This window comes from Dermochelys coriacea, chromosome 2 (genome assembly GCF_009764565.3).
Source record: "Dermochelys coriacea isolate rDerCor1 chromosome 2, rDerCor1.pri.v4, whole genome shotgun sequence".
NCBI lineage: Eukaryota > Metazoa > Chordata > Testudines > Dermochelyidae > Dermochelys > Dermochelys coriacea.
This window is the reverse complement of record NC_050069.1, coordinates 193,328,906-193,446,637: the sequence shown is the minus strand read 5'-3', so window position 1 is coordinate 193,446,637 and position 117,732 is coordinate 193,328,906. Positions and strand designations below refer to the sequence as shown.

The following is a 117,732-nucleotide window of genomic DNA, read 5'->3' as shown; positions in this document are numbered from 1 at the left end:
GTTGATAGCTGCTACTAGAAGGACAATGCAAGGGGTGAGAAGCCCCCAGGAGTCTCCTGATGCTCTAAAAGCCAGTATATATTATGCCCAGAGCATTGCCTATGTGCTCCAGGACTGACCACTTCTCTAGCATGAGTGAAACCGAGGTGGATCTTTAACAGTTTGATTCTGTTCCTAGTAATGCCCCTATAAAATTACTGTATGCATCCTTCTGCCATTTTACACAGGAGCAGCACAGAATCATTGCCAGATCTAAACCCATGAATTTTACAGAATGCTAAAAGCAGGAGAGCACCCATTTCTGTCCCACGTTCATTTCCCACGGAGGTTTTTCGCCTTCCTCTGTAGCATGGGGCACGGGTCACTTGAGGGAGGATTTTCTGCTCCTTGAAGTCTTTAAACCACGATTTGAGGACTTCAATAGCTCAGACATAGGTGAGGTTTTTCGTAGGAGTGGGTAGGTGAGATTCTGTGGCCTGCGCTGTGCAGGAGGTCAGACTAGATGATCAGAATGGTCCCTTCTGACCTTAGTATCTATGAATCTTTAGCTCAGGTAGCCAAGGTGATAAAGACTCTGAAACTCTTAGCAGCCCCTGCCTGTCATAAAACCTTGTGCCATAGACAACAGCCAAAGGCACTGAGGCTGCGGAAGCCTGGAAAGGGGCTAGTAACAAACGGGAAGTAACTGCGGGAAGTAACAACAAAACATACATTCAATTCAGTCTTGACTTGAAGCCTTTAAATCATGATTTGAGGACTTCAGTAACTCAGCCAGAGGTTAGGGGTCTAGTACAGGAGTGGGTGGGTGAGGTTCTGTGGCCTGCAATGTACAAGAGGTCAGACTAGATGATCATGATTGTCTTTTCTGGCCTTAAATCTGAAGAATCTCAGTCTAATGCCTAGTGGCCAAGTATTTGATCACAAAGCCCCACAGTTTACAGTCTCAGCTGAGATCAGGAACTGAATGGGGCATAGCAACCAAAACCTCCTCTCTGTCCTGCGGAGGGTCCCTGCAGAGCAGAGTTGTGCATATTAGCCAGGCAGTAGGGGGCTGCTTACCCTGCTGCCACCTGTGATGTACCTCATTGGTGGCTAAATGAAAGACCTCAGTCACCATGACTAGCAGCAGCATCTTTCACCCACCCCAGATATTAGTGGCCTGAGACAGGATGAGTACCTGCAAAGTTAAAAGGAAGGCAGTGGAGGCTGTGGCTGCTCAGTACCTTTTGAGTGTCAGGCCACAAAAGGTTTATATTGATCACAGCAAGCGGGAGGTGGAGGGAAAGGCTACATTCAACATTTTCCTCAAGAACTCAGTGCGGAGTTCTGGAAGCCCCTTTAGCACTAATGGACAGTTACGCAAATTCATCACCTGAAAAACAAAGCTGAGGTATCTTTGCATGGTTAATACCAGCTCAGCAACTTCCCTTTTGGGGCATTGAAGGGAATTAATTCAAGTGTCACTACAGAGAAGGGCCAGTAGCCACTTCTGTTATCTGCTAGCAGAGCATCCAAATGTGGTACCAAATGACGGTCATCTGGTATTGGCTAAGAATCTGGGCTAGTGCCAGTTGGGTCTACACAAGCCTCCCAACAGACTGTGTACGGTCGGTAACAATAGGCTGGGGTGGGTGTAGTTCAGCACATTAGGGTGGGAAAGACGGGAAGAGAAGTTGACTGACTCAGAAAGAGGGAACTTCAGAGTTACTCACAGAGAAGCAGCTTTATTGCTTTAATTCATTAGTCCCCAGGGTCTGTTAGCTCTTCTTTTCTGACTTGTTTCTTCCACCTTCTTGTCCACAGCCTCTCAGGGCATGCATGACCATGCTTCTGCTGTGACTGCAGCATCGCCAGCACTCCTAGAGCCTGCACACTGTGGGGCGCGGCTGCTTTCTGAATGATCCCTACATAGAGTTAGAGAGAGAGAGAGAGAGAGAGAGAGAGAGACAGAGTCAGCAAGGTCAGCTTAGGTGTAGCCTGCTCTTAAAGTATCCACATGCAAATAGCAGGGTACCAGCTCTCAGGGCATCTCCAATGCTTATCCAGCCCATGACTTTTCTGCAGAGGCTGCCAACTATTCTCACTAGCGATTTGGTGATGTGGGCACAGGTATCCTAGGAATTGGATTGGCTCATTTCACAGAGCTCTCAACAGCCATCAGACAGTGACCAGCCAAAGCTGGACTTGAAAGATTCCAATTCCCATTACAAAGTCCTTGAGCCAGTTGGCCCACCCGCCTCACTATACATTTCAAATGAGTTACGTGCACACAACATGAAGCTTCCCAAGAAGCACGATTCAACAGGTTAAATTTTGATGACCAGATTAGTGTGGGGTCAAAATTTAGCCTTGAGCGTTCTGTCACTGCTGGCTTGGGGAGCAGTCACCCTACAGGTTCCTTCAATTGCAACCCTAAACTTTGTGATTCTGCCCTTCCCTGGCTTGCAGCCATAAACAGACTGATAGGTCTATTCCCCTAACAATGAATAGCCAATGCGTCACTCAAGTCCTCAGGGAGCTGCCTTGCATTGATCAATGGAATCTAGTCAAAGCACAGTCCATGATCTGTTTCCAGCTTAGCAGAGAACAGTTGCGTGGGCTGCAATCCAAGAGCAAATTACACTTTGTGCTGAATTTAAATCCACTCGCACATGGAAGAAAGCCAGAAAAATGCAGTAATAGGAGACCCTCTGCAAACAGCACTGGATGGGTGCATGGGTGTTGATCAATCACTTCCTCACTTTCTGGGAATTTGCTCCTCTTTTAGACTGACAGAGTTGGCTCTGCTCCTGGGGATGCTGCAAGGTCTAGTTATATAGGCCTTTTTCCGAGCAATGGGTTTGGTTTGTTTCTGTCTTAGGTAGTTATACTGCTGACCATCATTGCAGTATCTGAGCACCTTCCACAAAATCAATTGCAATAGTGAAGTCGCTAATGCTCTTCATGGAGGCCTCTGGCACGTCTCCTTTCTATAGTCAAAACTCTGCTTGGCGTAGGGGCTGTAGTTTTGATTATTTTTTAAATATTTTAATTCATCTCCTTTTTGGTAGGGTTTAGGTGTGGGGGGAGGGGTGGCAGTGTTGTGAGTTTGCCTTTGATAACTTGAGGCACCATAGGCTGTAATTTTCAGATGTTTCTCTTTGGTGTTGTGTGCCTGTATTCATTGATACAGGCACTGTCTCTACAAAAATAAATGCTAGATGTACTGGTCAGGATTGCAAACAGAAGATCAAGATACAGATCAAAACAGAAGGGAAAATTCCGGGGGTGGTTCCTTCTTTCCACCTCTTTCAACCAGCGTTGTCACCTCTGCTTGCTGTTCTTTGCCTTAACCTAAATTTTAAGATCTTCAGGGCTTGGGCTTTATCTTCCTATCCATTCTTTAAGATTTCTTTGTTATTGTGCCAGATACAGGGGGTTAGAGTTGCTTCCCTCCCTTGTATAGTTACCAATATCAGAAAATGTATTCTAAGGACAGTTTTCCACATAGGCTCGGGTCCTGAGAACTGGCCCCTCATGGGGCTTCCCCATGTGGCTACTTTCTGCTCCTAGTCTGCCCCTTCCACTGACCTCTGTATGCAGGTTTCTCCCCCAGCAGCAGCTCAGAGGTTCCCTCCCCTGGTCTCTGTCTGCCACTGAGCTCTCAGAAACAGCTCCAGCTGGGAAGAGCTAAGACAGTGGTTTTCAATGTGTGGTCCGTGGACCCCCTGAGGGTCTGCAGACTGTAAGATTTCCAGAGGGGACCACTCCTCCATTTGAAATTTTTTAGGGGTCTGCAAATGAAAAAAGCTTGAAAACCCCTGAGCTAAGAAGCTGCTGCAGTGGGGAGGGGCAGTTTGCTTGGAGGAGCAACAGTCCCAGGGCAGGGAAAGGGGCTGAGTACAGCAGCTTAGTTTAGATAAGATGCTTCCTGCTGCCACATTGTCCCAGGACATTGGCTAGGATATCTGGGAAACCAGTCCCTGGTCCTTTTGCGGCTATGGTCTCTATTCCCCAGCTATGTCAGTTATCTTTCGAATACAGAACAAAAATTCAAGTTGAGCCTGCTGACATGGGATACGGGGACACTACCAGATGACACTAGAGGGCAGCAGGCATGCGCTGCTTAGTCCATTATAAACACAACCCAGGGTAATATAGCTGAGACCATCTCTACTTAAATAAAGCCCAAGAGTGCGCCCCATCTCTCTTTGACATGCTGTTTTCTCTCTCTGCCAGGGCGAGTCAGAGCAAGTCCTTGGTTTTCAAACGCAGGTGTGGGTTTGCTGGCTGCCAACCTGGGGGGGGGGGGGGGGGAGTCAGAGGTGGAGCGATTTAGCATAGGCTCTCCTGGGAGGCTCGTTAGGTTTCTCTCTGCCTCAATGTGAAAAGGTGACATCTGGACAGGAACAACATTGACAATGTTCAGAGAAGTGATTTGTGAATTTTGGACACATTCAAACAGACAGATCTGTAACAGGGGATGGAAAGCTACGCAGAAGCCTGACACCAAACATCACTTAAATAATGGGCCAAAGCCTGAGGCACTGAGTGCCTGCCATTCCCACTGAAATCAGTAGCAGTAAGAGACTGAATCCAGTCAAATCTCATTTATCCTGCTGCCTTTAGAGGGAGCAAGTCATCTTGTTACCGACTATGGGTTTTATACAATTACTTATTTATGGCAAGTCCTCTCTGCTAACAGCCTCCCCCCCCCACACACCCTGATCTCATCCCACTCCAAAAATGGAGGCTTTATTACACGACGGCTGGAGAACTCTGTTTCAAGACGGAGGGGATGGTGTTTGACAGGCTTCTTGCTATTTCACATTTGGCTAGTAGTGAGATAGTGTCTGTGAACGGAATGGAAAAGCCTCAGCAACATCACAAATCATTTTGCTACAGAACGACCCCAGCTCTGAGCAAGATTAATGCCCATACCAACAGCAACACTTTACAACATTGCATGAAGCCAGCTGCATAGCTGCTGTAATTCTGCTTTGGCAGTAAATGTCAAGCATGTCCTACGGCTTTGTTGAGTTCTCCTGACTTTCCCTCATCCCTCTTGTGAGGAGCAGAGCAGATGTCAGAGCAACGGCAGCAGGCTCAGTGTGTGCCTCTTGAAACACCATCATATTAAGGAAATCCAGTAAGCACAGCCTAAAAATGAAACATTTCTCCAGGGCTGTCACAAGGCTTATCTGGAGACGCAGATTTCATCTGGAACAGCCAAGAGAACAGGCCTTCAAAAAGCAGTGAGATACTTGGTCCATTTGACTAGAACTTCCTAAATCCCAGAGGCAACTCTATGGGTAGCAATGATTTCTGCCGTGATTACAGTGAAAGGGGAGCATCCACAGAGAAATTTGTGGCCATCTCTTGCTTGGTTTAATTATTTAAGGGACAAGGGGACAGTCCCAATGTCCTTCAGGAGGACTCATTTAACCTGCATTCTTCCTTGTCCCTACAACCACCACTCTCCAAATCAGAACTTGCCACATATATTACTTCCCAAAGCTGAAGGGATGTAGGACAGCCAAGCTAAAGGAAGAGGCACTGCACTGAAAATAGTATTACAGCCTGTGCTGAAGCAGCAGAAGCCATAGCTAGGACAGGCACCAATCTTTGCCTTGTTGCTTTCTGCAATCCTATTTTTGAAAGGACAAACCTGATTTATCAGTACAGGCTGTGGCACAGCCTGGGCTGCTAGTGCAGAGAGAGAGAGAGAGAGAGAGAGAGAGAGAGAGCTGGGAGAGGGGCAGAAATCTCATCCCTTTTTCCTTTTTTGTTTCGCAAACATCACAGCGATGACCTGGAACAAGTCATTTGTAACAGAATTCTTTATCATTGCTCCACTTCCCTAACACAAAACACCCCCTCACAGTACTCAGGGCTCCTGAAGGACACTTTTTGGCAGAATCCTGTGACGTGGCTGAGTTTGGTTAGTCAATGGCTGTCCTTGCCCTGGCTACTACCTGGGACCCCAATTACATCTTCCACTACGGGATCTTCCTTCACACATCTCTCAAGGCCCTCCTTAGACAAGTTTATCTCCAGTGAGTCTGCAAGGACAGAAGGGAGAAACTGTTCCACAATCTGCTGTTTGGGGACCAGTCCTGCTCATAGACTCATAGAATATCAGGGTTGGAGACCTCAGGAGATAATCTTTTCAACCCCCTGCTCAAAGCAGGACCAATCCTCAATTTTTGCCCCAGATCCCTAAATGGCCCCCTCAAGGATTGAACTCACAACCCTAGATTTAGCAGACCAATGCTCAAACCACTGAGCTATCCCTCCCCCTTTCTCTTCACCCCAACAGAAATGCCTATGGTACATTTTAAGTACAAAAACTAGCTGGCACCTGGATGTTTACTACAGAAAACGTCACAGGGGATAGGAAGACATTAGCCATATCTGAAAAATCTCACAGAGCTTTCTCAACAGATCCTTGGCCATCAGAGAGTTGGGAATTCAGTCCTTTCTACTGGAACTATTTTATCCATCAACTATTTATATGGTTATATATATATATATATATATATATATATATCCATCCCATAACCATTCTGCCTGAGCACCTCACAATCTTTAATCTATTTATCCTCACAATAACCTGGGAGCAAGGGGAGTGCTATGACCACCATTTTACGGATGGGAAGTGGAGACCAGAGACACTCAGTGATTTGTCCAAGGTTACAGAGGAAAGGAACTGAGATACAGATACACAGAACAAGGTCTCCCGAGTCAGAGCCTACCACTAGATAATCCTTCCTCTTCCTTCTCTGGGCCTGCCTGGTCATCACTGAACTCCTTTAAAGAGCCTTTTCCAGCTCTCTTCTAGTCCTTTAAATCTAGGAGAGGAATGCAGTTGCCTCTCTAAGGTGGCCATTTGACATGGACTACTGCAGGCTACTGAGTAGCAGCCGTGTTAGTCTGTATTCGCAAAAAGAAAAGGAGTACTTGTGGCACCTTAGAGACTAACAAATTTATTAGAGCATAAGCTTTCGTGAGCTACAGCTCACTTCATCGGATGCATTTGGTGGAAAAAACAGAGGAGAGATTTATATACACACACACAGAGAACATGAAACAATGGGTTTATCATACACACTGTAAGGAGAGTGATCACTTAAGATAAGCCATCACCAGCAGCAGGAGGGGGAAAGGAGGAAAACTTTTCATGGTGACAAGCAGGTAGGCTAATTCCAGCAGTTAACAAGAATATCTGAGGAACAGTGGGGGGGTGGGGTGGGAGGGAGAAATACCATGGGGAAATAGTTTTACTTTGTGTAATGACTCATCCATTCCCAGTCTCTATTCAAGCCTAAGTTAATTGTATCCAGTTTGCAAATTAATTCCAAGTCAGCAGTCTCTCGTTGGAGTCTGTTTTTGAAGCTTTTTTGTTGAAGTATAGCCACTCTTAGGTCTGTGATCGAGTGACCAGAGAGATTGAAGTGTTCTCCAACTGGTTTTTGAATGTTATAATTCTTGACGTCTGATTTGTGTCCATTCATTCTTTTACGTAGAGACTGTCCAGTTTGGCCAATGTACATGGCAGAGGGGCATTGCTGGCACATGATGGCATATATCACATTGGTAGTTGCGCAGGTGAACGAGCCTCTGATTGTGTGGCTGATGTGATTAGGCCCTATGATGGTATCCCCTGAATAGATATGTGGACAGAGTTGGCAACGGGCTTTGTTGCAAGGATAGGTTCCTGGGTTAGTGGTTCTGTTGTGTGGTGTGTGGTTGCTGGTGAGTATTTGCTTCAGATTGGGGGGCTGTCTGTAAGCAAGGACTGGTCTGTCTCCCAAGATCTGAGAGAGCGATGGCTCGTCCTTCAGGATAGGTTGTAGATCCTTGATGATGCGTTGGAGAGGTTTTAGTTGGGGGCTGAAGGTGATGGCTAGTGGCGTTCTGTATATAAATCTCTCCTGTTTTTTCCACCAAATGCATCCGATGAAGTGAGCTGTAGCTCACGAAAGCTTATGCTCTAATAAATTTGTTAGTCTCTAAGGTGCCACAAGTACTCCTTTTCTTTTTGCAGGCTACTCCTTCCCTTCCAGCTGGTAAGTAATTTTAGCTCTTATTAGGTTCTCCCTCTCTCATCCATAACACACATGTATGGCAAACACAAAGGCCAAAATGTAACTCAAGCCTCACATCAAGGCAGATAAGTTTTACCGTACCTGAACTTGGGCCCAGCTGTAGACCGTGCAGCACTAACATTTCATGCCAATAGCCCCACAAAAAAAGTCCACCTTCATGCACTGTAATCCCTAGAGCACCTGATTAAGATTCTGGTACAGGCATCTACAGTAGATTAAGTGCCAAGCCCAATGAAGCACAGCTCTAGTAATTGAAGGCAGAGCTGATGTGTTCTAGTGATACGTAGTCAGGCAGAGTATGAAACCAACAGATGCCACCAATTTAAATTCAACACATGAACTTCTGTACCTGCTGGATTGGAATAATTTCCAGCAGAATTCTTGTTGCTAAGCAGACATGGTTATCCTGACTAATCATCAACTACTTCCACAATAAAGCTCTCTTTTCATGTGTCCAGAATGGAGGGGGCGGGGTAGGGAGAGAAGAGCACAAGCATTAATGACAACAAGGGAACTAAGGCTTAGCAAAAGCCAATCAGGAAAAAAAAAAAAAAAAAAAAAATCACAGTAGCAAAAAATGTGGGCACATTTCATTGTAATTATAGCCAGCTCCCTGTTGGTGAAGACATGAATGTGAATAATTCATGCTTTAAACTCTATGGACTCCCGCAGAAATAATCTTAGCTGTCATAAACTGTCATATTTCACTGACTGGCTTGGCTTCTATTGCTTTACATTGGTTGCCCCAGAAGGTCTCCACAGAAAGGGGGGAAAAGGACACTCACCGTGGCATGAGTCCTTTTTCCACTGCATGCATCTGATGAAGTGGGTTTTAGCCCACAAAAGCTTATGCTCAAATAAATTTGTTAGTCTCTAAGATGCCACAAATAGTCTTCATGCTTTTTGCTGATACAGACTAACACAGCTACCACTCTGAAACCTGTCATAGTATGTAGTGGATGGCTTTTGAGAAACTTGGGCTAAAGCCCAGAAAGAACTTGAGAGTTTTATAGGTCAGTTTTTCTTAATAGCAAAGAGCTTTATATTGCCCCATGCTGCCGCCATTTTTAACCAATTTTCCAGTTTCAGTGAACTTGTTTGCAAGTAGCTGGCAAATTAACTCTGATATGAGTATATAATAGGAGGAGAAACCTGGACACTGTATATTGTGCAAACCTCAGCCTGGGGCTGCTGCTATTATTAATTATTATTATTATAGTAGTGCCCAGAGGCCCACACTGGAATTGGAACCTTGTGTTTCAAGGCACAGGCACAAACACAGCAAGGGACAGTTCCTGCCTTGAAGAGCTTACAAGATTAAAAGGAAAGATGGGAACAGGGAGCAAAGGGGAAACTGAGGCACAGAGAAGCAAAGCGACTTGCTCAAGGTCTTGCAAGGGGTCAGTGGCAGAACCCGGAATAGAACCCAGGTCCCTGGGCTTCCAGTCCAGAACCCCACACATCAGACCACACTATCTCCTTGGCCAGGAGGCAACATAGGCCAGGAGTGGGAGGAGGTAAGGAACAAATTCTGCTCTCACTCAAACTGGTCTAAGTTTGGAATAACTATTGGCTCCCATGGAGCTACTCCAGAGTTCCACCTATATCACCACAAAGCACCACCCGGAACATAACCACAAAACGGAACAAAACTGGCATTTGCCAGAGTGTGTTACTGCCCCTGGACAGATTGATTTCCTCACCCAAACCTTTTAGAACCTCTCTTGGCCATGCTGAAGGGAATTAAACAACAAGGCAACAGAGGGCTTGAGAAACTTTCCAGAAAGGGGCTTTTAACTACAGCTGCCCACTCTTTAGGCTACTTTTCTCCAATTTGGGAAACTGTATGCTGCAGTCACTGTGGATGTTTTGTTCCAAGTTTCTTCCATACACTGCAATGAGTTGACAGATTCAAAAGAGAAATCTTTCCAGCAGCAATGTCATCATGGAAGGCCCCAAACTCAGTAGAGCCCGTGTTCTTTCTTTGTAACCGCATGAATGGCACAATCAATTCTGTATTCTTGAGCACCACAACAGCTGTTTGCAACAGCCTGGATGCTGGTTTGGGAGTGGATCAGGATGTAGGCAGTAGAGAAATGTCGACATAGAAATGGCCAGAACTGATCACAGGGAGAACAGCATGGGAGTCCCATGTCCTGTTGGCAGTTTGGGAGTGAATGGGGAGAAAAAAGGATTTTGTTTCCTCCTCAAACCTGCTATAGTTCCCATGCAAAAGGCCACTTTATTCTGATTTTGCAGAGTATGAGGAGTTGGGCCATAAGCTACTGTCTATGCTAGTGAAATTTGATGTGCCAATCACTTTTTGATCTCCCTAGCATGCTCGTACCACCACACCACATGACCATGCACCTAAATGTTCCCGATGATGCACATGCAACAGCGCTTCCATCCGTATAGCCAGCATGTGGTCATCATCACTGCAGACAGGAAGTGCTGGTATAATAGCCCTAATGGCATTGTTAGTTCTTCCATCACTACCTCACAGTGCACAGCCCAGATAAGTCACCTGCTCTTTTATCTGCCCTCTGCTAACAAGGGATTAAATTTGCAGAAGCCACTTACTTGTACAAATTGCTCTACCCTCACCAGAGAACTCATTTGTACGCTGTTTTACCAGCATCTGCTTCTTCTGCAGCACTGTCTGGCGATTAGCTTCTTTAGCAGCAACATGTCTCCAGGGAAGCTTTCCCATTAGCATTCTGCCTGCTGGTCAGAGGTAGATGTAGAGCACTGACGATCATCTGGGGCAATAAGGAAATCACACACAACTGAACTGTGGATATATCAATGAAGCATTAAATGTTGAGAAACAGATGAGTTGTAGCACAAGAGTTTGGATTAAATGACCAATGTACTAACACATCATGCTTCAACCTCTGGTCTAGCTGAGACAAGAGATACATAAAGGAGGCTTTCGCCACTTTTACCACCCCCATCCTCCTCTCACCTCCATTATTCTGAGGCTGGACAGTGGGTTTTAGGGCTGCTCCAATTTGTACTAATCCCAAAGGGCAGTCATGCCATCCAGGGATTACCAGAGAATACAACACTCCAGTCATGTCCTTCCTCCAGCCCCACACACGACACTGGAAGCGGCATAGTGTCAGCTACCTCAGCTCTATGCTGCCAAGGGAACCTTCAGCTGGCAAGTTATGCCGGCTTTACATCCTCTTTGTAGTGCAGGATCCAAAGGGGCCATATTGGGAGCCAGAAGCTTGCACAATATGTCTGAATTCCTACCTGTAGGGCTATAGCCGCCTTGACTATGACTGCTTCTCCTGTATTTATGGGGGTTCCACAGTATTTAATATAACATGGAGACAACAACTCTGCCCAATCTACAGCATTATTCTATCAATACTAAAGTCACCTGGGATCATGACAGAAACCGTGGCTTCAAAAAATTTATTACATATATTTGTACATATTTTACATAAATGGAATGTTAAACATTTAACCTAAATCAATACAAAAATATTTAATTCGTGATTACATATTGACAGATCAAAAAATGAACCTCAACACAAGTCATCTTCCAATCATACTGCTCAATTACAAAATTTACAAACATGTTTTACATTGCAAATTACATTTTTATTTATGCTCAGGGTAATGAAGGAAGACTTCTTGTCCATTACCATTACAAATAATTGTAGCATTCATAAACTATTACAGAGTTCCATCTAGCACTTTGTGGACACTTAATTTTTGTGAAAACAGGTATGTGAACAGGTAGCTACACTTCATCTTCTACCATGAGATTGCTGCTTAATGGTAAGAAGAGAGTATGAAAGTTTCTCAGGCAAGTGGAAAGGTTCCAGGCTGAATCACCACTTGTTAAAGGTTGACGTTTTTAAATTAATACATTCATTAAAACATCCCATCAATAACTGAGCTGCCCCCAGCTCCTCAAGTGCAACAGTTTGGCAAAGTTAGCGAGAAGAGTGTTATCTGCTATACAATGATCAATACTTCAGCTTTATTTTGACATACATTTTAACAGAACCCCTTATATACACGGCCATACACCTGGATGTTCCCATTAATCATCATAACCCTTGGGAGCTTGTGACCACCTATATTTACCATTCAAATACTTTGCAATATAACAAAGTAAGGGTTTAAAAACAAAAAGGAGAGCTTCTGAGGAAACAAGAACTATTTACTGGCGGGCGGGCAGATTTACTTATATTTGAAACTCTGCCAAAGTCAAGTCAATCTTATTTAAAACCTTTGTCAAAGCAGACCCTAGAGCAAAAGTCTCATACAAACGTATTAATTAGAAGCGGACACAAGGAGATGAGCAAGTAACAAACAGGTAGGCAGCAGGCATGCTAGCTACTGTACATTGGCAACTCGTTAAGGAAAGGATCATCGATGCCAGAGCCAGCAAAGGCATACTAGCCAATCAAGTCCAACCTCCTGAAAATGCAAATATGCTACAGTTAATTATCGGAGCAAATCTTCCATTAACTAGCAATGCCTCTCATTAAGTCATTATGCTCTAATAAATTTGTTAGTCTCATTAAGTCAGTTTACAATTTATCCAATCGGTGACTCCGGCATACCCATTAGGAAAGTAAGTTAGCCTGTAGTCTTTAGAACACTGTTCAGTGGCCTGAGAAATTTCTGGAACAAGCATTTTAAAACCTCAGTTTCAATTTCGGAAGCACAACCAAAAACCAGACAAATGCACACCTAAAGCACAGTCAGGGTTCTCCATTCCAACAGGGAAAACATCTTGAATGTCTGTCATGACAAAGCTTATTTTAGAAGTGAGCATTGCACTTCTCTATTCAACATGTGCAATACAGCACAGTGCAAGTTCTATATTTCATAAAGAAAGCGTGTCCACTGTTTTGTTCAGAATCTCCTGCCTCAGGCCATTTCAGATGGCAAAAACTTAACTGATGCAAGGTGCACCCACTGACAAAAGCACCTTAGAAGTGGTTGAAACGAGTTCTGACAAACGTTCCTCTTCCAATGAGATGATGTAATACATTTCTAACTGATATCTATTGGAGCTTTGTCCAAAGAAGAGGGGTAGAATAAATTCCTAAAAATCATATAGCATGTTGGGATAGGAGGAGGAAGAAAAGAAGCAAGAGTTTTGAAGCTTATGCATAAGGTTTGATGGACCAAAGCATGAACAGCAAAATTTTGCACTGGTCAAATCAGAGCTGAGATTACCCATTGGCATGGATAAATTGGGAATCTTCATGTTAACATTTCTGTATTCGGTCAGAAAGCTCCCTCTCTACCCCAGAATTAGCAAATACAAACAGCTACACTGAATCTAATTGGAATCATTCTATTCCATGTGATAAAGCAGATCAGATTCACCGAGACTTGGAAAGGAATTAAAAGCAACTGCATTTTAAAAAATATTGTTTGTCCCTGTCTCCTTAGAGATATCAAGGATATTATGTTTCAACTTTTTTCCCTGGAAGACTGAAGGAGGAATGTCTTAAGCCCTCAAATAAAAGAATAGGCGTGCTCAATCTTCCAGCAAGAAAGCTTTTCTCCCAAGTTTTTGTCAGGAGGAGTTAGATATTATAACCAAAACAGTTTCAAACGTTCAGACGCAGAATTCTTTTTCCCGCAATTGCTTAGGTTTTAGTCTTGTGAGGTCGTAATCTTACTAGCTTTCAAGTCCTATAGCAAAAATGGAACTCAAACCAAGATACCTGTAATCTTTCAGGGGAGTTTGTTTTTTTAAATCATAAAGCCCCCTTTTACATCATAAAGAAGCAAAAAAGATCACAAAGAATTCACTCCCACCATTGTGGGTTACCTTCAAATGCCCCATTTAGAAATACTGCAGTACACTTCCCCTTGCACACTAGAACTGGGAGACATTCTAGTTTATAATCTATTTAAACTCATTTTTCCCCAAAATAAAATACTGCAAATTTGAAGTAGGCTTCACCATCTTTCATTTTACGTTCCACTCAAATCAATGTCTAGAGTACATGCACAGGGAAAACTAGCTCACTTTTTAAAACATAAGTGATAACAAGATGCATTAAAGATACAAAAGACAGGATAATCACAGTCCTGTAACTGTTAGCAGCATGGCTCTCCGATACCATATGGGATGATCATATAAAACCCAAATCATAACCACTCCCTAATCATGTTTAAACAAAGCTTTTACTTGAGACATTTGTTATATAATGAGGTTTTGAAAAACTTCACATTTCATGTCTTCTCTTCTCTTTCCGGTAAGCAGCATGTATATGGCAAACCTGAGTATGGGAATTAGTTCACTCTTACATACTTGGGCAAGATATAGGTCAGATGAAAGAAAAACTGAAGCAATATAAATTGGTAATCTATATATTTACAGGCAGAAAATGTGGCACATCTAAATTTTATCATAACCTATTGGCTTCTATTGGAAGTGTGGTCTTCCTCTACTCAAAGAGTGAACACTTTTTCCCCTATTGAAGCACAGTGGTTCAAGACCTTGGTGAGGGGATATTTTTAAAATGAGGGTAGGCTTAATTATGTAGTTATGTGTACACACATTTTTTTCATAATATTGACAAAATAGTTTGAGATGAAATCTTACATACATGAACTTCCACAAGGAGTTCTGAATACAAGCTTTTGTTTAATCTTTCCATATTGTTCCAAGCTTTGTCCACATTAAAGGACCTAACCCTTCTTTCCTTGGCTCAGACAAAACTTCCATTGACTTCAGAAGGAGTTTTGGATAAACCAGGAATCTAGGATTAAGCCCCAGGACTGAAGCCATCCTAACAACCCCAAACAGTCCAAAAAAAAAAAAAAATCCACTCTCTCCAATGGCCAGGGGGGCAAACCTGCAGCAACCACCATATATAAAAGTGATAGCTGCTGGCATGTTTCAACTACAGCATGGATGGACACTGGCCTTAAACTTCTGACAGCGATGATAAATGCTGGGGAGTTTGTTCTTTCAAACGTTTACTTATTCATTTAAATCTAAAAGATTCAGGTTTTGAAAAAGCAACAGATGAATTGAAAGAGTGAACTACTGAAATCACGCATAAATGGTAAACAGATTCATGTTTAAAATACTGATCTACTTAATCCCTAAGCCAAAGGCTACCTACAACCTGGAAGCACAGGACACCAAAACACACCAAAAACTTTCATTGTAAATTACAGAGGAATTTCTACTCCAGCAGTTGAGCCCATAGTTCGTTGTGGATAGAGGATGATGAGCACTAAACTGTATTGTGCACGGACACTGTATGGCACGAAGCCAACAACAAATGTGAAGTCAATATAAATGCAAAAAATTTACTTTCAGAAGATGCGATTCAAAATACCAGGAAAGTAAGCCTCTAGATAACAACATCCCTAGTAAAATATTACAGCTGCTGTAACTTTTTCTCCTTAATACAAGGAAGCAAAACAATTCCCTGCAACAACAGAACCTATTCTGGAAACTACTGTCAGACATTTGTCAGGAGAGCTTGTTTGATGCGACTTCACAGTTTAAAAACACGCCAGAATCTGATCCTGCTCCCACTGAAGTCAAAGAGAGTATGATTGGGACCTATAACTATAGATTCAATTGAGAGTGATTATGCAAGGAAAAAAGGCCCATGGAAACTGTACTGTCAGTTGTCAGCATTAACCAGTTTTGAGTGCGTCAGATTTGCAGCATAACAGAAGGCATTTCACAGCATAAAGTTTAAGGAAAAAGGTTTTCTAGACTAAAGACATTTGACAAGCAAAATGGAAAATTCTTCTAGTGTGCCGTGCACTAATTCTTCTGGGTTGCAGCAGTTGCTCCTGTACTTGCCCTTTTTAATATGAAACAGCAACAGAGGAGAAAAATATAGACTTAAGATACAATACAAGCCAAGCACACCAGACAATACTTAGACACTTAAGAAAAAGGTGTTGTGTAATTTATTTTTGATATTGAAACTTAACTAAAAATTGCAGTCACGAATAACTATTCATAATCTGTCCCTATAATGTGATAATTCAGAAGCTGCTACATATCTGTCCTTGAAATAAAATAAAGTTTTCCTTCTCAGCCCTGATATCTGTTCCATTTTGTTTTGGTTTTTAATTTTGATGTTTTATGGGAACTAATATTTATCCACGTTTTGTTTGCTGTTTCCCCCCATGGATATCTCCTGTTTGATAAGCCCTGGTAAGACAAATATAGTAATATAGGAAAATAGTAATAAATTAAACAAATGCAGGTACGTGTTAAAAATACTGCCAAATGCTAATGTCCACATAAACAGATAAGTGATGTTAGGTGCAAATTACTATGGCTCTGCTATCAAGAAAATTTCAATTAAAAAATTTACGTATAAAAGTGTTTCAAAAGTTAATGCAAATCCCACCCCCGTGTAATATCATTACTCTAATGCCCAGGAAACTTCACTGTGCCCATTTTTGCAGTTATTCCCCTAAACCTAAAGAGGCAGCCTGGAGATGAAAGTAGTACAATAAAATAATTACCTGAAACATTTAAAAAAAAATACCCGTTAAACAAATTACCTTAACTGGCAGCACTTAAAATTGGTAAATTCTCCCATTAAAAAAAATTGCATAGCTGCAAGATTATGCTTTGCTGCATTTTTTAACCGGAAGCTGTAAAACAGAGAAATTTTAGTACACTTAAATAGCAATACAGCATACAGATTTCAACAATTCTATAGCTCGATCAATATAAATTAGTCACCTGCCTTGGTTTTACTCTTTGGACAGCATTCTGACAAAGGTTTAGTTAAAAAAAAACCTTGAAATACAGTTTTCCTATGTAGAAGTAGTTTTCATTTCCTGTTCTTGAAGAAGGTGAAGAATGTACTGAGGACAGGGTGTGAATTCAGTGAATAAGGTCACACTGCTAGACTGCTTGCCATTTACTCTTCAGCCTAAGAGAAGATTAAAACAGTTCCACTCAAAAATATGGTGATCCTCACAAAAATGTTTCAGATACTGTTGATTTAGAAGGCATCAGTTTCCATTTGAGTAAGAAGAGAGACAACCATAACCTGCTTCTGCAGAGAACTTAAAAGTTAGACTGAAATTAGTAACTTTGGCCTTTCAAGTACAAATCATCAATAACATCTGTGGCAAAAAGATTGTTACAGGATGTGCAGCATTTTCAAAATCCCTGCGTGTCCTTTATATGCATGTTTGGTATGCTGACTCTACTGGCAAGCAATTGGACTCTGCAGTTTTTGTTCCACACGATTGTCTATGTTTGCCTTTTCCAGATACACAGGAACACAAGTCTGAAGCCAAGTATGTTCTCAAATTTGTGTTCAAAGACAGAATCTCAAATCCTCTACATTTTCTGATCCATGTAAGAATCTGTGAGAAAACCAATAAAAACAACAAATATTACTTTCCCAGCTAGTTCAGTAAATTATGAACAGTAAGGCATTACTTGCTAAAACAAAGAAATCCAAGGAAAAAATCTACTTTTTCCTACTTCATATTTCCTAGTGTATCACTCCTATCTTCTACAATTTAAACACATTTGATTCAGCATCCTGAAACATCCTTAAGTGTTTTCAAAGATGATCATCATTGCAAACAGCATCTTGTGCTTCTCCTGTAGTTCAATACCCCAGGTACAATACGTGATGCTCTATGTACCATACATGTCCATGTAAAAAATTAGTCCTAGTCTTGTGCTATGGGAAAAAAAGAGTTGTCCCTGCAGTAATGTGTTCTTTGGAAAGTGTGACAGTGTATACAATAACCCTTGCTAATATGACTGCAGCATGCAGGGCCGCCCAAAGGATTCAGGGGGCCTGGGGCAAAGCAATTTTGGGGGCCCCTTCCAGTGGCGTAGCCAGGTGGAGCGAACAGGGGGAGCAGAAATAAAAAAAAGGTGCCAGCCATCTGTACTCACCCGGGTCTTCAGCAGCACTGAAGGACCCGCTGCCGAAGACCCGGAGCGCCGCTGTACGAGTAAAAATTAAAAAGGCGCCACTTGTGCTCAGTGGCAGAGCGGCCGCTACACTACTGGCCCCTTCCCTGTCTCAGACCTCAGACATTTTCGTGGGGGGCCCCTGCAGGGCCCAGGGCAAATTGCTCCACTTGCCTCCCCCTTCTGGGCAGCTTAGGCCGTGTGAGCTGCAACACATAGTTGTGAAGTAAAATAGAAAGCAGAACACTGAAACAGTGTTTCAAAAAAAAACACTACATTGTTTGGGGCAAAGAGTTCATATTCCATGATTGCCATAGTGTTTAATATAAATCCTCATGTTTTGTAATGGTTGGAGCTGGTAGTTTAGTGTAAGCAAGATACCTGAAAGAATAAAAATGCCTCTTTTGTCCTTTGACTCTAACTGGTTTCTACTCTAAACCATTAATGCACAATACTAAAGCAGGAAAGCTTTGTATCTGTGTGAATGGGGGTGGGGCAGGCTGGGTTGTAACATTTTACATGCACTGCAGAAAAAACAAACAATGAATGATCAAATGTGTGTTGAAAGTAAAAAGCAGGATCTCACTGAAAACTATGTAACATCCCAAATGAAAAAGCAGATTTCAGTCCAGAAAGGATGGTCATTCACTAAACTATCAAAAATTCTGGGGATTCGGTATTTTAAAGTAAGTTTAGGTTACACAACAAAATAATCTTAAAAAAAGATAATTAAAATTTAAATGGCACTGCTGCTCGTCACTTTGCAGTAGTTAAACTGCAATATATAATTCCAGACTACTGGATGTGAGGGTGCAGAAACCATTTATGAATTCTAGTAATTTAAATAGATAGTAAATATACTGGAATGACAATGAATTTACCAATTATTTTAGGTCAAACTTAGATCTGAGTGCATATTTAGTGTGCTTATTTATATAGTTCTTATTACTGAAAAGATCAATGAAATATGTAAAAAGAAGTTACCTACAAAAGAAGAATCTTGTCGTCTCAATCTGAAGGGTGTTCAGGACAAGATCTATTTACTTCAAACCACTCATCTATGCAGCTGTTGGAACATAAGAGAATAAGTGGAAGAGAATTACCAGCAATTGTTGTGTACTAAATAATTTTATCATAGTTAAAATAAAGTGACTAGAAACATTTGAGAGCGGGGGAGGGAGAGAGAGAGAGAGAGAGAGAATGTGTTTTAAGACATAAGCTACTTCAACTAGAATGCGTGGCAAAGTACTTGTCAACATTCAGTAATCATTTTTAACATCCCAAAATCCCAATAAAGCATATGGTGCTATGTGTTAAACATTAGAGAAATCAATGTATATGTTGTTGTAACTGTTTATTTCAGAAGTTAACAAATTTACAAATTTCTTTTTGTACTTTTCATTTCTTAAGAGGGACACCATCACCCTAACCACACTGCTGCCTGCAATTTTTGCCCATTGTTACAAACACCATCTAAAATGAATATAACAAAGATCAGAGAAAAAATATACATTTTTCAATTTTAGTCTGTGCAGTCGACAGAATGTGTGTGTGTGCGCAAGTATAGTGATTTTTACTGTTTCCCCTGTATAGAAAATTTCCCCCTTTTGTTTCTGGGAGTTTTTCAAACAGCCACAAGAGAAAAACGTAAAAGAAAAATTTGACTATAAGAGCAAATATATTTGTGTAGGGGAGGATAACTCAAGATGCAGTACCTCAAAGTACTTTTAGCTAAGTTTTGTTTTAAATTGACGAGATGTTAATTGTCTCTTTAAAAATCCTTTATAAAAATTACCCAACTGATGTTTGCATATGGCATTTTATCTGGGAAGAATACAGCATGAAGAATACTTGCCCTTTATGATATATGCATAGACAAGGCAGTCGTGCTATAGTATCCCCTTGCTGCAGCTCTTCCAGGCATATTGCACACTCCCCAGCATCTTTACTCAGCACATCCTCTGTAGGAACAAGGCAGTTTTAAATGGTTAAAAAAAAATCAACTCTTAAGGCAAAACTTTCATTGCATTAACACAATTATACCAAAAAAAAAATTTTAAGGTACCCTTTCAGTACAATGTGTGAAATTAAGAATGTTTATAATGTTTGTTGATGTAAGAGGTATGTTATCAGGAGTCTTAAGAGATCAAATTAAAACTATGCCTGTGATCTAGTCTCTGACTAAACGCAGTTCTACAACAAAGGGAAGAACTGTACGACTCTTCCTCCTCCTGCCCAAGTGCACATATTCTGCGTTAATTACACACGTGAGCTAGAGCAGTGGTTCTCAAACTTTTTTTTTTAAACTGGTGAGCCCTTTCACATAGCAAGCTTCTGAGTGTGACCCCCCCATATAAATTAAAAACACTTTTTAATATATTTACCACCATTATAAATGCTGGAGGCAAAGTGGTGTTTGGGGTGGAGGCTGACAGCTTGTGACCCCCCCCATGTAATAACCTCGTGACCCCCTGAGGGGTCCTACCCCCAGTTTGAGAACCCCTGACCTAGAGGCTAAGGCTAAGCCTGGACAAATGGCTTTTCTGAAAAGAACGCTGCAGACTGACACCTTCTACATCCTCCACCCTCAAAATAATTAACTAGGTAGAGACCCCATTGGCATCCTCCCTCTAAGTATCCAGTCCCTCTCCTGCTTCCTCCCATTCATTCCTCCACTGTATGCCTGGCACCTTCCCCACCAGCTCTCTTGTGAGTACCTGATTCTCCTGTTGCCTGCCACCTACCCCAACTATCAGTCTGTTTCCCCTCCTCACTTGCTTCCCTCCAATTCCTATCATCTGGCCCTTTGAGAGGAACCAGAGTTCTCCAGCACTGCAAACTGGTGTATGGCATGGCTCACAGACTCTAAATTCTGCAAGGTCCCCTGATTTTGTGGAATCAATACTACGTCCCATAGTTAATGGGGAGATTAGGCAGTTGCCAGAAATGCACAGAACAGACTTTTAAAATGGAAGTTTTCATTAAAAAATATTAGAGTGATATAGTAAAAGCTGTATTTTCTGGATACTTATCTTAGCAGCAGTGCATGATGCAGAATTCAGCATCGGTACAACACAAATCAAGAGGCCTGGCTACCTGAATTAAGGCCCATTGTACTGTAGAGTACAAGACATAGCCTAACGTGGACTTACACAGTGCAAGGCCCATTCAGGGTGTCACAACAAAAGAGCTGGCAATCCATGGCAGAGCTGAATGATATGCTCCTAAAAAGGGTAACTGGGTGCTGAATGCTCCTTTTGACTAACTGTTTAGGGTACTGGTTTTCAAAGTGCAGGGCACAAGGTTATCACAGGACCAGGCAACAGCAGGGAAAGGGTACTGGGGGCAAACCTTCCCCAGCAGTAGCCTGCTACTCTACCCACTCCTCCCCAACCTGGGAACTCAAACTCTGCATGCTTGTCCCAGCCCAGCCATTCGTACAGACACAGCCATGTGTATTTTACATACTTCAGAGCCTGCAGAAGCAAGATACTCTGTGCTGGGGAGGGCGGGGGGGTGAGAAGGGGGAAGAGAGAAGAGGGAGTGGGGGTAGAAGGAGGAGAGGAAGAGATGAGAAGCTTCAGCCTGCGCCATGTTGCCATGAGCTCCTCTAGGGATGGAGCCAGCGAAGTTCTGCTGCACCCCTGGCATAAGCCACCCGCTTCCATTAGTAAATCACTTTCTACCCCGGTCCCCGGGTGGGTGGGGAAGGGCCTGTTATGTGACTCCCAAGGAGAAGGAGAGGTTAGCAAAAATGTTTGGGAACCTCTGATTTAGGGCATTCAGCACATCACTAGATTTTTAAAAAATGTAGGATTTCATGATTCTCAAAAGAGAGAACACTCAAATCTTTAAATTGTTCTCATAGGTCCTTCTATAGTGCTCATCATCATACTAGCTACATGCTGCTGAAAATGACAAGCATGTAAGCCTGATCAATGAAGCAAAAGATCAAATACAGAAACCAGGATGTAGGTCTACTGCGTATCTGCACAGAACCACAGAAAGCTCTGACTTCCTGCTTCTTAGGTTTCTTAAGAGCTGAAATGCTTAATTTCAAAGTCTTTTGACTCTGACATAGTAGTTGGTTATTGTGAGAATATTATTTCAGAGTATTACGGTTTCATATGGAGAATAGCCAGCATGAGTAGACAAACTAATTCTTAAGAAACAACATATTCTAATAATGAAGAAAAGGAAAAACGCAGCATATATTTGCACTGTTTGTAGGCAGTCTACCAAAAAAAAGGGGGGGAAGGGGGATTCCAGTTGGTTTCTGTTGCTCTTTAACAGAGAAGTGGAACTTTACATGAACATTAGGGGCATTTACTATTCTCAAGGCGATAAAAAGATGGAAACAGTGCCATATCTTGCAGAATCTCGCATTTACTGCTGAAACTTCCATCAAAGACATTAAGAATTTGCCCAGAAGAGGGTGCTAGGGGTACACATTTTTCACTTGACCTCTTGAATTAACAGATATTTTGATAACTGAAAGAAGAGGCGGGGGGGAGGGGCGGAGAAGACGACAAAGACTATTACATTGGTCTGTTTCACGGGTGGGGGGTTCTAAGCTTTTACTCCTCTCACTGCTTCTCTCCCCCCCTACTCCTCTCTTTACAGGTTACTGCTTCAACATGGTTCTCTTGGTCCTCTGAACAAGTCTATTCTACCTCCTCATTATGGCCATATAAACAAACGCTGTTAAAAATAATTCACATGCATATATACCACACACACTCAACCGGAACATTTTTGTCACAGAACAACTTCACTCTAATCAGAGGTTTCACTATATTCAGAGTTGCAGCTGGCAAACAGAACCACACACTAGGTTCTTCTCCCCCAGTACACTCAAGCACGGTGTCACTTTAGTAAGTCCCAAAAGTGACTGCAGGAGTCTTGCAGGCTTTTGTGTAAAGTACTTTTAAAACAAACCTTTACATAACTGAAGACAGTCTTACAACAGACAAGGCCAAACCCCTACCAATTTAAAAAAAGAAATCACTTAAGATGGTTAAAAGGCTCCTAAGATATAAAAAAGTATATATGAGCTGCTGTACGCTCAATTCTTTACATTGTACCCCTGGGTTATTGTATACTGCACAAACTTGTATTCCATAGTTTTGATACCAGTTTTCTGTATCTTTGCAATACTCTGGGGTAATACAAAGGCAGACACATCTGGTTCTACAAAAAGTGTTCTTTTTCTATCTGGTACCCAAAGATACTATTAGACTTTGTAACAGGTTATGAAGTTTCCAATGTTTGTATGCTCACCCTTCCAAATATATTGTGAGCAAGTCAAATTTGTTGCATTCCCTTACCCACCCTCCCACCCACCCACTCGTGCCCAAGGAGAAAACACTCACCTGTCTAAATCTTTAAGATGCGTAACTGAAAATATTCAACTATTATAAATACGCAACTTGGCACAACATATTAATAGATTCCAAGCCAACATAAATTGCTCTCATGTTTGATAAATTTACAGAATGAAGACAGTGAAACTGACTGTAGTCAGGGGACCGAAGAGACTTTATATTTAACTTATATAAAAGAGATGAAATGTAGTCAAATTAGCAGAACTGGATAAACCATAAAGAATGGAAAAAACCTCATGCCTTGTTCCAGTCAGAATTCCCAACTGTCCCCATTATACACAACCACCCAGGGTACCAGCCATAGATCACACCAAATGGAAGTCAGTTTAAGGTACATTTAACACTGATTTTTAAATGCATTTGTCATGGAAACAAGTTGCTAAAATAATATTTTGCTGATCCACTGCAGTGTGCAGCAGCCAGTTACATTTCTCATGTTTCTCTAGTAGTGAAATGATTAAACGATTCCACACTAACAAAGAAAGGGAAAATAATTGAAAGTCTTTTAAAAGGTTTTAAATCATAACATACGCTGATGTTACTACATTACAAGTATTATAAAAATGGAGGTTAGAGGAAGAGGGAGAAGAGTGGAGACCTATTTTTCACTAACGAGGAAGTGAAGTGGGTGAGGCAAACTCATCCTCCCTTTCAGCTGTTAGGGACGCTACTAGCCAGAGACTGATATAAAAGATGGAGCCACCCAAGCAGGGTTTGGTGTTTCTTACCATGATTTGCCCAAGTCCCCATCCTTATATTTATTTACCTCTGGCTAACAGGATTAGTATTTCAACTAGTAGGTATGTGGTAATTTTTCTAAAATCTTATCTTGGGATTCATGGAGTACAGTTTATACACCATACCCACATTTAGACCAAAATATTTAGTACTGGATGAAAGTACAACCATCACAGCAAGATTTCACACACTGTATCAATTTAAAAAAAACCCACCACCACAGCTTTTTTGACACTCCCCAGATACAATAATTATATATACACAATTATATATACTAAATTAAAATAGTTAGAGTGAAATATTTATACCCCACCACCTACTAGCCCAAGGATTAAAGCTTACTCTCAAGGGTGAAAAAATACCTCATGACAGCCCCTTCAAAGGCCCTGCCTACCCAAATTCAAACAAACAAAACAGCTATGTATTGTGCTTTTAATTAGAACATTGACAGTCAAGTTATTTAATTAAATCAAGTGTAATTTGCTATCAAGGCTGACCAAATAGTACAGAAGAACATTAGAATAATATATTGTCCTAGAAATACAACTGAAATTTGTCAAAATAATCTATTCAGTGAATAGTACTTGACCAACTCTAAAATTGGTTGACCACCACAAATAAGTATTGCCAAATCAACATACTTGTGAAAATTCATTAAATATATTTATTAAATACTAATTTATCAGTCTATTTTATTACATCTTTCTGGCTTATTATTTTCCACCCTTCCCAGCTTCACTCTATTTTCTCCTCTCCCTTTCCTACAGAAGATCATGATATATCTTTACTGAAATCTTGTCCAAGCAGCAACAAAACAAAGATCTGATTTTTTGCTGCTCATAGGGTTTTCCAAGTATCAGTAGCAAAAAATGAGATGACCAGTCAGTTGTCACTCCAAAGCAGAGTGCCTCTGCTGCTGCTCATAGCTTGCCAGCAATGTTGCCTGTCTGCAGTCTTAGGAAGGCAGCGCTAAAACAGTTACATTTGGTTCACATGTGGAAAGTTTTCTTCAAAACTAGGAGGCTGAGAAGCATTTTTTTTTTTAAATGAAAACTTACTTTCTGCAAAAGTTACTGGCTCTTAATCAGGACACTGATTGCTAATCACAGGCAAGTGGAATTTTCAAGCCTGGGTATTATCAATTGCTTCTGCTAAAATTCCCTATAAAATATTGCATTTATTGAAACCACAAGGACTTCTATATTAATGCTACATTTGTAAATCTAGAAATTCAGAGTTAAGGTTGCTTGCAAAACCTTAACTTTACCCCTATCCTGTATCCTTTAATAACCTATCACTAACATCCCAGTGGTACCAAAACATATTCACATTGTGCCTTTTCAGACATTTCCATATTGCAGCACATAACATACATCACCTGTCCTTGCTATTTCAGCCCATACTCTTATGAACAAGCTGCAGTTGGAGCCACCTGCCAAGGTACAAAATTCATCATTCTGTAATGAACCTGCTACAACAGTTTGACATCTACCAGATGCCAAATACCTGGCCCTCCCTCTCCTCTATCTACTCCCGTTTAGTAGAGATATCATTTTTATATCCCACCATCTAAGTATTGTTCCCCAAAACTATCACTAACACATCACAATTTTCTACGTAGAGTACAAACACTATACCTAATTTCCCCCTCAATGTTGTTCCGACACCAGACATCAACATATAAGCAGATATCCATTGTAACTTACATATACTGTACAAACACTGGTTACCTTACTCAGTTCTGCAACCTCATTCTCAAAAATAAACATATAATCTTACCAATACTACATATAGAACAAAGGTAGAAAAATTTGAAAAAGTATTTGAAATAGCATAGAGGCTAATCTACAACACATGTATAATGCATACCGAGAGGGACAGGGAGAGAGAGTTATTTGTGAACACTTAATTCTGCATTTGCTGACCATCAAAATTTTATTTAAAAGTTGTTTTGGAAAATACCCAGAAATCAATTCTGAGAAATAAGTAGATTCCTCTCCTTTGGACACGCACTGAATTTTCAGTAAAAATATCTTCAGTATTATGAATAAAGCAAAAAAAAGCACAAATAAGTTAAATATTTTATAATTAATTATTCAGCGTGGGATCAACTAAAGGCTGATATAGCTCTAGATATCTTGATCTAATTCTAAATTGGATTAGCTCTGTTAAATAATTTGGAACAGCAGAGATTTGGTATACCAATGATACTGTTCTGTGGTAATTACATAAGTCACATTAGAAGAGACCAGGATTCAAAAAATCTATTTATAAATTGTGTCTACTATTTTGAATAAGATTTCAACAAAGTTTAATTCTGCAAAGACCATTAAACAAATCAAATCAAAGTCTTATTCTTAACTTTCATGCAGCCAAAGAGGCAAAATTAAATACGAATTACCATCTCTAAACAAAATACCTCTACTGTAAATATAGGTCAAGGCAATATGATTAAAATAGATAGCAACAAAAAACAAAAACAAAACAAAAATCTATATTTTCAAAAGAAAATATATTAGTTTTATAAGAGGCATCCAAGGAAATTCCATGCTTTACTTCATAATGGGAAACAAACAGTCACCTTTCAGACCAAGCATCCAAAACAAACTCTCTTTTTCAGATGTGTAAAAGTCAGGCACTATAACTTGATGGAGAAATATCAAACGTTTTATATGGGGGGGAACAATTTTTTTTTTTTTTGGTTCTTGAACCCTCAATGATAGCAGTAGAAAACAAAAACAGCTCAAATGTGCACTTTCCTAGAAAATCAAGAGTGACCATGTGTTTTCTTCATTAACAATTCAGCAGCAATTATGTACGGAATACAGTTTTAGGCCAACAGTAGTCATCTTTCAATACTTATTTAAAGAGTCTAAAATTTCAATCTTTATCCTCTATCCTAATAGTTGAAATACTGACTTGTTTAAACTAAACTAAACTTCATCTTCTGTGCTCTTAACAGGAGAAGAGTAGGCAAAAACGGTTCATGGCTCTCAATGTGTTAAGAAGTTTACTGTAGTAAAATATAACTAGTTACCTACCTACAAAAGACAATCTAAAAGGCTGAAGACAAAATTTGTGTAGGAGATCCATTGTTCATTAAATGATATAGTTGCCATTTTATAGAAATGATATGATCCAACCGGTAGTCAGCACTGAGAGTTTGTTTACCTACATATATACATAGGGTAAACTACATCAAAACTAGAAATGAAAAATTAAAGAAAACCTGAAAACATTTAAGTTATTGACTTTATTCTATGCAACCATCATGACTAGAAGTCCACACTGGTAGTATGAAGAAGCAGAGAAAATAGCTGCAACCTCTTAATTCACTTTTTACCTTGGGAAGGACCCGAAATTTAAATTTTTAGTTTAGTTAAACTAAAATTTAAGATTGAGGAACAACCAGAAGAACAGAGTATTGGATACAAGGGAATAAAATAGAACTCCCCCACTAAAGAAAAACAGCAACATAGCCCCAAAGAAAATCAGTTTGAGAGAACTTCTCTATAGGGAACACAAATCTCAAATTAAGCCAGGCTTCATCTCTTGTGAGGAAAGATCCAGGTTGTTCGACACAGGTGGGAATTTGTGTACATCTGATCATGCTATTGCCCTGTTTCCAACTTCTTTTGAGCTGATCTGCCTGCAGGTTTAGGTACCCTGGGATGTTAAGTCCTCTCAGGATAGTCAATGGTCATTTTTTAGGTAAGTGGAATGTAGTATCTGGCTGGTGAATCTTGCCCATATGTTCAGGGTTTAGCTGATCGCCATATTTGGGGTCGGGAAGGAATTTTCCTCCAGGGCAGATTGGAAGAGGCCCTGGAGGTTTTTCGCCTTCCTCTGTAGTATGGAGCACGGGTCACTTGAGGGAGGATTCTCTGCTCCTTGAAGTCTTTAAACCACGATTTGAGGACTTCAATAGCTCAGACATAAGTGAGGTTTTTCGTAGAAGTGGATGGGTGAGATTCTGTGGTCTGCGTTGTGCAGGTCAGACTAGATGATCAGAATGGTCCCTTCTGACCTTAGTATCTATGAATCTATAAGTGGTGTGTGTGTGTGTGTCACTCCTATCAGTTCTCATACCACCACCACCACAACGCTGTTGGTCCCAATGAAGACATGGTGACACAAGCCAGACTTCTTCCTGGTAGCACTACCAGTGGATGGACTTGGCCTCCAGCTCATGATGTGGAGGGTTCTGCTCCTTGCCTGCCTATCATCCCTGGTCAAGCTCTTCCATTGAACAGGCCCCATCCTAGCTGAATTGGTTCATATCTATGATTAGGCTGATTCCAAGGGAAGCATAGTTCCTGAAGGGGTATTTTGGGGGATATTGTAATGGTTAATCCATCAGACTGAGTTTTTTACTATTCCTGGGAGTTGGACTCTGAAGTCTTCAATTCTCTCCTACCAATGAGAGAATCTGGATGAGAAACCAGTGCAGAGTCCTTGAGTTGGACTGAGCACATAGTGCTAAGCCCTAGCATGACACTGGTGTACCCGTGATGGACATGCATGTCAGGAATAAAAGTCTGTTGTTATGGGGAAGGAGTCATGAGAGCCTTTATCCTTAGAAGCTTCTCCTGGAAGTGGACTACTTTGACAGTATGTGTGGATGTCTACTCCTAATCAAGTCTGTATTTAGGTCGGAGAGGTGAGCTCTTTTCAAATATTCACCTAGAGCCCTATCCTCCTTAAATAACCTCATGGTCAGAATGAGGACTGTCAACACGAGCAATGGATAGGGTGACCAGATAGCAAGTGTGAAAAATTGAGATTGGGTGGAGGATAATAGGCACCTATATAAGAAAAAGTCCTGAATATATCGGGACTGTCCCTATAGAATTGGGACATCTGGTCACCCTAGCAATGGACTTTGCTCAGATGAAAAAACATCCCCAAATTAAAGTGGATGCTGTTGCCAATATCATTTTGGTAATGATTGTGGGGAACTGAGGCCAGATTGAAGGGAAAGGTCTGGGCTGGAAATGGAGCGATCGTGTTGCAAACCCAAGATACGCTCAATGGGCAATTGCAATAAAGCTTTGCACGTAAGCGAGTTTGAGTTCCATTGGAGGACAGCCATACCCGTCGATGATGGCTGTTACAGCAGAGCGAAGAGATTCCATGAATTTCTGATAAAATGGCTAAACTAGTTAAAAAGTAAGTCCAAGTTCTCCGCCTGGACAAAAATGAAAGGGGGACCATAACGGCACACTTACCGAGGAAGCAGAAAATTAATCCCTGGATAGCACAAAGGACAAAGCAAGTGAGGCTAGGCAATTTAGGAACCTTCTTAGGAGGAGAAAAGCAGGCGCCTTGAAGGGAGAAAAACAGGCAGGCCGCTCAAGCTTAGTTCACGTACCTAATGTCTCTCAGGTCCAAGGGCTCTTTTGGAGGGGAGAGGAGGCAAACTGTAGGGATGAAAAATATCTAATCTGAAAGTGTGCCTTAGTTCCACGTCTTCTTCTCCTTGACTCTCCACCAAGTCCTGTTGCTAATCTCAGAACTGAAGCACAGCAAGCTTGCCTACTACTTTTCCACTTTCATAAATTTACCAGATGACTGAGGCATCTCTGCACAAGCCTGGAATGGGGTTGGACTTCATGTAGTGTCAGTACACTCAGGCTACACTATATACGGTGGGAGTGAAGGTTGCAATCTGGGGATTACTTCAGTTTCCTAGTCTAATTCATAGTTATCAACAGAAAGCTAAAATCAAAAGGCACAAAGTCTCTCCATGAAAAACCTTTTCAGTGATTAGGCAGACAGCATAACTGAGGAAACTAAGGTGGAGATGCTGGTGCCAGAACTCTTTGCATATGGATTCTATGACTTTTGCGTGATTGCCAGGAGACAGAACTAGGCTGAGAGTGCGCACTAGTGGCAGCCAGGGTGCTAGAATTATGTTTTGCAAGTACAGTTTGGATTGAAGCAAGAATCAGAAAAATTAGGGCAGTGAAGCAAAGTCACTGCAAAACATTTCCTCGAGATTATTTCTCCTGCTCAAGGCAAACGACTCTGCAAACTACTCCTATTCCAAACCTAATCACATTGAGTATACAAACGTAATTCAAAGTACACGCTTCAGATGAAGGCCAAAACACCCTCCAACCTCAAATTAAAATGTAAAAAAAATGATGGATTTATACTGGCCTGCTTTATATTAACTCAACCTACTGTAGTCCTCTCTACACTAATGGTGAATAGCTCAGGCAATTCTGGCAGTTACAGTGACCCAGTGGTTTCCCCTACACTATAAAGTCACAGAGACAAAACATTCTAGTTCGATTTAAAAAGTAAATCTTCAAAGTTTCTATCACCAATCTAGGAGAAATAACAGCAATGACCTACATAACCAGTGTCACTATAAACAGATGTGAAGCAAACACTCTGTAAATCAACCTATAGACTTAAAATACGTTTACAAAATATTTGAACAATTTTGAGCAAAATTCATAATTCAAATACTGTTTGCGGACAAACAGCTAAATAAATAATTTGCTATGAATGGTTCACTCAACTATTCAAAACTCAGAAGGTCTTATATGATTAAATGTGAATTTTGAAGAAAACTATCTCCTCTAATCCAAGACTAGGATATGAAATTTCAGGTCAATTTTTGTTAACTTAATAAAGGTGTCAGGGGAACACAGGGTTAAAATGAGTCTTTGAATGGAAACTGTCCTACAGCCTTAACTATGAAGTTTTAATGAGTTTCCATAACGTTAATATCATTCAATTGTAACATTTCCCATTACTCGATGTAGCAGGGCAGTATTTCATATTTCAGTTTTGTACCAGTACTGTAGGTTGAATTCCTTAGCAGAACAAAATATAGCCAAGACAGACTGACAATTATGCAAACTTTAGAAAGAGAAAGAATTCCATTACATACTGGCAATACATTAACCTAATACTGTCACTATATAATCACCAAGTAGACACAGTTTTTAAACTATTGCAGGATCATTGGATCTAATTGCAAATAATACATAAAGCTGGTAAATATCTCCTATGTAAAGACTGAGGATAATCTCAAGATTTATATATGAGAGGACTTTGCTCTCACTACTACATGTAGTCTTAATTTATTTTGGGACAGTGGTTAAAAAAAATTTTTTTTTTTACCACCAAAATCTCCTGCAAAAAAAATAAAAATAATAATGGACTTCTGCATTGAAGACTCAGTAGTAAAAGAACAGCAAGATATTTGCAAATAATTGAAAGTACAACAGATTTTGAAGTGATGCTTTCATCTGAGGAGAAAAATATCTCTAACTCTAGTTTACACAAAGCCATTAAATATTCTATGTGATAAGGAAATTCTTTGACAGCAAAAAGCATTGCTGATTATTTTGTAGGGTTTTAGAAGAAAAAATTCTAAATATGAGCAAAAACTCTTCTAGTGAGGATACTGCAGTGCCAGTATAACTGTTTGTGGTGTTACATGAAAGGAAGATTACTAACCTAGATTTATTCTTCAATCTAAGTAAAAATTAAAAACCTAGAATTTACTTTTTAAATCTAGTTTTAAAATACTTCTACCCCAAAATCCGGACTCATGGACAGTGTTCTTAGCACTAGGAGACTGAGTGAAGGGAAAGATATTTTGATGGATGTAGTCTCCACAGATTGACTCCACAAAGTAAGTCACTTCCCTTCTAACAAAATGCTAAAATATCCAATGTTTTAGGAATATCAAATTTAAACACTGCAGAAATGACCTGAAAGACAAGGAGCAATGAATGTCTGCCCTGTAGCAAAATTCCCAGCAGTCAGAAGACTGCAGCAGTTGCAGACACCAATTTAGGACATCCTCTGAATGACCTCTCAAAGCTAAAGACTGATTAAGTGTAGGACGTGGTGGGTAGTTCCTATCCAGGTGGATCACATGATGCAGAGTGTAATGAGTTTGCATTTGCTATTGGGCATTTATACAGCATTTCAGGTTTCTGCAGCTCACTACCCAGCACTTTCACCATATAAAAGCAGTGCAATGGATGCACACGTAAAAAAAGGAATGTAGCAGAATATAAATATTTTCTCTAACCTGCTTTGAACGACTTTTTTCCGAAAGAGTTAAAAATTTTGGACTACCTCACAGGTATATCCTTAGTTTTGAAGGGCCTTTAGATACTACCATGATGAAAATATTTACCTTTAGCACTTCCTTTTATGGTCAGTATCAAAACAAGATAAAAAGATATTACGTATGACAAGTAGGCTTAGAAACAGTGTATGAAGGGAAGTAAGAGCCACTAGAATTTTAGTTACTTAATATATGGATGACTTTTCCTCTAAGACTTTCAGCAATACATATCAGGTTTTATTGGTTCTACATGCTCTCTCAAAAACCTACATTGATTTGTCCCTTGCTGTGTACAGATCACTACTGTGGGATGGGTTTAAAGGGAATTACAGCTTGTTGAGAAGAAGCCAGGGGTCAACCCTCAGCATACCATGTGAATCACAAAAGACAAAAGGGTCAATGATAAGACATTTCTTGCGCAGAATATTTTTTGGACGAGTTCTTTTGTACCAATATGGAAACTGGAAGACCTTCCTTACCAACAGATGGACACAGTACAAAATTCTAAAGACTTAGAACCTAAGAATGGCCATGCTGGGTCAGTCCAATGATCCATCTAGCCCAATATCCAGTCTTCTGACAGCGGCCAGCACCAGATGCTTAAGAGGGAATGAACAGAACAGAGCAATTTTGAGTGCTCCATCTAGTCATCCAGTCCCAGCTTCTGGCAGTTGGAGATTTAGGGATATCCGGAGCATGGGGTTGCAGCTCTGACCATCTTGGCTGATAGAATAATGCCTCTGTTAACCTAGCTACCATCGCTTGGGAAGGTTGAGTTCGTACCGCAAGAGAAAAAACCCTTCCATCAATGTAGTATGCATCCACATGATGGGCTTCCAGTGGCATAGCTATGCCATGGGTATGCCACTATAGCACCCATAGTGCAGGCATGGTCTTATACCATCTAAGGCAGAGGTTCTCAAACTGTGGTCTGCGGACCACCAGTGGTCCGTGAGCTCCATTCAGGTGGTCCGCGGATAATTCCCTCTAAGGTGTGCGCCTAGGCAGCCGCACACAAGACAATGAAGAGCCATCCATCTAATTAGTGGAGCTGGGCAGGCGTGGCTCCACTAATTTAGGTGCCTGGACCCTGCAGAAGATGCACACGTGTCCCGGAGTCCCCGGGTGATGCTCTGTAACTGCTCCCTACGAAGCCAGTCAGGACTCTGGTGAAGTCTCCTCTCTGTGAGCAGACTGTCTTCAGGGCAAAAAGCTCACACAGCTTCTACCTTCCTGGGTCTGACCTCTGAGCATTCAGCCCCTCCGTGTGCTTCCCACAGAGAGTCCGCCCAGGCGGGGTCCTGGGGAAGCCAGATGGTCCTGCACCCCCACTTCGCAGTCAGATGCGACTCTCAGCCAGACAGTAAAACAGAGGTTTATTAGATGACAGGAACACAATCTAAAACAGAGCTTGTAGGTACAGAGAACAGAACCCCTCAGCTGGATCCATTTTGTGGGGCAGTGAACCAGACAAGTGCAGACATCTGCACTTCACTCCATGTCCCCAGTCAGCCAGCCTCAAAATTGACTCATCCTCCACCCCCTCCTCCTCTCAGCTTTGTCCCTTTCCTGGTCCAGGAGGTCACCCGATTCCTTTGTTCTCCAACCCTTTAGCTATCACCTTGCAGGGGGGAACGGCCCAGGCCATCAGTTGCCAGGAGACAGAGTGTCGGCCATTTATGTACACTGGCCCTTTGCTCTGCAATAATTACACTCCCTTATCCCACTACCCAGAGACTTAAGAAATGCATAGGGGAAACTGAGGCACCCCTACAGTATTCAGAGGAAACATTAAGAACAGTCCCACTTCGTCACAACATGTAAGGTGAGATGGTGGCCTTGGGGGTAATAGGGAGCAGGTGGGAGGGGGCAGTGGGGTGAGAAGAGGGGGTGGGGGAAATTTGAGACACGCAGGGCTGCGGCAGCCAGAGAAAGAGGCGACTTTCCCCAGCTCCCGGGCTGCAGCTGCCGTAGAGAGATGGCCTCCTTCCCAGCCTCAGCTCTGTGGCTGCTGCGGTGAGGGAGAGACCCCCCCTCCTTCCTATCCCAGCTCGGGGCCTGCCGCGGCAGGGGAGACCCCTCTCCTTCCCAGCTCCAGCTCAGGGGCTGCTGCAGCGGGGAAGAGAGGGCACATCCATCTCATCTGAAAGATAAGACTACTGATATTAAAATGAGTTGTGTGCTTTTATTTGTAGAACAAAAAACCCGTTAATTATTAGTTTGGTTTTTTTTTTTAATAGCACTTTTAGCCAAAGCACTTTACAATAGTTAGGTAATGGTACAAACAACATTTGGAAAGATCATTAAGTGGTCCACCAAGACCCTCAGCAATTTTTAAGTGGTCCGTGAAAAAAAAAAGTTTGAGAACCACTGATCTATGGGCTACGTCCATCAACATTAACCAAGATGGTCAGGGAAAGCAACCCCATGCTGCGGTTGTCCCTAAACGTCCAACTACCAGAAGCTGAGACTGGATGACAAGGGAAGGATCACTCAAAATTGCCCTATTCTGTTCATTCCCTCTGGACACAGTCAAACAGGATTCTGGGCTAGACGGACCATTGGGCTAATCCAGTATGGCCATTCTTATGTCTAAATTATGCTGCGAGCCTCTACAGCCTGCAGAACATCCCAGGATTTGGAGAGCACAAACAGGGCTTAAAGCCCTTTCTCCCGACTGAGGGTTCTGTGCTGTGCCTTTTGGGAAGACGACACAGACTCTCACCCAAACAATTTAGGCAATATTTTTGATTGATCTCTGAGAACAAGTCTCTTGAAGAAACAGCTTGACAGCCAACCTGGAGACACATCAAGATCATGACTTTCTGCATGCAGCTTCACTTCTATCCCTTCTTAAGGAACTGGTACACACAACTTGCAAATATTATAGATTAAAGAAACTCCTCCACTGCATTTGAATTATGTAAATCATCATTTCTATTTTAAAGGGCATATTCCAAGGTACTGACTGTACGTCTAGCGTCCAGTAACATTTATTTTGAGACTGACCAAAACTGACCCTCTCTTTTGCTCGCCTTCAGAAATGCAGAATTAGTGGAGGATTGTTGGGGGTTTTTATTTATTTATTTATTGTTAGTGGTAGTGAATTAAGTGGTGGTGGTGAATGGCATTTTTGTCCAAACAGCTGCTTAACTCACTTAATTAAGCCTACACCTGAATGAAAGTATGCATCCCATTGGCAGGTCAATCAAGAGAGCCTTAGAGACTGGATCAACATCTCCAGCAATACTTACCTTCTCAACAGCTTACTAAAACACTGACAGAAAGATTTTGCAAACAACCATAAGGCAGTAAGCCCATCTTTTCTTGAAAAGTGGTTTTTGAAAATCCCAAGCATTTGGATAAAAGAAAAGCAGTAGCGTATTAAGTACTTTAATTTTGCTTAGAGTCATTTATACCAGCCCCAACTCCGTCCTTGCTAGTCAACACAGCATTAAGAGTGTGTATATTAATGAAAATAAATAATTAAACTGATCAAGATGCTGATTACTTTTAATTTATACAGCAGGTTTATTTCTTACACAGTTTCAACTCAGGATTCTGGGCCAATAACCCTCTTACATATAGGCCTGAATATAATCAAAAGTCGGTTCTACTTCTCTCTCTCCATGGGAAGGAACTATATCATGTGTCTGGACCAGTACAGAATAGGAAGAAAAATGAGGATGTATATTTGTACCGTTTTCCCCTTCCACTCTGCTTTCTTTTATTGTTAATTAAGATCAGTTACACTGCTGTGGCTCAAGTCACTTTGAATGTTGCTTTACTATATTGGAATGTTGAGCCATGTGTATGCTCTGTTTGGTTCAAACACCACTATAACTGATTGTAATAAGTTAATATTGACCTTTATTTTCCTGGTTTTTCCATCAAATATTTTGTTACTTTAATCTTCTACTTTAATTTTCAAGATCATTGAATATAAAAGCAGTAGCCACATACTATCTTATGATTTAGAAAAAACCTGAATTGATTTTAAATATAAATCAAAAAGCCATAGACAATGCTATATTGTTGACATACTTTAACTGTTGAAATGTTTCTTTGAATGATAGGGCTCAAATTTCACTTACTTTTGTAGCTGAACAAATGAATATCAAAGTTACCTTGAATAAGAAAATGTGCAACACTAAGTTTACAAGCTAAATGCCTTGACATTCTCCCTTTAAAAATTACACTAACAATTAGTCAGTCTAAGTAAAATCTTTACTACCTTGAAAAAATTCTCTATGTCTAGTGTGCTTGTGATAGAGGCAGACACTGACACATTTTGGTTTCATCTAATTTAGACCGATATGAAGGAGGAAGAGAAAGACTCAAAGGACGCAACAACAGGTTAGGGAGAAGAACGAACACACCAATGAAAGTCAGAAATGGCTCATTAAAGAGGAATACAGAAAAGTGATGTTCTAGCCAAGCTTTTAGTGTTTTGCTACTTCAGTTTGAGGCAGAGCTCTCTGGGGAGAGCTCAATGGAAGCCAGTCAATTTTCTTTACCAAAACTAGAAAGGTTCACCCAATACATTATTTAAATTTTCTGCCAATTATACCTTCCTGATAGGGAAAAGGGCAGACATATGAGGCACCTTTCTCTTCATTTCTTGCATCTTCCCTACTCCACTTAAAATCTGTCTTCAGTACTTAGGTAAAGGGCAAAACAAAATTTTAAGGAAAGTACCATCAAGATTGTTTAAAATCTCCCATTTATACCAAGTAATTCAGATTGATGTACAGAAATATACAGTGATAAATTAACCCCAAAGGATTACTGTTCAATTTATTCACGTCAATTTGGGAACAGACTGTGACCATAGCAATAAACTTGTCTTTGGTAACCAAGTTCTCTTATAAAAATGTTTAAATTTAATTACATAAATGTCAATTTTCTATGCTCCTTCTGCAATGACAAAAATAGCGTTTTAAATACACGCTATATTCCTACAAAAGAGCCCATCCTCTCTTCTTGCTTCATCCCAAATTAAGTTGATATGGAATGTATGATTATGCAGTAGTCCCAATTATTCATTCAGATTTTTATATAGTGCCTATCACTGTGGAGTCCAAGAGTTTCATAAAATCAAGGAACACAAAAGGCCAGAACAAATTGCATTTTCTTGTCCTATCATCATTTATAAGTGTATGACTATACAGAATCTATGGGACAATTTTTTTGTTTTATATCAGTAGCTTTGATTCTTGGGAAAAGTTTTATTGTAAAGGCACATTCTTCACCTTGGCTGATCACCAGGCTTGTGCTCATTCTGATTTGATCAGGATTGTACTAATCTCTGGCAAGGAGTTTCATAGTTAGATACATCAGTGGGAGCAATGCTTGATATGTCAAAATCTGGATCTATGGCTCAGTTTTAAAATGCTGATGATGCTTCATGGAAAACCAATATAGAAACAATTAAGATTTAGAAGTTTTCTGCATTCCATCTTTTGTAAGATATGCACTCAGCTTTAAAACATACACAGCACCTATCCTCACAGTTGTATTGGTCTTCGTGAGAGTTTTAGTCAGCTCAAGAGGACTGACCAGGACCCATCAATGCAACCTCAAATTTATTTGAAGAGCTGTTGTAGTGCTTTACAAGACACCCCTGTTCCCCACTTGTAACTGGGAAAACTAGAACACAAGCACTTCAGAAAGTGCACCACCCTTATGAAAGTGATTTTCTTCGGCTGCTTTTTCTGAAATAAAATTTTCAGCTATGGAAACATAACTACAGTCAAAATAATTTACAAATATAAAAAAAATTAAGAGAAAAACCAGCTGTAGAAACAGAGGACTTCTTTATTTCTTAGAGTATCTAAAGATTTTAAGAGGACTGGAAGTCTAACATGATGGCAAAGATTATTTCAAAACAGAATAAGGTTGCAAGGTTTGTCAAAAAAGGAATCTGTTTCTCTGAGATGGAATCTAAAACTAGTTCAGTGCCAGAGACATTTCTTTTGCCATTCCTTTTCCTTAATTTTTTTTCCCTTCAAAGGCTTTTGGAAAATATTCTGCCTGGATTGCACATACAGTCTATGGTCATTCATGTATATCACTCTCTGAAGCACCTATACTTTAATATTACCAGAAAGATAAGAGGTTCTGCAGAGCAGTCCTCCCTTCCACGTCCATGATTCTCCGAGAGCACAAAGGCAACACAAGAAGGTAATCCAAGTTCTAACCCACAAAACATGGACACCATTAAGACAGTAAGTCCTGGTATGTTTTTTGTTTTGTTTTGTTTTTTTAAAGTAAGGATTTTTGGAGGCACAGGACATTAATGTACACTACTAAAGGAAGTAGTTGGCAACTTCATGCTCATGTGAGGAAGGAGGACATCTAGTGAACAGAAACAGTTGGATGTTATCCCAGCTTCATCAGAGTCAGCTGGGCAAATATGACTCTTGGCCTCTGCCATGGCATAGAGCAGAGGTTCTCAAACTGTGGTCCGCGAGCTCCATTCAGGTGATCCACGGATAGTTCCCTCTAAGATGCGTGCCTGGGCAGCCTCACACAAGAGCCACCCACCTAATCAGTGGAGCCGCGCAGGCGTGGCTCCACTAATTAGCTGCCTGGATCCTGGAGAAGACGCACATGTAAGGTGAGGTGGTGCCCTTGGGGGCAATAGGGAGTAGTTGGGAGGAGGCAGTGGGGTGAGAAGTAGGGGTGGGGGGAATTTGGGATGTGCAGGGCTGCGGTGGCCAGAAAAACAAAAAAGAGGCGACTTTCCCCAACTCTGGGGCTGCATCTGCCAGGGAGAAATGGCCCTCCTTCCCAGCCTCAGCTCTGTGGCGGGGGAGAGACCCCCCCCCCCTTCCCAGCCCCAGCTTGGGGGCTGCTGCAGTGGGGGAGAGAGGGAGGGAGAGATGCCCCTCCTTCCCAGCCCCAGCTCAGGGGCTACCGTGGTGGGGGAGAGAGGGTACATCCATCGCATTAGAAAGGTAAGACTACTGATATTAAAATATGAGTTGTGCGCTTTTATTTGTAGAACAAAAAAAAGTTAATTACGTTTGTTTTTTTAATATAGCACTTTTATCCAAAGCGCTTTACAATAGTTAGCTAATAGTACAAACAACATTTGGAAAGATCATGAAGTGGTCCGCTGAGACCATAAGCAATTTTCAAGAGGTCCGCAAAAAAAAAAAAAAAAAGGGAAAACTACTGGCATAGAGCACCATGCAGCAAGTAGAAACATCTCCTTAACCCTAATTCCACCCATGGCTAAAGCCTAACAAACCGCTCATCAAAATGTCCATGTTCCCAGGCATGCACACTCAAACAACAGGAGATTAGACTGTTAGATTTTTCCCCCTCAGCCAAGGAACAAGAAGAATTCAATTTTCTAGCAGGAGAATTTGTAACTTTTTACCAGGTCACAAGTAAACCTTTAGTAACACATCCTGACTACCTTTGACTTATCAAGCTTTAAGAAATAGCTTCTTTCCAAAGGACAATAGACATTACATTCTAAAATCTAAACAAAAAGATCAACACTTTTTAAAAAATCAAAGCCTGTCAAAACCTAAGCTCTTACCACAGAACTCGTGTCAAATACCAATAGTAAATATGTTTAGTTCTTAAAGGGGTTAGGATTCCATATAGCATGGTGGAGCTGTTCACATTAGCATTGAAAACTGCATTTTAAAATCCCTGTATTGAAAATTTACCCATTGTTTACTCAAATCCTGATACAGTAGTAAGTGTTCAAGCTAGGTGACTTACCAAATACACAGGGTTCTCCAAATTTATTGCTCCTGCCTGTCCACACTGTAAGGAGATGTGGCCCCTTTTTCTGTAAGCCACATCTTTTACTAATACTCAAAAGAAACCATTGGCTGGCATAAGGAAACATTCTACTCCCTTTGGATAGATTTTGTCAAGACAGCAATGGTTAAATATGGGAAGCAAAGGAAAATATACAAAAATACCTTTCCAGAAGCAATTTGATGGAGAGATTAAGCTGTACCCAGGAAACAATTACAACAGCAATGTAAAAAGGCAGGAAAGCAAATTCCATTACTTACACTTCCTTTAAACTCGTTATAAAAAAAAAGATATATCACACTTATAATCCTTCTTTATTTAACTCTGGCTCCCTTCTGTTTGGCCTTGTAGATTTGGAAGTCTACTTGGGGATACAGGGAACTTGCCCCACCACCAATGGGTTATACATCAGTGGCTCATTAGATAGGCAATGCCTACACTAGGAACACTTTACTGATAAACTATACCCAAAAACCATGCGTGGTCGGGCGGCCACCCAGGAGTGATTCAAGTACTGCATATTTGATTAGCAGAGCAGGGAGGTGTGGGGGGGGTGCTAATGTCATGGTGTCCCCCTCGCCCTGTACCCCTTCTCCCCAGAGCAGGGGAGAGGGTACAGGGCTCAGGACTCTGAGCAGGAGAGAGCTGCTGCAACAAGTCTTCCAGGCAGTGAGTGAGTGCCTTAAAGAGACAGCACACAGAGTCTGTTTCTTTGTGTCACACACACACACACACACACACACACACACACACACACACACACACAGTCTTTCACACTCACCTCACAACACATACTTGTATTATTGTTGTTGTTACTTCTTGGTACTTCCTGCAATGCACATATATCCTCTGTAATTTTATTCTTTCAAAGTACGTTATTTTAGTTTATGACTGGTCTAGGCATTTCATAATTTTTATTTCTCTCTTGCACTTAAATTTAATTCTTTGAGTAGTGTTAGGCATTTTAGAACTCCTGTCCTGGCTGGAGTAATTATCCCTATGGTAACATTTAAAAATATATACATTATATCTAGGTTTTTTTGTTTCTACTGGTGGCACACATCCGCACATAGAATTTATTCCACACTTGGATGGAAAAAATTAGAGGGAACATTGCTCCTGGTTGCAGCTATACCAGCAAAGCTGGTACTTTGTATGACTATAGTAAAGCCACCCCTACTAGGGGAACAAGCTATACTTGTAAAAGAGAAGTCTGGCCAACACAACGGTGCCTACACAAACAACTTCTACCAATACAGCTACATTAGTTTGGGATCACAGCTCATCAATGCCCTTGACTTACCTATATCAGCAGAAGTCTTTAGTGTAGACATATCCTAACTTTAGCTGTGCTGTGTTATTTGAGTCCTAATACACACACACAAAATGCCAAGATAAGAGAAGGAAGATTCTTACAAAATAGGAGATTTTCTCAACTGATTCATGATCAAATGTAAATATGAAGGACAGATTTTTTTTTTTAAAATCAGAACAGAACTGCCTTAATATCTAACTATCCAAAAAAGCCCACACCACAATACACTACACGCTACACTTGGAGTTTCATGACATTCTTGAAGATTGGGAAGGACCTAAATTCAGATCTCCCTCACCCCATTTCCTTCTTTGCTACAGTTCTAGATTCTCATGGTCTCCCTGGCATGATGGGAGGAAAGGGAGGGAACAGCAGGACAGGCATGAAGCAAATTAATCCCCAGGCAGACACTGGGGTGGAGAGTCACTGTCAACCATCTTTAAACAAATTTCTTGTTCAGCAATTAACGAGGAAGTCCTAACCTGGATTGTGGCACACTAGACAAAACAAGGGAAGTGACATTTCGGACATAGGAAAGACAAAGAACTGAACTGGGTCACTGCTCCCATGATGTGTGTGTAATGCTACTTGATCATATTAAAAATTCCAATGGATGTGGTCATCCTTTGGAAAAAGTTCAGTAATACTGTTATCGCACTTACTTAACTTGCAGTAACTGTTTCAAGTTGTGTTGTCCACATGGATTCCATTTCTGGAAAACATGTGCCGTATACATGCAATGTCAGATTCTTTTGGCCAGCAACGTCCATTGATGCTGCTTAGGTGCCCCAGATGGCCTCGCACAGCCTCAGGTTAGAGGCGGGCCCAAACATCTCTCAGGTCCTTTGCCAATACAGAATCCAGATGATATAAGGCTCTTTAGTAGTGGGGAAGGAGGACAGGTTGTGGAATTCATGTGGACAACACATCTCATAGAATTACAGTTACTATAAGGTAAGAAACCTATGTCTTCTTCAAACTATCGTTTACATGTATTCTGCTTTTGATAACTATCAATCAGTCACTTCAATCAGGAGGTGGGTGCTTGAAGTCTTATTTAAAGAATGATTGCAAGACAACCCTGCCAAACTGGTCGGCTGAGCTGAAGCCCAAAACTAGGAAGTAGTGCGGGGTGAGAGTGTTGACTGGTCTTGTTCCGTCAAGGTTATATAAAAGAGCCCTAATTGAATCAAGGGTGTGCCAATTCCCCCTGGTTGGAGTGTAGCTTGGAAAAGAAGACTGGCAGGCTGACAGTCTGATTTAGATGAAAATTTGAGACAATCTTTGATAAAACTTAGGGTGAGGTCCTGGGGAGGGTGACCTAGACCAGTGGTCACTGTGGAAACAACATTCCTTCCTACCCTTCTCAGATGACTTGGGTGGAGGACTTCGCTACTTTGCCAGTCACCATAGATTAAAATGTATTTGGTGAGCGAGCCTGAGAGCTCAGAGTTGAACCACAATTGATGGGAGCACTGACCAAGAAAGCCTGTTCAGGACCACTAGGCCCTTTTTTCTCCAGTTATGAAGAAGTTCTCATTGAGTGCTCCAGGAAGAATAGTTTATGACAGGCCTCTCTTGCCTTCTGCATCTTCTTGGAGAAAGTGTTTCAGATTGAGCATCTGTCAAAGATATGCTCTTTTCCCAAGACAAAAAAAGGCACCTTGAGTGCCTATCATTAAATGGAATAGCCACATTGCAGGAGATGAAATGGAGACTTTGTTTCAGCTGTAACGGATATATACTGGTTCTGGGGATGTTTTTAACTAATTAAAGTTTTTGGTATTTGGGGATTTTTTAAAATATAGCTAACACAGTAAACACTAATATTACTATCTAATTGTGACAAAAGATTGGTGTGTGGCTCAAAAGCATATCTCTTTCACCAACAGAAATTGGTCCAATAAAAGATATTACCTCACCCACCATGTGTCTCTAATATCCTTGGCTACAACTACACTGCATTTATGTTTAATTCATATATATATAAATAAATCTATCACACACACATACACACACACGATCAGAAGAGCTTCTCAACAGCTAAAATAAAAGAATGTTTATCCCAGTTAAAATGAATGAATAAATATTGGGTTACTTCTTACTTACCATTGTAGGTTATCCTTGGCTTCGTCAAACACATCACAAGATGCAAATCCATTTCATCTGAAGATACAAACTTTGAACATACAGGGCACTTGAATCCTATTAAAAAAAAATATATATATATATATATATATATAAAAATATATAGAGCTACTGACCACAGGAACTATTCTGATGGAAAGCTACATATTTGTACTGGATCCAAAATTTTACACACCTTAAAAACCAAACTGAACCAGTAGCTTTTATGGATTAAACAGAAATAAAATATCTGACATTTATATAGTTCCCTGGATTCTGGAAAATCTCAAACAACATGGGTGTTCAAACACAACACTACTTTTGGAAGGCACAGTTTTGCACTCAGTGAAACTGACCCTAGTATCAGAGTAGCAGCCGTGTTAGTCTGTATTCGCAAAAAGAGAAGGAGTACTTGTGGCACCTTAGAGACTAAGAAATTTATTAGAGCATAAGCTTTCGTGAGCTACAGCTCACTTCATCGGATGCATTTGGTGGAAAAAACAGAGGGGAGATTTATATACACACACAGAGAACATGAAACAATGGGTTTATCATACACACTGTAAGGAGAGTGATCGCTTAAGATAAGCCATCACCAGCAGCAGGGGGGGGAAGGAGGAAAACCTTTCATGGTGACAAGCAAGGTAGGCTAATTCCAGCAGTTAACAAGAATATCGGAGGAACAGTGAGGGGTGGGGTGGGGGGGGGAGAAATACCATGGGAAAATAGTTTTACTTTGTGTAATGACTCATCCATTCCCAGTCTCTATTCAAGCCTAAGTTAATTGTATCCAGTTTGCAAATTAATTCCAAGTCAGCAGTCTCTCGTTGGAGTCTGTTTTTGAAGCTTTTTTGTTGAAGGATAGCCACTCTTAGGTCTGTGATCGAGTGACCAGAGAGATTGAAGTGTTCTCCAACTGGTTTTTGAATGTTATAATTCTTGACGTCTGATTTGTGTCCATTCATTCTTTTACGTAGAGACTGTCCAGTTTGGCCAATGTACATGGCAGAGGGGCATTGCTGGCACATGATGGCAGATATCACATTGGTAGATGCGCAGGTGAACGAGCCTCTGATAGTGTGGCTGATGTGATTAGGCCCTACGATGGTATCCCCTGAATAGATATGTGGACAGAGTTGGCAACGGGCTTTGTTGCAAGGATAGGTTCCTGGGTTAGTGGTTCTGTTGTGTGGTTGCTGGTGAGTATTTGCGTCAGATTGGGGGGCTGTCTGTAAGTAAGGACTGGCCTGTCTCCCAAGATCTGTGAGAGTGATGGGTCGACCTTCAGGATAAGTTGTAGATCCTTGATGATGTGTTGGAGAGGTTTTAGTTGGGGGCTGAAGGTGATGGCTAGTGGTGTTCTGTTTTTTTTTGTTGGATCAGAGGGTAATGGCTTGTAAAAAGTGGTGTTGGAGAGCTGCCTAGTAGCCTCTGAAGGTCAAAACAGCAGCCTGGATTTCTACATAGAGTGCTTCCGCCGACGTGCACGAGCTGAAATTGTGGAAAAGCAGCATCGCTTACCCCATAACCTCAGCCATGCAGAACACAGTGCCACCCACAGCCTCAGAAACAACTCTGACATCATAATCAAAAAGGCTGACAAAGGAGGTGCTGTCGTCACCATGAATAGGTCGGAGTATGAACAAGAGGCTACTAGGCAGCTCTCCAACACCACTTTCTACAAGCCATTACCCTCTGATCCCACTGAGAGTTACCAAAAGAAACTACAGCATTTGCTCAAGAAACTTCCTGAAAAAGCACAAGAACAAATCTGCACAGACACTCCTAGAACCCCGACCTGGGGTATTCTGTCTGCTACCCAAGATCCATAAACCTGGAAATCCTGGATGCCCCATCATCTCAGGCATTGGCACCCTGACAGCAGGATTGTCTGGCTATGTAGACTCCCTCCTCAGGCCCTTCGTTACCAGCACTCCCAGCTATCTTCGAGACACCACTGACTTCCTGAGGAAACTACAGTCCATTGGTGATCTTCCTAAAAACACCATCCTAGCCACTATGGATGTAGAAGCCCTCTACACCAACATTCCACACAAAGATGGACTACAAGCCGTCAGGAACAGTATCCCCGATACTGTCACGGCTAACCTGGTGGCTGAACTTTGTGACTTTGTCCTCACCCATAACTATTTCACATTTGGTGACAATGTATACCTTCAAATCAGCGGCACTGCGATGGGTACCCGCATGGCCCCACAGTATGCCAACATTTTTATGGCTGACTTAGAACAACGCTTCCTCAGCTCTCGTCCCCTAATGCCCCTATTCTACTTGCGCTACATTGATGACATCTTCATCATCTGGACCCATGGAAAAGAAGCTCTTGAGGAATTCCACCATGATTTCAACAATTTCCATCCCACCATCATCAACCTCAGCCTGGACCAGTCCACACAAGAGATCCACTTCCTGGACACTACGGTGCTAATAAGCGATGGTCACATAAACACCACCCTATATCGGAAACCTACTGACCGCTATTCCTACCTACATGCCTCTAGCTTTCATCCAGATCATACCACACGATCCATTGTCTACAGCCAAGCTCTACGATATAACCGCATTTGCTCCAACCCCTCAGACAGAGACAAACACCTACAAGATCTCTATCATGCATTCCTACAACTACAATACCCACCTGCTGAAGTGAAGAAACAGATTGACAGAGCCAGAAGAGTACCCAGAAGTCACCTACTACAGGACAGGCCCAACAAAGAAAATAACAGAACGCCACTAGCCATCACCTTCAGCCCCCAACTAAAACCTCTCCAACGCATCATCAAGGATCTACAACCTATCCTGAAGGATGGCCCATCACTCTCACAGATCTTGGGAGACAGGCCAGTCCTTGCTTACAGACAGCCCCCCAATCTGAAGCAAATACTCACCAGCAACCACACACCACACAACAGAACCACTAACCCAGGAACCTATCCTTGCAACAAAGCCCGTTGCCAACTCTGTCCACATATCTATTCAGGGGACACCATCATAGGGCCTAATCACATCAGCCACACTATCAGAGGCTCGTTCACCTGCGCATCTACCAATGTGATATATGCCATCATGTGCCAGCAATGCCCCTCTGCCATGTACATTGGCCAAACTGGACAGTCTCTACGTAAAAGAATGAATGGACACAAATCAGATGTCAAGAATTATAACATTCAAAAACCAGTTGGAGAACACTTCAATCTCTCTGGTCACTCGATCACAGACCTAAGAGTGGCTATCCTTCAACAAAAAAGCTTCAAAAACAGACTCCAACGAGAGACTGCTGAATTGGAATTAATTTGCAAACTGGATACAATTAACTTAGGCTTGAATAGAGACTGGGAATGGATGAGTCATTACACAAAGTAAAACTATTTCCCCATGGTATTTCTCCCCCTCACCCACCCCCCACTGTTCCTCTGATATTCTTGTTAACTGCTGGAATTAGCCTACCTTGCTTGTCACCATGAAAGGTTTTCCTCCTTCCCCCCCTGCTGCTGGTGATGGCTTATCTTAAGTGATCACTCTCCTTACAGTGTGTATGATAAACCCATTGTTTCATGTTCTCTGTGTGTGTGTGTGTGTGTGTGTGTGTGTGTATAAATCTCTCCTCTGTTTTTTTCCACCAAATGCATCCGATGAAGTGAGCTGTAGCTCACGAAAGCTTATGCTCTAATAAATTTGTTAGTCTCTAAGGTGCCACAAGTACTCCTTTTCTTTTTGACCCTAGTATATCAGTCTCAAATTTCATGCATACCTTTTCATGGCAATGCTTTGCAGGTGCAAATCCTGCAGGCATAAAATAGTGTCTTCAAAGAAAGCCCTCAGGCCCCGTTTGAAAATCAGGTCCCAAAAATATTTCATCTTTACCTATAATGTATTAGAGTCTCTTCACCTACTTCAGACATACCACTGGAATGGAACATGACAGTTGTTTAATAACTCAGAGCAACTTTTAAAACAGTTCAGGACAGTAGGTGGAGAATATCTTAACCAACTGAAATGGCTATGCGAATTAAAAGGTAGACAGAATGTAGTCACTAAAATTTGAATTTGGACAGGAGCTCCAAGTTAACACCCTCACTTTTACAAAGAATATATGGAATCTTTAGTGACCACAAGCAATTAGGAACACTAGACTGCAGCTTCAATACTACCAAATTCCCTAATACCACACACTGGGGCACAGATTTAATATTAACTCAGAGGTGTCAGCTCATCTACTGAGCCACTGATATTACTTCCTGCAGCAGAGTTTTAATTTGACTTCTCTCATTGAAATACTAACCAGGTGTGACTCTACTTAGCTTGTGAGATCACAGCCCAAGCTGATTTGAGGCAAGGGATAATTAGACAGTCTAGATGCAATGCCATAATGGTGTATGGCACTTTGCTTAATGCTGTAATATTTGTAACTACCAATGACAGTGGCCTTCTAACTGAAGAACAAGGTTGGGTTGGTCAAGTCTTGGAACCCACATCCCAAGGAAATTTCAAGTGGCAGACTGCTTTTGATCAATGGAATTGGTTTGCTTTGCACTGGAGCATAAGCTGTCTCAAAGAAAAAATGCTCATCGTAAGGTCTAACAGCTTGTTAACGGGTATAACCACTATACAACATACAGCAAAAAATATAAAACATTTAAAGCTAGCCTTCAGCAATCATCCTCTGCTAATAGCACAAGAGGAATAGGAAGATGATGAAGAAAAAATGAATGTAGCGAGCAATTATGGACTTGAGTACAGTTAGACACAGCTAAACATGGGATGAAGAGACACAACTGAGGGGAGAATGTGTTAAGAGGTCTACATAATCATGAATGGTGTGGAGAAAGTGAATAAGGAAGTGTGATTTACCCCTTCACATAAACAAGAAACAGGAGTCAACCAATGAAATTAATAGGCAGCAGGTTTAAAACAAACAAAAGCAAGTACTACTTCACACAATGCACAACCTGTGGTACTCATTGCCAGGGGATGTTGTGAAACCCAGAAGTATAACTGAGTTTAAAAAAGAATTGGATAAATTCATGGAGAACAGGTCCATCAATGGCTATTATCCAAGATGGTCAGGGATGCAACTCCATGCTCTGGGTGTCCCTAAACCTCTTACTGCCCGAAGCTGGGATTGGATGACAGGGGATGGATGCCTTGATAACTTGCCCTATTTTGTTCATTCACTCTGAAGCATCTGGCATTGGCCAATGTCAGAAGAAAGGATACTGGGCTAGATGGATGTTTGGGTCAGACCAATATGGCTATTCTTATGAAGGACTGCTCCCAGGCTTATTGCAACATTATCCCTCAGTGGTACTCCTAGTTCTATCTCTAGAACTAAATCATTCATAATGCAGAGAAGACAGTCAAGTATATCAAATGACTTGATGCCACACTTTTAAGCTAATGATTCCTACAAGCTTTGATCTGTTAAACATAATACAGACGTGGAGTCAACTTTTCAAACAATATTATTTACTTCCAATATTGTGCAATGGATTTCTTTCTGCTGTTAAGCTCCTCTTTATATAAAAAAAACTATTAATTTTTGGTGGAAGATGGAAGGAGGCAGAGATTAAAATTGAAGACAAATAAGCAACTGTTGATAGGTGTGATGAGTTCAGAACACCGAAGACTGAACAGCTTTAAGAAAGTGATCATGTGAAGTTTCTTCAGTCTTGTGATTTCACACAAGAGGAAGTGTTCTCTACCAAGTGATATTTATAAATACGTACTGAGCACATCTTTTCAGCCACTAACCAGTGTGAAATAGTCCATTTTCCACAGCAGTGGCTCTCAACTTTTCAAGACTACTGTACCCGTTTCAGGAGTCTGATTTGTCTTGCCTATCTCCAGGTTTCCCCTCACTTAAAAACTTCTTGCTTACAAAATCAGACATAAGACTACAAAAGTATCCCAGCATGCTATTACTGAAAATTGCTTACTTTCTCATTACCATGTAATTATAAATCAACTGGAATATAAATATTGTACTTACATTTCAGCGTATAGTATATAGAGCAGTATAAACAAGTTGTTGTCTATAGTACAAACTAAAGTTCCATGACTTTGGCAGTACTTTTTACGTAGCCTGTTATAAAACTAGGCAAATATCTCGATGAGTTAGATGTACTCCTGGAAGACCTCTGCATACCCTCAGGGGTATGTGTACCCCTGGTTGAGAACCACTATTCTACAGAACAAGTCAGTGTTTTTCCTGAATTTCTTTGTTTTTGCCATGATAGTCAACTTCTCCTAATCTCAACCGATAATTTAAACACCTATTGCTATTATCTCATCAACCACATTACCTCTAACTTTTCCCCCTCTTGATCACATTTTTCTTATAATCTCAACTCTCCAGACCATACCGGATTTCCTATCCATCCTTGCCTTCACATCTGAAATCCTATTTCTTATTCTCTGACGCTGTATTGAAATCACATCCTCAGTTAAAAAGTCAACTCCATTAAAACAATACTCCCCTCTGTCTTGGGGTATCATCCTCTAACACAACTACTTACATTATCAAATATTTTTATTTTCATTTTCTGAGCCCATTCCCACATCCATTAGTCAAATTCCCTCTCCACAATGATTTTTCATCCTGTCTCATGTTAGGGTTGGGCATTTGACTGGACAACTGGTCAACTGACCAATCAAATATTGTCACAAATGGTCAAATATTTTAAAGCACTCATTCATTAGACCAGTAACACTGAAGATTAAGACTTTATGGTCAGCTTAGCGTTAAGAATATATGCCTACTTACAAAAGTTACTTGACTGATTTAGAATAACTCAAAAATGTGAAACAGTTAAATCAAGTTCTAAAAATGAACTTTTGACTTTTCTACCAATGTTAGGATAGCAATTCAATGTGAACGGTATTCAAGTCTGAATAGAATCATAGAATATCAGGGTTGGAAGGGACCCCAGAAGGTCATCTAGTCCAACCCCCTGCTCAAAGCAGGACCAAGTCCCAGTTAAATCATCCCAGCCAGGGCTTTGTCAAGCCTGACCTTAAAAACCTCTAAGGAAGGAGATTCTACCACCTCCCTAGGTAACGCATTCCAGTGTTTCACCACCCTCTTAGTGAAAAAGTTTTTCCTAATATCCAATCTAAACCTCCCCCATTGCAACTTGAGACCATTACTCCTCGTTCTGTCATCTGCTACCATTGAGAACAGTCTAGAGCCATCCTCTTTGAAACCCCCTTTCAGGTAGTTGAAAGCAGCTATCAAATCCCCCCTCATTCTTCTCTTCTGCAGACTAAACAATCCCAGCTCCCTCAGCCTCTCCTCATAAGTCATGTGCTCTAGACCCCTAATCATTTTCGTTGCCCTTCGTTGTACTCTTTCCAATTTATCCACATCCTTCCTGTAGTGTGGGGCCCAAAACTGGACACAGTACTCCAGATGAGGCCTCACCAGTGTCGAATAGAGGGGAACGATCACGTCCCTCGATCTGCTCGCTATGCCCCTACTTATACATCCCAAAATGCCATTGGCCTTCTTGGCAACAAGGGCACACTGCTGACTCATATCCAGCTTCTCGTCCACTGTCACCCCTAGGTCCTTTTCCGCAGAACTGCTGCCGAGCCATTCGGTCCCTAGTCTGTAGCGGTGCATTGGATTCTTCCATCCTAAGTGCAGGACCCTGCACTTATCCTTATTGAACCTCATTAGATTTCTTTTGGCCCAATCCTCCAATTTGTCTAGGTCCTTCTGTATCCTATCCCTCCCCTCCAGCGTATCTACCACTCCTCCCAGTTTAGTATCATCCGCAAATTTGCTGAGAGTGCAATCCACACCATCCTCCAGATCATTTATGAAGATATTGAACAAAACGGGCCCCAGGACCGACCCCTGGGGCACTCCACTTGACACCGGCTGCCAACTAGACATGGAGCCATTGATCACTACCCGTTGAGCCCGACAATCTAGCCAGCTTTCTACCCACCTTATAGTGCATTCATCCAGCCCATACTTCCTTAACTTGCTGACAAGAATGCTGTGGGAGACCGTGTCAAAAGCTTTGCTAAAGTCAAGAAACAATACATCCACTGCTTTCCCTTCATCCACAGAACCAGTAATCTCATCATAAAAGGCGATTAGATTAGTCAGGCATGACCTTCCCTTGGTGAATCCATGCTGACTGTTCCTGATCACTTTCCTCTCCTCTAAATGCTTCAGGATTGATTCTTTGAGGACCTGCTCCATGATTTTTCCAGGGACTGAGGTGAGGCTGACCGGCCTGTAGTTCCCAGGATCCTCCTTCTTCCCTTTTTTAAAGATGGGCACTACATTAGCCTTTTTCCAGTCATCCGGGACTTCCCCCGTTCGCCACGAGTTTTCAAAGATAATGGCCAAGGGCTCTGCAATCACAGCCGCCAATTCCTTCAGCACTCTCGGATGCAATTCGTCCAGCCCCATGGACTTGTGCACGTCCAGCTTTTCTAAATAGTCCCTAACCACCTCTATCTCTACAGAGGGCTGGCCATCTCTTCCCCATTTTGTGTTGCCCAGCACAGCAGTCTGGGAGCTGACCTTGTTAGTGAAAACAGAGGCAAAAAAAGCATTGAGTACATTAGCTTTTTCCACATCCTCTGTCACTAGCTTGCCTCCCTCATTCATTAAGGGGCCCACACTTTCCTTGGCTTTCTTCTTGTTGCCAACATACCTGAAGAAACCCTTCTTGTTACTCTTGATAGTTAGAATAGAAAATATAAATTAAACAGAAAAAAGCCAATCACATAGCAACCACAAAAGAAAAAAAAGTCATTTAAATGCACATTTCGGAAAACAGCACTTTATTGCAGACACAGGGCAGACACTACTACTTCTTGGAGACACAGACAGTTCTGCCCCAGCACCCGGTCATCTTGGTGTACTGGCCCCCATACATGCAGCCCCCAGAAGTCCTTGCGCAGTTTGTTGTCCAGCCCGTTGGCCAGAACCTGGCTGTATTTGCCACCTTTGACGTCCTTCTGCCTGTAGAGGAACCAGGCGGGGATCTTCTACTGACAGGGGTTCTGCATGATAGTGATGACATGCTCCACCTCATCCTCTGTCAGCTCCCCAGCCTTCTTGGTCAGGTCAATGTTCACTTTCCTCAGCATCACAAGGACCCACACCCTTGATGGCAGTGATGGCGAAGGTGATTTTCCGTTGCCCATCTACGTTGGTGTTGAGCACTCGCAGGATGTGCTGGAATTTCTCAGGGATCACAAGACACATGGTGGCTATTCCACGCTCCAGTCTCGCCCTGTCCAGCAAGCCAACTCTTCAAGCAGTTTAATGGCTGTGCATATTTTCTTTGTGTTGGGGAAGGAAGACTGTGAACCCTTCTGTCCCTCCCCCATTCCATTTTGAGTTAATTTATTATGTATGTTTGTGTAATCAATTTAGATTGTAAACTCTTGAGGGCACGGACCATGTCTAAATTTGTTTGATGTGCTTTGTAAACTGCCCGAGCATTGATGGCATGGTATACAAATAAAGAAACATATGTTTGTTCTAGAAGGACTCCATTCAATCAAGATGCTCATCTTACAATTAATTTACCTTTTACCCCAGAGGTGGCATTAGCATGTAGTAAAATGAGCGAGCAAGACACTGAATAGGCTTGCTAACAGTAGACAACAAAATGATGCAATCAGAAAGGTAGGCCATAGCTTACGTCAGGGCATTCTTGCTGAAATCTTTGATATTTAACCAGGGACAAATAGGCAGTAAACTGACATTAATTGACCAGCTTACCAAGCCTACCTCATGTACTCCTGGGTGAAATTCTGCACCACCATGTGCATGCAGAATTCATGTCCCCCGCAGATGTCTTTGCTTCCCCCATAGAAAAATGACTGACGGGGAAGCAAAGGGAAGCTGCAAGAGCAGTCACGCACCCCTCCCTAGCAGAATAAGTACAGTAACTCCTCACTTAACATTGCACTTATGTTCTTGAAAAATGCAACTTTAAGCAAAATTATGTTACACAAATCCAATTTCCCCATAAAAATTAAGGTAAATTGGAGTGGGGTGGGTTAGGTTCCAGGGAAATTTTTTTAGCCGGACAAAAGACATTATATACATATTGTGACAAAGTTCCTCCTCTACTTTGGTGGGTCTTGCGCTTAAGTGGCGGATTTGCTCACCTCGGAGATTCACGGCAGCCCTCAGTTTGGACGTTTTCATGAACCCACAGTCCAGGTCAACTTCTCCTGTGTCTGACCAGGAGTTGGGAGGTTTGGGGGGAACCTGGACCCAGGCCTGCCCTCTACTCCGGGATCCAGCCCAGGGCCCTGTGGAATGCAGCTGTCTAGAGTGCCTCCTGGAACTGTGCGACAGCTACAACTCCCTGGGCTATTTCCCCATGGCCTCCTCCCAACACCTTCTTTATCCTCACCATAGGACCTTCCTCCTGGTGTCTGATAATGCTTGTACTCCTCAGTCTTCCAACAGTATGCATTCTCACTCTCAGCTCCTAGCCCCTCTTGCTCCCAGCTCCTCACAGGCACACCACAAACTGAAGTGAGCTCCTTTTTAAACCCAGGTGCCCTGATTAGCCTGCCTTAATTGATTCAAGCAGCTTCTTGATTGGCTGCAGTGTTCTAATCAGCCTGGCTGTCTTAATTGCCTCCAGAAGGTTCCTGATTGTTCTGGAACCTTCCCTGTTCCCTTGGTAAGGTACCTACTTAACCTGGGGCTAATATATCTGCCTTCTATTACTCTCCTGTAGCCATCTGGCCTGACTCTGTCACAATATACAGTATAAGCTTCAAACAATTCTAACCAGAGGATTATCTGGGGACGTGCTCATGAGCTTCCCCTGAAGCAACTATGTTGATATCAGGTGGGATATTTCCCAAGGAATGTCTTGATGCTAAATGATGAACTAGCACTCGGCTGAGCCCTAAAGGGTTAACGTGTTGTTGTTAATGTAGCCTCACACTCTACAAGGTAGCACCGAGGAGGCCACCTCTACAAGGCAGCACTAAGGGAGACAGGAGAGAGGAGACACAATAGATGCAAGACAGTAGCTGCAAACACTTCCCTGAGGAAACTGAACATGATGATGAACCCACGCTGTCCCTCTGAAGCACACCACTCCCTCTTCCGGATGGCGTATGCATGGCTGCACAGGTGCTGACTTTCCAGAGTGCCAGGGGGAGTTCAAACCCTGGCTCTGCCCCAGGCCTACCCCCTACTCCACCTCCTCCCCCCCCAACACAGGGAGGGAGGAGGGAAGCTGCATGCCTCCTCTCTACAGCAATCAGCTGTTTTGTGGCATTCAGGAGGCTCTGGGAGAGAGGGAGGAAGCTGTGCACCATGTCCTCGCTCCTCCCCTGTCCTACCCAGAGCCCCCTGAACACCCATGATACAGCTGATTGCTGTGGGCAGGAGGCGTGAGGTTGGAGGGGGGAGTTGCTGATCCGTAGGGCCTCCAGGGGGACGGGAGGCACTGGGAGGTGTGTGGAGAGGAGCTGATGGGGGGTTGCCAGCCCACCTTGGTCCCAAGCCCCCAATGCCAAACAACATTATAAGCAAACATTGCACAACTTTAAATGAGTATGTTCTCTAATAGATCACGGACATAACAAAACAACATTAACCAGGATGACGTTAAGTGATGAGTTACTGTACATCATTTCGGGCACCCAGAGCAGCCAGTGGAGAGGTAAACCACCACTGGGCCAGGGATACCCCAGCCAGTGGTTCCTACCCTGCGCCGGGATCAGCTGTTAGTCCCGGCTGGGCTGGAGGCAGGAAAGAACAGGACTGCCTCTTCCTCTGCAAGGAGCGGACAGAGCTGGGTCAGACCTACCCCAAAACCTTCCCTGTCTGCAGGATGCTCAGCATGCTCCCATTTCCTGCCCCCATTGCTGAATGGGAAGCTACTCCCCCATCTGCCCCGTGTATTTGGACCCCCCCCATACCCAGACCCCTCCCACACTAAGCCTCATCCTGTACACCCAAACCCCACCCCACTGAACCTTAATCTCTGCAACTAGAGCTCCCACACATCCAGGCCCCCTGCCTCCTGACACCCATCACTTCCCCCTGCTCCTGGACCAGCCCGATGAGCCCTCCACACCGATACCTACACCGCACTGAGCCCTAACTAGCTACATCCAGATCCCCCACCCCACCAAGCCCCACTCCCCCAGCACCCAGACCCCCTCGTTGAGCCCCAGCCACCTTCACCAGAAACCCCCTACAGAGTCCCATTGCCCCTGCACCTGAAAGCCACACCCTCCCCAATCCCTGTGTATCCAGATACCCCCACTGAGCTGTCCACATCAAGACTGTCCCACACAGAACCCTCTCACCCCCACACCAGGATCCTGCCTGGTTGAGCCTGCCTGCTCCACACCTGGTGCTCCTGGAGTGGAGGGGCAGGGCCCCAGGGTGTTTCTGGGGTAGGCCCGGACCTCGCGTTGTGTCAGGGTTGAGTGCAGCTTCACTGCCGAGTCCATGTCCCGGGGGAGAAAGCTGCAGGCTGATCTCCCACCTCTGTGCAGCCAGCAGCCTGTGCTCCCCACTGCCATGCTGAAACCTCCACATTTATTTATTGACAAAACTTGCACAATTTTAAAATATTGTGTGCAGAATTTTTAATTTTTTGGCACAGAATTCCCTCAGGAGTACTCACATTCAAAACAGTTGCCATCAGCCCTCTCATAAAAAGTCACTTCACCCATCTTTTTACAGCAAGATTCCAAAAGCAATCCTTAATCTGATCTCTTCTCCCTCTAGGGCCTCTCATTACAAGTGTTAACCTTTAACAGTGTACTTGTAGATTTGGGTATTATACAGCTATATCTTCATTAGTTCAGAAAGAAAGAAGGCTCAGAATTAACACCTCAAGTGCCCTATAAACATTACGCCAAATGTTTCTATGGCAAAGCCATAATAATCTGTACCACTGGAATTCATTTGACAGATACAAAAGCATGTATGAGAAACAATTTAAAGTTTCTACTTTAAGTTGCTTTCAGCCCAGTTTTGACAGATACAAATAATTAAGGATGAGACATATAGGAGCAGACAATCTTATTTGATCAACGGTGGTAGAGGACTTAGAAAGGAATTGCAGACTATATATGAAGGAGAGGTGGGAGTATAATGAAGAAATAATGCCTGAGATCTAAATTTTAAAATTCAACTATTTGACTACCAAACCAATAATAGTTGCATAGTTGAAATAAAGCCTATGGTGCTTATCACTATCTGCTGCAGCAGAGAATGGGTAGCAAGGAGGGAATGAAAAGATTTGACTCAATATCACAATCCATCTCTTCATCGTCACCAGAAAGAGAGAGAGGGGATGAAGCAGCTGACAGATGCTACAGCAGCAGAGATTTTTAGGGGAGCGGTCTTTCTCCAATCTAGCTATTGCTTCCTGCCACTGCAAAAGACTTACCCTAGTCTCGAAGAAATTTATAGTCTCATTTTGAATCAGCTGCCTTTAAATAAAATATATATATTTTATACACACACACACACACACACACACACAGGGTTGTTGATTAATCGCAGTCAACTCACGTTTAACTAAAATTAATCACAATAAAAAATTAATCGCGATTCATCACAGTTTTAATTGCACTGTTAAACAATAGAATGCCAACTGAAATTTTGGATGTTTTTCTACATTTTCAAATATATTGACTTCAATTACAACACAGAATACAAAGTGTACAGTGCTCACTTTATATTATTACAATTTGCACTGTAAAAATGATAAACAAAAACTATTTCAGTTCACCTCATCCAAGTACTGTAATGCAATCTCTTAATCATGAAAGTGCAACTTACAAATGTAGTTTTTTTTATTACGTAACTGCACTCAAAAACAAAACAACGTAAAACTTTAGAGCCTACAAGTCCTACTACTTGTTCAGCCAATCGCTAAGACAAAAGTTTATTTATATTTACAGGAGATAATGCTGCCCACCTCTTATTTACAATGTCACCAGAAAGTGAGAACAAGCATTTGCATGGGACTTTTGTAGCTGGCATTGCAAGGTATTTATGTGCCAGATATGCTAAATATTCGTATGTTCCTTCATGCTTCGGCCACCATTCCAGAGGACATGCTTCCATGCTGATGCTGCTCATTAAAAAAATACTGTATTAAATTTGTGACTGAACTCCGTGGGGGAGAATTATATGTCTTCCGACTCTGTTTTACCTGCATTCTGCCATATATTTCCATGGTTATAGTAGTCTCGGATGATGACTCAGCACGTTTGATTTAAGAACACTTTTGCTGCAGATCTGACAAAATGCAAAGAAGGTACCAATGTGAGATTTCTACAGCACCCGACCCAAAATTTAAGAATCTGAAGTGCCTTCCAAAATCTGAGAGGGATGAGGTGTGGCGCACGCTTTCACATGTCTTAAAAGAGCAACACTCCAATGCGGAAACTACAGAACCCGAGCCATTAAAAAAGAAAATCAACCTTCTGCTGGTGGCATCTAACTCTCATGATAAAAATGAACACGCATCGGTCCACAACTCTTTGTATTGTTACCGAGCAGAACTCATCATCAGCATGGCACATGTCATCTGGAATGGTGGCTGAAGCATGAAGGGACATATACATCGTTAGTGCATCTGGCACGTAAATATCTTGTGATGCCAGCTACAACAGTGCCATGTGAATGCCTGTTCTCACTTTCAGGTGACACTGTGAAAAAGAAGCGGCATTATCTCCTGCAAATGTAAACAAACTTCTGTGTCCGAGTGATTAGCTGAACAAGAAATAGGACTGAGTGGACTTGAAGGCTCTAAAGTTTTACATTGATTCGTTTTTGAGTGCAGTTTTTTTTTGTAAATAATTGTACATTTGTAAGTAACTTTCATGATAAAAAGAGATTGCTCTACAGTACTTGTATTAGGTGAATTGAAAAATACTATTTCTTTTGTTTTTTATAGGGGAAATATTTGTAATCAAAAATATAAAGTGAGCACTGTACACTTTGAATTGTTTTGTAATTGAAATAAATATATTTGAAAATTTAAAAGACCACCATAAAATATTTAAATGGTATTCTATTAGCAGTGCAAAATAAAAAAAATCTCACAATCCTTTTAATCACTTGACAGCCCTAATATATATTTAAAGGGGAAAAGACTACAGTAGAACTTCAGAATTATGACCACCAGAGTTATAAACTGGCCAGCCAAACATACCCCTCATTTGGAACCAGAAGTACACAATCAGGCAGGAGCAGAGACCAAAAAAATACAGTACAGTACTGTGTTAAATGTAAACTACTAAAAAATTATAAAGGGAAAGTTTAAAAAAATTGGCAAGGTAAAGAAACTGCTTTTGTGCTTGTTTCATTTAAATTAAGATGTTAAAAGTAGCTTTTTTCTTCTGCATAGTAAAGTTTCAAAGCTATATTATGTCAATGTTCAGTTGTAAACTTTTGAAAAAACCACCATAACATTTTGTTCAGTTACAAATATTTCAGAGTTATGAACAACCTCCATTCCGGAGGTGTTCAAAACTGAGGTTCTTCTGTAATTGTTTTATCAACAACTAGAGTTTGAATAGTACTGAGTGTACTAAACAAAAAAGGAAAGTTGGGGGGGAGGGAAGGTAGAAGAACTTCTCAGAAAGCAGTCCTTCAGAGACTCACAATATATAAATAACCCAGAGAACAAAGGATCTTCTGTGCTATTGCAAGGAAGACCCAATAAAAGCATTTATGGCAGTTTGCTTTTATCACCAGCTCAAGGAAACATTCCAATAAGCAATTCCATAAGAGACTTTCAGGTGCCTAAAGTCATTGTCAATGAAGCAATCAAAAGAAGTTTCAAATTGGCCTCCTCTCTAATATAGTAGTAAGTCCTTTGTGTTTAGTAGATAAACTGTTGTCAAAAATGTAAATGCAGACACATCAGGGCAACAAAGAGGCCGAAATCAGTTAATGTGATATCAAATTTATTAACAACATACAGCTGCATACAGTACAGTACATACAGCTGCTCTTCAGTAACCACAAAAGAATCTGTTAAAATTAAGATGGTTACAGAAAACTGTGTGATTGATTTTAAATAAAGCTTAAAAAAAAAATAGTAACTAGATATCCCTAAGCAAATAAGAAAAAAAAAAAAAAAACAGAGCCATTACATATATTTATGTAGCCAAATAATCCCTCACCATACTATCTGAACCTCACAAACTGTACGTTACCAACACTCCCAGCTATCTTCAAGATTCCTCAGGAAGTCAGTGGTAACTACAATCCATAGGTGATCTTCCTAAAAACACCATCCTAGCCACTATGGATGTAGAAGCCCTCTACACCAACATTCCACACAAAGATGGACTACAAGCCATCAGGAACAGTATCCCCGATAATGTCATGGCTAACCTGGTGGCTGAACTTTGTGACTTTGTCCTCACCCATAACGATTTCACATTTGGGGACAATGTATACCTTCAAATCAGCGGCACTGCGATGGGTACCCGCATGGCCCCACAGTATGCCAACATTTTTATGGCTGACTTAGAACAACGCTTCCTCAGCTCTTGTCTCCTAATGCCCCTACTCTACTTGCGCTACATTGATGACATCTTCATCATCTGGACCCATGGAAAAGAAACCTTTGAGGAATTCCACCATGATTTCAACAATTTCCATCCTACCATAAACCTCAGCCTGGACCAGTCCACACAAGAGATCCACTTCCTGGACACTACGGTGCTAATACGCGATGGTCACATAAACACCACCCTATATCGGAAACCTACTGACCGCTATTCCTACCTACATGCCTCTAGCTTTCATCCAGATCATACCACTCGATCCATTGTCTACAGCCAAACGCTACGATATAACCGCATTTGCTCCAATCCCTCAGACAGAAACAAACACCTACAAGATCTCTATCATGCATTCCTACAACTACAATACCCACCTGCTGAAGTGAAGAAACAGATTGACAGAGCCAGAAGAGTACCCAGAAGTCACCTACTACAGGACAGGCCCAACAAAGAAAACAACAGAACGCCACTAGCCATCACCTTCAGCCCCCAACTAAAACCTCTCCAACGCATCATCAAGGATCTACAACCTATCCTGAAGGACAACCCATCACTCTCACGGATCTTGGGAGACAGGCCAGTCCTTGCTTACAGACAGCCCCCCAATCTGAAGCAAATACTCACCAGCAACCACACACCACACAACAGAACCACTAACCCAGGAATCTATCCTTGCAACAAAGCCCGTTGCCAACTCTGTCCACATATCTATTCAGGGGACACTATCGTAGGGCCTAATCACATCAGCCACACTATCAGAGGCTCATTCACCTGCGCATCTACCAATGCGATATATGCCATCATGTGCCAGCAATGCCCCTCTGCCATGTACATTGGTCAAACTGGACAGTCTCTACGTAAAAGAATAAATGGACACAAATCAGACGTCAAGAATTATAACATTCAAAAACCAGTTGGAGAACACTTCAATCTCTCCGGTCACTCGATTACTGACCGGAGGGTGGCTATCCTTCAACAAAAAAAACTTCAAAAACAGACTCCAATGAGAGACTGCTGAATTGGAATTAATTTGCAAACTGGATACAATTAATTTAGGCTTGAATAGAGACTGGGAATGGATGAGTCATTACACAAAGTAAAATTATTTCCCCACGTTATTTCTCCCCCCCCCCCCACCGCAGCCCCCCCACTGTTCCTCAGATATTCTTGTTAACTGCTGGAAATAGCCTACCTTGCTTGTCACCATGAAAGGTTTTCCTCCTTTCCCCCCCTGCTGCTGGTGATGGCTCATCTTAAGTGATCACTCTCCTTACAGTGTGTATGATAAAACCCATTGTTTCATATTTTCTGTGTGTGTCTATCAATCTCCCCTCTGTATTTTCCACCAAATGCATCCGATGAAGAGAGCTGTAGCTCACGAAAGCTTATGCTCAAATAAATTTGTTAGTCTCTAAGGTGCCACAAGTACTCCTTTTCTTATTGGTATAAAGGTATTGTAGTCAGCATTACCTTTCCCACTTAGGGAGCGGGATGGGGGATTAGCAAGGACATGCCCAAACCGCAGTCGTCGTTTTAATTTGTACAAGAGGCCAGTTTAGCCCATGGATTAACGTGGCAGAAAGATGGCTTAAACTTTGCTTCATCCCTGCACAATACCCACATGTGCACACAGCCAAGTATGAACCCAGCTATCTAGTTGCAGCCTTCTCTCCTGCATTTCTTTATTCAAAACTTCCATAGCACTCAAGAGAAAAGATAATTGTAAAGAGTCAAACACCACTCTTATTTAAATAAAAGTTTTGAATAAAGCTAGAAAAAGCTACTGAATAAGCAACAACTGGAGGAACTTGTTTAGAGAATACTTTATAAACCAAGTTAACATTTGTGAAAGATAAAAAAAAATCTTACTACATGAAATTCTTTTAATCCTCTCCTTTTGTTAACTGGGGAAAATAGGGTCTTCAATACCAAACACTGAAAGATAGCATAAGAGACAACAGTGAAAGGAAAGAAAAACTGGAGTGAAGGAAAAAAGGAAATAAGTTGAACAAACATGACAAATTTTTTCATATAAATTGAAACAATCTCGTACATTAGCTGTGTACATTTGGTCATGTCTCCATATGACCTATTGCCAAAGTTGTGTACTAATGGTTTTCTTTGACAATTTCACATTTTTGGAAATTGAGGAAAAGTAAAAATAGCTATTGCAGAACAAAAGTAAGTGCAAACTACAGAAAAAGATACTCAGGTAGGAGAGAGTTCTGGAAAGTTTTCTAATTTTTTTAGGTTTTAGATCTTAAAATGAGGACAGTTGTGATCTGAGGAACTGCTTTGCAAGAGGTAATATTTTGGTGCAATACAAGCATCTAAAAAAAAAGAAATGAAAGGACATACACACACACACCCTTTCAAATCCAGAAGAGAGGACAACCTTCCAGATGAACCTGCGCTAAAAGGTAGATCACTTTCTGGATCAATGGCTTCTGTTTCTCCTTTCCTAAAGATGATATAAATTTTTAGATTGACAAGATTTATGATGAAAGCAATTTAATATTGAATTTACCTGTAAGTCACTACTTCATCCTGTAACTTCAGCCTTTGTATTCTCTCTCTCTCTCTCTCTCTCTCTCTCTCTCTCACACACACACACACACACACACACACACACACACTTCTCAGAGAAAAGATCACCCTATAAAATAACTAGGACCATTTATAAAGCAAATGAAGAGTCGATACCATTAGTTTCCCTGGGTTTAGTATTTTTATACGAAAATAAAGCAAGCACAGGACTCTTTCCTTTTTAAAAAAAACAATGAACATATTTCAGAGATTCTAGCCCAACATGAATAAGAAATGTACTTTCAAACAGGACTTGACTCACTCATTTGCCCACGACAATTAAATATTTTTCTTAGGTGAGTGCTATCAACTTGTGCAGACTCTAAACTTTTATTTAAAAAAAGAATTAAGTCCCTAATCCTTACAGTTGCAAAGAAAACCTTCCAAAATGTGAACCAAGTACAACCAAGGCAAGGACACCACTCTAGTGCCATTACAGTTCAAGAAATTGGAAGACACAACATATGAGGTTTGTTTTCAAACATCTTCCAACTACAGTATTTTCAATTAAAAGGTACCTTTACATAGTATTTTATCATTTATATCAGCGTTTCTCAAACTGGGGTCTGCAAGGGTACTCCAAGGGTCTGCGGGCCCCACTGATCAACTCCTTCCTCTCCCTCCCAGTGCCTCCTGCATGCTGCAGAACAGCTGTTCCCTGGAGTGAAGGAAGTGCTGGGAGGGGGCAGAAAGATGCAGGGAAGAGGAGGGGCAGAGTGGAGCAGGGATGGGGTCTTGTGGGAAGGGGTGGAGTGGGGATGGGGCCTGGGAGTCCACGGCAAAATTTTAAATCAAAACGGAGGTCATCGGGTTACTAACGTTTGAGAAGCACTGATTTATATAATTCTCAATCCTTTTAGGATGCTACATAAACAATAAGGTCCAAGAAATTATTGTTCTTACCTATAAGAAATAAGATTTTAATGGAAAGAATGTATACAAATCTAATTCCTACAAGATACGTAACAGAAAAGAAAAATCCTAGAGAAGATAAGTGGAAGATCTGAGCACTTAATGCTATTATTCTATTACAAAGCCAAACCAGACAAAAAAAATCTCCGCAATGCAACGCCGCTTCATAACTGCACTCCTGAATGGCTGAATGGATGCACAGGCAGAGTCGTCCAAACACTTTTAATATACTTGACATTGTGAACTATATTTCAGTTATCATTTTTAAGTATTATCAATGAGTACATTCCATTTAAACAGATCAACCATGTGGTGTTTTGCACATACTAGCAATATACCATCTAGCATGAAGTTACAGGTGCTTCAAATACTGTTTTGTAGCTGAAAATATTTTATTTAATCCATTGCAATATTTTAGGACCATGAAAAGTTATTTAAAATTATTTTTTTTAAAAAAGTAAATTAAGACTCAACACTCCCAGTGAAGCTAGAGTTATTCCCTTTTCAATAAGCATACACTGAGGCACATAAAATTAAATGACTTTTACAGACAGCATGCTTAGTCCTATACAAAATAAAAAACAGATCATGCTGGGTTTACAATCTAAAAAACAATTACACGGCTCTGAAGCATCTTATGCCAAATTGTTACTTTCATTAACAAATTCTTGTAGTCACTAGGTTTGACAGATGTAATGGCAGCATACCAAAATGTGCACAAAAACGGCCATTGAGCAAAAGGATGGCCTAGTTTCACGTCAATGGAAAGTTGCATATCAACGAAACAAGATGGGATTTTTTAAATGGCTTAACATCAATTATTTTTCTAGAGTAAAGTTAATACAACATCAAAAATTACATGGATTTTAAAATAAAATTCAGTTGAAAGTTAATGTCATGTAGTTTAAGAGGAAGGATGGAAAGAACTGATCCAAGATAAGAAGAATAAAGTTCTGATCAACAGAAAGTACAGATTTAAATATTTTGAAGATTTAGTACTGTACAAGACAATAATGAATAGGATGAAGATTATATGAAGCAGGACAACAGGGGCGTAGAGTGAGAACACCATGCTGAGCAAGTCTACTTAATGGAAGAGTCAAAAGAAAGAAGACAAAATGATAAGACGTGAGTGACAGTTAGCAAGAATTACATATAAAGGACTTGATCAAACATCCTCCCAAAAGCTGAAGAATCTTATGAGCAGACTGATCAAAACATGTATAAAGAACAAAAATAAATGGGATAGACAAAGACATCACACTTAAGAAACAACGAGCAGATAGAGAAAAGAACAGGCTCCAGAAGGCAGCATCATAGTGGACCACAAAGAAATGGATGCCACTTGACAGCATGCAGAAGACAAAGTATCTCAGAGTTTTTCTCAGAGTTTTAATACTACTACTATCATTCTACTAAACAAACAAGGCAATAATGGAGACCTGAGAAAGCACAGTTAGACTATTGTCTGTAGTCTACAAAGTTTCCACCAAAAGTAAGGAAGTGTAAAAATTCCTCACTAGAGCAAAAACTTTGTAAAATCTGATTTAATTGAAATACTTACCAATAACCTATTGGTTCCTGGAGAAATAGAGGTAGCAGTGATAAAGAAAAAAGGAAAACCAATCAACAACAAAAAACAGAATGCAATATTAAGATGTACATCTGGGAGGAAAGACAAAATGAGAGAAAGAGAGATCAAAGTTAAATAGTTATGTGGTCTGCTCACCAGAGTTTAAATGCTGTATATAAAACTCTACATTTGTCATTCTATTTAACAAATCAAACTACTCAGTATTTTGATAAGAATTAAAGTGTCACAAATCACTTCAAATATTATTTAAAACATATGTCCATTTAGAAATGCGAAAAGCTGGAAAATGGCTAAAAAATAAAATTCCCTGAGAAAAAAGTATGTGAACTGAGCAAGATAGCAGACCTCTCCTATATTATTACATACTTCAATTTTCCCTCCCCAGTTTTCCCAATTTAGCTGTTCTTTATACAACAACATCCCCAGAAAATATTAATTTCTTAGATCAGCCACAGCAGGAGGCGGGGGAGGGGATTCAGCCTACAACCTATTTCACTTTAAATCAGCTCAAGCTGGCCAGAAGAGTTAAGTGTTTCTCTCCTTCAGATAAATGATAGTATGTTGAGGTCAGTAGAAAGATCTGGGACTGGAGAGTATCTACATCTTCATCACTGTCCTTGGCTCACAGGAATCCAGTTGCCCAAGAGATCCTTTTTAAGAAGCATGATCATATTCACTTACAGTAAAGCATCTTCCTTTCAACTCATTGGGTGAAACCTTACAGGAAAATTCCAAGCTAATAGAAAGACCATGCTGGGTCAGTGAATTCTCCATCATCTTGACTAGGAATATAATTATCCTCATGTATGGATTATTAATTGGAGAAATATTCTCGTATTTTGTAGAGTATTGTGCTATATACTTCTTAGAAACCCCCACCAATATACAATTTTTTAGGAGAGAGAATGAATATGGGAAGAAAAAGGGCAACAAGAGGAAGTTTCAGCACACCGTGCATTGATTTAGCCATTTGGCTCTCACAGGTATTTACAGACTTCAATGAGATTTCAATTCCAGTATAACATGATAAGAATTATGCCTAATTTGAGACTAATTCTTCAAAGAGAGTCAAGTAATATTTCATTTACGAGTCTCTGTACGTTATAAGTAATGAAAAACAGTTTGTGGAGGAAGAACTACCTTTCCAAAAACTCAACATCCAAAATGAACAGCTATATAGAAAGATCCTTTTTAAGTCACTTTTCTGCTATTCTGGACAGTTGTCCATGTGCAAAAGGATTGTGAGGGCTTGTCTCCACTTACCGGGGGATGGACGCACGGATATCGATCCACCGGGGGTCGATTTAGTGGGTCTAGTGAAGACCCACTAAATCGACCGCCAATCACTCTCCTGTCAATTCCGGTACTCCACCGGAACGAGAAGCATAAGGTAAGTCAAAAGGAGAGTTTCTCCCATCGACCCAGCACAGTGTAGACACTGCAAAAGGTCGACCCAAATTATGTCGACTCCAGCTACATTATTCACATAGCTGTAGTTGCATAACTTAGGTGGACTGAGCCCTGCCCTGAAATGCAATGTGTCATAAGGAAATGTACAAAAGCTGATGCAATGGATCCAGAATGTTTACATGCTTGAACACTATTGCTTTCATGTTAAAAATAATGCCAAACCATATTCTAAAGATGTTAAAAAACCAAAAGTATCTGTATATTTGAAGCTGAATATTTGAAACTTAAAGAAATAGAGATTAACATCCAGAAGAACGCAAAAACATATTAAAGTACTTTTGAGTAGGACTGCAGAAATCCTAGGCTACAGCTTACACTGGGGAGTTTCTTTTTAACAAGAGCCATAATGCAAAAAACTTTCATAAGAATTCCCTCAAATAGGGGCATCACTGACATTATTAAATAACCTTTAGTAGAGATTTCTTTTTTTCTTCCCCAATAATGGCAGTACCCATCAGCATGAATTAAACAAAACCTTCAGCTAACTGTACGACAATCCAAGTTTTCAATGTTATCAAAAGAAAAGGGGGATGGAAGCTTTCTGTAATATTAGACTGTTCTTAATTTAAAATCAGCATTTCATATATAAAAAGATGAACACAGTGTAACACGTTGATTACTACTACTTTCACAGCACACTTTTGGTGCAGGGTGTTTTAGAAAGGGTTTTAAGCTCTGCTGGGAACTTTCTAAAACAAACATTACTTTCTGATCAATAGATCCAAATACTACAGCAAGTGACAAGACAGTCAGTTTTAAATATATCCCTGCATTTGGCTGCTAGGTACAACTCTACCAACTAAACTAGATTGCTGAGAAATTTGCTAGAGGTATTACATAAGTTTCTATTCTTAGACATTTGAGTATTTTGTTGTTTGAAATTTGATGTTTATTTGCTCATAGTAACTGGATCATGATAATTACACACACACACACACACACACACACACACACACACAGAGTTTGTTTATACATGATTTATACACACTTCGTGTATATTGTTCAGGTGAACATGAAAATATATTTACACTCGCATACACACACTAACAGATGTATTTTGACATTTCAGCCTTTCAAGGAGAGGTGTAATAATAAAAACATTTCAATCTGCACAATAATTAAAGCTTTCCTGAAAAGGCATAAAAAGGATGTGTTTAAACATAATATTTCATATCTAAAGTAAGAGCAGCTATGAAAAGAGCTTTGTTTAAGAGTTATGTTCACATATCAACAGTGCTGAAACACTGACAGCAAACAAAATTTTGATTTACATAGCTGTAATGTAGTATATACATTTAAACTCAGGACAATGTCCAGTTTTCAAGCTCACAGATATCATGAATATGAAACTAAATATGTTAATCACCTCTGTGCCTCCTCCCCTATTAGAATCAAGAAGAGGCACACTACACTGAACGGAGAAGCAGTATGTGTATAATTACTGTTTGTACTAAAGTAAAGCCATAACAGGGTCAACACCCCATTGTGCAAGAAGCTGCACATACATATAGTGAGAGACAGTCCTTTCCCCAAAGACCTTACAATCTAAGTAGACAAAGCAAAGAATGGAGAAAAAGGAAGTATTATCCCTGTTATACAGATGGAACTGAGGCAAAGTTTCAGTTTCACAGAAAATTGATCAACTCATCCAAGATTACGCAAGACATTTGTGGCAGAGCCAGGAACACAACTCAAATCAGAGTTTTAGTCCAGTGCTTCAACTGAAAGTCCATCCCTTCCCTCATAACCCTGCATAACCCTGAACCAAGACCCAAAGAAAGATCCAAAAAAAGATGTGCAAGTATTTAAATAATGAGAAAGTCTTCCTTTTTGTTCCTCCTCAGGAACTGAAAGGAAGTCAGGAAGTAACAAATCAGAATGGAGTTTCTTTAACAAAAGAGAAGAGTACTCATCTTACGCAGTAACTGAGGTTCTTCGAGATGTTTGTCACTGTGGGTGCTCCATTTTAGGCGTTTGTGCACCCCTGCACTCATACTCCAAGACTTTTGGTAGCAGTGCCCAGTTGGGTTGCACACACGTGGTCCCCGTCTCATGCGGCTTCAGGCAGTTTACTGATACTGTGCGACCAACCCCCCCTCTGTTCCTCCTCTACTGCAGAGGCCGAGTAAGAAACTCCGAAGTAGAGGGGAGGAGGGTGGGTAGTGGAGCACCCACAGGGACACACATCTCAAAGAACCTCAGTTACTGCACAAGGTGAGTAACCTTCGTCTTTGAGTGCTGTCCCTGAGGGTGCTCCATTTTAGGCGACTTCAGAGCAGTGCCCTCCAGTGGAAGGAGAGGGCTTCAAAGTTGAAGTCGTGACAGATGACAGTACAGACAGTCTGAATGAGGTATCAGATGTTGCCTGTTGCTCTAATGCATAGTGCATTGTAAAGGTATGGGCTGAGGCCCAGATAGCAGCTCTACAAATGTCCATGATGGATACATTGTTCAGGAAAGCCGTGGAGGCTGATAGGGCTTTGGTGGAATGCATGCGAATCCCTTGGGGGGTTGGCGAGAGCACTGATGATAGCATAGTTTTTTGCTATCAGAGATCCACTTGGAGAGTCCTTGTTTAGATATGGCACTCCCTTTGGAACGTTCGATGATGGATACAAACAGTCTCGGTGATTTACGAAATGGCCTTGTTCTGTCTATGTAAAAGGCTAATGCCCTCCGTACATCCAGAGTATGAAGCATGGACTGTGTTCTATCTGTGTGGGGTTTGGGGTAGAATGCTGGTAGGTAAATGGTTTGGTTAAGGTGGAACACAGATTACTTTTGGTAAAAACTTGGGGTACGGTCTCCGGGATACTTTATCTTTAAAAAAGGCTGCGTATGGGGGATCTGCCATGAGGGTCCCCAGCTCTCCTACACATCTGGCAGATGTAATTGCCACAAGGAATGCCACTTTCACGGAAAGGTGTAGTGGCGAACATGTTGCCATGGGTTCAAATGGGGAACAGGTGAGGGCCTGAATGACCAGGGTGAGGCCCATGGTGTAGTAGGTTCGCGTACTTCTTGGTAGAAGTTGTTGAGTCCTTTGAGGAAACGTTTGGTTAGCAGCTGAGCAAAAAGAGAATATGAATTCACCTTGGGGTGAAAGGCTCTGATGGTGAATAGGTGAACTTTTATTGAACTCATGGAGAGGGCTGACCTTTTAAGCTCCAATAGCTAATCTAATAGTGAGGGTAAGGAGAGTGAGATGGATGCCATCTATTTTTGACGACACCATGCTTCAAATTGCCAACACTTGAACATATACGTATGACAGGTAGTTGCTCTATGACTATTTAATAATATGTTTTGTACTTCTTCCGAGCAGGTCATCTCAGATCCTGTGAGCCATGGAGGAGCTATGCTCTGAGATGGAGTTTTTGTAGGTCTGGATGCAGGACACAACTTGAGTCCTGGGACAGCAGATGAGGCTGAACTGGGAGTGTGATTGATGGATGCACAGCCATCCTGAGGAGGTAAGGATACCAGGGTTGGCTGTGTGGGGGCTATTAGGATTACCGTGTCCCCATCCTGCCTGATCTTGTGGGTCACTTGGGTCAGGAGAGGGATGGGAGGAAAGGCATATAGAAGGGGAGCGTTCTACTCGAGGAGGAATCCATCGCCTAAGGACTGTATGCCAAGACCTGCTCTGGAGCAAAAGCGAGGGCATTTGCTATTTTGTGCGGTTGCAAAGAGGTCTATTGTTGGGAACCCCCACTGTTGAAATATGTGCAGAAGTACTCTGCTATTGAGCGCCCACTCGTGGTCCTGAGAAAAATGCCTGCTTAAGGCATCCACTATGATGTTCTGGCATCTAGGTAGGAAAGACGCAGAGATGTGGATAGTGTGTCATACAGGCTATGTTTTCTGTAAGGATCTGAATGGTCTTGTTTTTGATGAGTGGTAGGAAGTGGGAGCAGGCATTGTGGATGGCTCGTAGTTCTAATACATTTATATGTAAAAGGGATTCTGCAGAAGACCAGCGGCCTTAGATAGAATGCGTATGCATGTGTGCCCCCCATCCCAAGAGAGAGACGTCTGTAGTGATGGTTAGTGTCGGCGTCTTCTGAAGGAAGGGCACCCTTGTACATATGTTGGCTGTTTGTGTCCATCAGAGTAGGGAGTCGTTTATTTTGTCCGGCATCATAAGACGCTTGTTTATGCTGAGTCTGCATGGGACATCATTCATTCAGAGCCGTCCTTGCAGGCAATTCATGTTTAATCTGGCATGTCTGATGACAAAGGTTGTGGCTGCCATGTGATCAAAAAGTTATAGGCAAGTCCTGGCTGATATCTGTGGACTGTTTCGTGCCATGGATATGAGGCTGGTGAGAGTGAGAAACCATTGCCTTGGTAGAGAGGCTACGGCCTCAGTAGAATTGAGATGGGCCACAATGAACTCCAACTCCTGCACTGGAGTTGGAGTGGATTTTTTGGTATTTATCTGGGATGCCCAATCTCATGAAGAGGGTTACCATCTGTTCAGTGGCTTGTATTGCTGCCTGCCATGTTGATGTTTTTAGCAGGCAATCATCCACATATGGGAATATCATAATTGCAGTTCTGCACAGGTATGCTGCAACCACAGCCAGTACCTTTGAAAAAACTCCAGGGGCAGTAGAGAGGCCGAAGGGAAGGACTTTGTATTGGAAGTGGTCCTGTCTGACAGTATAACAATGAGAGGGATGTATTGTTACATGAAAATACGCATCCCGGAGGTTAAGGGCCAAGAACCAATACCCTCTTTCTAGAGCTGGGATTACGGTGCCTAGCATGACCATCTTGACTCGTGTTTTGACAAACTTGTTGAGTTGTTGTAGGTAGAGTATTGGTCTCCATCCACCGACTTTTTCTTTATGAGAAAATAGTGGGAATAAAATCCTCTCCCTCTGGTTCTGTTGGAACAGGTTCTACTGCTCCTAGCTGAGGTGGCTTATCTCCTGGCACAGTAGAGACTCATAAGAGGGGTCCCTGAAGAGGGACGGGGAGGGAGGATGGGGTGGGGGGGAAGGGGATGGAGTAACCAATTTGTATGATTTCTAGCACCCATTTGTTGGATGTGCTGGCCTTCCAGATTGGATAAAATGGAACTAGATCTCTGAAGGGTTGAGAGAGAAATGGTGTCACCAGCACAGATATACCTGGGGTTCTCTTGTCCTTGACCAAGTCTTCAAATTTGTTGTCTGGAGGTTGATGGTTGGGATGCAACTACTGAAGAAGTAGACTGGCATCCCTCAGGGGCCTGAGACTCAAAGCACCATTGTTGCGAATACATGGTCTGGCGGTAGCGTTGGGGTACATCATTTCTCTGTTTTTTCTTGGGTTTGGGTGTATAGATTCCCAAGGATCAGAGTGTCGCTCGTGAATTCTTGAGCAAGTGGAGAGAGTCATCAGTCTTCGAAGAGTTTGGGACCCTCTAATGGCAAATCCCCAACTGTGGATTGCACCTCCTTAGGGAAGCTGGAGAGATGGAGCCATGAGGCCCTTCTCCTCGTGACAGCCATTGCCACTGATCTTGCAGCTGTGTCTGCAGAATCAAACGTGGCTTGCCGGGCTGCTTTGGAGATGACTTGTCCCTCTGATACAAGTGCTGTGAATTATTCTCTCGTCCTTGGAAATAAAAAAAATCAGTCTATTCAGACATTTTTGTGTAGTTAATGTAGTCAGATTTCGCCAGTAATGCCTCGTAGTTGGCTACGGAGAGGTGTAGTGTAGCCAAGGAATAAGCCTTGTGGCTGAAAAGATCAAGTCTTTTCCACTCTTTGTTGTGAGGTGTGGTTTTGGGCTGTTGTTGCCTACCATGTTCCTGGACTGCGTCCACCACTAGGGAATTGGACGCTGCATGTGAAAAGAGGAACTCTGCGTCCTTGGCTGGTACATAATATTTTTTTCGTCAGACCTCTTGTAGGTTGGAGGAGCAGTTGCAGGGGTCTGTAAAATGGTTTTGACAGGGCCCATCAGCGCATTGTTCACAGGTAGAGCAATTTTAAACAAAGCAGATTTATGCAAAGTGTCCCACTAGTTTGTGTTGTGTCCCTTGGACCTCCTCAAGGGAGATGCCCAGGGAGCTAGCCACCCTTTTAAATAGATCCTGGAATAGTCTGAAATCGTCCCCTATATTAGGGGGAGGAGGCATAACAGTGTCATCTGTGGATAGTGATGACAAAGGTGATGCCACTTCCAGGATCTGTGGTTCTTCCTCATGTTCCCCTAGTTCCCCTGCTGCCATCAAAGGTCCAGGCACCGAAGTTGCAGGTGACTGTTGTGTGTCGGATCTGGATGTGGCAGGCAGTCCCTGTTGTGTGAGGTATGCCACCCCTGGGTTCCAGTATGCCCATTGGGGTGGGGGAGGTATGGGAGGGACCCCCAGACATACCATTGAAAATACTTGGGATCAGTGTAATATGTCCCCTGAGGGGGTCCTGAGTTAGTCGGTTCATGGTAGAGAGGAGATTCATAGATACTAAGGTCAGAAGGGACCATTCTGATCATCTAGTCCGACCTCCTGCACAGTGCAGGCCACAGAATCTCACCCACCCACTCCTATGAAAAACCTCACCCATGTCTGAGCTATTGAAGTCCTTAAATCATGGTTCAAAGACTTGAAGAAGCAGAGAAGCCTCCCTCAAGTCAACCATGTCCCATGCTACAGAGGAAGGCGAAAAACCTCCAGGGCCTCTCCAATCTGCCCTGGAGGAAAATTCCTTCCTGACTCCAAATATGGCAATCAGCTAAACTCTGAGCATATGGGCAAGATTCACCAGCCAGATACTACAGAAAATTCTTTCCTGGGTAACTCAGATCCCATCCATCTAACATCCCATCTCAGGGGATTTGGCCTATTTACCCTGAATATTTAAAGATCACTTACTTACCAAAATCCCATTATCCCATCATACCATCTCCTCCATAAACTTATCAAGCAGAATCTTAAAACCAGATAGATCTTTTGCCCCCACTGCTTCCCTTGGAAGGTTATTCCAAAACTTCACTCCTCTGATGGTTAAAAACCTTCGTCTGATTTCAAGTCTAAACTTCCTGGTGGCCAGTTTATACCCATTTGTTCTTGTGTCCACATTGGTGCTGAGCTGAAATAATTCCTCTCCCTCTCCTGTATTTATCCCTCTGATATATTTATAGAGAGCAAGCATATCTCCCCTCAACCTTCTTTTAGTTAGGCTAAACAAGCCAAGCTCCTTAAGTCTCCTTTCATAAGACAAGTTTTCCATTCCTCGGATCATCCTAGTAGCCCTTCTCTGTACCTGCTCCAGTTTGAATTCATCCTTTTTAAACATGGGAGACCAGAACTGCACACAGTATTCTAGGTGAGGTCTCACCAGTGCCTTGTATAACGGTACTAAAACCTCCTTAGCCCTACTGGAAATGCCTCTCCTGATGAATCCCAAAACTGCATTAGCTTTTTTCACAGCCATATCACATTGGCAGCTCATAGTCATCCTATGATCAACCAATACTCCAAGGTCCTTCTCCTCTTCTGTTAGTTCTAATTGATGCGTCCCCAACTTATAACTAAAATTCTTGTTATTAATCCCTAAATGCATAACCTTACGCTTCTCACTATTAAATTTCATCCTATTACTATTACTCCAGTTTACAAGATCATCCAGATCCTCCTGTATAATATCCCGATCCTTCTCCGAATTGGCAATACCTCCCAGCTTTGTATCATCTGCAAACTTTATTAGCACACTCCCACTTTTTGTGCCAAGGTCAGTAATAAAAAGATTAAATAAGATTGGTCCCAAAACCGATCCCTGAGGAACTCCACTGGTAACCTCCCTCCAACCTGACAGTTCGCCTTTCAATAGGACCCGTTGCAGTCTCCCCTTTAACCAATTCCTTAATCCACCTTTTGATGTTCATATTGATCCCCATCTTCTCCAATTTAACTAATAATTCCCCATGTGGCACGGTATCAAATGCCTTACTGAAATCTAGGTAAATTAGATCCACTGCATTTCCTTTATCTAAAAAAATCTGTTACTTTTTCAAAAAAGGAGATCTACCTTTTGTAAAACCACGTTGTATTTTGTCCCATTTACCATTGACTTCAATGTCCTTAACTAATTTCTCCTCCAAAATTTTTTCCAGGACCTTGCATGCTACAGATGTCAAACTAACTGGCCTGTAGTTACCCGGATCACTTTTTTTTCCTTTCTTAAAAATAGGAACTATATCAGCAATTCTCCAGTCATTCGGTACTACTCCTGAGTTTACAGATTCATTAAAAATTCTTGATAATGGGCTTGCAATTTCAGGTGCCAATTCCTTTAATATTCTTGGATGAAGGTTATCTGGGCCCCCCGATTTAGTCCCATTAAGCTGCTTCAGTTTTGCTTCTACCTCAGATATGGTAATATCTACCTCTATATCCTCATTCCCATTTGTCATGCTACCATTATCCCCAAGATCCTCTTTAGCCTTATTAAAGACTGAGGCAAAGTATTTGTTTAGATATTGGGCCATGCCTAGATTATCTTTAACCTCCACTCCATCCTCAGTGTTAAGCAGCCCCACTTCTTTCTTAGTTTTCTTCTTATTTATATGGCTATAGAACCTTTTACTATTGGTTTTAATTCCCCCTTTGCAAGGTCCAACTCTACTCGACTTTTAGCCTGTCTCACTTTATCCCTACATGTTCTGACCTCAATTAGGTAGCTTTCCTTGCTGATCCCTCCCATCTTCCACTCCCTGTATGATTTCTGCTTCTTCTTAATCACCTCTCTGAGATGCTTGCTCATCCAGCTTGGTCTACAACTCCTTCCTATGAATTTTTTCCCCCTTTCTTGGGATACAGGCTTCCGATAGCTTCTGCAGTTTTGATTTAAAGTAATCCCAGGCCTCCTCTACCTTTAGATCCATAAGTTCTTCAGTCCAATCCACTTCCCTAACTAATTTCCTTAATTTTTGAAAGTCGGCCCTTTTGAAATCAAAAACTCTAGTTGCAGATTTATTTTTGTTAATCCTTCCATTTAATTTGAACTGAATTAGCTCATGATCACTTGAGCCAAGATTGTCCCCTACAACCATTTCTTCTATGAGGTCCTCGCTACTCACCAAAATTAAATCTAAAATGGCATCCCCTCTAGTCGGTTCAGCAACTACTTGATGAAGGAATGCATCAGCTACCGCATCTAGGAAAATCTGAGCCCTATTATTACTAGCATTGGTCCTCCAGTCTTTATCTGGGAAGTTAAAGTCTCCCATGATAACGCAGTCTCCATTAGTATTTACTTTAAAGACATTAAAAAGGGCTCTATCCATATCCAAATTAGATCCCGGAAGTCTATAGCACACCCCAAGCACTATCGTAGGAGAGGCTTTACTAGTTTTCTTCCCCAATGTAATTTTTGCCCAGATGGACTCTGTCTTATCCATTGCATCGCTTCTTATTTCTTTACATTCTACCTCATCATTGATATACAATGCTACTCCACCACCTTTACCTTTGTTTCTGTCTTTCCTAAACAGCACATACCCTTCAATACCTGTAGTCAAGTCATGACTACTATTCCACCATGTTTCTGTTATCCCTATAATATCTGGTTTCACTTCCTGCACCAGTAGCTCTAGTTCCTCCATTTTGTTACCTAGGATCCTCGCATTGGTGTACAAACATCTTAATTTTTGCTGTTTGGCCTCGCTCACATTTTGTACCCTATTAGGCACAGTCATTCTACAGCCAGTATAACCTATTAGACTAGTATCCACACAGCCCTTGCTCCTTATATACATTCTCCTACCCACGGCTGTATCCTTTCTTACTTCGTCTTCTTCCCTCTCAATGCTAAAATCTGGCGTGGAGATTTCCTGGACATCTCCCATCCATCTCCCCCTAATTCCTAGTTTAAAGCTCTCTATCAGTTGTGCCAGCCTTGATCCTAGAAGTCTATTTCCTTCCCTACTCAGATGAAGTCCATCCCGAGAGAACTGTCCTCTGTCCATGAATGCCTCCCAGTGGCCATACATCCCAAAGCCCTCCTTATAGCACCACTGCCTAAGCCATCTGTTGACAGTCAATCTTGTCACACCTTTGTTGCCCTTCTCTAGGAACAGGAAGGATCCCGCTAAAGATCACCTGAGCCTCAATTTCCTTAAGCGTCTTCCCCAGCCTAGCATAGTCTCCCTTAATACTTTCCAGCGAGAATCTAGCTGTATCATTTGTTCCCACATGAAGGATAATTAGGGGATTCTTTCCCGCTCCCTTTAGGATCCTTTTCAACCTCAGGTCTACATCCCATATCTTAGCACCCGGAAGACAGCACACCCTTCTATTCTTTGGATCAGCTCTAGTTACAGGTCTATCTATTCTTCTCAATAAAGAGTCCCCGATCACATAGACCTGCCTTTTCCTGGTGATGGTGCTATTCTCCAGTCTCTCCCCGTTCCCTCTGGCTGCAAGTTCTTTCCATTCTTATTTTCCCTTATAATCTTCTTCAACCTATCCTGTATCCTCCTGGGGCTCATATTTGGTGTAATCTCCCTCGACTCTTCCGCTTTTCCTATAGGACTAGCCTCTCTTCTCTTCTTCCTTACCCTTCCACCTTCAACAAGTACCTGCTGAGCCCCTTCTTCATTTTCCAACTCTGCAAACCTATTCCTAAGCTCTATTTCTCCTTCACTAGCCCGTCTTTTCCTCTGCCTGGTTCTTTTAGTCACATGTTTCCACTGACCACTTTCCTCACCCAGTCTCCCCTCAAAATTCCCCAGCCCTGCTTCCATCCATGAGTCTGAGCTTTTCCCTTCAGATACCTCGTATCTTTGCTCCATCATCTGCTCAAACCCCTTCCTAAACTCAATGAGACTTTCCACCTGCATCTCCAAAACTCGGATCTTTTCCTCCATAAGCTCTATCAGACGGCATTTCATGCAGAAAAAACTCTTACCGGTTCCCCCCTCCAGGATCATGTACATACCACAGCTTCCACATCCAGTCATCCTCAATGTGTCTTCCACTACAGGAGTCACTCCCACAGCTGCCTCTGTATCTGTCATTGCCTTCCCACCTAAATCCTGTTAATCTGGGAACCACCCCCCCAGCAAAAGCAAACCCCAAACAAGCACCACAATACAAACTCCCCTTTCAAACTCCCACTCAAACTCCCCTGTTTAGAGCTCTGTTTGCTAGCTCCTGTGCCACTGCAGCTGTCTGTGCCGCTGCCTGACTACCTTTATAGGACCCCTAGTCAGAAGCCCCACCCCCTAAGCTGGGCTCAGCTGCTCTCCCAGCACAAAGCCCCACCCCCTTTTCAGGCTCAGCTGCTCTCCCAGCACAAAGCCCCTACACACACACAAATACTAAAAATACAAAACCAGTGGAGGGAGATCTCCTTCTCCTCACTCTCCTCCTCTTCCTCACTCGAATAGGGAGGAGAGGATTGTATTGGAGAAATGAAAAGACTCTGTGCCAAGTATGACATGTTTGCGTCTGTGCCGATGATAGTGGAGTCGGGGCAGAGCCAACTAAGAGATCCTTTTGTCTGAGAAACTGCTGTGATGTCTATTTGATTGGCCCCTGATGCTGTGTCATTGTTGGTGCCGGGAGCTGCCGTGTATAAGCTGGCACCAAAGGCTGCGCTGCTGTGTGCACTGAGCGTGCCTTTAAAGGAGCCGCTGTCTGTCCCAGTTCCGCACCACTGTGTGTGGGTCGCAGCTTTGGTATTGGCCGTGCCAAGGCATGGGGTTTAGATTTCCCCTTAGTGCCTCTGTCGGAGCCGGCTCTTTTATAGTCCCTGGCTCTAGCGGTACCGGGTGATCTCGCTGTATTGGCTACCGGTGCTGACAGTGCAGTCGGTGCCAGTGCTGAGTGTCCACTCGCGGAATGGAACTTCTAATCCGATTCCTGCATTGGGAACATAGATGCCTGCCTTTTTGGCAGGTTGTTCAGACTCATGGTGGAAGAGGGACCAGGTCAGAAGCCGTGGTCAGCAAAGTTTGACCCAGAGGGGTCCAGGCTCAGATGCAGGTCTGAGAGTCTTCTCCATAAGGAGGACCTTTATCTACAAATCTCTAGCTCTTCTTGTCCTGGAAGTGAGCTTGAGGCAGTGCTGGCACTTCCGAGTTGTGTGTGTTTCGCCTAGGTAGCAAACACACTGATCATGGCCGTCTGAGACGGGTATAGCAAGCTTGCATTTGAGACAGCGTTTAAAGCCCCAGAAACCAGGCATTCCTGCCAGGGGGGGCTTTTGCCCTCAGAGTGAAAAGGAAAAAGAAGCTAAAACAATGTAAATAGCTGATAATGAGGAAACTAAGTAACTAACTGTTAAACTAATTAACTACTAAGTAGCAAGGCACTGCTGATTGCTCCCACTCATACCTGTAGGCGGTAGAGAAGGACCTGAGGGGGGGGTTGGTCGCACAGCTTCAGTTAACTGCCTGAAGCAGCATGAGCTACCAAAAGTCTCCTAGTCCAAGCGCCGGAGTGCACAAACATCTAAAATGGAGCATCCACAGGGACAGCACTTGAAGAAACTTGGCTACGTCTACACTACAAATTACTTCAGCATAAGTTACATTGCTCAGGGATGTGAATAATCCACACCCTTGGGCAACAAAAGTTACACTGACCTAGGTGCCAGAGTGGACAGTGCCATGGCAGCAAGAGAGCTTCTCTTGCTGAAAGAAAAGGAGTACTTGTGGCACCTTAGAGACTAACAAATTTATTAGAGCATAAGCTTTCGTGAGCTACAGCTCACTTCATCGGATGCATTTGGTGGAAAAAACAGAGGAGAGATTTATATACACACACACAGAGAACATGAAACAATGGGTTTATCATACACACTGTAAGGAGAGTGATCACTTAAGATAAGCCATCACCAACAGCAGGGGGGGGAAGGAGGAAAACCTTTCATGGTGACAAGCAGGTAGGCTAATTCCAGCAGTTAACAAGAATATCAGAGGAACAGTGGGGGGTGGGGTGGGAGGGAGAAATACCATGGGGAAATAGTTTTACTTTGTGTAATGACTCATCCATTCCCAGTCTCTATTCAAGCCTAAGTTAATTGTATCCAGTTTGCAAATTAATTCCAATTCAGCAGTCTCTCGTTGGAGTCTGTTTTTGAAGCTTTTTTGTTGAAGGATAGCCACTCTTAGGTCTGTGATCGAGTGACCAGAGAGATTGAAGTGTTCTCCAACTGGTTTTTGAATGTTATAATTCTTGACGTCTGATTTGTGTCCATTCATTCTTTTACGTAGAGACTGTCCAGTTTGGCCAATGTACATGGCAGAGGGGCATTGCTGGCACATGATGGCATATATCACATTGGTAGATGCACAGGTGAACGAGCCTCTGATGGTGTGGCTGATGTGATTAGGCCCTATGATGGTATCCCCTGAATAGATATGTGGACAGAGTTGGCAACGGGCTTTGTTGCAAGGATAGGTTCCTGGGTTAGTGGTTCTGTTGTGTGGTGTGTGGTTGCTGGTGAGTATTTGCTTCAGATTGGGGGGCTGTCTGTAAGCAAGGACTGGTCTGTCTCCCAAGATCTGAGAGAGCGATGGCTCGTCCTTCAGGATAGGTTGTAGATCCTTGATGATGCGTTGGAGGGGTTTTAGTTGGGGGCTGAAGGTGATGGCTAGCGGCGTTCTGTTGTTTTCTTTGTTGGGCCTGTCCTGTAGTAGGTGACTTCTGGGTACTCTTCTGGCTCTGTCAATCTGTTTCTTCACTTCAGCAGGTGGGTACTGTAGTTGTAGGAATGCATGATAGAGATCTTGTAGGTGTTTGTCTCTGTCTGAGGGGTTGGAGCAAATGCGGTTATATCGTAGCGCTTGGCTGTAGACATAGCTACTGCCACTCGAGGGGACTGGAATTAGTAAACTGATGGGGGAGCTCTCTCGTCAGCTTATAGCATCTTTACCAGAAATGCTACATTGGTGCAGCTGAGCCACTGTAGCTGCTGTAGTATAGACTACGCCTGTGGGAATTCTGTGCCAAAAAATTAAAAATTCTGTGCACGATATTTTAAACTTCTGCATATCTTATTCATCAAAGTAACAATATCATCATGCTGGTTTCAATTATTTGGTAATTTATTTAAATGACAATACAATGGATGGAGAATGGGAGTGGGGAGCATTCGAGGAAATCCCCAAAACTTCTTTGTCTAATAGTAATGTAGCTAGGTTTGACTCTATTTCTAGTTATTAGTCAACAAATATATGCAGTTTTACATCACAGGCAACTGAAGAGCAAGTAAGGGCCAGGGAATCAAACTCAAATTTATATTGGCTACTAGCCATCTCTAGAAAGCTCCGTAGCAAACAGTTCCTGGAGCATATTTTGATAGGAAATGTTTTCAGTCCAAAAAGTTAGACCAGTTCTAATCACTAAAACACCATAAAAACAACGAGGAGTCCAGTGGCACCTTAAAGATTAACAGATTTATTTGGGCATAAGCTTTTGTCCACCCGACTCCTCGTTGTTTTTGGGGATACAGACTAACACAGCTAACCCTCTAACACCATAAAGCATTTTTAAGCCACACTGTCCTTTAAAATAAGACTCCGTCACATCACTCTGGAAATGTAAAGGAGCCTTAAAACTTTTACATCTGTTTTATACTCCAGGGGGATTCACAAAGACAATGGGAACAATTCACTAAGCCGGCAGGCTGCTACATTCTGCTCTGCCCCGCCTACCTCTTCAGAAACAACCCAAAGCCCTGCCCCCAAAGCCAAGAGTGCCACAATAGCATGCAAGAGAAACAGTGTCTCTCTCTCTCTCTCTCTCTCACACACGCAAGACTGCCCAGTCCCTGTCCCCACACAGCGATGATTTACATCTCTACTGGCTGCTCCAGGCGCCCAAACCAACCTGCCTGACCTGTTAGGGAGGGGTGCATGACAACTCGAAGCTTCCCTTTGTTTCCCCATCAGAAGTCATTTTTCTGCAAGAAAGCAAAGAAATCTGCAGGTGACATGAATTCTGCGCACGTGCAGTGACAGAAAATTCCCCCAGGAGTAACAGACATAGACAATGTCTATTATAAATAATGTCAAAACAGCTTAGGCTATGTGAAAGAAAGTGAGGATACTTAGTGTGGTGAAAGGAACCATCAAAATCAGATCACAAACCTCAGTCCTTGGGTAAACAAAACAGAGTATCACATAGGAATCTGTCCTTCCAAAACCAGGAACAGATTATATGGAATGAGATGAATAGAAGCAAACATGATATACAGAAAGTGCATAGAACCAATGAAGAGTTTAAAGGGGATTCTAGAGAATAGGAATTTTGTAATTTGAACTTGTTTACTTTGCTTTTAGGACAGACTGAGGATCCCATATGTTGACTCTGCATTCCTTTTAGCTCTTTTAGAATGTGTCTGCTACTGACGGTTAGTCCAGCCTATCATTTCACCATACCTTGCCTTGGTTTTTACCAGCAAGGCAGTAGACCTATTTAATCTATCCCATTGCCCTATCTGTACTAGGAAACTATCCAAATAGAAGGGATCTACAAGAAAAAACAAACATGAATTTCTCTCCTCAGGTTCTTCCATGGGTGCAACAGATTGGCCTCACCTATCCTGCCATATTACTGGGCCTGCAAGTAGTTCTGCACAGGGCAATATAGTATGGTGAAGTAGCTCAAGAGAGCTAGAGTTGGAACTCCAGTAAAGCACATTATAGTCTCTGGGAACCAGTCTGCCATGCCAGCGGACAATCCAAATGGCTGTGATTCTATAGTAGAGAAGTCAGTTTAAAGAGAAAAGGGCTCCAAATGTGTCTCATTCCTGTATACCCACTTATCCCGTATACAGTGCATGTTAGAGCAAGGAACTCTTCCCTAAATGCAAATACTTCTGTCCAGTAACCCATTCTTCTTGAAGTCATGGATGGCTATAAATTCCTGCATACCTCTGACCATTCAAGGAGGTCATTAACTAAGTCACCAGCAAACAGCTGTAAAAGTTTTCCATCCCTCTCAAAGACCTTTCAAGTCCTGAGATAAGAATACATCTAATGTGCTAATGAAGAGTCAAAAGGGGACCCACTGAATACCAACATTTTTACATTGCAGCCTCTTCCCCCTTGGAGCAAGACAAGCAAGAGTTTTACCTAAAATGTTCATGCTTCCCACAACAGGAGTCAAATTTCTTATGAAAAATACAAGCCAATTCCCCACAGAAGTTTGGGTTAAAAAAAAAGAAAGAAAGAAAAAAAACCCAACCATTCATATCATATATAAGGCTGCGAGTTTGTCATGGATTCAGTGACTTTCTGTGACCTCTGACTTCTGCAGTGGCCACTGCACCTGTTTCAGGCAGCCCCTGCGCCAGTCGTGCCAGCTGCTGCTGGGGCAGTCTCAGGCCACTGCCCCACAGCAGCAGTGTGGGTGAGGGTAGAGGGTTGGGGCACGGGGCGGGCTTAGGCTGGCTCTGGGCGATGCTTACCTGGGGAGCTCCTTGAAAGCAGTGACTTCCCCCCTTACTCAGCTCCTAGGCAGAGGTGTGTCCAGGCAGCTCTGTGCACTGCTGGCGCCTGTAGGCGCCACCCCCGCAGATCACATTCGCCACAGTTCCCAGCGAATGGGAGCTGCGAAGCTTTCATTCTGGGCTGAGGCAGCACGTAGAGCTGCCTGGCCATACCTCCGCCTAGAAGCTGAGAGAGGGGGAGGTCGCCGCTTCTAGGGAGCCCTACGGGTAAGTGCCGCCCAGAGCCTGCTTCACCAATCCTGTGCCTAACCCCTGCCTCCTCCCACACCCAAACTCTGCTGCTGGGGGAGAGGGGACAAAGAGCCAGGTAGGGAGCCTGCTGGCCCCTCCAATCCTCTCTCCCCCTCCAGCCCCAGCAGGGATCCCAGGCTGCTGCCCCCCCCCCAAGTTTTAGTCAGGGGTATATAGTAAAAATCATGGTCAGGTCATGGGCCGTGAATTTTTGTTTACTGCCTGTGACCTGTCCGTTACTTACTAAAAATACCCGTGACTAAAACGTAGCCTTAATTATATATAATCAAATGTTTCAAATATAGTTATGGTTATGTAGGAAATGGTTAACTCATTGAGAACATTTCTGCATGTACATAATTAAAAAGTTAATAGGAAAAAAAAAAGGACCCGCAACCAAATGCATATCTTACTGCCATGTTTTTACTGCTGCAATATTTTTACAGTATCACCGTTCAAAAGACCAAATATAAAAAAAAGTATATGGAAAATCCTAGTTCACCGCAGGCATTTTCCTGTGTTTTCCAAAGTAATTCCACCTCCTTAGTCTAGGCCATTGTCAGTCCTAAAAGATTTTAGTTCTAACATATCAAGATGGTACTTCCAATGCCTTTGAGGGGCAAAAGTTACAATACCACTGAGCTCCTTGCTCCCAGCAATCACCTCTCTTGGGTGGACACAGTGCCTCTCTCCCTCCTGTCAAAGGGTTTTAAGGTTTCTCAGCTCCCTGTATTATACTGTAATATCCACAACAAGCCAGTCTGCCTAAAGGCTAGCATCTGTGCTTTGCTTTCTCTCCAAGGTCTATGAATAGTGTATTAGCAACAGTTACACATTATCACACAGCTCTTTCTAAGCTCCAAACCATTTTTAAGGCAAAAACATTAGTAGAAAACATAAAAACAATAAAAGTTCCTACACACATGCTAAAAGCTCAGAGGTCTTATGGGGCTCTGGTAGGTCAAAGTCTTTCCAAACCTTCCAGAAGGGCTGGGGTCCTTGGACAGAAGGTCTTGTCCACTTGCTAGATCAGAAAGAAGATCCTGAGTCAGTTTAACACTGCCCTTTCATGCCCAAAGCCCTTTCTTTGTTTTCCTAATGTCTAGAAACCCAATTTGAACAACCGTACGTGAACCTGTACTGGGAGTGGTAACTCTCTGGAAGTGTTTACAATATGAGGGATTCATTTTAATCACCCGCACTGTTTTAGTTCCTAAACTGTGGTAAACCCTCCCCCACGGAGTAGAACACGAGCATACATACAACCCCTAGCCCACAGTAGTACATAAGCTTAATACAATATGTTCCCCAAAGATCCTTCATACAGTTGCAATATCTCTCAAAATACACCTCAGCCTTAATCCACTCTTTATGTCATTGAATATGCCTCCAGAACTCCAAGCATCTCACACAAGTGAGTACAGCATCAATGTGGATGCAACAACTTTTACAGTTTTTCAGGTACTCAGACTTGGTGCTGATCACTCAAGTTAACTCTACATAACCTCAGAGACTCCTATTTCTCATGAGTAGCTTCTATTAAGGATTAAGCCACAAATAGCTAAAAGGTTCATTCCTCCACCTCTATAGTCTTCTGCTTTCAATATTAATAAAATTTTTGGTATTTGCTTTCACGTTTTTAACACTGCACCCGACATTCTTCACAGTAATATTATTATATGATGACAATTAATGTATTTTATGCAAGACAGGTCATGTGAGATCATTTATTGAATATGATTATCCTATTTGTATGCATGTATCATTTCTGTATCTTAAGATAGGAATATTGACTATGTATCTGTATCACGAATGTGTTTACACTTGGGGAACGCCCACTAGGCAGAATGCACTCAGTCTAGATGGCTGGCTGGGAAGGGTCCATTCAGGTTGATGAGCCATTAGGAGAAAACAATAGGCCTTAGAAGAAGTTTATCTCACACCACAGAGTCTTCCTGAGGAGGCTACAAATGGCCTCTAAGCAACGGCTGCTGTGGCACTAGAGGGACATGTAATCAGTGCCACCTGGTACTGGACTCCACCTTGGAATACAAGTGTTTTTCCACTGACTGGAGTGGGAACCAAGCTTTGAGACAAAGAGCTCCCACCATATGCAAAAGGCAGGGGGTGACATCATTGTGGTTCTTCACCATCTCCTCACCCAAAGAGGCTCCTGGAAACACCAAAGGAAAAAAACTGAACAGAGAGGAAGTGCTGGACCCAGGCTAAAGGGATTTTTAGCTTGTGAAAGAAACACCTGGGGTTTTTAAGCTGTAAGAAGTGTAGATGGCCCTTAAGAATCTCTGCAGCCTGCTTGAATCATCATTTAGGATGAGAATTTGCTACTCGTATCCAATCTCTTTAGTATATTAAGCTTAGTTTGCATGTTTTGTTTGTTTGTTAGGTAATCTGCTTTGATCTGTTTGCTATCCTTATAATCACTTAAAACCTATCTTTTGTAGTTAACTTATTTTTGCTTTGTCTAAAACCAGTGTGTGGGAGGCATAACTTGGGGCAGAAAGCTGTTGCATATCCTTCTCCACACTAAGGGAGGGGGTGAATTTCATGAGCTGACGCTGTAGAGACCTCTGTACAGCGCAAGACAGTATAATTTTGGGTTTACATGCCAGAGTGGGGTGCCACTTGGTTAATTGGGCAGTTCCTTAACTATAGCCTCTGCATACAGAGCGGATCACAGCTCTGTATGTACTGCAGCTGGGTGTGTCCCTACCTGTATGTGTGCTGGAGCCACAGAGAGGGCTTGACAGGCTGGGTACAGCAGTACAGTGTAAAGCTGGGGTGGGCAAACTACAGCCTCGGGGCCACATCCAGCCCTTCAGAAGTTTGAATCTGGCCCTTGAGCTCCAGCCGGGGAGCAGAGTCCGGGGCTTGCCCCGCTCCGCACATGCTGTGGCTCCTCGCAGCTCCCAGAAACAGCGGCATGTCCTTCCTCCGGCTCCTACACCTAGAGACAGCCTGGGGGTTTCACGCTCTGTCCCTGCAGCTCCCATTGGCTGGGAAACCATGGCCAATGGGAGCTGCAGGGGCGACGCCTGCAGACAGGACAGCACGCAGAGCTGCCTGGCCACACCTCCGTGTAGGAGCTGGAGGGTGACATGCCGCTGCTTCCGGGAGCTGCTTGAGGTAAGTGCCGCCCAGAGCCTGCACCCCTGACCCCCTCCTGCACCCCAACCCCGTCCTAGCCCTGATCCCCCTCCTCCCTTCTAAGCTCCTCGGTTCCATCCCCAAGCACCTTCCCACACCCCAACCCCCTGCCTAGAGCCCCCTCCCACACCACAATCCCCTGCCTAGAGCCCCCTCCCACACCTTGAACTCCTCATTTCTGGCCCCACTCCAGAGCGCTCACACCCTCCTGCACCCAAACCCCCAATTTCATGAGCATTCATGGCCCACCATACAATTTCCATACCCAGATGTGGCCCTCGGGACAAAAAGTTTGCCCATCCTTGTTGTAAAGGGAGCCTATGCTAGTGGGTCAGGAGGGCTCAGTGGCACCTCAGGGGGAACCCATCACAACTGTCACTTCACATCTCCAGTTTCTCTTGAACAAAAGCTATGAAGAGAAAAACTGCCAGTGGAACTGTGACATTCTGAAAGTCTTCACAAAACCTTTATGCCTTTAGTGAAGGCCTCACCATATCTTTTCTCTCTCTTATAGCAACTGCATCAGCTAGGAAAGTAAATGAGTTGGGAGCTCTGCCAAATAAAATAAAAAATCTTTTTCCTCAAGAAAAGAAAATATGCAGTCCAGGCCCTGAGTTTGTGCAATCAAAAAAGAACAAAATTCCAATTAAACAAATCTATTTCTCTGCCTGAAGTGTTTGCCTGTTATACCTTTTATTCTAATAATCTACAGTAATTTTATTAATGTTTTCTACTATATGTATTTTCAGTTCTCCTTAGGGGAAGCATGCAGCGCTACAGCAGACCAGAAGAGGGAATCTGAACTCACTGGAGGAAGGATGGATGCAGGGCATTAGCCTAAATTGCTTCCACTGTAGGGAAATGACCAAGTCTAACTCCCAAATAGTCTCCAGATCAGGGGATGCCCTCTATTTTGAATAAATGTTACAAATAAGGAAACTAAACTTCTCTTTCATCTTCCAGGTGGATCTTTGTTCAGTACTGAAGATCAAATGAAAACACTGAACTTATTCTATGAATAAAAGTGACTTCTACAGTGCTGTCAATCCGACATTTTACACAAGCACAGGACTGACTTTAAACCGAGAACAAAATCTATCCTACTGAGCTGAAATGCATAAAAGCCACCAAGAAAGCGGCAAGAATAAAAATAAAAGCAAAACAGAAACCATTTGAGGGCTTACGTCATATCCATATAAGAACTTCTGGAAAGACTAGTTACAGTAAAAATGAAATCAACATGCAGATTTTCCTCTTTCACTAATGTATGCACATTACAATATTGTGTCTTGGTTTCACAGACATTCAGAACTACATTATAATTAAGTTTCATTTAACAGAAAAAGTTGTCCACTTCTACATTTGAAGAACTATGCACAAATAATCATCTTTAGGAAGGGAAAGAAACTAACCAGTGCTTTAAATTCATTGGTTTACTATATTTACCAAGATTTGTTAAAAGCCAACTAAATATGTAGACAGGGCAATCTTGTTTTCACAATGTAGGCAATAAGCTAGTTATTCCAGAAAGACAAGAACAGAAGGCTTTTTATTTAGTTATATATAAAAAAATTCACCTTCAAATCAAAAAGATTTCAGACTTGCCTATGTACACTGAGATTTGCTAGACTGCAATCTCTACACGCCAGTTTACCTACAGTACCCAAGATACAGAGGATTAAAATGCCAATGCTTATAGCTTGCTCTACTTCTAGACTAGCTGAACATCTGATAAACCTGATAATGGTCCCATTCAGCACTCAAATGCCTAAAAAAGCCAGGGAAATTGTTTGGAATTACTGGGAAAAGTTCAGTGGTTAAAAAAAACAACAACAAAAAACCCAAGTCATTTTGAAGCAGCTAAAAGGGCAATACAACTTTCTATTCTATTGTTATTTGGAAAAAAAATAGTATATAAAAAAAGTTTGAGTATTCAGAAAGTGCCAGAACTAGTGCAGTAGTTACACAAACGGATGCATAGTTTTATAATCAACTAAGTTCTTATGCACTAGCATTTTAGCCAATTTTACAATCCATGCAGTGCCCTGGTATAGTAATTGTTGTGTCGGCATTTCTATTTTTGGACTCTTATTTTCAGGGGTGCCCTTCCATCAATAATAATTTTAGGGAGGAAACTTGATATTCTTTGTCACCACTTCACCATCTCAGCATTCGCTCACCACCTTTAAAAGTAAAGGTGTTCCCCCCCTTTCCCCCCCACCAAGTGAATATAAAGGTCTCCTCCAAGTTACAGGCTCAGTACATTTTGTGAAGATATAAACAATAAAAAATAATGAAATTGTATACCTATTCACCACTTAATAGAACTGAACAAAAATACTAGTAAAATAATTCCACCTACAAATCTTTAAGGCTTTTATCAATGCATTACTTTACAAATATACAGTAATACTGAACTGTATTTCAGAGTTTCAAAAATTATGTGCAATAAAGAGAAGTTTAAGGTGACAGGAGTATTTCAAAAAGAAAAAGCTTTAAATGCTTCACCAGCAAATACCAAATAGTTTTGCCACAGTTCCCAAGGTTATCTGGCAGACATCCAACCAAAACAAAGCACAGTTGGGGAGCCTTAGTTACAGTTCAATTACATAGGACACTTAATTGGCAGTGCAGCTTTTACAATGCAATGAAAAACTTTAAAACTCATTTTGTTTACTATTGATCTTTCCATTTTTGTTAGGAATAGAAATATCTAAATTCTATTTTAACAGATTTTCCTGAGATGCAGGCAATGTCTTCCAATAAGGAAAAAAAAATTAAAATAAAATTATTTTGTAAACTGACAGTAAACAGGATAAAGCTAAATGTTGGGTCAGAAGCAACAACCTAACACAAGTGATGCACAGACACAGAGGAGTCTTTAACGTAGAAAGAGATAATATTTACCATAGGATTCAGATATCCAAAAGACATATCACAAAATATTTGTAAAAAAATAACATTAAGTAGAAAAAGTCTACTACACTATCTTAAATAAATTCCATTTAACAATGGAAAATATTCAGCCCTCTTACTTTTTTCAAGGCAGGGTCATAAAGAGAAAGGGAAAAAAGTCACTGGAATATTTACAAGTCCTATGTTCACACATCTGAGTCAAAGTCTTACCACGTTTTCCATTTCTGCTTCAAAAGCTATTAAATGAATTAAATATTTATTTCTGTATTCTTTCTCCCCCCTCTATCTTTGTATGTTACTTTCAGCTTCACTAGATGCTAAATTGCCTTTACCTTAAGTGACTATTTTAGAGTAGATGTTTCTAGCTTCTTGTCTGGTAAAAAATGTTTGTTACTTAAAGGTTAATCTCACTTTCAGAGAACTTCCTCATTGCTCAAGACTTCTCCCCCACATTAATTCAAACAGTATATCAGGATAATGTGCCCGGAAGTTCCTCCAGATTTATTTCTCTCAGGTCAAATAGTTAAGTGTTTTCATTTGAAAAGTGTGTGTAACAAACTGTACAAAGGGAATTGAGCAAGTTGTGTGAAGAGAAAGGGTCAAGGAGGGTAACCAAAAAATGAGCACCAAGGGAAATGAGTTGCATAGGGCCTTCCTCTTCCCCCATCAGTTAGGAGGCAGAAACTAGCAAGGAAAATCCAGATTAAAGGGCAAGACGGACAATACCTTGGGCAGAGAATTAGGAGCACTTATCCAGGTGGAAAACTAAAACAGAAAAGAAACAGGACAGGGCAGCAACAATGCCAACAAGAAAATCTACTTTCCAGAACCAAAGCTGAAGAGATACTGTGATAGCAGGTTCAAAAGAAGGCAAAACCTGAACAAGCAGTTAAAGACACATGAGGTAACTGAAGACAGAAGGTATACAAGATGGACAGCAACTTTGACTAAGGAAGACTGGAAGGTGACCTTCCAGAGAAAGGCCATATTTGAGGCCCTTCAGCATTGCTAAAGTTACTTCCTACATCTAAAGAGACCTGGAGAATAACTTTGTCCAAGCCAACTAAAGCATTCCAGTCTCTGAAACACAGGATTCCCTAGCCCTACCCTAAGACCAAAAAACCATCAAACAACCACCTACAGCACATGATTCTTGGAGATACCTTGATTTCTAGAAGTTAGCAAGGAGAATCCTGTCTGACAAAGCCCATGCCTTGGAGCAGATCTCATGAACCAATCTTAGAGTTTGAGCTGTCCAAGGTCTAAGTGCTGAATAGATATTTGGACTAGGATGTTCAAACTTTTTTCTTGCTGTTTTTATAAAGGAGACCGTGTGTGAGTGAGAGAGAGAGAGAGAGAGAGAGAGAGAACCTGACACTATTTCGCCTATAGAAAGCAAAGGAAGATAAAGTGATTGTTATTTCTATTTTTAAATGCTTGCTTTAAATGCTCTCAGATTCTACGGTGAAGATATAAGTAGACAGGTTAAATACATAATTTATATCTTGTGCAGCCAGGCCATGATCAGGCATCTTTGGTTTTTATTTTTACTCTCTGGAGAAGTAGTCAGTATATATAGCCAAGAAGAATGTGGATGGCCTCTGTTAGGGCACTGTTAGGAGGAAGATCTTATCAAAAATAGTCAGATTTTGGCAATTCCTGGGAGTTTCAGAATTTCTGGCATAAAATGAACCCTTGCAAGAGAAGAAGCCTGAAACGTTCACACATAAAGACACAAAAATAACTCCCTTCCCCCGAGTGAATTTTAAAAATGGAGAAAAATGACCAAGAACATCTCCTACTAGGTCCAAGTTTGGCCAGACAACCTTAACTATAATTTGACTGATCTTTGAAAAGAAATGTGTTCTAGATAGTCATGTCATGCATTTCAAGTTTTAAAAAAGCTGCATCTGGCTTTACTACGGATACTGGAAAAAGCAGCTTCAAGTTTACCAACTAACAAAAAGAGTTGTCTGGTTCTACTATATATAGGATGGTCTATTTTTTAAAAAGACTGCCTTATTGATCCATCCTGTTTTGAATGTAGCATGGAAGACAGCACTGCTGGGACATGCAACAGCAACTGAGACAAATCCGATATTGAGACACACAAACTGCCTTAAAACAATGCAGCCTGCTTCATTCCCACCAGAGCCCTTCCTCAATAGAAACAGCCATCAAACTGGGCTTACGGAGATCCAGAAAGCTTTCTGTTGTATATTAAATGCTCTGAAAACCGAGAGATAAGCATCCCAAAAGGCACAGCTTCTCCTTTAAAACAGATCACAATGCTATATATTACAACTAAATTGCTATTAGCTTATTTAGGCCCGGTCTAAACTGGCAAGTTTCCGTGCAGTAAAGCAGCTTTCTGTGTTGTAGCTCCCGAGGTGTACACGCTGCCAAGCCACTTAATACACAGAAACTACGCAGTTGCAGCGCTTTTAAAAAAAACCACCCCAAACGAGAGGCATACAGCTTTCTGCACTGTGGCTACGGTGTTGCAGTGCCAGTGTAGACACCCTGGTCAATTACAGTGCTGCGACTGGCCTCTGGTAGGTGTCCCACAATGCCTGTTCTTACCTTTTGGTCATCTAGTTGAACTCTAATTCCCAGCCCTCCGGCAGGGTGGATAAAAATCAATGACTTCTAAAAAAGTCAAAAAAAAAATCTGATTTTTATTTAAATCAGATTTTTTTGATAAAATGCTTTTTGAGGAAAATACCTATCTAAAGATAAAGATACTTTATAGCTCGATGATATCTCATCATGGAATAGGGATTATAAATTCTAATTCTATAGTATGAGACAATATATTCATGTAATGTTTAAGAAAAATTTTGTAAATGAGTTCCAATAGTTCATGGATTAGGGATCCAATCTTATGGGATTCCAGGGGCTTCTGTATAGATTGTTTAGGTTAATCTTTCTATCTACTCAACGGGACTCAGCATCTTCTAGACTGAGCACCATCAGAGAGGCTTAGTTTTACAGTTCTCAAACTGTGGATTTGTGTCTACAGAGATAACATGCTTGCTAACAGCAAAAATATTTTTAAATAAATATATATTATATTAAATGTAATATACAATATATAATAAAGGTGAGAAACAACAGACCTCAATCCTATTGTCCCTCTGTAAATTTGTGTACCCAGAGTCAATCCCTTATCTCTCTAAAAGTGCAAAGTTTCAAAAAGCTCAATGAATACAAAACGGTTGGGGGTGGAATAGATCTCGACAAGGAGAAGAAGTCTGGAAATAAATGTGAGAAGGGAGGGACAAGCAATAGAAACAAAAGTGAAACTGTTTAAGCAGCATATTCCAGAAGTCTTGAGGTCTTTGAGTGTAGTCCTTCATTGATTAGAGATCTACCATACCATTCTTTCACTAGAAGGGAAAACCTATAATGGCAACAGGCCATAAAGGAGACCCAGTTTGGGAATATTTTAATGAAGTTCTTCTGCCTGTGTGTAAGACAGGCATGCGTGCAAAATGCAAACAGTGCAACAAAGAAATGCAAGGCCTGGTTGCCTAAATAAAACATCATCATGAGAAGTGTTCCTTCTCAGGAGGAAACTGCATTGAAAATGATGAAAGGAACATGTCTGAACATGCAGGATCTTCAGGTTGGTAAACTTTTTTATTTCATCCTTGGACTACCTGTATTCCTTCTGGACTATTCTTGAATTTTCATGTTTGAGCAAAAAAATATAGTTGTTATTCTATGGTACTATTATTTTAGATGCAGTTGTGATAAAAAAATAAGTAAGTGAAATAGGCAGATCTTTCTTTTACAATTTCACTTTTAAAGTAATACTAAGTGTCAGTGAACGCAATGAATAATACTAAATGAGCAGTATGGTAATAAATTAAATAACAGCATTGACTTATTTTGTTTAGGAGAATCTATCCTCAACCTACAAGATTCTGAAGATTATCCACCTTCAAGATCACCTCTTTTTCTATAGTTTCAGAGTTATCTGCCATGATAGCATTTCAATCATAATATGTATGTCACAGCCACAGTATATCACCTCTAGCAAAAAGAAGAAAAAAAAAAAAAGATATCGCCATCATCCAGAAACAACCATAGGTAAGTTTGTGATAAGAACCAGCAGATGACAAAAAGAGGCAATTGATGAAAAAATTACTCGGTTTGTTTATGCAACAAAAACTCTCCTTTCCGTATGATTGAGAACCCACACTTCGTTAACATGGTTCAGTCATCAAGACCAGGGTACAGTCCACCCAACAGAGCAGATGTCGCAGTCAAATTGCTGGATAAAGTATATGAAAAAGAAATTGAGCAGTATGCAAAAAGTCTAGAGGGTGAAATTGTTAACCTGAGTCTTGATGGGTGGAACAATGTCCACAATGATCCTGTTGTATATGCTTGTGTGACAACAGAAGAAGGGAATGTCTTCCTTACAGAAAGAATTGATACATGAGGAAATGCACACACAACAGAATACTTACAAGTAGCAGCAGTAAAAGCTATAATAAACTGTGGGGAAAAAATTTGAATATTAGCTACACTAATACACTTTTGAGGTTTCTTCTTTTCAATCTGATAACTCAGCCCTTTGGTTCAGTTTAGGGGACAAGAAAGTTAATTAAGAAAGTTAGCTTATGAGAATACCACCCATCCGTCTTGACTGGTGAAAAATGAGATTGGGCCAACAGTGTCCGGGACAGCCTGAAGTGAATGGGGGAGGAGAACACTCGCTGGAGAGATGGCAAGGATGCCTCCTCCCCCTCCAGAGTCTCTAGGCACCCACTGGCCAGCTGGAGGAGGAAAGAAGCTGATAGGGCCCTCCCATAGGGCCATGTGGAGCCTCTTTTTGCTCCATTTCAGCAGCTTTATTTTGCAGACACTGCGGGCCTGACTAACTGCCTGTTTGGGGGGTCAGGAAGGAGTGTGTTCTTCCTTTAGGGACCAAATTGGCATAGGCCTGAAGAGTTTTTTGCTGCCCCACAGCATCCTGAAGGCACTGTTAAGTTAAAGAAGAATAGGATTTAGTCATTAGTGGTAGTATCTAGTAAGGATGTTAGTTCTTCACAACTTGAGGCCGATTTCCAATGCAGTTACTTCTGGGAACCGTTCCTTTTTACGGACCTAGGATTTTGCTGACGGGTGTTGTGCTTATGGGACAGAAGAGACTTTTAGGCCTTCACTGGCAGGGGTTCCCCACCCCCTTTAGTATCCTCTGTCCCCTTCACAGGAGGCGAGGAAGAGGACGTAGATGAGTGAGTTAATTCCTAGGGGTAGGCTGAAGAGACTACCTCCTGATTCATGGGTTATATAGTAGGAGCCCTGTAACCCCACCACTTAAAATGCCAGGTATGTGAGAATCTGGGTGCCAGGAATTGAGTAAGTTTTAGAAAGCAAGTACCATTATTTCTGAGAAAATATGGGATCATTTTAAATTTTTTAAATGTTTTCCTTTAAAGTAAGCAAACTGCATTTTTGAGGATCTCTCTCAAAAAATTCTTCCAGGCACATTTCAGCACACAGCAAATCTTTACCAAGTTATAAATACCTTTCATGAAACCAAAGTCCACAATGACAGTCATCACACAACTTCTGCTAAGGGTCTACTTTGACACACTTTAACAGACAAACACTCTTTATTGCAAGCCACTCCGAACAAATGCAATGCTCTCCCAAGATGGCTCAAGACAGAATTTTTCATTATCACCTCATCTTTTTCTTTTGGCAAGCTGATTTTCTTGTTTTAATAGGACTTAAACAAGTCTGTTTACTGTGTGTACCAGTAGCCTCAATAATGAAGTATTTAACAATCCCAAACCAAATTTAAACCTGAACACCAGATTTACAAGGTGCAATAGAATCTTTCACAACAATAATAAAAAACATCATTTCAGCAACAGTGTCCATAAATACCACATGCGTAAGCATTGTTTCAGTACTGACAAAAAGAAGAGTACTACTTTACTGAAATCAAAACTTCTGCCTGGAGCACCTATATATTTAACTAGCATGAAAGCATATGACCTTCTCTCGCTTATAAAATGTGATGAAATCACAGTACAAAATGATTGCTGCAGGTAATAATTTCAGTCAGAGTGGCTAGCAAGGGTGTGTGAACAGCATTAGTTTTAAAACATTTACAAATAAAGGCTACTGCCATATGAATCCTTTATGTAAGTTCCCTATTCATATATGAGGGAGAATAATTTACAAAAGCTCATCTTTTTGTTGTTGTTTTTTTATATATATTTGTCAATTAGAAGAAATGTCAAGTGCACGCATCATGTGACTCCAAATTTATGGTATATTTAAGTCAGTCAACACAATAGCAGAATCTACTAAAAATCTCCACCATCATATGCAGCACACCCACGCATTTGGGACTGGGCAAGGCTTAAAAAGGCGAGAACTCTCAGATAAGTCAGCTGCTAACAGAGACAGGAAAGGTGACAAAGTCAAATCTAAAGCAACACTTGCGTTTTGTTTGTGAGTTGGAATCAGCCATCTCAACCTCCCTAGGGGAAACCCTGAAGGTTTCCTGATCTTTTCAGAGCAATATTAATTCTCTGCATACGCATAGAGAACAGGGACACATGCACTGGTAATGAGTTGCATGTTCATTTCAGGTTGGAAATAAGTCTCATGGATTATTTTGGTTTGTCTTCCCACTTTTGGGAAATGAAACCTATGAAACCTGTCAGGTAGCCAATGGGAGCCAGCACTTTTGACAGTCAGGATACTAATATGGCCTTTGAAGCCTAACTTTTAGTGCCTGTTTTTGAAAAATGTGAGCTCAACACATTCACAACTGGGGTAGTTGAGCAAAATCATTGCTCATACATCTGATTATGAACATTTTAAACTTCAGGAATTGTGCATTTTAGAAGATTTCTTTTTCCTTGATCCATAAGAGGCAGATACTCAAGATGCTCAAAAATAAGTCTCAGAGTGCAGAAACCAAAGGCTTTCCACTATCTTTTCACAGAACAACATCACTGTGAACAAGAGCAATCTGCTTCATCCCCATTGTAAGTGAACACAGCCTGTGGAAATTAATGAAGGGGGTTACAGCAAATAATTAAACCATTAACAAGATGCAGGAGCATTTCAGAAAACTAAAAGCATTATTTGGCTCATGCAGCTGCAGTTACAGGAGAACTTCAGTAGAAAAAAAAAATCTCATCTATGTACAGAATTATTCAGAAGTTAAAGGCTTAAAATGTGGCTGTATAAAAAAAGACAGTGAATCAAAAACATCTATGTGGTAGGGTTCCCTAAAATGACTGGCAAGGGCTACGGAGAACTTATCAAAATAGTTTAAAACTTTTGCTGCTCGGCCTGCTGTAGAATTATTTGAAGTGTTTTCAGATTCCTACCAGTAATAAAAAAAATCATCTTTATGAGATGTTTAGAAAAAGACATACCACTTGGAAGGCTGCTAGAAACTAATGTGCAATTGTGTGCAAGAGGACACATGGAGAGATATTCGGTCAGGATTCGAGCAATTATTCCAAAATTAGTAAATATCCTAGAAGAGCAGGATTCTTCATTTCTATTATGCCAAGGAAGCAGGAAGAGTGTATGCGAGTGTACACAAATTATGCAAGAGTTTTTGTTTGAACTGACAACCCAAAGGCTCAGACATTACTTTTACAATGGTATCAGAAGAAACAATTACACACCCTAGTAAAATTAAGCAGTTTGCTTCTCTCCCCAAGATCAAATCTTTGTATTTGAGTTTCTCCCCAACCCTAGTTACAGTACTGCCCATTCTACTATTTGGCTCCTCTACTTACTTCTTTGGGAGAGGAAGGAAAGGGCGGGGCGGGGGGTCTTTTCAGACATGATCTAATTCCCATTCTCCTCTTCCAATCACTTACTTGGCCCATTGCAAAGCCACCCTAACACGGTGGCCTCTCTCTCTTCAGAGATCTGGACAAGGATTCCTGTGAAGCTCATCAATACTATTTCCTTCAGTAACAGAGATGAGGGAGCCAAACAACATCAATGGAAATGCTTCCCCAGTTCTCCTAGTCACAATTAGCCCCAAGAGAGGAAATGAAATCTGTCCTTCAACCCTCCCCAATGCATCGTCCCCTTCCCCTATTTGTGTTTTTGTCCCTTCTAATAATAGGTTTCAGAGTAGCAGCCGTGTTAGTCTGTATTCGCAAAAAGAAAAGGAGTACTTGTGGCACCTTAGAGACTAACAAATTTATTAGAGCATAAGCTTTCGTGAGCTACAGCTCACTTCATCGGATGCATTTGGTGGAAAAAACAGAGGAGAGATTTATATACACACACACAGAGAACATGAAACAATGGGTTTATCATACACACTGTAAGGAGAGTGATCACTTAAGATAAGCCATCACCAGCAGCAGGAGGGGGAAAGGAGGAAAACTTTTCATGGTGACAAGCAGGTAGGCTAATTCCAGCAGTTAACAAGAATATCAGAGGAACAGTGGGGGGTGGGGTGGGGGGGAGAAATACCATGGGGAAATAGTTTTACTTTGTGTAATGACTCATCCATTCCCAGTCTCTATTCAAGCCTAAGTTAATTGTATCCAGTTTGCAAATTAATTCCAATTCAGCAGTCTCTCGTTGGAGTCTGTTTTTGAAGCTTTTTTGTTGAAGTATAGCCACTCTTAGGTCTGTGATCGAGTGACCAGAGAGATTGAAGTGTTCTCCAACTGGTTTTTGAATGTTATAATTCTTGACGTCTGATTTGTGTCCATTCATTCTTTTACGTAGAGACTGTCCAGTTTGGCCAATGTACATGGCAGAGGGGCATTGCTGGCACATGATGGCATATATCACATTGGTAGATGCGCAGGTGAACGAGCCTCTGATAGTGTGGCTGATGTGATTAGGCCCTATGATGGTATCCCCTGAATAGATATGTGGACAGAGTTGGCAACGGGCTTTGTTGCAAGGATAGGTTCCTGGGTTAGTGGTTCTGTTGTGTGGTGTGTGGTTGCTGGTGAGTATTTGCTTCAGATTGGGGGGCTGTCTGTAAGCAAGGACTGGTCTATCTCCCAAGATCTGAGAGAGCGATGGCTCGTCCTTCAGGATAGGTTGTAGATCCTTGATGATGCGTTGGAGAGGTTTTAGTTGGGGGCTGAAGGTGATGGCTAGTGGCGTTCTGTTGTTTTCTTTGTTGGGCCTGTCCTGTAGTAGGTGACTTCTGGGTACTCTTCTGGCTCTGTCAATCTGTTTCTTCACTTCAGCAGGTGGGTATTGTAGTTGTAGGAATGCATGATAGAGATCTTGTAGGTGTTTGTCTCTGTCTGAGGGGTTGGAGCAAATGCGGTTATATCGTAGCGCTTGGCTGTAGACAATGGATCGAGTGGTATGATCTGGATGAAAGCTAGAGGCATGTAGGTAGGAATAGCGGTCAGTAGGTTTCCGATATAGGGTGGTGTTTATGTGACCCTCGCTTATTAGCACCGTAGTGTCCAGGAAGTGGATCTCTTGTGTGGACTGGTCCAGGCTGAGGTTGATGGTGGGATGGAAATTGTTGAAATCATGGTGGAATTCCTCAAGAGCTTCTTTTCCATGGGTCCAGATGATGAAGATGTCATCAATGTAGCGCAAGTAGAGTAGGGGCATTAGGGGACGAGAGCTGAGGAAGCGTTGTTCTAAGTCAGCCATAAAAATGTTGGCATACTGTGGGGCCATGCGGGTACCCATCGCAGTGCCGCTGATTTGAAGGTATACATTGTCACCAAATGTGAAATAGTTATGGGTCAGGACAAAGTCACAAAGTTCTGCCACCAGGTTAGCCGTGACAGTATCGGGGATACTGTTCCTGACGGCTTGTAGTCCATCTTTGTGTGGAATGTTGGTGTAGAGGGCTTCTACATCCATAGTGGCTAGGATGGTGTTTTTAGGAAGATCACCAATGGACTGTAGTTTCCTCAGGAAATCGGTGGTGTCTCGAAGATAGCTGGGAGTGCTGGTAACGAAGGGCCTGAGGAGGGAGTCTACATAGCCAGACAATCCTGCTGTCAGGGTGCCAATGCCTGAGATGATGGGGCATCCAGGATTTCCAGGTTTATGGATCTTGGGTAGCAGATAGAATACCCCAGGTCGGGGCTCCAGGGGTGTGTCTGTGCGGATTTGTTCTTGTGCTTTTTCAGGGAGTTTCTTGAGCAAATGCTGTAGTTTCTTTTGGTAACTCTCAGTGGGATCAGAGGGTAATGGCTTGTAGAAAGTGGTGTTGGAGAGCTGCCTAGTAGCCTCTTGTTCATACTCCGACCTATTCATGATGACGACAGCACCTCCTTTGTCAGCCTTTTTGATTATGATGTCAGAGTTGTTTCTGAGGCTGTGGATGGCACTGTGTTCTGCATGGCTGAGGTTATGGGGTAAGCGATGCTGCTTTTCCACAATTTCAGCTCGTGCACGTCGGCGGAAGCAGTCTATGTAGAAATCCAGGCTGCTGTTTCGACCTTCAGGAGGAGTCCACCCAGAATCCTTCTTTTTGTAGTGTTGGCAGGAAGGTCTCTGTGGGTTAATATGTTGGTCAGAGGTGTGTTGGAAATATTCCTTGAGTCTGAGACGTCGAAAATAGGATTCTAGGTCACCACAGAACTGTATCATGTTCGTGGGGGTGGAGGGGCAAAAGGAGAGGCCCCGAGATAATAAGCGATGGTCACATAAACACCACCCTATATCGGAAACCTACTGACCGCTATTCCTACCTACATGCCTCTAGCTTTCATCCAGATCATACCACTCGATCCATTGTCTACAGCCAAGCGCTACGATATAACCGCATTTGCTCCAACCCCTCAGACAGAGACAAACACCTACACGATCTCTATCATGCATTCCTACAACTACAATACCCACCTGCTGAAGTGAAGAAACAGATTGACAGAGCCAGAAGAGTACCCAGAAGTCACCTACTACAGGACAGGCCCAACAAAGAAAACAACAGAACGCCACTAGCCATCACCTTCAGCCCCCAACTAAAACCTCTCCAACGCATCATCAAGGATCTACAACCTATCCTGAAGGACGAGCCATCGCTCTCTCAGATCTTGGGAGATAGACCAGTCCTTGCTTACAGACAGCCCCCCAATCTGAAGCAAATACTCACCAGCAACCACACACCACACAACAGAACCACTAACCCAGGAACCTATCCTTGCAACAAAGCCCGTTGCCAACTCTGTCCACATATCTATTCAGGGGATACCATCATAGGGCCTAATCACATCAGCCACACTATCAGAGGCTCGTTCACCTGCGCATCTACCAATGTGATATATGCCATCATGTGCCAGCAATGCCCCTCTGCCATGTACATTGGCCAAACTGGACAGTCTCTACGTAAAAGAATGAATGGACACAAATCAGACGTCAAGAATTATAACATTCAAAAACCAGTTGGAGAACACTTCAATCTCTCTGGTCACTCGATCACAGACCTAAGAGTGGCTATACTTCAACAAAAAAGCTTCAAAAACAGACTCCAACGAGAGACTGCTGAATTGGAATTAATTTGCAAACTGGATACAATTAACTTAGGCTTGAATAGAGACTGGGAATGGATGAGTCATTACACAAAGTAAAACTATTTCCCCATGGTATTTCTCCCCCCCTCCCCACCCCCCACTGTTCCTCTGATATTCTTGTTAACTGCTGGAATTAGCCTACCTGCTTGTCACCATGGAAGGTTTTCCTCCTTTCCCCCCCCTGCTGTGGGTGATGGCTTATCTTAAGTGATCACTCTCCTTACAGTGTGTATGATAAACCCATTGTTTCATGTTCTCTGTGTGTGTGTATATAAATCTCTCCTCTGTTTTTTCCACCAAATGCATCCGATGAAGTGAGCTGTAGCTCACGAAAGCTTATGCTCTAATAAATTTGTTAGTCTCTAAGGTGCCACAAGTACTCCTTTTCTTTTTGTCCCTTCTAAGTACTCCCTATATTCTCAATTTTATTTCTTATCCTTTCTGACTTTAGCTCCCTTCCTCTATCCACCTTCCCTTGATGATGCCTGTGCCTCCAGTGTTCAACTAGCAATAACATGAAACTGACATGATCCTTGTAAGGTTCACACTTCTAGGGCTCCACTATACACAGAGCACTAGAACCAATCCCTCCAACATATTTGATAATATAAAACTGCAGTGTTTTGCCTAACACCAGAGCTGAAGCAGTTTATCGTACATTAGGGCTAATATGAAACATAGCAGTCCTCCTCCGTCCAGAAACAATGCCTTGCTAAGGAGCCAGCCTCAGCTGTCATGAAGATGGAGCGTGTACAGCCCTAACAGGGTGATGGCCATGGATACTAGCTGGAGGACACCACAATTTGTAACTAAACTCTAGTTAATAGATTTCCAATAAAAGTAAGATGTCCCAACCTCCGCCAGCCGGTGGAAGGAATCAGCGCTCTCTGCTCCTTCACCTACACATTCTACAGCCCTTAGGAACCGCAAAAGATGGCTGCCTCAGCTATTCTATTCCACTCCCCCAACCCACAGTCACTGCAGAAAAGCGTGTGTGCACATGCACATCTTTCTGTGATTGTCCACTTCCAACTTTGCGACTATTTTAATCCTCTTTCGCAAACAATAGCTCCAGGGCTGCCACTCAGAGCTTTCCAAAGCTGAAGCAAAGCAACGTGGACATGATCCTTGTCTGTTTCACTGCTGCCCACAGGGTTTTGAAAGCAATAATCAAAAGTAACAAAACTGGTCAGTCTTCACTCAGCTGCAGTTTGGGAACGCTAGGAGCAGCAGCAATGGAACTAGATTTGTCTGAGAACACACAGATTATCTCTGCATGCATAGCATTTAGAAAATTATTAAAGCAAAAGCTTCATTCTATGGAGAATCTAATGGCGTTGAAGCCCCTCAATCACCAGGAAAAGCCTCCTGTTCACCAGAGGAGAGTAGCTTTTTCAAGCCCTACCAACACCTTTGTGGGCTGAAACAACAGCAAGACTTATAATGTGGTCAATTTTAGTGCTTCCAACAGTATTCCCCTCCCACACACAGAAGATCATCACAGTAAATGCCCAGCCAGCCAGCCATACTTGGCATCTCTGCTCCCAAATCAGAAAGCAAAATCACCCATCCCTAGCTTTGATGATAAAGAGTGACAACAGGAACGAAACTGACTCATCTTAAGAATTCTATCGTCACTGGTATCTGCATGATTTTGGGGAAACAGAAATTTGAGCTTTTTGCCCTTCCACAAAGCCAAGGTCAAGAGACAAAATATAAGCCTCCCCACAAAATTCACTGTCAAAAGCAGGTTTGGGATGGAAGAAAGATACTTCCTCTCCCAGAAGCTAGAAAAGCGAAGGGAAGGAAAATAAAAGGAAGCATAGGAACATGCCCAAACGTACTGCATACCTACACAAGTTAGCTTTAAAAAAAGTGGCCCTTCAGGCAGAGTAACACGTTGGTGGGAACCCAAAAACCTGCCCTTTCCTTTAACCAAACTTCACATCCCTCTACTATCAGCATCCACTTACAGACCAGCAAGCATTTCGAGCCTTATATTCTGCTTTCCTTCAATTCCTATTATAGGTTTAAAGGTTCACTTGGAGAATTTATTCTTCACTTCTTCTCCTGAAGGTTAATGTATATAGCGATGTTATACCCGAGAGGTGTCTGCAAATCAGTGGTGGCCATTCCTATACCAGCTGTATTCTATAGAAAAGTACTTTTTACATAAGCTTTCCCCTTCAGAATGGTCAAAAAAAAAAATGACACCAACACAGTTTAATTTATCTTGAAAGGACAATCTTTCTTTAAAAAAAAAAAAAGACATAAGTGACCATTTTATACAATTGTAGTTTCAACACCTAAGGTTCTGGAATGTAAATATCACAAAAAATAACTTATTCAGAAAACTTTGTGCATTTGACAGCACTGTGTGTATAGTCAGATTCCTGTGTCATTTGTGCAAGTTTATATAACAAGGGAATAAATTCCAATATTAAAAAATAGGAAAATACAACTGCAGAGCTAGTAAAAATGCTAGAGAGACTCAAGGATAGGTGAAGTACCTGAAACTACTTTTAAATCATTTTTTGAAAACTACTGTGTGATGCTGGCAATCCAGGTGCCAGCTCTTGCCAAGGCTTTAGGCCACAGCCAAGCACTGACAAATTCATTAATGGAAACCAGTCAGTTTCACCTGTGTTAGTAAAGTTAAGGTGGGTATTGAACTTATAACAATGTGTTTAGTGTTTAGACTTAATGAGTGCAGTAATTCACAAGCATTTCAGAAATCTCACTTATAACATGATAAAGATATTAAAGGTAAATATTTGAGTTTTTGTTTACAACTATAAAAAAATTTTGCCCTGAAACCGTCAACCTGTCAGAAGGGATTGCCTCTTTATCATTAAGAAGGCTATCAAAATTAAATGGGCCACTGTGGGACATCACAAGACTTTATTAATTTCCCCTTCACACCCATTAAGAGGCTACATATAAAAGGGGTCATACCATCAGTTTGAATTCTGGAAGAAGGAAATAGACAATGAACAAGAAAAATTTTCCTCTCTTTTGCTGTCTGATCTCTCAGAAGGCTGGAACTACAAAATGGAAGCAGACTTCCCCAGGATCAACTTGGCTTATCCCTAAAAGATATTCAGTGCTGACAGACTACTATAATTCTATGATCTTTTGGAACCATAGATTATAACTCATTTGTGTGTATATGCTGGCCTGCTTTAACCTGTAAATAGCTCTCATTTCTTTTTCCTAGTTAATTATTCCTTAGTTTACTATAGGATTGGCTACAAGCATTGTCTTTTGCATGAGATCTGAGGTAAAAATTGACCTGGGTAAGTGAGTGGTCTCTTCGGACTGGAAGCAACCTGAATCTTTTGTGATCTTTGGCATATAGCGACCAGCCATCCCTAAATCCAGCTTGCCGAAGGTGGGAGCACTAGTGGAAACAAAATCCTAAGCAGCTGCTAGTATTTTTAGATGTGCACAGCGTTGTTGTAGCTGTGTTGGTCCCAGGACACGAGAGAGACAAGTTGGGTGAGCAATATCTTTTACTGGACCAATTTCTGCTAGTGGAAGGTACAAGCTTTTGAGCTATGCAGAGCTCTGTTTTTTAGATGGCACAGGGGTTAAACACAAAAGCAGCTGCCTGGATCCAGAGGCTACGTATGGGGGGCACGCAGGGTCACATATCCCCTCTCCCCCACCAGATTTCTGGCAGGGTGGGAGTCAGGTAGAGTGCAGCCCAGGGAGATGTGCCCATGAAAGTCATTGACACCTAGCACTCCTGCGGAGTCCTGCTAGGTGGCGGCCGGAGCAGGGAAGCGGGACAGGGCTGCAAGCGCACTTCTGAAGGGGGGAGCAGAAAGGGCAGAAAAGCCCACTGAGACCCATTCCTTCCTTACCCACAACCCCGATTACTTGCTTGACAGTAGGTGTCACACTCTTTCCTGCACCATGCGCATAGTGGGGAGGCAATGGGAGAAGTGGGTAAGGAGCTGTGAGGGGGCACGGTGGTGCCAGCTTGGAGCAGGTATGGGAGGCACAAGGTGAGTGGGAAAGGGGCCAGAGGCAACACACAGGGTGATCAGGTCCGTCCCCCCTCCCCGCCCCCTTTATATCGTACCCTCTCTCCAAGAGTTACCGATCATCTCTGGCCCTGCCTACCCTGAAGCTCTTACTGTTGGAGCTGAACCAGCTGGTTGCAATAAAGGGAAATTTTTGGCAAAACATCCTTGCATATACAAAGCCTATCATAGTAACTCTAGTACAGTAAGAGTTAAACAGGATACACCTAGACATCAGTCTTAACCAGAAACAGAAAGTGTGGAAAATACAAATTATTTAGTTAGGCACAAAAATTTAAACTGTATTCACTCTTTTCAAGGCCAACAATCAACTCCTCACCCTCCCTCCCAGTGCCCCCTGACTGTTCTGATCAGCTGTTTAGCGGCATTCAGGAGGCGGGGAAGAGAGGGGGGAAAGTCCACAGTATAGATCATTTCAGTATCCGTCACCCTTTTCAAGAACGTAACCCCAACATACATTGGGGATCCCCCTGTATTCACAGTGCATAAAGTTAAGTATATGCACAAGTCTTTGCAGAATCAGGGCCTAAATTTGTTACTGAACTGAATTGGCTCCGATAGTTAATCACAAGATATATAGAAATATTTGAACATAAAGGATAGTAAGTCTAAAATTAGCATGAACACAAGATTGTCTTAACCCAAAGGAGAGCTATGACTTTGAATGAATTATTTTTTAAACATTACTACAGTTTGTACCAAAGAAATATAACAGACTGATCATACTTTTGCACATCTCAGCAGATAGCAGTGTTTAATTTTTTGCACTTTAGCATACCTCTAGTACAAATCACGTAGTTTATAACTAACAGATTAGATAGCTAATATTTAAACACTGTTCTGGGTAATTCAAAACTCACAATGGAGTACAATTCAATAAGGGCCAATTAATTATAGTAGTGCTACAAGTGCAACATCCATGTGTTATTGATGGTCAACGCCAAGCATTCTGCCAGGAAAATACAGTTTAATCTTTATATATAAAACTAATTCTCCAAAGAAACTGCTGAACTGATTCTCAAAATAAACTTCTGTAGTTTTCAGTTAAAAAAAAAAAAACAACACCACAAACTGCAGTTTACAAAACAAGGGAGGGTGCTTGAAGCACCCTCACAATACGCATAGTAACTGCCAAGCACCATACCTAGACAAGCTTAAGCTAGTCAGAAACAGCACAAAAGCAGTCCTCAAGAGTTATTTTCCCCCATGGACAGTCTTATGAAATTGTGATCTACAAAAGGGCCACTTGTTTGAACCAAGCATCTGAATACTATATTGAATTTTAAAAAAGTGTATAGCTATGACATTTACTATGTTAATTGCACTGGAAAGTTATTATGCCACCCACGTTACAAAATATTTAAATTGCAAAAAAATATATAATCTGAAAGTTTGAAATGTAAAGGTCCTCCCCTCCCTTTTTAAAAAAACTGAATGCTAGGATTAGATTAAGCATCCATTCATTTTCATATGAAAAAAGAAAAGCTACTTCAGACTGATTCACAGATAGATATAAATGATATAGATTGTAAGCAGCTTTGCTGGTCACATTTTGCATCATCAAAAATCTAATATCTGATAGCCATCATCGATTAGTCACCTAACTATGTTAAACATTATTGCATAAGTGGAGGACATTCTATATCATCTCAATCAATAAGTAGCTAATATTCTGCACTCTGGTTTAATAGATTCATGAATAAGAAAACATATGGTACTACTTAGCAATTATGAAAATTATCACCTGAAATTGTAATGAAGAAAATAGGGTCTGTAACTGATCTAATTAAGGCTGTGATGCAAGGTTTAAGCAAGGACTCCTATTTTTGAGTAACAAATTGGCAACATGCTTTAAGTTTTAATGCTTTTCTCTCACTGTATATAGACTGTAAATATGCAATAGCACAGTACCCTTTGATTGCAAAAGAAATTGCACACACCAGCTTTCACGCATACTACTCTGATAACATTGCAGCCATCCTTGCATCAAAGCCCTGCTACTCTTAACTAACAATTAATAAACATGCAGCAACTCAGCACTATAAGAACACTTACACTTAAGTTCTCCTTCTCAAGGGCAAATGCTCCTTGTTAAGGTAGGCTTGATGCTCTCCATTAGCATGTTCAATCACAGCACTAGGAGCAGCCAGTAGTGGACTTAGGAGTCTTCAGGAGACCAGGACTGTCTTCAGGTCCACACATACAAAAATGCAACTGAACAGAAATCTGTTTGTAGGGTTGTCTGTAACATACATGACAGATTTCAGAGTAGCAGCCGTGTTAGTCTGTATCCTCAAAAAGAAAAGGAGTACTTGTGGCACCTTAGAAACTAACAAATGTATTTGAGCATAAGCTTTCGTGAGCTACAGCTCACTTCATCGGATGCACGCATGCTGTAGCTCACGAAAGCTTATGCTCAAATACATTTGTTAGTCTCTAAGGTGCCACAAGTACTCCTTTTCTTGTAACATACATGTTGACCATCCAGGAAATGCCAGGACTGGGGAAAAAAAAATAATCTTAATTTGACCTACTGCTCTTGAGTCTATGCCACTTACATTGAAGGCTAAAAATCTCAAATGTAAAGCTACAGACATTTTATATTACAGAACTACGTTACCACACTGCTGCAAACAATGCTCTCATTTATCACTATCAAAAGTGAAAGTAAGTTCACACAGACAGGCACCTTGCCCTTCCCCAAAAAATGACATTTCATTCTATTTTTAATTCAGAATTTACACAAGCTATAACACACAAGTATTAAGTTCATCTAGACAATTACAACGGATATCAAAAAGATCTAACACATTAAAGGACAGTCCTGTTACACCTTAGTGTTTACTCATATGAGCAGTGAAACCTTTATAACAAATGTCATTGAAAGAAGTCAACTCAACAACCTTACCTAAAAAATTAAAAATCTGCACTTGAAAGAGAGATCGAAGAGTGCATAATATGCACCAAAAACTTTAATTTAAAACAATTGTACAATCTTCTGTGTAGAAAAAACTGAACAACTTCATCTTTTTCAAACTATTTACAGAGTGTTTAACTTCATTCTCAATAGATTCAATATTTTGCTCCTCCTCCTCTATTTCTACCATCTCCAGGAAACGTACTGCAGTCTTTAGGGAAAAAAAGTGCTATATTTTCTTAAAGATTGTTTTTTAAAATACCTCCCCTCATCTATACATTTTCTTCTTTTGGAAAAAAATAAGTTAATTAAAAAAATTTTTCCATTACAATAACTTGTATTTTATTAACCAAGTTTCAGTACAGACAATTAGAAACAGGAACAAGCTGCAGACACATTTTAATCAGTACCTAAAAACAGGTTTCAGTCTGATTTAAAATAAACTGCAGGCATACTTGATCCAATTAAATCCTAATTATGTAAGTAGTAGGCAGGCATATTAACAAAGGCACAGATTAGAGATACTAAAGTCTAAAGTGGCGAGACAGAGAGGGTCTTTTTTTCCTTTTTACTGGGTGAACTACATTTCAGGGGGGTTATTTCATTATTAAATTCCTTCCTTCTGCTTTCAGACCTCTAATTTTTTTTTAAAATCTACACGGCCAAGAACCAGCAGGGGAAGCATGTATAGATAAAACTGAAGCCTGGAGGAACTAGAAAGCTATCCCTTTCACAAAATGATGATTCACTGTAATCCCCCCAAAGTCGTAAACTACTCTCGAGCCAAAAAAAGAGCTATACAGAAAAAAACCACTCACTTCACTTTATAAGTCTGAGATTTACAAACTATTCAGAATGTGGAAACACGGAACAGGAAATCAATCAGTTCTTCAGTTAACTAAGAAAGGTGCACTGAAATGAAATATATTGTCCTTCTAACATTAGGGTAGTGGCCTAGAGTCAAGCCCAAGATTTCCCTAGGAAGAGAAAGGTAAAGCCTCCTCTGCTAACCCCCCCCCCCCCACACACACACACAAAAAACCCCAGAACACAACCGAATCGGCTCCAAGGGGGGTACTCACTACCTCAACCCCACCCCAAATAGTGCTGCCCTCAAGTCTCTTCCTGGACCATCACTAAGAGTTAGAGACCTACTCACACAGGTGCGGGGGGGCGGGGGCTATGAGCCCCATGGGTTGAAGCGGTTTCCATCGCACACAGGGTTCAATGGCTCTCAGCATCCCCACTCTAGAAATGGTTCTAACACCCCTGCCTACTCCCTAGCCCCAGCACACACATTTGAGGTACTGTATAACGTGTACGGTCTCGCTGTCTGGGGAAGGGCTGAGCGTATGAGTGTCTCTCTAGCCCCTCTCCCCCCATGCCCGGGCCCGGGCTGGAGCAGCACTGAGTGTTACGGGTCCCCCCCCCCCACGCCCCCAGGCAGGGGTAGCACAAGAGGTTGCAGTCTCCCCCCCCCCCCCCCCCACGGGCACGGGCGGGTACTTTACCTCCGAAGAGGTGCGGCGAGAGGTGCGCTGGCAGCGAGCCGATCACCAGCCGGGGCCCGCCGTGTCCTCCGCCCCCTGCGGGCCGCCCCCGGCCGCCCTCCTCGGCCGCGCTGTTCACCGAGTCCTGCGAGCCGTAGGGGCCGCTGCCGGGGGGGATGCTGAAGGCTGACTGGGCGGCCCTGCTCCCGGCGGCTGCCGCCCCGCCGAGGGACCTGCTCCGGGGCGCCGCCACGGGCGCAGCGGCCGCGGCTCCCGCCGCCGCCGAGCCCGCGGGGGCTGCCTGGGCCGCCACCGGCGCGTATCTCCCGCTCGCGCCGCCGCTGCCGGAGGGCAAGTCCCCGCCCGAGTACGCCCGGGTGCGGCCGTTGGCGGCGGCCGGGCCGCTCTGCTTGGCGCCCATCGCCGCTGCCCTGAGGCGGCCCCGGCAGGAGCGCGCCCGCGAGGGAGGCGCGGGGAGGGGAGCGCCGGGGGCCGGCCCGCGCTGGGCACCGCCGGGATCCGGCTCAGCGGGCGTTGCCGGAGCGGCCGCTGCTCTCGGGTCTCGGGCGCCACCATGAGCCGCTCGGGGCGCTGCTGGCTCTGGCTGGCGGCGGCGGCTGCGGCTGCTGCTGCTGCCGCCACCGTCCGGGGGCCGAGCCCCGCCGCCCACCGCTGGCTCTGCCCGCCGCGCGTGGCCGTGCCGAGGGCGGGCGAGCGGGCGCCGCCCCTCCTGTGTCGCCGGCCTGGGGGCGGCCCCGGCGCGCGGCCGGCGACTGGCGGGTCGGGCGGGAGCCGCCCCCAGCAGCGCCGGGTAAGCCCGGCCCCCAGCTCCTAGCCACGCCTGCCGCCGCCCGGACACCCATCGCGGCCCCGGCCTCTCACCCCGCCAGCTGGCCCGGGGAGCGCGCAGGCTGGGCTCCGCGGTTGCGGGAAGCGTGGCCCCTTCTCGCAGGGCAGAGAGGCGGCGGGAGCGGGCCCCCCCCCCCTTTGTTTGGCAGCGGGGGATAAACGGGAACTGCCGCCGAGTGCACTGACTAGAGGCCCGCAAGGGCTGCTGCGGAGTTAGCCCACCTGTTACTGCTCCCGATCCCAGCTGCTGCTTGAGGAGCAGAGCTCAGCTTGCTAGCGGGGCACCGCCGGCGCTCGGGGCGCCCGAACAAATGCAAAAGCTATTTCCGAAGTACGTTGCAGCAGAAATAGGGCCGCTGCGGGGCCCCACCGCTCAGGCTTCGTCCCCTTTCCGCTGTCTCTTGAAAGGGCCATTAAAATGTTTGAAAGCTCTTTACTTAGAATTCATGGTTGCCCGGATTCCTGGTGGTGCTGGGTTGTTCGTTTCTTCGGAGCGGGGAGTTGTTTTTGTTTGTTTTTTGAAGGCCCAGCAATTGGAAGCATGAGATTAGGGGAGAAACTCCTCTTTCGTTTTAAAAAAAAAAAAAAAAGTGTCTAATGTTATGGCTGTAGAGAAAAGACTGAAAAGCATGACCCTTGTGCTTGGGACTGCACAAAAAGCTGGGCAATTCAGACATCAGTGTAGTTGCACTGGGATGAATTTAGCCCTTCATCTTTAAAATGTAATAATCCAGTTCTAGTGCATGCCATGAAGGGGGAAGAGTTAAAAAGCACAGCTACATGCATTAAGATAGCTGTCGGTTGTGTGCAGCAAGGCGAAACTGCATTGGCTGCTGTGCACAGGAAACAGTTGTATACAAGTGTGTACACATAGGACTACACCACCTAAAATGGAGCAGCTATGAATGAGTACTGTTATGTCAGCATAGTGTTCAAAGAAATTGTGTGGGCAGCTTCCATTCTTACCAGGCAGTTTTTACATGAATGAAAATCTTGCCTAAGATTAGTGAACTTTCCATTGAAGTGTATCAAACACATAAATTACTCATTGCAGTTACTACAGTGTAGGCATAGCTGAGTGCACCTAGGAGTTTGGGCTCTAGAAGGAGGATCGTTAGAAGGTTCAGGAAGCAGACTCCCCCCTATGGAAAAACGAATACCTAAGAATATAGTGACCATTCCATTTTGGACACTGTGGAGGAACAAGTTTTAGATAATCTTATTTTGATCTCTGTAAAATTTGAAAATTTAAACAGCAACCAAATTTTAGCATAGCAATTACATCATCTATAATCTTTAGCAACAGGTTTATGGAGCAAAACAGATTCTTAGAGGACCTGTTTCCCTCTCAAGATACAGCTGTAACAACCAGTAATTTGATTTTAATGGTCCAGATTTTCTCCTGCAACAAGATCTGTTTGTAGCAGGAAAGAGTGTGTTATCATTAACCTGATTCACAAATATGGCTGCTACAGCAAAAAGTTAGAGGGGCCTAGGGGCTACTGAGATTTAGTTGGCCATGGTCCCTAAAAGGACTACAACTATTCTGATCATTCTTAGCTGGCATGTTTTATTTCTGCCCAGCCTTCAGTACATCTTTTCCTGCTCTTGATACTCCACCTGCAATGGAGTGGATGGCTGTGGTTGCCATAGAATAAGGTTATACCAGTTGAGAAATTTCCCAGGCTGGGGGAATTCTTATCTGAGCACTTAAGGCCTGATGGCAGCCTCTTTGTACCACCTGAATGGTCTAAAGGGGCAAGAAGGGGGGTAGGATCTTGTCCCATATGCTTATTTTCTGGGCATGTGAGCAAAATCCTAAGCCCCTTAGTCTTTTACTCAGACAAAACTCCTATTGACCAATGAGAGTTTTATATAGGGGAGGACTGCCAGATTTGGTCCTATAAATTGAACCCTATGAATAAGTGGTTCAGTCTCCACCTGACAGTTCGCATCAGGATACAAAGATCATTTAATATTTTAAAAATAGAAAGATGATGTGATTGAGTATGTCATGCATTGGATCTATAAGTAGGATTCCTACAATCAATCACCCAGCATAAATTGTTTGTCTATATGGGTGACTGTCTGGCAAATAATAGGGTACATCACTGCGAAGCTTTTCTATAAATCAACCCAAGGCTCTCATGTTTCAGTAAATTCTCCAACGTTGCACATCTGAATTACTCCAGCCAGCTATGTCCATATCAATAATAGCACTAGTGGAATAACTACTACCAAAGACTATTTAACTGGGTTTTAAAATGTTCTTTAACCTTAAAATTTCTATACAAAATATTACACTGGTGCTGACAACTTTTATGGTGTTTGAAGCTGTGATTAGAAGCAAATAAGATTTTTAAACCTAGCCCATAGAATGTAGCTGTGCATTTAAACCATTAAAGTCAATGGGGCTTCAGGTGGGCAAAGGGGTCTGCCATAGTAAATTTGCGGGATCAGAGCCTTAGTGGTTTTGTGAGCCATGGCAGGAAATACCCTGAATGAGCTACATTGAGCATTTTCAGGAATTCTGCACTATTGGTCTAGTACCCCTGCGGCTCACCCTGTTCTAGAAATGATAGGAGGTCTAGTGTTAAGTAGGCATAGGCTTGCTTTTTTTTTTTTTAGGCCACCATGTTGTCCAGCCCTGCTCAGTGTAGGTCTAGATAACACTGTAGTATGAGTGCTTACACCTGGTTCACACATTCCTAGTATCAGTACAGCTGCAAGAACAATGCGGGAATTCTGAAAATATTTTCTGAAAAAGCTCAGTGTAACAAAATATTTTCAGAAATTCTCCTACTGTCGATCTAACAGCTGAGTGTTCGTTGTTGATAGGACCACTGAGTTTGGCTCTCAAGTGTATTCTGTTCCATTTAATTTAAACAATACAGCCCAAACAAAAGTTTAAAATGTCCCAACAGTTAATTAGATGAACAATCACAAAATAACCTCCCAGCAGTGTAGAATTAGTCAAGTACAGGAAACAATTTCAGCTCAATCAGCCAATAAATCAGTGGTCCTCGATCCACAGGTCGCTTGCGGCCCAATCAGCTGCGGCCTATGTGACATCCTCAAAGCCATACAGGTGGTATATGTATATTGTGGGGATGTGGCCCACATAACACACAGAAGTTTAGGCTCCTGATAAAATTATGACAAACATATTTTCTGGTCAGATACCAAATTAGAGAACCAGGTTGTCATTGGAAGAGGCACCTTCACAAATTAATTCTAGCCTGCAAGATCTTTTCCTCATATGGCAACTTTACATTTTTGTAAATTTTAGATTTTACAGAATTATAGCTAGCATTAGACAACCACCGCTCCTTGCATATTGAAAATGGGGGATTTAAATGTTCAATTGCTTGGAGAATGAAGCAAGATAGGACAGCTGCTTCCTTCTAAAATAAGAAATGTAAGATATACAGGAGTTACATGTTAACAGCAAATATTGAACCAATGTCAGGTTGGCCAGATGGCTTTAAGATCCGTTTGTATCTATACTCCAATGAAAAAGCTCCCATACTGTACCATGCCAATACCACCACTTGTGCTACATCTTAGTTTTGTTGCAAGTTTGTTGTAGTTTAAATGCATCCGATGAAGAGAGCTGTAGCTCACGAAAGCTTATGCTCAAATAAATTTGTTAGTCTCTAAGGTGCCACAAGTACTCCTTTTCATCTTAGTTTTGAGTTTTCTGCTATTCAGATTCCTATGTCTTTCTCCAGCTGGCAACTGATATTTTAATTACATCATGCAAATTAATATTTCAAACATACCTGTATTTCAGATAGTTTGATATACCATATATACTCCGGCTAAAACAAAAAGTGTACTGATGTCAAAATATCATTAATTCATAGTTTTGCAAATGCATCTTTTATTATCTGCTATGAACTAAATTAACATTGCTTCAGGTAGTGCCCACAATACACTACATGTACAAGCTTAACTGTACATCACAATCCCAGCCCCAAATATCTTACATTCTAACAAGACAAATAGACAACGGATATGGGTTAAAGAAGTGCCACCTTAAATAAAGGTAAGTGATCAAGGTGGTGATTGGCCAAATCTCAATAATATGCATTATATGTCATTCCAATGTCCTGGATTTATACCAGAGATTAATTTTACTATGTAGCGATAATTGGTCCTAATCCTGCAAAGATTTGTGAATGTGCTTAACTTTATGTAGTGTGAGTAGTCTTCACAAATTATAAAGCTAAGCATGTGCTTAAATCCTTGCAGGATTGGGTCCTAAAAGATTTATTCTGGAAATGTACGGATTACTGATGTTTATAGTTTCAAATTTACCCTCTTCACAGAAATCTGAGTTATATTCTGCCAGTCATTGTCTGTCTGCACTCTGTATCACGTTGTAAACAGAATATATTGTACTTTATGTATTTTGACTATCCAACTTTAAGAATTTTGATCACAAAAAACAACATACTTTTAAAAATAAAATCACCATTTGGGGCTAGATGTCTTGCTCAGCTTTTTTATTTTTGGTAAATAACAAGTATTTTGGAATGGGTTCTCAAGAAATGTCTAGTTTTCTCTGCGCAGATGCTGTAAATTAGTAATATTTTAAGAAATATTGTAACAATTGTTATAAAGTATGGTGAATGTTTATTTTTTCAAGATATTCTACACAGATTATTGGTATCATACTCCATGACCCCATTATTTTAGGCACTATTAGATATGCACTTGTTTTTTTAACTGATAATCAATACAAAATATTTTGTTTCTGATCCTCCCCCTTAAATCATGGTTGAATTAATTTTGTTCCCCATTTGCTCTATGATTAGGGCTTGCACACAAACCACATTGCACAACATATCACTTCTCCCTCCTACTCTTGTGTGCATGTTTGGTTGCATCTCTGCTCCCTCTCTGCTGCCTTTCTTCAAAAGGTACTGTGTTGGTCATTGCTACCATAGACACAATTTGTATAATAGAAGACAAGCAATGGCTCAAACTGTGGCCCAGTCTACATTAGACATTTGTACCAGTACAAATTTTTCTATTGTAGAAAGGCCTAAAAAAATTACAAATCTCTGCTTTGAAGATCATTCCCCATTTATTTAAACAGCTGTAAGTTATATTTGCTCTTTCCTGCACGTGATTTCAGATCTGGACTTGTCAACATCTAGCAATCCCTGCTAAGTGCTGAGTTTTTTTAACAACACAACTCTCTGCTGTTGCTAAGGAATGAGACAGTGGTATTCTGTCAAAATAAAATCTTGCAAAACATCTTGTCTTCTCTTACAAGTTACAGAGTGCCAGACTGCAAACCCCTAACCTTGGTGACAGTTGCTCCCATTGGCTTCAGTGGGACTTCCTGGCTGAGGACTGCTCCCTATTATGAGTACAGATAAGGTTTTCAGTCTGGCCCAGAGTGAATATTATTGAATTAAATCACAATCTTGGGAAAGGGTTCGAACTGGATGCAGATCATTTCAAGTCAAGCACATGTTCTTTTACAAAATGTACATTTCTTTAGGACTGCTAATTTCTTGAATGCTACATACCTCTTGCATTTTTGACAGGGGCAAGTTGCTGCTTGAAAGTAAAGGGAAAAAAATAACATTGCAGGAGCAGTAAAAAAAGGGAATGAGATGGACGATCCCCAGGAGGTGGGAGATCTACAGCACCAGACTTGCCAAGTACAACATGTACTCTCTCAGTCACAGCATTATCTGCCAATTATAACCTTAATCCTACTTCGCTGAGTCCCAGGGAGAAAAATACCTTACTTCCTTGTCTTTTTAACATATTTGTTAAGACTTTTAATCAATAGTTTTTAGCGTTAGACTTTTAATATTTGTATAGCCTCCCACTGAAAGTCTGCCACTGATTAGCCTAGGACTCAGACACAAAACCAGTAGATTGCTGCTGTGCATGTGGTTTTTTAACTACAGCAGTTTGTGCAATAATGGCATCTTGAGGCAGAAGTCTACACACCGATGCAGTAACCATCTTGAAGTATAATGAGAACAAAGTGTAATAGTGTTTATGCACAAGGATTTGTCTTCTTGATGAACTGTTTATAGTGAAAAAAGAAAAGGAGTACTTGTGGCACCTTAGAGACTAACAAATTTATTTGAGCATAAGCTTTCATGAGCTACAGGTGCTGCAGGTCCTCCTTTTCTTTTTGCGGATACAGATTAACACGACTGCGATTCTGAAACCTGTTTATAGTGAAGAAACAAAAGGCCTGCAGCTGAATTTTCTTATCAGAGCCCTAGACTGTGACAAGCCCTGAATAAGAGCTGTACTGCCCCACAAGGAGCACCAGGGTGCTCAGATGGCCTCATCTTTTAAGCTGGCATAAAATGCTCCCTTGGAGGCATCAGCTCTGATCTACTGGCTGGTGTATGAGGGCAGCGACGGGGGAAGGGTATGGGGAAACCAACACATCACTCTGTCTCCTTCCCACCCCAGCTTGACCCTTCCTAGCATTCCAGTCTTCTTTGGGTAACAGGAATAAGCAATCCCTGTGCTTTCCAGAGTGTTGCCCACATAAGGGATGGTTTATGCTCACACCCCTACTCTTCCACAGCAGCTCAGGGGCCAGGCACAACTTGGCCCACAATGATTACATTTCTTAAATCAAATGTTTTAAAGAAGGGCAGGAGCTCAAATCATCAACGTAACCAGATTAGAAGTCAAGCATACTTGCTGGGCAGTTCAAACTGTTTTGCGTTGTCTCCAGCAAGTGTCAAGCAAACTAATCAAAACCGATTCAAATTAGAATACTACTTGCAACTGTGTGTTTATCTTTTGCTATAACAAAACACTTCCAGGTAACAGAAGAATAATTTCCATGGATGCCCTGTGGACACATTGAGATCATTAACCTTTTAATTACTGGATTAATCAACAGTGTAAAGCACATATAGCACATTACCCTGATAGAACTGCTCATTACAGTTTGTGTCTGGAGAAGTCTTAGTTCTTCCTGTGGTTCTCCTTAGACTTCCACACCTGGTTTTTACTCAAGAGTCATGGTGGATGCTGTTTATACTAAAAATGATCAAATCAGCAGGCTGGATGGGGGTTGTCATGATTATATTGATCATCCAAATCAAAGAAATAGTGAAAGCACACGTTCTGTTTAGAGAAAGAGTGAAGAAAGGATTCAGGTACCGGTTTGTGCTGGAGGAGACGAGGGACACTATTGTTCTGATTCAGTATGGCAATTCTTCCTTTCTTATGAAAGAAAAGCATACAGGACTACATGATATTGTAAATGAGTCGATGGTGACATCTAGTGATAAAAAATTGCACTTACTCAATTCTGAAGTGTGCATATCTATGTGTCTTCTTTTTAGTCTTAAAGAACCAAAATGCATAATAGATCTTTAAGGTGGGAAGACTGAAGAACAAAGGAATTAGATAAGAAAATATTGGTGTATTTTAATCTATTCTTTATTTTCTGTGGGTAGAAATTTAAAAAATAAAGATGCAATAGATCAGGAACAAGAATAATTTCTTTGTCTTTCTAAGCATGACTACCATGCACACATCCCTCATCTCATGGGGG

At 41.9% G+C, this 117,732-nt stretch overlaps 1 protein-coding gene and 1 pseudogene across 2 annotated transcripts; both read right to left on the bottom strand.

Moving 5' to 3' along the window:
* Positions 1-11,498: 11,498 nt before the first annotated feature.
* On the bottom strand, positions 11,499-110,032 carry ZNRF2 (zinc and ring finger 2). 2 transcript variants are annotated; one of them, XM_038392535.2, is made up of 5 exons: positions 109,347-110,032; positions 43,433-43,528; positions 19,862-19,967; positions 18,995-19,072; positions 11,499-17,441 (listed from the first exon to the last, which is right to left on the bottom strand). In XM_038392535.2, the coding sequence occupies exons 1-4, from the start codon at positions 109,744-109,746 to the stop codon at positions 19,015-19,017; spliced, it is 660 nt and encodes a 219-aa protein (XP_038248463.1). In that variant the 5' UTR covers positions 109,747-110,032; the 3' UTR covers positions 11,499-17,441; positions 18,995-19,014. The 2 variants fall into 2 exon arrangements, with proteins under 2 accessions (XP_038248463.1, XP_038248462.1); XM_038392534.2 differs by having other exon boundaries at positions 18,991-19,072; positions 109,347-110,031.
* Positions 52,300-52,736, bottom strand: LOC119851923 (annotated as a pseudogene).
* Positions 110,033-117,732: the final 7,700 nt, after the last annotated feature.

Coding starts and splice junctions, on each gene's coding strand:
- ZNRF2 (XM_038392535.2), bottom strand. CDS start 109,746: ATGGGCGCCAAGCAGAGCGGCCCGGCCGCCGCCAACGGCCGCACCCGG. Junction 43,529..109,346: donor CTCGCCGCACCTCTTCGGAG/GTAAAGTACCCG, acceptor TTTTTTTAATAG/GATTCAAGTGCCCTGTATGT. Junction 19,073..19,861: donor CTATGCATATATCATAAAGG/GCAAGTATTCTT, acceptor ATGTTCCAACAG/CTGCATAGATGAGTGGTTTG.